The sequence below is a fragment of the Cinclus cinclus genome, chromosome 4 (assembly GCF_963662255.1).
Source record: "Cinclus cinclus chromosome 4, bCinCin1.1, whole genome shotgun sequence".
NCBI classification, from domain to species: Eukaryota; Metazoa; Chordata; class Aves; order Passeriformes; family Cinclidae; genus Cinclus; species Cinclus cinclus.
Window position 1 is genome coordinate 30,256,236 of NC_085049.1, and position 108,784 is coordinate 30,365,019.

The following is a 108,784-nucleotide window of genomic DNA, read 5'->3' on the forward strand; positions in this document are numbered from 1 at the left end:
CCAGGCTGGTTTCCCACACCAGACCACATGTCAGCATAGCAAGAAACTAAGTTCCCAAGTAAGTGGAACAAAATTTCTTTAATTTATGTGTTAACTTCAAATGTTAGTTTCAGGTTGGTGCAATGCCCTAGACATAACAGAAAGTCTTAGAAAGGTTACTAAAAAGCATCTTATCAGTGTTTTTGCTATATCTCAATGATATGTGATACATGCTGAGATCTCAGAAGAAGAGGGACATTGATGCTCTGATAATAGTAAGAATGCAGATATTAAATAAAAAATATACAAGTAGATTATCTCAAGATAGGGTGTTTGTACTGGGCCCACAATAAGCAAGAAAGGAATTTCCTTCTACAAAGGGATGGAGTGTCTAGACAATTAGCCAAGTCTATAAGTAACACATAGGGGATTTTTGCATTTGACTATTGCTACAATGGGTTTACTTGGGCATTAGTCAATATTGCAAAATTGTTGCACATTTTGGGTGAGAGAAAGAAAACATCTCAGTGGTCAACAGAGTGTGATGAATACTTCTAGGGTTAGGAAAGATTTTAGTACTACCTTCTTTCAGGACTGACGTACCAGTGTTTAAAATGTCTTGTGGAAAAATGTACACACCTTTACTTTTGCAGTTATGAAGTCACTGCAAAGAAGAGAAGAGGCTGTTAACTTCTCTAGAAAATACCTTACCTGAGTGGAACGTCTTCCAAAGTGTTGCATGTATACGGTGGTCCAGCCACCATCTGGGAGAGTAGGAAAGCTCCCGGGGGAGCAGGAATTTTGTAATTAAAGGAGAAAATGTTTGCCTGAAGCAGAGTATTAGAAAAGGACTCATACAGATCTGCTTGGGAGTCAGTCAGAATAGCTACCACGAATTTTCTTACTACACAAATGTAAACGGGCAGACCTGAGCCAAAGTACAGAAATACTATTTAGGATTATTTGCAAACATTTGCCATAAGCAGGAATGCTGTAATGGAAAGCATTTTGGTCAAGTTGCCTAGACTCCTTTTAAAATAAGTATCCAAGGATAAAATATAAATGTGACATGCCTGGAAACTTCCTATCTCTCCACGGTGGCCATCATGGGAAGCTTAGATTACTATCTTTGGATGAAGACTTTACTTCCAGTTTAAGTGACATCTGCTATGTTCACCATCGAAATTTTCCTGTAAATCAGGACCATGCTTGGTTATATCCCCTTTGATATTTTCAGCACTGCAGCCAACAAGAGATAATATACAACAAGGGAGTCAGCATCTATTCAGCTGAAACAGGACTTTCTCATTGAAAGCATAGAGCTTAGTACAGCTGTTGTTGTTTCAGGATCTCAGATGAGCTTATCATTGGAGGTGGTGTTTTGCTTTAGCCTTAGATATATCTGTGTCATTTTAATTCATTTTCAGTCTGAGGACATATTCATAAAGTTGATCTTAAGACATCAAGGCAATAAAAATTACTCTGTACAAATCAACCTTTCCTGTAGAGAAGACTTTTCCACTGGAAGGAAGTGAATAGAGTAGTGTAATGCTCTCTCAGCTGGATGGCTGCATGTCTTGTTTCTGGCTGCAGCCTGAAAGGTATTAAAGGAAAAGCAGGTGTGTCTGGACAGGTCAGAGCTTCAACTTCACAAAGAAAGTAACTAAGTGCTTTAGGAATGCTGCCCTGCCACCTCTGCTTTTGGAGCTGCAGCACTGCTAGGAATGAGAATAGATCTAATAGATCAGATTATTCAGCCTAAACAATAAAGCTTTTATATCAAAGGAGTCAAGCAGAACTTGACCTCCCCAGGGCACCTAAAAGTTTCCTGTGTTTCAATGCAGTGGATATGTCTCTTATACCATACTCTGTAAGTTTGTCAATGAATGTCATGAAAGAAAACAAAACAAATTTTAAAACCCCATACATTCATATGGAAAATATTTTTTTATTGATCAACTTCTTGTTCCAGACTCTTACTTCTCACCCATATTCCTGATCTCACATGATCAGTTCCACATGGTTTCAGGATATGCTATTAATCATCTTTTATTTGACTTTATTCCAATGTTGCACAACAGGAAGGATGTTTGACAGGACTATTCAGTGAAATAAAGGCCAAATATTTGATAATCAGTACAGTGTGTAATACTATCCCAAACAATTGCGTACAAATACTGAGATAATGAGGAAAAATGTTTCCATTATTTCCATTAATCTGTTTCCTTCTAGACCAGATTTCCACAAGACAGTTTTAAATAGCTATCAAACCAAAGACATGTACCACCTCAGACAACTAGGAAAATTATCTCCAAGGCAAACACAAATGCAAACACAGAAAGCAGTTGTTAGATATACTTAAAGAACATGGTCTGTCAGGGTGAGATCATCAGAATGGCAAGAGAAAATCAAGATGGGAAATTGCAAAGAATAATGTCTCCAAGCTGAGAAAACTTCCTCCATTCTTCATTCCTCTAAAAACTATTGCTTTTGGTTTAAAAATGAAGGTTACAAACAAGAAAATCTGATATACTTGTTCTATAGGTACACAAAGTACTATGAAAGTACTCAGAGCATGTTTTGTATAAAATACTACTTTAGATGGGAAATGTGGACCTGATTTTCTAATCAGGTGATTTTCTAATCAGGTGATTTTCTAAGTGATTTAAGACTCCTTTTTTTTTTTTTTTAAATACTGGGAAATAAGGAATCATAAACTGAATTTGTCAGAGTAGGCTCAACTTGCTAAATTCTTCACTCATGAGAATAATCTCATAGGAATTAGAAACTACAATCATGAGAGATGAGCAGTTAGACAAGGTTTACAAGTTGCATCAAAATACAATATTGAGAAGATACTGAGGACCTTGAAAACATGTTAAATTCAATGCAGGGACTGCACACTCTTCATCCTAGGAGAAAAACAGAAGAGGAAAGAAGATAGTTGTGAGGTTATTTTATCCAAAGTGAAAAAGTTCATTGCATTCATATATAGTTGGTGTAAAATAACAAATCTAGCCATTTTTCTACAGCTTGTGTACTTGACTGTCACAGTTCGAACAGTGTTTATGTGAACACATAAAGAAAACCAAGATACTTTATTCTGAATGGTGTCTTCTGACAAGGGAAAAGCCAAAGATTGACTCAAAGCAAGGATGGTAGCCCCTTCTCAACCATATGATTTGCAGAGCTTTTGCAGGGCTGCATCTTTTCCCTATCTTCGAACAAGGCTTTTTCAGACCACCTCTATTTTCTCTGGAATTTTAGGTAGCTCCCAGTCTTCTAGGTTGGCTCTGAAAGGTATCCTTAAAGGAAGAGGATGTTTAAGGAGTCAGGGTCTACCAAATTATACCTTCATGGGCTGCATTATTTACTGATTTGTCTATAGCCTAGGACAGGTGTTTCATAAAGGACTGTGGCAAAAAAGAGCAGCACTGGAACAACTGAGCAGATGTCTAATCTGTGAGAGCACAGAGGGATCTCATCTGCATGCAAACATCAGTGAGAAAGCAGAGGACAGGTGCTAATAATGTGAATATCATGCACAACACATATGAGATTGTTTCAGAACTCTTGAAGGTTGTGTTGTTACTTTACAAACTTCTCACTCCCCCTGGTTATTTGCCTCCCTTTCTCTTCCCTTTGGCAGAAAGCAAGGGAAGAAAGAGCACAGAAGCAAGCAATGTCTTAAGTGGGAGAGTTAACCTGATATTCCTTCTAGCTATATGCAAAATTCACTCAGATATTCCTTCTGTGCCTGTAGCAAGGCCAATGATATGGTTTCAGGATTAAAAACTCCATCCATTCCCACAGATGTTTTAAACTTAACATTAGATGGATACCTGTGTGTCATGGCCTTTAGTGGGCTTCCATCACTGTGTGACTGACCATGAAAACCTGAGGGAAGAAGTTCAAATATAGGTTGCCATTTTGTTTGCGTTATGATTCACATATTTATTCTCAGAGTAACTGATATGTGTTATTGTTTCATAAAAAATACATAAGTTTCTTATTTTATAGGTGAAATAATATCTCAAAATGCTTGGCTTTATTAAATAGAATCCAGAAAAGTGCTCAAAGGAAATAGAAAATTTAAAAGGAACACAAAGTTTTGCCTCCAAGTCAATGCTATTAAATGCAAATTCTGAAAAAACCACCACATTATTTTCCCATTTCCATTCTTCGTAGAGTAAACAAGACCAAGCCATTGTAATTCCCAAAGCACAGCTACTTATAGGAAAATGCAATCCATTGTAGAATAATAAATTCTGCATGCCAGAATGCTCTTCTTGAAGCCTGGGTAAAGAGCAGCCCTCTTGATGGTTAGACATAGTGACTTTTTTATAACAGATATTGTTCTGATTGGAATTTTGTATTAAATAACATCACAAGTCTTCTGGACATACTGACAGTGCTTGGTATCTTTAACAGTAACAACATGAACATTTCTATTTTACAAAAATGTACACAGTAGTTATTTTCACTCTTTCACTATGCCATTACAAGATTATTTGCCATTTGCTTTGACATTTGTATAAATCATATTGTCACAGATTACAGACAAATCTCAAGGTTAATATTGTCTCCACCTTTACATGGAGGGGTTTTCTTAACATCTTAGGCCCAAACACAATAGCATCCCAGTGTAAAAATTATCACCCTCAGTGACTCTTTTGAGAAACTTCCACCATATCCTGCTTTTAAAAGGCTAGTGTTTAAGAAATACCTTTATTATAGAAAATAGACATTTAAGAATACAAAAGTCCTTAGTAGTTTTGCTGTTAAGGATACATTAAAAACCTTACACCTGAGAAGCAGCTGGTGGCTTCCAATGAGTCATTAAGAACACTGGAGTTATTGCAGAGAGAGACAGAGCAACCCAGTTCAGTGTCCTACCTCTGACACTGACTTGTACCATCTTCCTTACAGGGAGGTTTTGGGAACACTGGTCCACAGATAGAGATGGATTTATCTATGTAGATACCAACTAATGTAGATCACATTATCCCGAAATCATAAATCATGTCAGAATCCATGAAGCATGAGGTTAATGTACAAAAAACACAGTGATCACACATTAAAGTTCTGATATTCTTGATAAGTACTACACATTTTCTCCTTTTTTTCCTCCTGAATCTCCACAAACTCTTAATCAGAAAAAAAAAAACAAACAAAAGAAAACAAAAACAAAAACACCAACCACACAAAAACATTTGAACAAAAACCAAACCAAACAAAAAAACTTGTGACAAAAAGTTCAGTATCTAAATTAAATATCGTGCCCAAAAGGTTCTTTAGTCAGCTTTTGATATTCTGCTATTTTTATTTACTACACAGATATATTCTCTCCTACCATGAGGTGCACAGAAATTCCAAGGCTCCCATCTCTAGAGCTTTTAAATATTTCACATGCTTTTGTCATACTCTGTATTTGTTAAACGGAATATAAGAAAAACAAAAATGCATCCATACTGTGTGAACCACAACACTCTAATTATTTAGTTTATTCATCTTGAGCGGGCTTGTTACAAGTTTTTCAGTGGAGAAGAAACCTGAACTGGCATTATACAAACGATTACACAGGGAACTACATTCAGACTACATACTCAAGCTCCCTTCTTTTTATTATCAGACTTCCAAATCTAAAGCTGTAGTTAACTGACAGGTGTTTTTAGACAGCAGGGAAAATCTGTCGCAGGACTTACTATATTTGCAGTGAACTAGAAGGGGATGTCGGTTGATTCACTGGTTGTGTGAGTTTGGGGAAGTATTTCTGGCAATGCTCAGATTGAGGCTTCTCTCAGCATGATTTCTTTTAGACTTTTTAGTTCCAAATTAATAAATCCACTCCTGTACTGTTCACCACAAACCACACAGCCTAAGTTTGCTCTGAACTCACTAACTTCTACAACACCTTAGTTTCGGGGTTTAGAGATTTTAGAATATTATGACTCCATAGTGTATCTGAGTGTACCTCAAATCATAATAATAACAACAATATCCAGAAGCAAACTTCTGCTTGTGGGGAAGTGGGAGGAAATGCTGCTGTCCCATTTGCAGAGCTGGGGAAATGACAGCAGGGCTGTGCTGCAATCACTGCAATGGCAGCAGTGTGCACTTCTTGCCAAGGTGTGTTTTTAACTAGTTTCTCATGTACTGACAGCAAGGTAAATATAGGTGTGACACACAGAACCTGGCACAGGGTGGAAAATTCACCCAGGAAACAGAGGCAGCAGCCAGCCACACAAGTTGCCCTTGCAGAGCTAATTAAAGTAGCTCATGAGGTATCTGAGTCCATTGTCTATAAAGGAATTTGAGCATATCTAGCTCTCATGCACACATCTACATTCAGTCAGGTGAATCCCACCTCAGTTTCCCAGAGAAAACACACTTCACCTGAAATGTTCTATACAATCGAGAGCCAATGCTTCTTTTGTTAACGTGTACTTACCACAGTAGGTATCACAGATCTGCAGTGGAACTGAATAATCTACATCTGTTCTCCAGCCCTTTTAAAAGAAAGAATTGAGGCTTATTCCCCTTTTCAGCAGAACTGTTTCTAAGCACTTGTGTTGACAAAACGAGATTGCTTTATTAGTCCAACTGACTGCATTTTAAATCTGTTTTTAAATAAACACATGGAGATTACTGGTCTAGTGTATATTAGTGAGTTGCAGTCACTTTTAGGTCTCTAAATGATTGAGCTAATCATAATTTTTTTTTGTTACTGTTGTCTGACAGATAATGTCTTATTTACAAAAGAAATATTTTATGCAGGAACTTATCAGTCTCGTCACCAAATTTAATTTCTCTGTTGGGAAAGAACTACTACTCTCATTACTCAGAAGGCTCTTGCCAATGTCACTCTCATCTTGCCTCTTTCTTCCCAGCAGCAGAAAGTGAAGCTGAGAAGGGCCTTCCAGGGCAGCTACTGGAGCCTCAGAGCTCCACTCTCACTTTCATTTCTCTCAGGGTCTGCTGAGAAAATTAACTCCAGAGAGGAATAAGCCTAACAGCTTCATGCTCGTTTTCTAAGAATAAAATTTCTTCATAAACTTCACCTATGGAGATAGTGTGCAAAATGTCAGAAATAATTTGTTTGGTTCTACTTTGCTGAGTGCTAATTCTAGGACACCATTCACTTGCTGTGCTGTTTACTGTATGCCTCACCTTTTCTAGTCAATGTCAATTTTTGAAAATTCATCTATTATTTACTTGGATCTTTTGATATCTTGGAACTTTTTTTTATGAAGGAAGATATAAAGACAGAATTAGCAATATCCCGATGATATCCTTTTATCTGCCACTGACAAAGGAGCAAGATCATGGAGAGCAATTTCTCAGTTAATTAATGTCACCTTAAAGAGAGGTGGTGGCAGCATACCAAGATATAAATAATGCTCTTTGCCAAATTGATTTGCACAGTAAACAGATTTAGCTGGGAGGAGAAAGCAGTGAAAGTACCTGCTGGTTTGCTTGGTTTTTCAACGATTTGTTGATTAGGTTTTTTTGCATGGGGCACCTGGCAAAAGCAAGACACATACCTGAATGCAAATTGTGGACCCACACATTTCCCGTGACACAGCAATTGAAACAGAATCTCCCTAATGAATAAAAAAAAAGAAGTTGAAAATCACTATTTTCCATACCCTGGAACAATGAAAACATACTGTGTCTTTCAAGCTCTTTGCTTTGTTTCCAATAATGCTACAGGTTCTACTGTGTTAGAAAATTAATGGAAGGTTATTTATTTTCAGAGATAACCCCAGATCTCAAGGACCATAAGCAGCTGGTGTAGTTTTGCCAAGCACAGTGCAGCAGCACAGGAAGAGGGCCAATGTTACTGCATTTTATGGAGCATCATAAGGAAGACACTCTCCCCCCACTGTTTGCTTCCTCCCACCATCTTCATTTCTTTTCCCTGGTGTATGAGCGGAAGGAGTGACCCTGTCTTTACAGTTCTTCTGGACTTCCCATCCCATTGTATGCAGAAGAACAAGCTGAGCCTCAGGGTAAAATTGTCCTAAATGACTGGCTTGACATTTAATATTTGATTGATTATGGTTTGTCCTCAAAATAATGTTTGTTACTCCACCAATAGCTCTGAATCCCACACCACTCTCTTCAGCGTGGCAAACTCCTAATTAGGTGAATATATTTTTTTTCAAGCACAACTGAAGATAAATTAGTAGTTAGAGGATCAACATTGGTTTCTGGGAACACAGAGCTAGGTCTTGATGAGAACTTTGTCTATACTCTCATGGTGTTGAGACAGGAATTTATGTAATTTATGCGGGGTCTCCATTCTGCCACAGTAGCAGAGGACATAACAACTTTGTACCACAGGGAAGAAAACAGCATTTTGAAATGCATCAGTGGCTTCATGAAACACACACTTCAATATCTAGCTGCGATTTATTGGTGCTCCACTATCACCCCTTTCACTTAGCAATTCAGACAGGGAAACCTTTAAAACCAGAAAGTATAAACTCCACAGATTTCACATGAGACAGACCAGTTGAAGGGAAGTGCTACTGAATATTCCCTAAGTGTTGACAACTCCTCTGCTGTACAGATCTCCATCTCTGCCAGTAATACAGCATTTTCCAGACAGCTTTTCCTATTAGGACAGGCTCTTGATATTACCACCAATGCCTGCCCTCTGTGGTCTGTGTTAATTAGGATAGCTGTTTTTCCCAGGCCTTTCCCCATGATTATTCAGCTCTGGGATCTCCCAGAGGAACAAGTTATGCATGTCCTCAGACTGAGCTGGGTTGGAAAATACTGCTTTTAACAGCTGTTCTGTTACATTCAGCACCAGAGGTGCAGTAACTATCCAAAGTGATTCCTTAGGAAACAAATTCAGCATTCAGGGTCCAGCCCATTGTGTTTAAGAAATCCTTTTTCATAACTGCCTGATCATCAGTGAAGCCCTGTATGTGCGCCCTTCTCACTTGTGAAGAATCACAGGCACCTGAAAAAGGCACAGTTGCATTGTGTCCCTGCATAGTGGCAAATAATTACAGCTGGAATATACCTTAAAGAGAGGACAGATGTGGGATCTATGCTTGTGTGTTCTAAAGCACATCACCTACAGCAGAGTGAAGTCAACAGGCATAGCCAGGAGTAACAATTCAAATCACAATATCTAGCTTTCTCAAATTTCTCAAAATTCTTCATATGTCATCCTCAGGTACCTGGTCAGGGAGGCAGACAGCAGGAGCACATATTTAGCAGTGGACATGAAATTACTGAGGAGCTGGCTGCTGACCCAGATGGTTGTCTTTCATCATGGTGGTCTTAGGAGCTATTAGGATCTATCCTGCGAATATTCTTCTCTTTGAAAAATAATGCTGTGGCCACTCTTGTGCTCTTTGACATCACTTTCCAGATGTGTCAGTAGATCAGTATGATCAGTAGATCACAGTTTGGGTCAAAAAGGTAACTGATAGGCAGGGTTAAAGGGCAAACCACAGTACTGCACTGAAAATGTGTAGACTAAGTTGCAAGAATGAGGCTCTTATGGCTAGCTGCTGCCTGAAACTAAAATCTCACCCTCCCATAATCTTTTCACACTTTGTCTCCACTTTGCTGGAAGAAGCAGTTGTGTAGACACACAATCAGCTGGCTCAAAAAGGTAATTTGGCTGAAAACTAATCCTTTTTGTGTGTTGAGTTTGTATTGGCAGCTGTGACATTTAGAGGTCATCATGGATTGATGCCTCAAGTCTTACATTTCATGATGTGTGATTTGCCAGGTCAGCTATATGAGTGACCCATATATCAAATATTAAGAGTAACATTTGTTATATACATAATACAAATACCACACTACAAAAATGACATTAGAAGAATATTAAGGTTCCATTCAATAGTCACATCCTTTGATGTAACTCGTTTAACTTCAGGATCTTTATTTATTTCTTGTTTCAGTGTGAGATCAGATTTAGAACTACATGCTTTTAAAATGTTCCAGGAATTGTTCCAATATGTAGATGGTTTATTAATGGATTCAAGCTGCAGAACAATATAAATAATAAATGAATAATGGATAATAAATGAATGAAGTTAGGTATGTTTAAAAGTCTTACAATGTTTAAGAAAGAATATATACAAACCACAGAGACTGAATGGTGCATCCCAAGAGATTCACACGAAGCCATCTGCGTCCTGTTACACACAAGCACTGAGAACCGTGCCTTGGTTTGGGATGTGAAGAAAACTTGTATGTGTTCTGCAACTGCAGCAGTCCTCATTTTCCAGGCTGATATTAGGGTGAAAATACTTACTTTTAGATATACAAGGACCATACATTATATTCTAAAATTTATGCCTAAAATAAAAGCTTTTTCTATTTTTATGTGCTATCAAATGATATGCAATTAATTATTTTGATTCCCACAAGTTACTTTTTATACTGATGAACACTAGATCTGCTGAGGATACATAGAAGTAACAAGCTGTAAAATCTCTTTAACTTAGTTTACAATTTACAGTGTTGTGAACACTTCTCACATAAAAGAGACAGTTCATGTCTAGTGATTTAAATATTTTCCACAATCCAATGTTATGCAATTTAAAAAAATATATATTTACCTGGAAATTCTCCATGAGTAAATGGACATTTAATCCAAGATCCTCGTTTGGTCGTAAACTGAAAGCAGAGAAATCTGTTAGGAAAACTGAATTTTCTGTTTCAAACTGCGACAAAATATTCAACTAGTCATGATCAGGGTATTCCTGAAAGTTGCAGAAGATTAAGTCACACCTTTCCTGTTTTATGGTAGCTTCCAGCCCTTGATAAATTAGATTCCCTAATTCTTCAGATACTTATAATCATACATATTTTATGGAAATATCTGGTTCCACCGACTTAAAAGTAATCTAAAACAAAACAATAAAATGCCTGTATTAGCCTTATTTGGCATTTTTTCTCAACTACAATAGTAAGAGATTCTCCATTGAATGTACTCTATTGATAATTTTATTTTCAAATAATTACTATGAAAAACATAATATATTAAGTTTAGCACTTCAGAGTTCTTCAGTGTTTGCATTGAACAAAAACATTTTTTTCCTGCTTTTCTTAAACAGAAAAAAGGAAAGGAACAATCTGATGTATCCTATCTATCACTGCTGTTGCACTTCAAAACAATCACCTTCTAATCTAATCCTCCACTTTTCCTTCCTTCCTTCCTTCCTTCCTTCCTTCCTTCCTTCCTTCCTTCCTTCCTTCCTTCCTTCCTTCCTTCCTTCCTTCCTTCCTTCCTTCCTTCCTTCCTTCCCAGTTCCCATTCATCAGAGCTATGAAACAAAATATTGCTCATCAAGAACATCAGTAGCTCATTTCTTTTAGAGACAGAAGGGCAGTTAATATGTGTTTTACAAAGAAATTCCTTTACCTTCATGCAAAGTCTTGGGTGAGTGTCCACACGAGAATATTTAACCTGCTGGAAGACAGAGCATTCACCACCAGCTAGTTTTATTAACTAGTTGCACAAAATGAACTACTGAAATTTTTCATGGTTTGATTACTGAGAAGGAAACTGGCTTGTTCACTTCATAAACATCCCACAAAATTAATCACATAAAATGGTTAGAAACAGCTGCTGCTTTGGATTACTGAATAGTCTGTGTCTTTTTATCTGCAATGCATGCATGCATGTTGCGTTTTTTATGGTCAGCCTGACCCATTTGAGCTAAATTAATTGATTTTTTGGTGGCTTGGGCAAAATTCTGATTACATAGTCATCTTGTATCAACTCCTTATTTGCCACTCATTAGCAACTCAGAAGAACATTTAAACATACATCCAAAAGTATTCCACCATCAGTTGAGAAATCTTTCAATTTTCCATACTCATATTTCAAAACAGTCAAATGTAAGCTGAAGTTTAGAAATCTACTTAAGCAATCCACAAAATGCTGTTTTCTTGATTAATAACTGTTTACGCACCAGAACTGTTTCACCATGAAAAGCCTTGTTTTTTATAAACAATTGCTACACATATAAGTAATCCTACCTAAATAAACCCTGTTGCTCAAGTGACTGAGCACAGTACACAGCTAAACACTTCTTTCCTGTAAGTTCTTTTGAGAACATAACAACAGTGTCCCAGGAGATAGTTCTGTAGGAGTCTACTCAGGTCTGGAGACAGCATTGTCATTGACAGAGAAAGCCCCAGCCTCAGTAAAGAGGAGGGATGCATCTTTTGTGCCTAAGGCAGTGCATGTGCACAGTATCAGAGTGTATGGCCTTGTGTGGATTTACAGGGCCAGCTGACCCTATCTGAGGAATCTGCAGTAGTTTCCAGCATACTACAGTGATGGTTTTCAGGGTTACAGTACAACAAATGGACCAAATTCAAGATCAAACTTGTTAGAATTAATAAGAAAAAAAAGATAATTCATTTTATCCATTAATGTTGATGATCCTTGTGGGTCCCTTTCAGCTCAGGCTATTCTATGGTTCCATGATTAATATTGATGTTCAGTCATTAAATGTAATCAGTAAATACAGAAAAAACCTCATACTCTGTAATAAATTTGGATTCTGCTCTAGTAACAGATACAACTATTACCAGCCAGACCCTATTTTAATCTTATTTTCTTTTTTTTTCTTTTTCTCTCCTGCAAGCAATGAATTGCATTTGTTGCCAGCAGATGAATAATCCCACAGGGATCACTCACGTCTAGAACTAAATTAATCTGTTTTTCAAGATCAAAGCTTTGTTGGAACTCATAAATGATGAATCTGAACAATCACTAAAGACTTGGCCAGGAGTTCCTAATCACAAAAGCATTTGATAGTCTTGAGTCAGCCCTACTGCCTCCCCAACCACATCATCAGAATAATAATATTAATCAAAAAGTTTTAGAATTAATATCTTGTGTTTTATTTTATTTGCCTTTTCAATTATTACTTTAAGTTTACTTCCTACTCTCCACAATCAGGCAAGCCTGAAACTTACTTTTCATGATGAAACAAATTCTGATGAACCTCAAAAGCCTAGAGCATTCAGTATCATCAGATTTCAGATTGAAGTGTTAAGCCATTCAAGACATATGCATTTGAAAACCCTTCTCAACTTGAGAAAGTAAGTGATGGAAGAACTAAGGGACACAATATTTCAGCACCCACCACTTCAAGACACTGGACCAGGTTGTGGAAGGCACTTCAGAAAGATCTTAATCACAAAACAAACGTGCCCTACCAAAGTACTGTTATGTCTTGAGACATATTTAAAGAGATTTTGTTTCATCTAATTTATATTTTTTGTGTCTAAATGTTAAATATCTAAATCTGATCTAATCACAACAGACTCTTGTGACAGTGAAGAGAAGGTGGTACCATCAGAGAGAAATCCCTCCAACCTATTATGCTGATCTGCAGATGAGATGAGTTGTCCCTTCAATGTCTGTCTCCCTTACTTTAAAGGAAATCTGACATGAACTATAAATAAAAAGCAGATCCTATTTACCCCAAAGAATTTAGCAAATATTACAAGCTGCCCAGTCATTTTTATTTCTTTACAATGAGTCAGTTACTATTTTGAATAAATCACATGATTAATGTGCAAGAAAATACTATGACTATGAATAGTTTTAAGTATCAGAGAAGAAGAGAGGTAATTGCAACTGCTCTTATTCCAAAGTCTAGCTCTCCACATTATGCCTTTGGTGACGCCTTTCAATCTCACAGTTTGAATTAATCCACACAGCTCTTACTTTCTCAGGAGAATTTTTGAAAGAGTTCTCTATATCTTCACAATGGTCATTTGACTTGGTGAACCTGCATAGGTTAACCATGACAGGAACAGGACAGGCTGGCTCCCAAGCAAGGGTTTGTGTCAATGGGTTATAAACAATACTGTCCCACAGCACCTGTGTATCTGTGCACAAAGAGAGAGGGAAAACATTACTCAAAACATCCAGACAGGAATCAACACAGTTAATAAGTCTGGTACCTCTACATGTGCTTTAAATCAAAATCTTGGACTTAACATAATAAAACACTTTTTAGGCCATGCCTTTTTGTATTTCCTTGGTAAAAAAATTTACTTTCATATGTGTGTAAATAAGACAGTTTCTTTTTCTGTTTCTTTCTGAGCTGTCATCTCACACCAGTTTCTGACGCTGCTGGAGTATTTGTGTGAATAATTTCCTGTTAAGCATGGAACTCATATAGAGTTAACTGTCTCCTTTTTCAACTCCTTGCTACCTCCTTTAAGTTGGGTATTGGACATCTTCAAATGTCTCCCTGAATCCTCATCTCACTCCATTTCTAAGCTAACCTTTTATTCCTTCTGACCAGTTTGCATGTCACTTAAGAAAATGTGGGAAATTACTAGAAAGTTACTTACTGTTTATGTTGGCATAAACTTGGTGAACTATTTGGTCTGAAAGTAAGTTATTTCATCTACCCTCAGTTAAATAAACCAATATGATGATTTCCTTGAAGTTTTTCAATACATGATTTTCACTGTAGATTAATTTAAATTGTGGCATACTAATGGAGCTGCTGAAAGTCACTCCTATAGAGAGTAATAATGCAGTACTTGCCATTTTCAAAGGGGCAAAGTTGTATTCTCCTTGCATCTGGAAGTGCCAGCCAACCCTACAACCCAACAGTGGACATCAGTTAGAGGTTCTCACACACACAATTTTAGCATTTTGGGTAGAATGTGACAGAAATTTTTCCCACCAAAGATAAGGATGCTATGTTCATTAGAAAGCTTTGGAAGTAATTTTTTAAAATAAGTTCTGCACTATTTTTTCATTTTGTTGTTCATCATTAGGGGGATCAAACCAAGGTGATCCATTCTAACACTATATTCCTACTATTTCTAAGTCATATATTTCGTCCATTTGCATTTAGAAAGTCTTCCAGTTTGATTCTCATTAAGTTTCTTATAGTGTCATTACTTTCTAGGGGAATCAAAACATTCAAAAATCATAATATGAGATCTCCTGGACTGGGAAATAGTAAAGGATGCATCCTTAAAATCTGAAGACTAACATTTAACCCAGTCTTCAAGTATATGTGCATGGCTGCTGCTACACCCTATTTATTTAGATTCATGTGCAAATGTTTCTGTTAGTTGGAGTTCCCACCTGCTTGCTCAGCAATCTTATTGCAGAATTTGCTGTGTCCACACTGAGACGAATAAAATTTTTCTAGTGACCTCATATTTTCAGAGTGGAATGAAAAAATTCCCTAGGCTTGGATGAGACTTAGTAGTTCAGCTTGCATATTTAGGTATGTGATTTTAGGTCCCACAATGTACACATCTAGGTATGACTGAAATCCCTAAATTACCATCAAATTAGCATTATGAAGACCTAGCCAGTGCAGCCAGTGGAATCTACGGTGCAGTCCAGCACACCCCAAAAGGGCCATTTGCCTTAGGTCAGTTGAGCAACTGACTGCATTAATTAGATCCCCATTGACTTTAAGAGTTTGGACACCTAATTCAAATGTAGATATCTATATTTGGTATCTGAATTTAGGTATCTTAATCTGCAAAGTAAATCCAACCCCAAAATTCAGTGAGAAAACTAGGTTCACATAGTATTTTTCTATGTTATCGAGATAATTTTTCATTTGTTTGAGACCTTTTAATCCTTGTATGAAAGACATTCCAAAATCTCATTTCTCAGGTTATGAGAAAAATCTGTTACTAACCTGAATGTAGTCATGAAATGAAGTTTATCCCCCTTCATTCTCATTGCAAGAATGACTTTAGTTTAAAGCATATCTTATTTTTCCTTTTAAGTGACCCTTCTGGTCTGTATTTACAGAGCAAACATATTTTCTCTTCGCATGTGTTTTACAAGACTAAAGGAAAATGGTATTTGAATGAATCCTCTTTGTAAAACAGCCTCTTCATTCCCCAACCACTACAAATTTTTTAATGTTCATCTTCCTTTCGAATTAATTGTCCTTGAATATAGATAGAATAATTCCTTACAGTATTTCAAAGAAGGCCTTGCCCATACTTTACTGTTAGCTTGGAATAATCTAACTCACTAGACTTTTGTTCATGTTTATATCATGGAAGCAAGCTCGTTAATCACCCTGTGATCAACTATTACACCCAGATCTTTTTCCTCCCACTGTTATTTCTAAATGAGGACTTGCATCTTACCTCAAGAATTCTTTTTATTAGAGCAAGTGCATGAACTTGCACTTCATACTTTACACTTCATCTTCCTTCAATTATGTCACATATGAAGATCTCTAGTCTCTTCCAATGAAGAACCCTCTTCCATTTTCACTGCATGTCCCAACTGTGTTCCAGCAAATCCCATTACACATTTTGTGCCCGTGTCATTGATAAAAAAATTCATATGAGAATGACTCTAAGTGTCATCCTTAAATAACCTCCCTACCAGCATAGGCCCATCCAACAGGAGTTGCTGAGACAGCCCTGCAGCCAGGTCTTATCTACCACTCAAATCTTGTTCTCAGTCTCAGTTTCCTCAATTCCTGTTTTAGTTTCTCATGCAATACTGTATCAAATGCTGCTGACATTCAGTCAGATTAAATCTTCTGTCTTTTCATTGTTTATGAAAAATCAGTCAAAATAATATTACATGATACATTCCATAAATTATTGTAAATTTTATCCCATTTTCTTCTGATTGCCATGCTTTAATTAGCATTTCCTAAAAAGTCTCTTCCTTACATTTACGTAGCCCTATGTCCTAAAAAACCTCAGTCAAAAACTTAGGTCTAGAGCCCTTTTCTTCAGATTTTTCATCCTTTCTTACCACAATACCTGATAAATTTTTTTTAATCAGAAACACAAATAAATACCAAATTCCAGACTGTATTACCTCAATGCAAAGACAAGGGAGTAGCTGAGAATATTTCAAAGAAACAGATTTAAAAGATTCCTTTCCTTTTATCTGAAATGAAAAAGATGGTCATAAATCCAGGTCAGTAAATAACTTTTTATGAAGCTAAAGGATAGAGATAGATGAGATAGATATAGAGATATAGATAGATATAGATATAGAGATATATAGATATAGATATAGATACAGATATAGATATAGATATAGATATATAGATAATTACATTTCCTATAACTATTACCTTAATAAGCTTTGCCACCTGCAAGGCACCCCCCAGCAGTTCCCCAAACCACCATGAGTTTAACTCACCACAGCAAATGCCCCAACATCTTCACAGGTGAACCATTTGTGGCACAAGCGAACATAATAATCTTGATCTCGGGGAAAGTTGGATACATGCACTGTTACAATTTTCCTTGCCTTGTCTAAATTATAATCCAACTTTCCAGCTGAAAAAAGTAAAATCAAGCATGAAGTTATTACATCTGTATCTGTTTCTTTATAGCTTTATTATATCTATTTTATCTATTTATAAAAGGTACAGAATATATTTAATAACTAGATGGAGATTAAATTAAACATCTATAGATTCTTACCTAGAATGTTTGAATTTATTATTACTTTCATACCCTGATAGTACTCGTGTTCTTTTTTATGAGATATAATTTTAATTCAACATCATTTAGCTTAGCACTTGTTATACTGAGAGGACAAGACACCTACCAATTTTACCTCAACCTTATTATTTGGGATCTTATGTAGTTTATGTACAAATATTTGAAATATACACGCTAATACTATTATAAGAGCTGATTATCCCAAGATTGTAATTTTCTTACATGGAGAATATGTGCAACTATGATAGACAAATGCAATATGTGGAAGGAATATTATTTTTGTATATATATATATTCACAGTTATGCCAAAAGCAGTATAGCAGTTTGGCAAATAAATTTCAATCTATGACATCTGTCTATAGACAAAATATAAAACCAGCAATCCAAAGTGGATTAAAAGAACACAAATCTATTTCTGAAAGTTTAGAAATCAAATAGATTTATCAAAACCAAAGCATTTTCAATAGAAATATTTTTCCAAACATTAACATGTATCATTTAAATAGAAATACATAGAAATACATTTTCAGAACATTGCCTATCAAATACATGGTAATTATAAATAGTGGTAGTTGAAAATCATAATGGTTTCTCCCTGCTCATTTAAGTATGACAACATGGCATTGTGTAGGTCACTGGAAATATCTCACAGCTCTAAGCTGCATGGAAGATCAGCTCACCTGAACAAGCTGGAATATATTTTCCCACATCACTGTTTCTGCAATCTGCAAAGTAGAAGGCAGAGTTTGTCTCAGTGCTGCTTTATTTGTATAACTGTAAACAGACTGCCAAATTATCCAATAGATTCCCAACAGGAAACCTCTCTCAGCCCTCCTTCTAAAGGCAGATTTACATACATTTTTAGATAAACAGCAAAAAAGATAAGTACTCTTCCCACACACAGAGATTATATCACAATATGCCCTAAGGATTTATCTCCCCAGTCTGGGGTTTCTACTGGGAAACCTCAGCAGCAGTTAAGGCTGCAGTTGAGGATATAGCACCACACTTCTTTACCTTGAACCTAACAATAATTTGAATAATAATATTATTTTTGGTTACTTTTTCCTTGAAAAACAGCTCCTGTTGTTTACCAGGCTCATTTCTCTGTTATGAATAATTCTGTATTTTTGCTATTCTGACTCCAGCCTTAGAAACAAACACTCTATCTAGCTCCTAGGGAGCTTACCAGAATTAGAAGCCAGGCAACGCTTTCAGAACATCTGATATTTTTATCTCCAAAACTTAACTCTTAAGAACATTAAGACAACTTTTCAAGTGCTGCTTTCACTCCTCCTTGCACAACACAGTATTGGAGCAGCACTTTACTCTAATTTCCCCACAGAGGTCTTTTCCACCAAGAAATATTTCCTATTTTCATTTGTTCACTCACCCTGGTAATGTGTCTTAAAACTGGTCTTCATTAAACCTTGCTACCTATCCTTTTTTGTTCACAAAGTACTTACATACTTCAATAGTGAATCAGTATTTATAAGAAAATTTAAGGCTTTTTAAGCACAAAAAGGCCCTGCTTGTACCAAAGTGTCAAACCATGTAGCAGGGGTGACACTGTACCAAGGGTAAGGGCAGGAACCACCCACCCGTGGGCTCTGGAGATGGGAAGGCAGGACAATCCCAGGCAAAGGATCATACTAGAGGTGTCATGTCAATTTTTGCTTTTCCCCTCTCTGGCTGCACCATATCTTGTTTGGACCACGGTGCTGAATCTATTTTTGCATGCACATGGGTATAATTTGTAAAAAATGTGTGGGTACTTCACCCCAAAAACATGGAAAAATTCTACCTAATCTTTTCCAGCTACATGTAAACAGGCTATAGAACAGCTACCTAATTAAAGTAAAAAATAAATTTCTATAGACTTTCTTATTAAGCTTTTCTCAGCTTCTGAAGCCCCCCTGGGCCACCCATGCAGGGAAGCAGAAATTCCATCTGAGGCACAGAGAGCAGGCAGGGCTGAACTTGCAGGCAGAGAAAGAGCATGTGCCAATCATAAGAAGGGCAACAGGGACAAATGCATTGTGTAAATTCCATTTCCTACATACTTTTAGATATAAACTCTGGGTTTTATAGCAAGCCGAGACCTTTACTTGCTAACAAAAAAAAAAAAATCACTGAAACATAAACTAAGACTAGTCCTGGCATATGTGATCTACCATCAGTTAGGTCAGTGTATCCCAGAACCTGATTTTGGATGTGCTTTTTAAGGGTTATTTCTTTTGTGTGTGGAGGTGTTTTTGTGTGTGTGTGGGGGGGGGGGGGTTGTGGTTTTTTTGTATGTTTGGTTGGTTGGTTGGTTTTTGTGGTTTTTTTTTTTTTTTTTTTTTGTTTTACAAGATATTTATTGAAAAGCATCAGATTTATGATGTTTTCCTACCTTCAACATAGTATTGCTGACTCAGCTTGACTTCACAGTAATGTGGTACAGTTTTCATGGTCACATAGATGTGTTGTGCTACATTGACTTCAATGCAATTGAACTCTACCTGTACCTGTTAAAAACATTTATAAAACTGAGTTCACACATGACTTCCAGATACAGAAAAACCTTTGGTTAAGATATTTAAGAAAGAAATATTCTTTGTTCAGATATATTTACATTTAACAGAAGCATTAAGCAGTCAATAAGGTACCATCAGGAATGTAAAAGATGCAGATACAACTTAATAACAGGATTTCAAAGAGTATCATTATTTCTAATCCAGGATGTTGCTATCACCTTCACTTTTAGAAATCCAAATATTTACATGATATCAAATAATCCTAAAAGCAAAAAAAAAGAAAATCAAAAGCCCCAGTCTATAGGCATTTTACAAGCACAGACATTTGCAGAATGGGAAAAAAAAGTCTGTTTAAATATTTAATGGCAACTTCAGAAAATTTATTAATTACAATAACAGTTTATGAGACAGAAAGTAATTTAAGAAACAAAATCTGAGGTCCAATTATAGCAGGTCATTCCCCTCACTGCTATCAGTTAACTATTAAATTTCATTTAGGTTTTCATGTTGGATACTCTCCTATTTGGCAAAAGGCATTCAGAGGGTAAAAGATGTCTGATATCACCATTTTTGTCACTGAACTGAAACTAGGAAAATTTCATTAAATGTGTGTGTTGACTCTTGCCTATAAACTTGTCTTACTCTAAGAGCTGATGGTTGCTGGCTGGTGGCCCTGCACTGCCCATAGGGATGGATGTTCCATCACCAAGTGACACCAAGTGCAAACTTCAACTGCAGTTTGGGAGAATTTTTTTCCACATGTGCAATCAATGTAATGTTAACGTGTACAAAGCATGTGAAGCAACATATTGTGTACAGGATTAGCAACTATTATAGCCCAGCAACTGCAAAAAAATTAATGCCTTTCAAACAGTTGGTCAAGGGTGGTTCTTTTTTCCTTCAGTTGCAAATTTTAATAATAAATACTGCCCCTTACAAGGGCTTAGGACAGATGAGCACAAGTGCTTAGGCACCTGTCTGTCATCTAGATGAGTAAACTCTGTTGACTTGGTTTGACTGATGTAATATGCATTTAAAATATCTGTAGCATTGTTCTTTCTAGACATTGGAGTCAGAAAATCTTCCACACAATTTGGAGAGCACAAAAAGAAAGCTAGCAAGACTGATATGAAAATTAGGCTCTGCAGAGACAGGTTCCCTTGTCAAAAGGTAAGTGGAAGAAGTACAAAGATGGTGGAAATTTGAATTTATATGTTGTAAAAGGGAATTTTGTTGGGGAGTTTTGTTCGGCTATGCTGAAGCATATGTTTCATTGTAGTTTTCCACGAAGTCAATAAAAAAAAAATAAGAGAGATACAAAAGATAATTTCCAAAGGCTTGTAAACATTTAAATGAAAAATTACTCCCCCCAGAAAGGAGCTTACCTTCTTTCCATTAAGCATCTTGCTTTTTTTCCTAGTGAATCTCACATTTATGCACTGAGATTGCTGTGTGTCCAATGAAAAAGAACATATTTCCAGCCCACGGACATTCTCTGAAATGAGTTAGGAAGAAGTTGCAAACATATAATTTAAGCATCTTTCAGAAGATCAAAAACATAAATTAAAATACACCATATCACAAGCTTTCCTTCTAAGTGAAAGGCACATATATTTAATCTCTGCTAAAATAGGGACCTTATATAAAACTCACACTTGGGAGTAGGAGCAAGAATTTAATACAGATTGCTATAAATTAACTTTTAATTATGCAAATATTAAAAATAAACTTATTAACTCTGAGTGAAGCAAGTAGGAAATACCTAAATGGTAACATTTGAAGCACATGAATGGCAAAGTGTTAATAAAAACAGACTATCCACAGGAAGTTCATGCACTTTATTTTATTTTAGTGCAGAACTGTAAGTTCAGATGAATAAACTGTTTCTCCTTCTGTAGGGGCAGTCACTCTAGTCCAAATTATCAGAGCAGACAGAATTAGTATGTGTGTCTGCATGAATGTCAGAGCAAGAAAGAAAAGGGTGGCTGTGTGCTTGGGGCACTGGCAGAGGACAAGTTACATGTGCTACAATGGAAGGCAAAATTCATTATCTCAGTTCTCATTCACTTGAGAAGGCTCACAACTTCATCCTGTTTTATAGTAAAATGCTTGCACAAAAATATTTTTCTGATAACATTCCATGAAAACAGCTGGGTCCCAAATGTTACAATATGGAACAAATTCTGGCTGAACGGCCATAAACAAAAAGTGAACAGAAAGGGCTCAGTAGCAAAGCTGATTCCTACCATCCAAACTCAGTGTTCCTTTAATGTTTAAATGAAGAGAGCATGGGCTTCCTTGGACACATTTCATCACTGTTGAGACCTTCATGCTTTTCAATACCATAGAAGATAAAGATGCAGGAGCATCATGGCAGAAGCTGTTAAAAATGCCACCTGCAAATGCAAACACAAGGACAGAAAAAATTCATGGCACACAGGATGTCTGAGGGAGAGCAAGCACTACAGGGGAAGTTTAAGCTGCCCTGAAATCAGTAAGAAAGTCACCACTGACCAGCAAAGCCACTACTTTACCTAAGACTTTCACACGGCCAGCTTAGCTAGTTGTCTTCACTGGCAATGTAGGGGTTGGAATGAATTTCTAGGCTTAGGGAAATGTTAATCCACAAGAGGAAGCAATCACGCTTCTAACAACTAAGGTTAGCAGAACACACCTAGGTGAACACTGCTTTCAATTAATTAGATCTTCTAGATCATGGCTAAACTAATAGTTCATATAAACTTTTTCAAAACCATTACCTGTATATTGTGGGCATTCTCATAACAGTACTTCAATTTTAGGACTCTCTGACGGTCTCTATTGCTGTTAAAATTTCACTTTCACACAAGAGGGCACCATTGCATTCCTAGTCATGGAAGAGTACCTTACACCTACCGGATTTCCTTCTGCTTTAGATCAGAGCAAAAGGAGAATAAATATTATCCAGGCCTTCTTCAAGGCACAGAACACAGCAATCAGTAGGCACAGAACGCAGCTACAATGTCTTCTTCTACTTCCCTGTGTGAATTTAGGTATTCCAAAGTTTTAGAAAATGGGTTTGCAGAGCTAAAACTGTAGGCTAGTATAAAAGGAAAAAATTAATCTTAAAGCCCCAAACCTCATCAGTGTGCATGCTTCTTTCTACTTCTCAGGCTGCCCTACACAGAAATCAGTTTTTTATTTATGAATTTATATGGGTACAGTGGATTTAATCCCCAGTGAGCTCCTTGGGCTTCTCATTTTCCCTGTGTCCAGTTGCAGCTGAAGCCCACTGTCAAAGATCAGATACTGATACTGCAGGATGTGAAGACAGGCTGACAAAAATGTGGCAGCTTTGCTTAAACCTGTTAGGCCTTAAGTGCCTTCACACCTGGTATCAGGAGAAATGAGTCCTGCATGATACACATCATGCACATACAGTCAGAAGAGACAAACCCTTCACACCCAACTCTCCACTCTGCTAGCCTGGTTTTGTGTCACTGAGCTTATTTTGGAGGCAACTGGACATGCTGATATGAACCAAGTGGAAAAGCATGGGAAAACAAGGACACTTCACCTCAACTGGCAGTTGGTCAATTCTGAATTATCCAAAGAAATACCGGCAACTATAGAAGACAATTTATGCAAACCAATGAAAAAAACCCACATGACTCAAAATATACACATAAAGCTTTAAGAGTAATTGGAGTACATTGACTTGTGAAGAATTTATAAGCATTTCCAAAGAAATGAGACAGCCCTTAGAAGTACAATGCACAGCAGCTGGATATGAACACTGTATTCCATGTTCCAAGAATGGGTGGTGTAATAATCCTGAAGGTATCTCAGGATGGAAAGTTATTGTACAACACTCAATTAATCCACCCACTACTAACTGGGAGTTTATCATACTGCAGAACTACTTGATAACTATTATTATTACTGTGTTAAGTGATTATTAATTTGAGCTCTGTCTCTTTGCTCAAGAAGATATTTTCCTGACTGCATCATACGAGGTGCAGCTGTGGATACCCAATGGTATCTGGGAGTAACTGTTTCTGCTTAAGTTTTGGTTATTGGTGTAAATTTCTTGATCCAAGCTTATCTTGATCTGGCTCATTCCCATGTCTGCATAGAAATTATTTAAGGGTATGTATGAAGACATATGTAGATGGATAGATAGATAGATAGATAGATAGATAGATAGATAGATAGATAGATAGATAGATAGATAGATAGAATAGATAGAGGACAGTTCTTTACAAAGCTATAAAGCTAAAGTTCTTTACAAAGGTATATTTGACCATATTATTTGACCGTATTTTTTGGGGGGGGTTGGAACTGTCATGAGTTAGTTGAATTTTCTCCTTAGCTATTACAGCCTGAGGTATGATATCTTCAGATGTCACAGGGTTGGAACTATCTCACGAGAATTCTAAGACAACCTGGGTCCATTACTGACATTGGATCAGCATCAGACAGATGCACACTCTGCTGTCCTGTCAGCATAGACACTGTTCTCCTTGATCACAGTTTCTACTTTAAAACTGAGAATATGTAGTGCACTGAATAAAATTAAATTATACATCCACTTTTGATTTTTTCCATTAATTTTATGATAGGTTTTGAGAATTGCAAAACATGCTGCAGAACTCATTTATAATAATTTAAACAGATCATATCATGCATGAGGATGCTAGCATTGGATTACAGTAAATACATGATACAAGGATGACCTGACAGAAAATAATTTTCATTGCATAAATCATCACAGTGTGAGACTCATTTCTGACTAATTCTTCAGTAAATTCCTTCTTTATCATCTTTTAATCCCCCCTTAAGGTATTTTCCTCTGGAACACACCCCATTTTTCTTTTCACACAAGTAGTGTTATCTATACCCCAGAAGACATAAAAGTACATCTTGCTACATAAACCATCTGTTGAGTAAATCTTACCTAAATTTTGTGTTTATGAATAATAGCTGTAATTAGCCCTACATGAGAGAGGTATTGTTGCTTTAAAAAAGGTTCCTTAATTATGGGCACATATATGCCCAGGCATAAAGAAACCAAGGCTTATTATTCAGCATGTAGACATTTCCTTGTGCTATTGCCATCAGCTCAACCACAGCAGATAATTTTTTTTAATCTGATGATGAAGCAATCAACCTAGAACTGTCATGACAGCAAATCACACCTGACATACATTTGGATAATAGAAGCCAGAGCTGAGAAATGAATACGCAATAGAAATGAATAGATGGATAATTAGAAGCCTCAGGTAAGAAGATTAAATTGAAGAAGAGCATGAAAAAAGGGGGGAAAAAAGGCAGAGAAAACCTATTAATACCAAGACTGGGACAACACCCAGTAGAAAATACTAACTGTTTTTTTATCTGATATGTCTTCTCTACAAGTATAGTAAGCATCTGAACTACTTAAGAATACTGACAGTGCTAAATCTATGACCATCTCTAAAGCCTGCTAAAATTGCTACACTGGCACATCTTTCCATGAGTATAAATTACAGTAGTATTTCAAACCTATTTGCATATGATTTACCACAGTATCTGCTGCATCTGTTCATTAGGATGATTCAACAAAATTCATCAACAAAGTAGATATGCTCTCCTACAATAACCACATGGTGCACTTCAGCTAATAAGTACCAAAATTCACTACTTGAAAGTACTTACTGCAATTAAGAAATTGATTAAATTTCAGACTGACAGCCTCTCTTTCACAATAGATTGCAATGCACATTAAATTAAAAGGGTTTCATGGTTATGTGTTCAGAAAACATTTCAAACTTCCAAGGATATTGAACAACATGGTGATATGCTGTGCCAAATACATTTTCTGAAAATGGAATTTTTAAAAAATCATCGAGACTTTGATATCAATGTATGAATATATTACAGTGAATTTCAAACACTACGGTAGTTCTTATGTGCTACCTAACAGTCAAGAAGAGCAGGAGGAAGAAGGCAGAGTCAAAGCCACACTGCCAAATACTACTGAGGTGGTGGTTACAAATTTTAGGAAATATCTTTTTGTTGCAACTAAAAGAAATTGCTACGGCAAAGGTCCTCTGCTATAGAGTTAAGGTATTTTAAGGCAATTTTACCTCAAATAAAAAATAATTTTTTAAAATAATATAGAAAAGGAAGCATTCAAAGGAGTATACACCCACTGCTGCACAAGTGAATTAGGATGAAGACAAAAAATGCTTTTTTATCACTCCTATAAGGCTGAGTCATCCTACCTGTTTCTTGCATTAAAGATAGCTGGTAATTTTTTTTCAGACAGCACTGAAAAACCTACAACCAACTTTATGTATTTCATCTTCAAAGATACAGATCTTTAGTTTACAAATCCTTCAGTGCCTTTCCAGTTATGAGTGAAACATCTAGCTTATCTGACATACATAATCTGCATGTCCCTGCATCAGGGGTTGGACCAGATGACTCCCAGGCTGTGTCTGTGATCTCTGCAACTCTGGCAGTCAATAGAGATTGAAAACCCCTCTTGCCTCTCTCCCAGAATATAAATCCCCTTGTCCTAAAATGGATTGAATGAATCACCACCTCGTGGTACCTGTCAATATCTACTATCTAGATCTGCATTCGTGTAACAGCCAGCACAGATTTTAACTCATAACCAACAGAATTATGAGTGTTCTTCCCTTCTAAAACAGGCTGAAGAGCTTGATTTTCTCAGCCTGTACTGCTCAAGGATGTAAAGGCATGCTTCAGCTAGCAGAGCAAGGGTGAACACCCACGTTTCTTCTTCTACCTTCCACACAGTTTCTGCAACTACCAACCCAGCTGCCTAATCCTAATAAGATTCATTCAGAACCCTTGAACCAGCCACCAAAGGTTCACCCTGCCAACCAGCAGAAGACTAGAGATTTTTTCTGGTAAGACTTTTAACTGCATCCTTCCACACACATTTTCTTTCTCCCCACCTCAGCACAATACCATAAATGCCATGCATTCTGAGTAAGGAACTTGTGCCAGCTGACATTCAAGTCATGCCCCATGCCATAGCATCAGTATCTCACATGCTTGAGCTCAGCATCACATCTTCTTCCTGTCTATGTACTCACTGCCACCTGGATTCAGGAAAGGCACTGTGGAGACCAGCAGTGCTCAGAGCTGAGCCTCCAGCTAGCATGGTCCTCTCAGGGAACAATGTGACTGTCCTCTCAGGAGAGACTGTGACTGTCCTCTCAGGGGACCCTGTGACTGTCCTCTCAGTGGGTACTGTTTGTGAGTCAGCTGCCTCTTCCCTGCAAATGACTGTGTGCACTGGAGGAATAACTGATGGAGGCTTCAGAATTCAGGTAATTCAAGCTCCTGTATTATTATTATAGGCAATATCAGTAATGAGTAAAAGCAATAAAAACATGTAAAATGAAGTGGCAAAATCTCTTTCCTTCACTAGGGTAAGGAAAATTATAAAGAAATTGTCATTATTAACCTATTATTTATCAAAAACTACCAATTTACAGTGTTTTTTTACAAAAGAACTGGTAGTAAATACCCTGTCATGACAGTGATCTGATGTCACCAGGATAGTGGATTTAATATCTTTAATAAATTATCTTTAAAAACAAACATAGTAAAAATGTGAATGATGTATACTCACCAGAAGGTTTGGTTTTGCAGTGAATCCCCTGCAAACAGAAACAAAATATTTTAAGAGCTGAGGTAATAATAAAAATAAATATTGCTCAATTGTATGCAAGTAAACATACCTTAAACAGGTAAATATATTCATAGTCCACAACAGAAATAATTTTCACAGTTTAAAAAAATGTTTTTCCAATACAATGAAAAAGCATATCAGTGCTGCATATGACAGCCTATAGTACACAAAATCAGCATTATATTCTTTTTCATGTATTTATACTGAGGTGTGTAATTGTTCTAACAAGTATAAGAGTTCTGTCAAATAAAGACTATTTTTAGGTACTGCCATTCCTACTGACTAAGAGTTTATGCATTGCTTCATTAATCTCTACAATGGACTTGTTCATACCAGAGCAAAGAAAACAAATGATTCTATAATGGAAGATATCTAGAACATTACTGAATACTACATGATTTTTAGATCGTACTAGATCCCACTAGAAAGGAAGCATTATGGCAATTGCAAATGAAGTCTAGAAATAAGATTTTTTATTTCTAACATCTGGCTTAGAAGACTGAAAATTAAATTACTCAGCCAGAGTGCTTATTGTGTTCAAGGGCAAGTGTCTTTGTAAGAGGCAAAGTGAACCTGGCATTGAGATTTTAATAAGTTTCCAGCTATCTTTCAGACAGGCTACATCCATTTTCCCAGTAAAATAAACATTTAACCACACACTGAAATTTTGTAGAGTACAAAAATAACAAATCTTACTTTGACTGTTATGCATGACATTCTAAAGAAAGGCTCTTCCTTAGCCAGCAAATACTGTTTGCTGCTGTTCTGGCATTCAAGTTTCTGGCACAGCCCTTATACCAGCATTCTTTTGCATTTAGAATATATGTTCTCAATTTATTTCCTTTAAAAGCAGCATCTTGTTGACAGAGATACTTTTATCACACCCACAAAAGTGGCAGGCACCGCCTTGTCTCCTCTGCTCTCAAATGGGATGGAAGCCCTCAGACTTTTAAAACATTTTAGGATCTTGTCAACAAGCCAACAATCCATGAGAGAGCCAGCAAAAGTCTTCTGGTGGACATCTAGAAGTTCTTGAAGTGAAACACAGAGGCTACACCTGGACAAACCATTAGCAGATCATAAAGTAACTATTGCTTGGTTTTCCAGGAGGCTTTCATCCACAGGGAATCCTGTGCTCCTCAGAAACAAAGCTGTACAGCTAAACCGTGTTACTGCTGCAGGTGAGAAATGGCAGCACATTCACTCCCCTGTGGCAGCTGCCTGGGGAACCTGAGAAGTGTGTCCTCTCCTTCAGGACAGCTTTTCATTTGAGCTAAATAAGCTCCTTCTTAAAGGAGGCCTTTAGACAGTGACCACTGTCTAGCCTGTATCAGTTCTCATTCTTCTGTCCTTTTGGTGCTTCTTTTTTTTAACAATCACTTTTGGACATAAATTGTCATCTTTTACTATTGCCAATGTGTTACTATGACTCAAAAAAGCGCAAATGCATAAAAGGTGATATTTTAAACTAAGTTTTATAATACAACAGATGTAGTCATATACTATCATAGGATGAAGATCAGGAAAATTAGGAAAATTATTTGTGACATTGAGATATTGTTTTGGCTGCTTCTACAGCATAATACACTGATGCTCAAATTAGTGCCTGTTGCAAGCAGAGAAGAGGTAATGGTTTTAAATTAAAAGAGAGTAGGTTTAGATCACCTGTAAGTAAGAAAATGTTTTACAGTAAGGGTGGTGAAAAACAATCAAGGCCCGGTTGGATGGGACTCTGAGAACCCTGATCCAGCTGGAGCTATTCCTGCTCACTGCAGGACATTAGATGACCTTTAAAGTTCCTTTCCAGCCCAAACCATTTTATGATTCTATAAAGTATACCAAACTTATTTACGTAACTGTTTTAGAACTGGGATATTTCTATTTAAATGGTTTTATGATTTCCTTGAATCCCCATGAGAAACTGAAAACAGTAACTGATAAGACCTAATTTCTGCTTTATCACAGAAATGATTGTTATTTATTAACTATTTCTGTCCCCTTCCCCCCAGAATAAGCTTCACTGGTAGTTTGGTGATGCTCCCAGTGCACATTCATCAATAAAAAGAAGACTGTAGTTTTCTTAATTATACAGTGTGACACTAAGCAAATAGAAGCAGAACATGCCAGCTCATATAAAATTACTGGACTTTTAACTGCTGTTTCAAAGTCCTAATTTTAAATTATTTCTTATTAAATACTGCAGAAGTGTGCAGCAAAAAAACTTGAATTGAGTCACTTTACTTGAGGTTCTCTATGGCCCTAGGAAGTGGAATAGCCAAATGTACAAAATGCCCATGAAAAATCAAGTGAGTTGAGTTAGGGAGCTCACATTTTGTTGAGAAAACCCAACTGCTGGATCAACTAATTTCTCAGTCATTTACTGGAAGAAATGAAGCTCTCATGAAGTTGATCATTCAGCAAATTACTTCCATATTTTTAACTTCCCATTTTTCAGCCAGACTGTTGAAAATATTTTCATTAGGTGGCTTGACAGAGTTCCTAACTGCCAGTCAAAATTTCTTAGAACAGCATCTTTAACTTCTCTAACTATTCTTTCTGGTTACAACCTTAGTGCAAAAATTACAATAAGAAAATCAAGATCACTCTGAATTAGACAACAAAAACATCTTGCAAAAATCAGAGGATTCAGCCTTTTAATTAGAGAAGGTCATCCCCCTGTTATGACACCTGAAAAATGATAAAATAATTAAATTATATATATTGCAGGGGGAAAAACCAAAACACCCACTTCTGTGGGCTGTGGCATGATAAAGAAATCCTCTTATACCTTTTAGTCTATCCTAATTAATTACTGGTTCTCACTATTGCATAGAGGAATCCTATCATCTAAACTCTTACATTCATTTTCTTGTCTTTTCCACAGGAAACAAACATCCTTCTGTGACTTTTGTTCTGGTAGGGAGATGTTTTGTCATTCTTGGGCACTCAGTTGTGTTCTGGGTGAGGAGTTGTTGGGAAGTTTTACATAAATTTTTAAATATTTGCCCAAACACTTGCCAGTTACAGCAATATTTGCTCACAGCCCAATTTCTTTTAAAGAAGTGTTTCTTTTTATTGTACAATACCAAGTGGGTGGGGGTGGTATTTTCTTTTACAATCATTTTGCAAAACAGTCCAAGGAGACCATTTGTCTGAAAGAATAACTCAAATGAGTTAACAAAGTTCCTTTCCCACTTTCTATATCTTTTGTTTTCAGGAATTTTCAGTGATGAGTGCAATAGAAAAACATAACACTAAAACCAGAATGGAAATTTTCTTCCCCTTTCACAAATGCCGAGGGCATCTTTTATGCAACAATAAGATCCTGAACATGATAGTACATTTTACTCCTATACAGGGAGAATCTTTGATTCATACCTTCTTTGGCAAAAAGCCTAAGCAAAATATACTTACACAATGCACAAAGTTAGGGATTTTCCTATTTCTCTGGGATTTTCCCCATTTGTGGTATTACTCAACTGTAGCTAGAGGTTATCTGAGCAGGCACCACCAGCATGCAGCATTCTGAATAGAAGATGTGGTGCCAACTTTTTATTTAGCACAGCAACTTCTCCTTAATCTAAGACAATTGTAATATCCCATTGTTCTAACGACTGTAGAGAAGAGAGTGAGATCAGCAGAGGAAGACTTGGATTAGGGGGCACAGAGAGTGCTTTCATGAATTAAAATTGCCAAGAAAAAGAAACAAAGATCAAATCTGCTTCCCATTTCCTCTCATATCTTCAGGCACTAAATCAAGTGCAGAATTGTGGAAATTGTTCCCTGGAAGAATTTCTGTCATGCAGGAAAGAGTCTGAGGAAAATTTGGGTTCACAGTCCACCTGTTAGTTCTGTTGTACCTCGTTCATAGAAGAGTTGGTGGCAGCTCTTGCACAACTCTGTAAGGAATAGTAAGAAACCTGAAAATGCCTTAAGATGTAGTCTTTAGTTGGGACCAGGTTGTCAGACATTTAACATTCATTCATTAAGATACCTACATTAGTCAGTGAATGTAGAACAAAGAGTTTTTCCCCCTTCTGAGCAATGCTCACTGGCAAAGCTATTAGCTACATTTCTACTTTAGGTTCAGTTGTCAGAGAAGGCAGAGAGAAAGGAACATGACCCTATACTGATGTTTCCCTCTATTCCAATAATTCCTATCATTTAGCCAGCATTAAAAGCAAACATGGGATTCTATGTACAACACAGGAAAAGGGAGGGTTTGCAGCAATTGATGTTTAAATTTTATCCAAAAGGCCAATAAAGATGATTAATCTGAACATGTTCTTTTTTGATTTCCAGTTGAGAGGAGATACTCTGCAAAAATCCATCTTACTCTGCACACAAATAGGAAGTATGTCCCAGATCATTGGGTAAAGTAATCTGATAACCATACGTACCATATAATCTAATCCCTTTCAAAAACTGGAGAAACGTTATTTTAAAATCAGTCAGACTTCCATGTGCATTGCTCTGAGAGCCAAGGTTCTTCCAGAAGACCTGTTGTCTACCAGCACCAAACCTTTTCATTTCTTACATGAACACAATAATTGTTAGCTTCTACTAACTTCTGATTGTGCTCATCATCTTTTCACTTAAATAGGTGCGCTCCACCCTGGAATTTACTTTCCATTTGTCTGCAACCAGTAATACACCTTTTCTCAGCTTTTTTGTGAGACTGTAAAAGCCAAGCTCTTTTACTTCTCTCTAATAGACCCGATCTTCATTCTTACAATCACTTTTGTCAGCAGCTTCTTCTACTTTAATGTATCTTTCCAAATGGAGTGACCAGAACCATCCATAGCTGTGAAAACACTGGGGTTTATTTTGTGCCTTGTAAAGTCATACTAATCTCTGTCTCAGCTGGGAACACCACAACCATGCCATATCCTCCACCACAGAGGGGAAGCTACTTACCCCTGTCTGTGTAAATAATCCAGCAAGTTTCCTTTCTTCAGCTGTTCCCCCATTCAGTGCACAGAGGGAGGAGCCCACAGATGCAGGTCCATTAGAGTCCTCAATGATTTCTCAGGGCCTCTAGTGAAAAACCTAGCATGCCAGTGTGATCTCAATCACCTCCATAAGGGAAAGTTCTTTGAGCAGTGGACAGCCACAGTCAAAGTCATAGGCATCTCCACCATTTAAGAACTTTAGATGGAAACAGAGAGGATTCAGTGCTCTATCTGTATCAAAAGCTCCACAGACTGTCAACAAATCACTGTAATTCCTTTCACAGAGACATTCAGCCCCAGAAACTATCTAGGGATTACTTCATGGAGGGAAAAAACTGAGTATGTTTTAGCTTTTTCCAAAGGTATTTTCATAGGTAAAGGCCATAATGCCTTTGCAATTTACATCAACATCATTGATGCGGGTGGGGACTGAAACCTCACAGAGCTTTTCTCATTATGTTCTTAGAAAACTCACTGCTGCATTCATTTCACCAAATATAAGGAAACAGAATTCTTTACAGTAAAAGGAAAGCACATTAATCATAAAATAATGATTCCTGTACCACTGAAAGAAGATTTACCTATATCATGGTCAAGTATTTATACAAAAAAGCTTGTTATTAGAAGTGAGTGAAAAGGAAAAATAATAAGCCTCCAAAACACACTTAGCAAGTGAATAAAATTGTGGTTATATTTACCAAGAATCAGACTATCTGCAATGATTAATATACTTAATATGAAAACTGAGAACTGTTAAAAATTTGTGGTTAGTACTGCCGATATAGTGCCCTCAAAAGACCTTTTCTCTAAAAGAGCATCTGTATGTGTTTTGACATCATGTGTAAATATTCTCATTGCCAAGGTAAAACTATTTTACTCATGACAGTTTTCAATTTTTGGCAAAACACAAGGTTATTCTTCAGTTTTTACTGACAATGTGTTGATCTGATACATGTGAGCAGTGTGCAGTGGGATTACTAAGATGTCATAGATGGAAACATTTGGACTGTTATCCATGAAGAGAAGAAAAAGGCACACTAACTTATGGCAAAGCATTATTTTGGACTACTTTAAACTACAAAAACACCTGGATGCTGCTGGATTATTTTACAGAATGCTAAAAGCAAGACATCTGAGTCATGTCTATACATTATCTGTCTCCAGGTCTTTTCCCTGTGTGTTCCAAGCAGAATAAAAAACATCCCATCACATTAGTGCAGTATTGAATCTGAAAGAAGAATTGCTACTGAGAAGTGGGATACCAAGCTCAGGCCCAGTACAGTGCTAATGAGGTCATGCACTTTTTGGATGAGAGTTGGCTTGAGTCCAGCAGAGCAGGGGTCCAGCTGTGTTAACACTCTGCTGATGCGCTCTGAGCTCATCAGTGAAACAGCCATTAACAAACAGGGAAGACATGATTGTATTTGCTGAAGATTATTGGACACTCTCCAGTAAGATTTCACAGGGATCTCAAGCAGAGACTGTTGCCAATTGTCATTGCACCACCATCCATTTCACGTGTAAATGCAAAGGTACAGACCCTGTCTTCCACAACCTGCTCCTTGTCACAAGGCCAACACCTCCATCACAGCTTAGCAGTACTTCAGAAGTGCAGGGGCACCCTTCTGTTTACCTGCTACTAGTCAGGTATAACAGAGATTTCTGTTTTCCAGGCAGTATGCATTTCCTTCTGCTCTGTACTGATGCAGAGGAATCTCTGTTTCTATACTGTAACTGCACTGTTCCATATGTTATCAGGACTGCATGTGGCATATAATATCTTCTGGTCCTTGCAGTGGCTACATGCCTGAATCCCTTTCACAGAGCAGAACTGGAAGAGTTCGAAGCACAGTAATTTCTCAGAAATCTTGGCAGTGACATACATTTATCCTATAAGTGAATAGCCAGCAAAACAATATTGCTTTGAGGTCTCTCAATTGGGAAGAATATTCCCTGCTTTTAATTTTTTCTAATTAATTTTATTTCAAAGTAATGTTGAGATACAAAAAAGGACCAGCATATAAACCACTTGCTTTTAAATTTATTGGACCAAAGGGAGCTATGACTGCCTGAAATAAAAGCTGCCTGTTCTATTGTATGCTTCAGCTCCAGGACTAGAAGCAGAATTTGCTTGAAGCAACAGTATGCGTTAACTTCTTTCTTTCAGAAATTAAAAGAACCAAACAAAAAAACCCAACCAAAATTTGTCAATAATTTTGATGTCATGTTTCCTACAATATTAATACAAGTTGTTAACAAAACTGAATAGCATACAATAGACACCATAAAATTAAAATGTACTTTGCCTGCCATACCCTCAGCTGGTAGAAATCAGCACGATCCCATACACTGTGTCAAAAATTTCAGACCACTGAGCTACATAAAAGGAGAACTAATCTACCAAATCAGCACTTCTAGTATAACAATGAGACAGGGACACCCTGACACAGCATTAATTATTTCAATTACTTACTAGACATCTCATACAGGGGATGAGAAAATGGTATCAAAGAAATGTAGGGTGGAAGGGGTCTCTGAAGGTCACCAAGTCCAGCCTCCTGCTAGAAGCAGTACTGTCACCAGCACCAGATCAAGTCAGCAGTCATTTTGGCCATTTCTTGAAAAACTGGAGGACACAGATTCCACAAGCCCTTCAGACAGCCATGGATATCCTGTGCTTTGAGGTTAGGATGTTATAATGATTTTTGTAGCACAGGCTACAAGAAAAAAGATGCCTCAGCAACACTGACAGAACTGAGACTAGCAGTCTCAGAGGTGACTGGACTCAATGGGCAGTGAGATTCCCATAGAAAAGAAATTACAGAGAAAAAGGAAAGAAAAGAAAAAAAAAAAAGAGCAAGAATTCAAGTGAAGATTAGGAGAAGATACTCTTCAGGACAGAATTGCTCCTCCTGCTGCTGGAGTAATTATTTCATTTGGGAATATATATTTTTACTTTTGCCTGAAGATACTTTTCTATTCCAGTCACTGTCTTCTCATATATCCCAACACTACTGCTCAGCAAAAAGAGGAGATATACTGCAGGCCTGGTTTTCCAGTGCTCTGGCATACACAGCAAAACCCTCACTGTTTTGCTCTAGGCAACTGTTCTTTCAATATATGTCCAGAGTTAGTCCCAGGAACAGTGCTCAGTGCTGAGCTGTACACTGTGACATTTATAAATGAAAAATGCCACACTGCCCACATTCAGAAATTGTGGAAGACTATGGTTGGGTGGAACACATTTCATTGATTTGAATGAACTTTGAATCTGATGCATAGCTCTTCCAGATGAGAATTTTTAATGTTGACTTTGGTTTTATTCTAGCCTTACCTTGTTATGCTGTGTAAGGATGTAAGGTCATACAAATGTTCCCACAGGACATGGTAGAAGCTGTGGTAGTCTCAGATGACTGTCCTGGGAAGCTTCTGCATTCCTGCCTGGTGCCACAGTATCAGTTAAGGAACTGCTTCTATTAAAGACAATGCTAGACATGCCTGATTAGCTCTAATACTGCTTGCTTGAGTTACAGAAACATTCCAGCCACAACAAAATAAGGAAAATCTTAATACATGAAAGTTTTTGCAGCTGTATTCTTGAAAATTTTTCAGAGAGGGCTATTTCCTGACTATTCATATTTGTATTATTATGGTGCCTGAAAGTCTGAATTCTGCATCAGAAACCCTATACCTGTGAAGGTAGGAATCCCTACATACATGCCTTATCAAGAGCAACAAAAGCCAAAAACACCTTTCCCTGAAAGAACTATCTGTGTGAGTACATGAGAAATTTTAAAAATTCAAAATCTGCTGTGTTGACAAACCCTACTGAAAATAAATCTAGTGTGTGTTTTAGCTGAAACATTTGCAGTTTGGGATAATTTATAGAGAAGCTAGTTATATATAAATTTGGAAAAATTAAAGAGAAATAAATCATATCCAATACAAATAAATTATTTGAAATGTCATTGCAAATGTCTGTTTCTCAAAATTTTGACTGCTAATCATAATTTTGTGGGCGTATGGGGAAGGGGGAACAAACTGTGGAATAATTAGATAGTTTACCTTTATATCATGTATCCTCCTTGTACTGTAGTTGCTAAACTTAGTACAGGGCAACTAAAGGAGGCAGAGGTCCAAGAGAAGGGCTTCCAAAGAAGTAGGATCCTACAAATTTTACATTAGCTAAATAAACCCATTAGTGTTCACTACTATTATATGGTGCTTCACACTATTTTTAATGATAGCACATGCTGAAAACCACCTATACCATACATTTGCTTCAAAATTGTATATGATTTGTGACCTCTAAGTGGAAGAGAAAATAAGCTACAAAGGCAGACTGAATGGTTACATAGATCTGACCATACTCTAAATATTGTATAATATATAAATATAATATGTTGAAAATGAGGGGGGCAAAACCCCAAAGAACAGATATTACATATTAAAACTAAGCATGAAGCATCACACTATAATGATAACTGCAATTATGAAAAATTATAACAAAGATATCAAAATTCAAAAAGCAACTAAGAAAAATCATTGCAGTCATAGGAAAAATAATAGCAGGTCAGGGAGATGAGGAAGTGGGAAAAAGATGAAGGAAGTTTGCATATGTAGGGATGAAGGGGGAAAATAAAACTGGATACAGCGAAAAATCTTAACTGCAATAAATTCTATTTCCTCAAAGTTTTTCCAAGAAAAGACAATGAATGCACATCTAGTACTGTACAGTGTTGTTTATGTGATTCATATTCTCTGAAAATATGCAGACAAGTAGAGGCAATAGCAAGACAGTTTTCCAGAAATAATTGAAATTTACCACATATATTCCAAGCAACTATGTTGAAACATTTCCTTGCAAGAGAAAGACCCACAGGTATTTGCAAATTAAAACTAAAACTCTCTTCATTTTTGCATAGGCACTTCCTGAAGGAGATTGCATGTCCTGTACAGTTTTCATGGTGAGTGCTATATTTTGCATACTGGAAGGACAGCACATGCCATAGAGCAAAACAGTTCTTTGGCTCTGCTGACTGTTCCAAAGGATTAAGTCAAATTTTATTTGAAGGAGCATTTGTAGATCCCACAAAAGAGAAGAGGATGAATGTATGAATGAAAGCAGAGATACTCGTCTTAGAAAAAAAACTCAAGAAGTCATCTATTCTACATTCCTGCTTAGGAAGAATGACCTTTATCTGAGACATATGTGAACTAGATTAGACATATCTCAGCTGTATTTTCTTAGTGTGTGTGGAGATCTCTATAAGCTCCACAGGCAACCTATCCCAGTGCTCAGCATCATTAGTTACTGTGATTCTCCAGTTTATTCATGACCTCAGAAAATTCTGGCGCAGTGAATTCCTATGGTTGTGAATGAAGGGGTAGTGCTGTGATGTGTCTGTATCACAACTGTGTACATATGAATTTACTGGTTCCAAGATCATTCCCAGGTAAGTAGTTCAGAGTTGGTCTGGAATTTCCTCAGCAACACACAGCAGTTTGGGGCATACTTTCTGGCTTATATTTTTAAAATGGCAAGTAATTTCCTGGTTATCAAAAAATAGCCAATAAATGTTAACAAAATCAGGAAGAAAATTATAAGGACATATATTTTTTTGACAGTATGAAAACTACTACAAGAACAGCTGTAGCAGGTTGGTATATAAAACCTAGGGATCTCTTGCAGGGATAATGGTAAGGAAACTCATAGAACTTCAAATGTGGGATCCTGGTTGAACAGCCACCAAGCAACAATACAGCCCATGGAAACTTATGGCTCCCAGAAACAAATTACTTTTAGACAGAGATAGGAGAAAACTCCTTTCTTGGGTCTAAATTTATCCATCCATCCATCCATCCATCCATCCATCCATCCATCCATCCATCCATCCATCCATCAGCAAAGACTAGCATTTCAATGCTGAGAGTATCCAAACCTATCCTCAGAAGGAACTCTTTTAGACCTCTTTTGGTCCTTCTCATTGTTGATCCTCCCTGGTTCTCTCCTATGCACAGGCATTCTGCCAGGAGAGGAAGAATGAAGTAGTATAAACAGACATGACAATGTAAGAGGTACAGCACTGCCACCTCCACGAAAGCGCAGATTAAACTATTCCTAGACCATACTGCAAGAATTCCAGCTAGGTCACATCACGTGGTCTCATTAAAGTTATTACCGCTCCTAGAAAACCTGTCACACCCAGATTTGATCAAATTACAAGTAGTTTTCCAACTGCAAAGCAGTCAGATGGCTGTGGAAAGCACCTACTTCCAAGTGTCAATATCCACTACTTAGTTTTGGGTCAACATGGAGCCGAAGGATAGATCAGATCACTAAGATTAGGGTTGAGAGATATTTGTAAGCTAAAATTCACTGCCAATACTAAAGACCATCTGCTCCCATCTTCTGCTGAGTTTGCTTATATATCCCTTTTTGGGTATATTAAATATGTGTCTTCTGCTATGGGTACTGATTGCACAAAACTGATGCTGACGTCTCATGGTAAAGCTTCTAGCACTGCCTTGTGTTTCAGTTCCAAGACACTCTATCAGGTCCAGTTCCAACATCTGTTAAGTCTGTGTCCCCAACTTTCATGACTGCTTGTATTCTGTGCTTGCAATTCCAGTGGCTAGTCTCTTTCCAGACTTTGTAACCTTTTCCTGGAGTTCCCGAGGAAGAGAGAAGGGAAAAAGGCCAAAAGGTACCATTGCATTTTTTGCAAGTTCTGAATTCCAGAGCTTTCTCCATCTCCACCTCTCTTATAGGAGCTGGTGGTGCATGCTGGAACACTGAGGAACGCTGCAGTATGTCCCTGTTTGTACCTGTCACTGGCTGTTTCCTTCTCGGGGGAGAGGAAATGTGACAGCACCCAACCAGTGGCATAGGACACAACAGGAAGCTGTCTTATACCATTGCCAAGCTATTTTTGACCCAAAGAGCAAATATGAAACACAGTCCAAGTAATAAGCCACCCAAATGTGTTAAACTGCAGTTCTAAGTACCAGCAGAGAAGGCAAGCAAGGATATCTAAGCAAATGGGTTAATATCACTCTAATACAATGACTCAATGTGATTGGGCCCCTTAAGTAAGACTGTTTTAACTAATGAGTACTTAACTAATGATTATAATATTCAAAGCAGTTAATGAAAACATATAATTAAGACACACCACACAGGAAGGTCAGAACTCTTTTGTACTTGTGAAAACCAGAGAAATTAAATTACTTGAAGAGGGCCACACAAGTGATTCGACGACAGGCAGAGAAGTAGACCCCAGGCTTTCTGGCTAGGGCATGCTCTCATGGATTGTACTACACCTCAGCAAATATTAGTAAAGGATATGTTTTATATTTTTATGCATCTCCTTCAGTCATGAGATACATCAATGCCTACCCAAAACAGTCTGTGTTGAACTGTATTCCTATGATGGGATTTCATGCTGTATCTCTCTCACTCACCCTGAGGAACCCAGGTCTCTGATCAGTCTCTTTAGACATTTCCCATGTCTAAAACTGTTTTCAATCAGATTTTAGAGAACAACTGAATTATGCCACCTATATTATCATGTCAGTTTTCTAGAGGCTTGGGGTCACTTTCAAAATATGAATTGTTTAATAATGAAGAAAGAATTCCAATTTATGTCATCTGACTTTATGGACTAAGGGCCATACTATATCACTGGTACTGCAGTGTGTAGTATTCAGCAAAAATGGACTGATCCATGGTATAAATATCCAGTAATGAAACATCATGTATTTTGATTATGAATAGCAGGAACAAGCAGCAGTTATATCAAGGATTTGCTGCCAATAACCTTTACAATTAGAGGGAAATCCCAGATTCAGTTTAGTGTTTCCTTCTTTATCCATAGACTTTGGAAATATTACTGCATTAAATGACAGACAATACAAATAATATTTCATAGTATTCTGAGGAGTGTTTTTTAAATGTAGTGCTCTTGATCTTTACCAGCTGTTGAATCCAGTTTGGCATAAGCCTATTTCTTTGTGTACAGCCTGCAAACAATGTGGATTGTAAAATGAGTAGGGCATAAACCCAGTTTCAATTGCAGGCTGGGATTCCCCTATGCTTTTATGGGGAAACTTGGTTGATAATTGTGTTTCCTATAGGGTGGGGCATGGATACCATGTCCATAGCATTTAATATTTGAATGCTAAGAATATCACGTGAGCTCTAAAGCCAAGCTATTAAAATAAAGGAGAAATAAATCATAACATGTAGTAAAAACTTTGTTGTTCATTTGCCGTCATTCAACCCACAACTGTATATTTTTCATACTGTTTAAAATGTCATGTAATACTGGGATAAATATCCAGTGTTCTCTTTTTGTTTCTTTCCTGTACTGAACAGATGCACAGTTTGTGTTAATGAAACCTGCATATTGCCTTACACAAGGCAATGCAGGAGTATCTTGCTGAATACCTATGGTAAACTAAGAATGATTCATAAAGTTGTGATAAAAGTTCAATGCAGATGTTTTGCATGTCATATGCCTCCAAATAGTTATGTCACTATTTCCCTCCTAAGTACAACCAGAGCTTTACTCTGATGAGGATTACCCATTGAGGTCAAAACTGCTCACAAGTATCTAGTGGACACAGCCACATTAAACTCTAGTCTACCAGTCAAACTCAACAGTTTCAGTTGTTAAACCTGGTAAAAAACTTCTGAGAATACCTATAGTTTGAAAACTGCAGAAAAATTCAAATTAATTGCTTTTCATATCCCTATTGCCTTCTGAAGAACCAGGCAGCCTCAAGTTTGAAGGCAAAAGAGAAATTTACTATACAAACTTCTGGGAAAACTTCAGAAGAAAAAACCCCAATTTTCTATAATATTCACTTGTAACAACAGCAGCTGCAGAAATCATTGATGGTTTTAAAACTACAATATCTAATTATCACATTAAGGAAATTGCTAGAAACAAGTAATTGATTCTCTACTTTGTGATCTGATGTGCCATAGCAGAAGGGAGCACACACACATTTCACACAGACAAGCTGTAACCCCTGACTAGGGTTCCTGTGAAGAACGCTGTTACACATCATGGGGAAGATTGACTGCTTCCTTTTAGAATAACTTATGAGCTGGATTGAGCTCACAAATCATGGTCAGTTGTGCAGAGAAATTGAAGTTACTTTCAAAGGAAAAGGAAGAAGGTGTTTCCTCTAACAAGCTAGTCATGAAATTCTAAAGTTCATGTAGCTGAAGTACATTGCACTAGATTGAAAATGCTATGCTGGCAGTAATTTAGCCTGTTGAGATCATTATTGTTCCCTCTGAGAAAACATTTTTGTCTTAAAAAGTCATTAATGCATTCAAGATTCTACTGAATACAACTAGCAGAAGCATCACATACAGAACATGAACTGAATCCTGTCCCTAATATCACCAATTGATTGACTGATTGATTGATTGATTGATTGATTCTGCTATGCTGGAAACAATGTATTTCCCCTGTAAATAAGAAAAATAAAACATGCCTTTCTCAGTTAATCAATCTTCAGTATTGGAAAAGGTGTAAGAAACACTCTTGAAGGTAAAGAAAGGGATCCAGTCTGCCAAATCCCAGGGCTGTGTCTATAGGCAGTTAGTGAATCAATCTTACATAACATACGTAACATAAATACCTATGGTTTGACAGAGAAAGATGCCCTTTAAGGTCCCCAGAGGTGAATCCCACCCCTTAGACTGAAACCCATCAAAAAAGGTTGATATTACATGCTGAGTCTGATAGTCCTGTACTCTTTGGAGGGATAAATTATAATGGTAAATAATTTCTAGTTTTAACTCTCATTGCAGCAGACCAAGGAGCATATTTTTTTAAAAATACATATGTATTTTCATTAGTGAACATAAGTATATAAAAATTCTTGAAAAGTATTCGTGTACATCTAGAGATTAATCTCTTATGCCATTATTTTATTATTCTGGAAACATCTAAGTAGATACAGACTAGAGAATTTGAATACAGGAACATTAAGTATACTGCATGAATATTTAAATATAGAGAGGGCTTTTTTTGCTCAATCTAGTATTTTATAAGCATCTTTATTCCTACTGTTTTTCTAGGATACACATATTAAATATAGAATAAATTGCTTTAACATGCACTAACTTAATATCTGGGTAGTACCACCACATCTAAACAGTCTTTAGAATGTCTCGCAGCTTGTCCTGAATACTGACACCTTCAAGCAGAAGTTGATACAGACAGCCAAATTCTTTCATACTATCAATTTCACTTCTCTGTAGCCAGTACACAGTTATCATCCTCCACTAAGACTGAAAGTCAGACTGAAAATTATCTTTTATTTTACTCTACCTATGCTTATGACTTCAGAATGCCAAGAGCAGAATATCTCCATACTGCCCCTTTGCGGGGATATTTGGAATCATACAAAATCCAAAGCTATTAAAGAAATGGTACGGTTCACTCTCCTTTCATGCACATACAGAAGTCATTAAGTTTAATACTGAAGTTGCATACAGTAATGAAATGAAAAACATGTTTTACTCTTTCTCATGCTTAATTCATTTATTCACAGCAAAGTCAGTGTTTCATATATTCCTAACATAATTAGCAATTTCTGAAACCTATCATTCCTCCCTCTCGCATCTCTTTGGCACTACTGCTGTTGTAAAAACTGACTGTAGAAAAGTAATGCATATGAACAAAATAATATTTTTTTTCAAATACAATGCAGACACATTTTAAACTAACAGCAGCAGTTGCAAAAGGTGTAAAAATGCATTTTCCTACTCCCTTTCAGAGTAATTTTTGCCACTTTGGATACTTAATTCAGAATCACAGGAATATAAAGCGAATGTTCAGGATAGCTGAAATATTATTCCCTTTTTGCTTTCTTGATTTTCCTACAATTATTTTGGCAGCATATAACTACTATATTAATAGACAGCAAAATTGAACAAGTAAGAGATTACCTGAGAACATGAAAGTCCACATTCTTCAATTCTGGGAATAATCTGACAATCAGCATTCCAAAAGAGAATTATTAGAAGAATCTGAACATAAATACTTAGCATCCTCTATTAAAAAAAATAAAAATACAAAAAGCAAAACCTCAGAAGAAACCTTCTACTCTGACAATTCTCCCTCTGGTGCCAAAACTTTAGTATGAATTTTAGTCCCTCCCACAGCACCTCTGAGCTCCTCCCTCTAAAACTTTCCAAAGACAGAAAATTGCTAATTCTGGGAAATATAAAGCATGCTCAACTCATTTCATATGTTCCAAACTGAAAAATAGGAAACAGTGATTTCTGACAATCAGTAAAAGCCTCTTCTTTCTGGATTTCATCACATCAGCATTAGATCAGTTTCAACAGATTTCTTTTCTGTAAATCCCATATATAAATGGGAATTTTGTTTCTAGAGTGATATAAAAGACACGTTCATGGTTAATCAAATGCATTCTTATTTTCCTGGTTTTCTAGTGCTTTCAATGAAAAGGAAACCAGCTTTGCTGAGGTGGGTGATCTTGGAAGACTAGTTTCCTCTTTTCATCAGCAGTAATACCAGATTCTTTCACCCTAGAAATCTGAGCCTTGAAATTTTTTCTCCTATTATCTAATTGTGTCAATAGAAGCATCTTGTTCTATAGTCTGTCTCCAGCTTTGAGAAATATGCATGTTTTTCAAAGCTCAACACCACCAATTCTGAAAGCAGGGTAGGAGTGAGTCACAATACCTCAATACCTGTTATCATAACAAAATGCCCAGGAATGCCTCTCTGGGTGTTACATTTCACGCAGTCCCACACTTCCCTTTGTAAGGAACAAAAACACACTCGCTGGTTCATATGGAGGCTACATATGATATGCCTAAAGAGAATAGGGAGTTTTCCTCCACAGAGAGGGCTTGCTCACCAGTGAGAGATATCTTTCAGTAGGACAGTGCCAGGACCCAAGTACTCAGTGCTCTTACAAAACCCTTTACGTCAGTTACAGTGGGGAATATAGAACTAACAGCATCCACTTGGAATGGGCTTCACATGTAAAATACAATGCCTACTCTGCCAACGTATCTACTGTACTTGTATTTTAGATACTTCATGTGAGTCCAGTTTGCCAATTTTCCAAGAAGACTTTATTTTTAAGATAAGCAGCATCAATCACCATACTGAACAAAATGCAATTTAAATGTTTTGGTTAAAAAACAGCAATTAATTTTTGTCATCTTATAGAAGGTTGGACATTAAGGAGTTAATGCATTGCTATGCCTCAAACACTGATGGCCACTCTAGCAGGCAAGTTAGAATAGGTGGTGGCTGGAAAGGGGGACCCTGTGGAGGTAAGGCAGCACCTTTCTGGGGTCAACTTCCCTGTTCAGGTCCATGGTGATAACATAAAGCACAGTGATGACAAGAAGGAGGCAGGAGCTATTGAGGAAGAATCAATCCAGCAGGGGTGGATTGTGGCCACCAAAATACCCCCAAAGCCCTCTGGCCCATTACTGAATTGGTCCAGAAAAACTTTGACCATGGGCATCAATGAATCCTTAGTACCCACAGGAGTGGGATGTTACACATCTTATGCACAAAAATACTTGAGGTCAAAAATGTGCCCAGTCCACACTCCTGTGCCTAAGAGGATCAGTAACAGATGCTTAGAAGAAATAAGAAAGAAGTTAAATATCCTACTTCCATGAATTATTTTAACATGCATGCTGACAAGTTCAAATGACCTGGATATTACAGATTTACTGAACCAAATGCCACATGTACATCGCTGATTTTAATAGCTGCTTCTGGAACTTTCTTAAATTTATTTCTAAAACACCTCTTTGCATCTGTTTATCCTTTTGATTTTCAAATCTTCTTGGACCAATGGGTTGTACAATCAAACTATGTTTATTTGCTTTGTTTGGATTTTAGAACTACTTCCAAATAGCTCAGTTGGGTTCCCCCTTGTTTTAAAAAATACAGAATATCCATTTTCATCTCACCTTTGCAAAAACAGTGAGAGCTGTATAGTTTTCCAGCATACCTCTCCTATATTTTCTACAATATGTAATATACCTCTTCATTTTTACTATACCCTTTTGTAAGATGGGGGTCCCACAGACAATATTCAGGCGTGAGCAGTTAAGGATATTTTACTGTCTAGCAAATCCCATTTTGACTCTCCTTAGTGTATCATTTACCTCAGAAATTTCCACAGAAATTAACAGTATGATTCACCTTATGAAATGTTACTCTTACTGTTCATGGTTATTTCTTAATGCACCTCTGCCACACTCTGAGTAAAGCTGATCATAGCACAGCTCTAATAATGTACTCTTTCTATGCAGGGACAGAACAGTCAAGAGAGTTTCTGTGTGGACTGAAGTTTTTATTAAGTTCAACAGGCAGCAACCTTATTGCTATTTGCTTAATTTGAACCTTTTTTTAAAAAATCACGTCTAAACTAGCTGCTTTACTGTTCCTACACAATTTGTATCCTGGAATTACTGCATTTATCCACTGTTTATATTACAACAGGTTTTGGAACCCCCATTAAGATTCTCACTAAAAGTTGGGCACTATAATTGACCCATGCCATATTTTTTGAAAACTATCAGTTATGCAGAAACATTAACACATTTGAAATTTACAGGGACAACAATATCTCTTAGGTTCCCTGCTCAAATGGGACTCTAATTCTTGATCATAATTTTGAAAATAATTTCTAACAGATGTCTTTTAGTCCTTGTTACTTACTATACCTTATCTATATTTTCATCCACATTTGTCTTTAGTTTGATGCTTTCATTACTTAATCCCTGAAGAAGAGATAATAGCAAAAAATACAGTTCTGTTTCTACCAATGTACCTCCATCATCAGAAAAAAAACCTCTTAAAAAAAAGCTTAATAGGAAGGGCCTCCTTTTGCACTTTGGTAATACAGATATTTTGCACCCTAAATCTTTTTCAGAGCACTGGTCAAAAACACAGAAAAGCCAGAATCTAAACATTTCACTGTTGAAGATGGTTTGAGTCCAAATCTTGCACATTTCAGGATGGTGGCTTGGTTGTTCAGGGTGTTTTTAATAAAATGCAGGTAGACCTTAGAGTATAGAGTGAAATCCAGTATTTTGCATTTCCCATTTTCTCTTGGGTCAAGTTCGATCTCTGGACTATCAGCTCAGAACATTTTTCTTAATTAGTCTCTGTCTTCACAAATTTTGCATGCTTGGATACATACTTGGCCCACTTCAAAAGAGAGTATAATTCTACCACTGGTCAACTGTGTACAGGAAACATTTGAAAATGAAAGTTAGGACAGACGCATCACCAGACATACCTAAGCAGCCGGAAATTGATTCTGTGACCTGATGTGTTAGAGTTTGAGCACAGAACTCCAAAGAGATTTCTGCTTTGGCTATGTTGTTTGTTAAATTTACGACAATGTCTTTGCTGGGAGGCATGTCCCTGTCACATCCATGTTGGAGAAGTCCCAGCCTTCTTTGGAGCACAATAGCCACATTCACACTACATTTTGCAAGAGGATTCTGAGGCATATCACTACATACTTCCCAGTTTCACCAACACAGGCACACTTACAATATTATAACAGTTCCCTGACTAATTTTAACTCTCTGTGCAATTATATTGCACCATGTGCACACAATTTTTTTTTCAGGAGATGCTTCAGTCTACATTTTTTTTATTTTACCCAGGGGTACTTTTTTAAGCAAGGAATCTAACTCCTGGTATAAGCTAAGCAGTAGCCCATGCATTAATTTTAGTGATACCCAGCAAGGCAGGAAATGGCACATTTCCAAGCAGAAACGTTTCTAACATGGCACATTTACCTCACCAGGCTGACCTCAGAGAGGGATAAGATTTTTGTCCTTTTGACAGACATTGTAGCTGTGCTGTGGAAACAGATCATCTACCAGCAGACCCTAATTAAAGCTTCAAGCTATCAAGATTTACTCTGTGTCAAATATCAATACAAAAAAAAAAAAATCCTTTGGTAAAGAAGGGCATATAAGGGGGTGTGGTGTTTTGAATTACAAAAATGACACGCAGAGATTTACAATGAAATTTCTTTGCCCGAGAAATGCTTTTCATGTCAGCAACCACTACTACATTAATTTTGACTTTAAAAGCCTGCCTCTTACCTCCATGATTTTCCTTCTTGCAGGGTATGAGAAAATTCAGACTCCAGAGAGGTATCCATGGTGGGGCTCTGAATTTACCAGGCATGCAGGGAGAAGTCCTGCACCTGGCAGATTGCCCAGTCTCTGTTGTGCTGAACAGAGCAGGAAGGGAACCATGGCCAGGCAGGGAGCCCTGAGATGTTCATCTTCATTGGAAAGCAGAATCTATGGCTGGCAGCTCTATTACAACCTCTTTTTTATTCCCATCTATTCCTTTACCCTTGTTAATCTAAGATCACTAAAAAACCTCAGATATAGTCACATATCTCAACCATTACTCAAGCTCAATCCAAATTTTAACTCAATTGTCCTGTTTAACCTATTTAGGTTTTATCTCTTTTTTTTTTTTGGATGAATACTATTTTCTTCACTTCTTATTAAAACACTTCAGTTCCCCGGGAGAAATGCAAATATCTCCTATTATATATTCTTAGTTTCTTCATAGTGACTCCTGACAGAAAAAAATCAAAGGCTCTCACTCTTTAGAAGAAAACACCTCAAGCCATTTGACTCAAAAGGGGGTTAAAATGCCTTTGTTTGCTTTGTTGGTATAAGCATTTTGTGGAAAGGAAATTCTATCATCTGTGCAATTTCCCTTAAGTTCTTTTCCTACTCAAATAATTTTAAAAAGTAATATCTACTTATATCTAACCTAGATACCCAGGTTAACCAAAGCCAATCTTCACTTGACAGAAAACATAATCTCTTAAAGATACATATTCAGTTAAACAAAGGCAAAGTGTTTTTCCACATAAAATAAAACAATCCATTAAGGAAATAGTTATGTTCACGCTATTCTACATTTTAACATCTTTTTACTTTAAATGATTAATGAAGAAGTTCTACACTGCCTACAGTCTTTTTCCAGTTTCATGCAGAAGATTTAGAAAGATATTTACTTTTAGGCAGAACTGTCACTATTTCTTTGCAACTTTCAAAAAAATAGTGTACCAACAAACCCTAACTTTTCCCACTCGTAAACTTGGTGGAATTGTAGCAGATATATAATTAATTATCTGTTACGTTCAGAGAATGTTCACCAGTACAGCCATGAAATTTTTCAATATTTAAGAAACAGCAGCTGCAGCCTGTTGTTGTTGATGTAGTAGTCCGGACCAAAAGCACACCCTATTATTTTTAGGTGGATTGGGAGGTTGCTGTACACATGTTCTTAAAGAGTACTGCTCTAAACTTGAAAGAGTTTACTCCTTGTAACTCTATGTATTTAAATCCCAAAATAACTGTCAGCTTTCCCAAAACGAAAAGAAACATGCTAGTGTACCTGAAAGGCTCCACACACTACACACCTTTCTCTCTTTGTTTCCTTTTCTCAAAAGCAGAGTTAAGCTTTGCAGCATGCTCTGAACAAATGATCTGAGTTATTTCAAATTTAAAAAAGAATGGACTTCAAACTCTATAATCCCTCAAAACCCAACAATTAAACAAGAAAAATGAAAAAAATAACTTCACCACCTTGTCAGCAGCTATCACCCTGGTTACATGAGAATTCCTATTAATGTGGAAATTCTAATAGTGTTTGAGATCTACCCGATTGTACACATAGTTCAGCTATAAGAAAAGGTAATCTGTTAAGGGGGATGTCTCTAGTTTCAGGGCAGCTAAGTTTCATAGGTTTTAAAGATAATTAGGAAAATAAATAAATGAAAAGTAATATATCTAAAAATAAAAAAATTTAAAACCCTCTGTCAATATCAGTAGTATCTCCTGTTATTTGGCTGATTGCTTCTGTTTGTTGGATGTTTTTGTTTTGGCTAGTAGCTTATGTGTCCCAGCACTCAGAAAAACCCTATTCCCCTTTTACTAGTCCAGAAATTGAAGTTTAATGGGAAAGAATATTCTGTTGTCACCTCTCGGATTAGAATGTCAATCCACATTCTCGAGTTTCCACATAATAAAGACTTTTATTTATATAAAAGCAATAAGATGCAGAACAACTTGACAACTCCTACAAAAGTGAAGTATAAGCAAAAACATCAATTATGACTTGTACTCATAACTTTACAAAAGCATTTATCAGTTACACTGACTGCATAACTGCAGTTATAACAATCTCTTGCAAATATATGAAGCCTACTACATATTGCAATATTTTACTTTGCCATCAGCATAAATCCATGTGACTCATATTTTTCTAAAGGTATCTTCTAAATGCTAGACTACAGATACCAACAGAAAAGACAACTGTGTTAAAAATATTACCAATAAATTTTAAAATTTTTAGAAAGATACATTATTTACTGTGTTATTCCATGGCTCCTACTGCTGCAACTATATTGCTGTTTAAAAATTGAAAAGTTTTTAAACCTTAATTCAAACAGTTGATTTATTGTATTGGATTGTGCTGTGTTGGCTGCATTTGTAGAATCCAAACTACTGAGCCATCTGTACCACAACTGCTTTCCAAGCTTTATCTTTGTCAAAATCCTTTAAGGTATTATTGGAAACCTAAAAATAAACAAATTTCAGACAAATGCAAACATGAAAAAATGTTTTGATTAAAAACTGAAGTTCAAGCAAATAAATATCTGAGAGAAACTAGGAGAATGTAAACGTGAACAGTTACAGCCAGAGCTATTAAAATACTTTATACACATTTATGAACTGTATAGTGTTGTATATTATAGAGTTTATATTCAGGATATAAAATATAACTGTGTATATTTAGTATTGTACAATACTTGAAAAATTTGGGTTTAACAAACTTGGCCAAATTCCTATTTTAAACATATTACTTAAGACTTTTTAAGATTGTTTCTAAAATATGACTAAAAGCCTTCGCACCTAAACCTTTAACATCAAACCCAAAAGCAGCCCCCTGTGGTGCAACTGAAGCAAGGCTTACACAAGCAAAGTAAGGCCTTGCCTAAGAGCACAGACTTCTGAGAAGCCAAAGGGACTCTCAACTTACCTATAACATTATTCTTGTGTTTTAATACTAAAAGGTAAGCAAAAAAAGTGTTGCTTTTGTGGAGAAAGTGCTCCTTTTAGCATTTAACTCACACCTAATTTCTCAGTGACTAGCAAACCAGGAATACTTTTGGCCAGGACCCATGCTCCAAAACATGACTTGCAGCAGCGGAAGTGCTGCTGTGCTTCATCTTTTATACAGAACCTAAGTCTCAGGACACAGACCCAGCAAATAAACAACCTATACCAAATAATCTCAGCAGCCTGAGGAGACGTAATTCCTAAGCTTCCACTTTCCATTAGCAGCTGTTTACTGACTTGACTAATTTCAGTCTCTGCTCCCAGAGTTTTCTATCCAGTGCTGGACTGAATCCAGCACTGTCTTTCTAGTGCAGTAAGCATGAGTTACTCTCTCAGAGTCTTTAAGGATACAGGGTCTAGCTCTGTACAGCAGAGGAAATCCTAAGTGGTACAGTTCTGTGCCCCATGTCATGCCCAGTTATCATCTAGCTAGGAAACTATTATCTCTGGATTACAAATTTTAGTTTCATAGAACAGCTTTTAATTGTGGTCTGAATTGAAATCAGAAATTAAGGCCACAAAACATTACCAAAAAAGAGTATTTTAAAATAGGTATTTTCAAATTTTCTAGTGGGTAGAAATACAAACCTCTGCTGTTCTGTATTCCTGTTTTTTAACCTGTGATGGTGTCCATGCTGAATCTTGTAGTTTCATTTTTGTCTTGTAATTCACACACTGTATTACAGTTCCAATAGTAAGGCATGCCTGAATTAGCAGCATCAACATCAGAAGCAACAGGAGTACATCATAAGATTGCTGAAAATAGATGTATGTTGTTAACTACTTGAATAAAATATTTTATATATTCCCATCTCTACACTATTAAGATTCCCATCTAGATTTTTTAAATCAAATTATAATTTACAGTTTATTTCAAGTGTAAAGTTTCAACTAAAACTTTAGCACCAAGCTTGCTGAAAGTAGAAGAAATCTGTAACTTCGGAGAAAATTTTAATTTGCCAAATTATCTTTTCCTCTGGACACAGAACAGAATTGAGGAAACTATTCTCTAAAATAGTGTCTTACTGCTGGTTCTGACCTAATCAATGCCACAGCTATGCCTGGGCCTGGCCCTGTGCCTTGCTGGCTCTAACCTTGCCCTGCTGACCTGAGTTCCTGGGTGACCCTGGATCTGGCCTCAGTACTGTGGACTAATCTGGCAATCACTGAACCATTGATTGAACCTGGCTACTATGGCAGGAACTGCCTTGCTTTACAATTTTTTGGGGTGCTGTAGGACTGCCCTGCTTGCCAATGAAGTTGCCATTCTTTTTCTGCCTTGCTGTTACCTCCTGCTCCATGGTACCTCCTGCCCTATGCAGAGCAGCCCACTCTTGCTGTACCCAGACACAAAGCAGAGTAAGAATGTAAGAAATGCTCTGCAGGGTCATACCAGCTGTCTAGACAATGTGGTCATCTGTTCCCAATGTGTGACAGGAGAAGCTACTTAAAGAAGATATGTAAGCTGTGGCCATTCCTGAGGTTCAACAACACAGTATACTCCAGAATAAGAACAGGATCACATACTTGGAAGTTGATTTTCCAGTTCCTGAGATATCAGTTTGATAAACATTTTCCCTCTTTTCTTCTAAAGTTACGAGACTACTTAATGACTAGTGGATACTAAGAGTAAAGACTCTTAATGACATTGGTGTAATGCCCCTAAATGGTTCTTTGAACAACATCAGGGATTGGCAAACACTTTGCCAGTAGAGCCCTAAAAACCTCTTCAGCAATGCACAGGTAACACTTCTTACTGAAATGCTTTAAACTTTGTGAACTTTCTCTTCTCTGTCCAGTCCAGACTTTGGATGAAACCAGGTGTACACTTACAATCCCAATGATTGGTAAGCATCCTAAGAAACAGAAAAATGTACTCTTCAAGGAAACCTAGATTCTTTAATTTAAATAATATAAATTATAAAAGCCTCAAGGAGTCTAACATACTGTATATTATTTTTTACTGTCTTTAGAATAATATGCTGTCTTTTTAAAACTACAAGTCCAGGGTGCCAATAGTAACATACTTTCAATTGTAAGTTAAACAAGAGTTTTAAAATAATTTCTATAACATTTCATTCAATCTTTATAATGCAGTACCTTGTCTCCATATATTCCCTAATTTACTATTACCTTGATACTGTAACATATAGAGGTTCATTTTTCAATTGCATAAAAACACATACTTTAACAGCAGGTGGATAACTTTTAAAGATGTCAACAACTTGCATGATGCTGAAGGATAAGTATGCAGAAGCAGTGAACAACAAAGGAGAGGTAACACTGCTAATGGCAATCAGGACTTCAACCTAAAAAATAAGACAATAAATGTTAAATAATAACCAAAAAAATTAACTCTGGTTTGTGATCTACATCTCCTTTAAGCAAGCATAACAGAAGTGTGTAAAACTGTGTAAAATTATTCATTAGAGACAAATACTAAGAGCCATCCACATGTCATGGAGATAGACAAGCAGGCTTGGAATAACCTAAGTTTCCTAGCCAAAACACTGTTGGCTTGTAATTTATATTTCATTCAATACAGACTATGACATTTTTGTTTGATTTTACAAGTGCCTTCCATATGGACGTAGAGGAAGCAATACCCCATCTGGAGAGCAGGTATAGAAGCCACCATTTCTTCTTTAATTTATACGAAGCAATAAGAATCAACAACAGATATTGCAGACTTGCAAACTAAGAAAATTGTATGTGAATAAATTCGAGTCCCCTGAGGAAAATTTATTGCCATACAACAGCAGCCAAGTTTCATTCAAAAATCACCCTTATACAGGATTATAGTCTGACTTCCCTTGTGGTTATGCCTCATTACTCACTTAAATGCGGTCACATGACCATTACTTAGTACAGATATTTTAAGGAGCCTTAACTACACATCTAGGACATCCAAGGAATAATTGCCCTCTACTGAATATTATTAGTTCTTGTTGTTAATCACAAAAATGAAGAATTTGTTTAAATTAGGTGCTAGGTCCAGGGAAGCCTGCACACCTAATTTTCTTCTTTCAGAAACCACATCTGATAATCAAAGAAAAAGGGAACTTCATCTCAGGAGCTTGAGAGTAGTTCTTGGCATACCATATGAGGCATGTAATTTTTCTATAGTAATATCTTTTCCCAAGGAAGCACTACAAAAAATCCAAAAAACAAAACAAAATAAACCCTCTACCAACCAACAAAACTCTTCAAATTCTTTTCTAGAACTGATAAAATTAAGCCTCTAAAAGACCTAGCAGAGTTCTTTTAAGGGATACCAGCTAACACTCCTGCTACATATTTCTGTCACATTTTGTAGAAGCAGCTAAAAACAAGTGAGCAGATAGTGGGTACTATTAGTGCCCACTATTCTTAGCATTATTCCACTCTAATGACAAAATCTAAGAATTTTACACACTTACCAGACATTTACTTGGATATTCAGCAGCTACATGACTTGCAATAGCACTTGGAAAGCACTAAACAAAAGAGTACAACAAAGTAAGTATTTAGTGACTTGAAAATTACAAAAATCATCATACTGAATTGCAATAATTCCCAATATTCACAGCTTTTTTCTTTTTTGAATCCTGAATGCTGAAAATCTTGTTTATGAACTTTTTCTACTTCATGCAAAGGGATTTTACAGACACATATACATAAACCTAACAGTCATTGTCTTCTTTCTCAATCAGTTCCTTCGTGGCAAGCAGGGTGGCACAGCACCCCTTATGAGTTCACTGCTCCTGCGTACAGGCTGTTATTAGGGATAAGGGTTACTAATCACAGTCTCAGACTTTAAAAACTGTTAAAAATGAGAGATTAAATAAGATTTTCTCAGGATTCTACCATGCTGAAACTAAACTCAATCTTTTCTTTTGCAGCCTGAAATATTTTAAAACCTATGACTTTTTTTGACGAATCGTCTCACTTCTAACACCCTTGTTTTAATACTCATTTCCATTTTACTGAACTGAGAACTGAGAAGGTATCAGTAGACTTTACTGAAGTAATGCACATCAGAACAGATCAAAAATATTGCAAAAATATATTTAGTATATTGAAATGCTAATTCATTTGCTAATGCAAATTCCAAACAGTATTAGAGACAAATAAATACTCCAGTAGGGAGGAGAAAAGTGAAAAAAATCCCATTCAATAAAAGCTATTGTTTTGAAAGAGTGGCGTCTGTTTGCACTACTTACAGCAACTAAGATCCAAAAGAATGTTACTGAGAGGTATGGACCTGAGACTAGAACATCCATATTCAAAGCAATTATTCCACCAAATACTGATGAAATTCCAATAATCACCTCAATTACCTAAAATAAGTAAGAACACACAAATTACTAACAATGTGTTTTAACATAACATTTCCTACTTGCATACAGAAAGGACCTCACTGGAAAGAGTAAAATGCATTTATGCTAGTAGCTAGACACAGTCTGTGTTTTTCATATTTAAAATATGGCAAAATGCTAGCTAGCTTAAGTGAAAACAAGATCAGCTTCATTATACATATTTATGCTTTCATTTATTGGCATCCCCAAACAATAGTTCAGTTTCCACTATTTATCCTTAACTCATTAAGTAGTCTCCTTCCCTTAATAAAGATCAGTTATGATTTATGTTGCAATCTTCTCAAAAGAAATATTTTACTATATATCTCTCATTTTTGTCTTTATTCTTTCAGTTGTTATCTACACAGATTTCTTCCTGGCTTTAACCTTAGCACTTAGAAAGATGAAGTAATAAATTGATTAAATGAAACAATGTTTTTCTTACTGAGTATGACTTCAGAATTCGAGCAGGAAAGCTGACATTGCTCAAAACAATGGCACTGTCATATGCAGTATTCTAGAGGGGAATAAAAAAATCATGGTAAAAAATATACAAAGCAATAGGTTTTCTTTCTAAAATCTTGTACAATCTGTTACAGATCCTAACAATGGTATGCAACATCTGGTTGGCCCAGAAGAGGCGGCAGTGACACATCATGGTGTTTTCCAGTGTCAGACCACATCAATTACATTAAAACCAAATTAGTAAGTCCCAGATTAGGTGCTCCACAGTCACCATTCAATAATGAAATATTGTCATCTTGTCTCTCTTTTCCACCTTCAAAGAATATACTTTCTTCCTGAGCCTTCAGATTTTACAGATGTGGATCAGCAGGAGCCAAAGGAGGACAGAGCACTATAGAACTTCATCAATCAGTATTTCCAGTGGCATAGCCTGTTTGCTTCATTTCTACCTAAAACACGTACTATTGTAGAAAAATGAGGGTGGGGTTTAGGAAAGCACTTGTGAATAAAGAAAATTCTATCAATAGCCCCAAATCCTGAAGCCAAGATTCCTTGTGCAGATACCACCAAACTGGTATACAAGACAAAAACTTTCTCTGCATCAGGCTTAAAAATGTATTGCTTGCATACATACAAGTTATAGTACTCTAATGTTTCACACATTTTCAATTTTTTTTCTACAAAACAGAAATAAAATATTCGCCATGCCTATTCATAAGACATTCAAAAAACTCTGTGCTCTATCATTTTCATCAGGTAATTTTGCAGAGGGGTCGTTGTACTTTTAAAATACAGAAGAAGCAGTAACTGCTTAAATAGAAATAATATAAATAAAATAAACTGTTTAAATAAACATAATATAAAATAAAAAATATAAAATAGTTATTTTATTTATAGTTCAAATATAGTTTTAGCATGCAAAGTTATATACTGGCATTGCTAATAAAATGTCAGCATATGTAATACAGGAAAATGGAGTATTTTTTAACATGCACAATCCTTAAGGATACCTACTTTCTTTCTTGTACAGCAGTCTTCAGTAGACCTAGCTGAAATGATCACAGTAGTTGCCATGAAGATTTCCAGCAGAATAAGTAGAATCAAGTTGAAATTTATCTGTCAGCAAAATCCCAGACATAAATGAGTTATGTTTCCCATATTCAAAATAAAGGAAGGGGCTGAGTCTAGCATGATTAGGCAGGTTGTCTTGTCAGATTTAGACACATCTCCTGATTACATACTTTGTTAACTATTTTCTTGGCTGTTGACAAACTTCAAGAACAACATAATACTCAGAATACCTAACCTAAGAAAGAAAAATTTACTTCATTTATGGAAATATTCTGCCTGAAGATTTTATCAGTCTTCCAGAAGAGGAGCTTATGGTAAGGGAGTGTTTGCTGGGTACATTTGCTTTTTGCAGGCCCTTCTATGTGAAACTAGAACACTGCAGCAACTAATGGAAGATTTTCAGGGGAAGGAGGGCCACCAGGTTACAAGTCCTAGGTTGCAATCCTAGATGGTGTGCTACTATATTGGATGCTGAATGAAAACACAAACCAAAGAACTGCACCAAGGATCCCAATTCCATGCCCTGCTAGTGCTGGTAAAGCATTCACAGGCACTCTTCACGGGTTCATGACTCTCACAGACTATACTGTTGTGCAAAAACATGGATGCTGCCATTGCTTATATTCAAGAGACAAATAAGTGAATGTAATACTTAACACTGCTCTTTTGATTCTTATTATTCTCATGAAAAGAGGTAGATATCTACACTATATGGACTGAATAATTTCCTAGAGGCACACAAGTTACGCGGAGTGACTCTCCCTTTCTTGTCTTCAAAAGCACCATGTTCCTCCATTGGCAGCCCACGAAAACATCTGGTAGTCAGTTAGGCCACTGGGGCAAAGTACCAAAAGTCTAGGAAGAACTGACACTATTCCAAACCTTTACAATTACAGCAAACCATTGTCCAATAACTTAGAACAGAATTATATTGTTTCTTCATGTCAGACCTGCTTTATTGATGATGAAATCTCAGTCTTTCTTTGACACTCTGACACATACCTTGCAGCACGTGTCTTTTGAAAAAAGTAATAAGAGGCAGATTTAGGAGGCTTTTTTGGACACTGAAATTCACTTTTTCTTAGGAAACAATAATTGGAACTATGTGCCTTGCCATACCCAACAGACTGTTGGTACAGATTCCGCAAACAGCAAAAAATGTCATTGTGGTAAACTTCTAGAAAATGTATTACAATGAAGAATACAGGAATTGTTAGGCAAAAGAAGAGTTTTCAAATGTGTGGTCTGCAAAATAATTTAATCCAGATTATAAATTCCCATGATTTAGACATGTTTTGACACAGGACTAATATTGATGCAAGATGGCAAGGCCACACATCACACTTGGCAGTGCAGTGCCAAGTAAATGCACAAGTTTGAGTCCAGAAGCACTGAAACTAAACTGATGGACTATCTCCCTTAGTCCTAGGTAAAAGAAGCAAATAACAAAAATTGAAAAAGCAACAATAAATAAATAAATTAGATTCTTGTGAATAATATTGCAGGCAATGAACATTGGGCAAAGAGAAATCTAAAGTTACTGGCGTATGATCCCTTCTCACAGACTAAGCAGGAATACTGGGATATTGGCAGCACGGTAATGACATGTAATCTCCAGCCACCTAATGTCCTCCCCGCCTTGTTTTTAACAAAGATAAATGTATCACTGTTAGTAATTGTTTTAGTAACTTACATTTATAGCTGATGGATTGAGGACAAGTTTGCATCCAAACCAAACTAAACACGTTGTTGTAACAGCAAATGTAGAAACAAATAGAATCTGAAAATTTGGTATCTGAAAAACAGTTTCAAAATGGGTTTCTCTCTTATTTTAAACATGGGGGGAATATGAACACACATACACACAGATATATATATATATAGATATATATATATAATAGATATAGATATAGATGATATAGATAGAGATACATAAAATTGACAATACAGTTTCATACTTACCACATTAATTTTATTCCTTGCTATAGCAAAGCTCACAACTGCTGAAGGAATACACTGGGAAAATTAAAAGAGAAGACTAGTGGGATCTTCTGAGCAATGAATTTTATATATACTTCTATAGATGTATTTTATGTGTCTGAACTCATATTTCAGTACCCTTAGAGAAATAGAAGATCAGAAACTCTGAAGAAAATGTATCACTTGACTGAGCTCATTAATTGCAATCAGTATCTGAGGATTACAAGAAGTTTAAATATAACTTCCATACCCCTCAGTTTTGACTAACTACCCAGTATAAGGTGATGAGTAAACGAAATAAAGTCTTTCATGAGGTATTTCATGCCTTTGTTAGTTTAAATTAACTCTAAAATGCCTGAGATCCTTGAGCAGAAGAAAACAGTGCTACTCCCAAACTGGGCCTGTGCACTCTTTAAACAGACATCACCCTGGTTGAGTAAGCTAAAATTTGCCCCATTTAAAAACAGTTCTGAAGAATCTTGTGAAAATCTGCTGAGTGAATTGGAGAATTGTGTCTGGGATGTCCACTCTGTTCACTGGAAACTATGTTTCCCTACTTGAGGACAAAGATAAACGGAAAAGTCAGGCACAAATAAAAAGTCTCACAAAATAATTTCTCTATCCCTTAGCTGTTTCACACCACAACAGACATGGCTCTATTACAGATCCAACTCTATTTTACACAAATGCCTACTAAAATGATAATAAAAGTGTTCTTAAGTTAAATAATGATTGATGCAATAAATGCCACATTTCTCTTGCCGCATATCTGAACACTAACAACTTAACAAAGGAACACCACAAAGAGATTCATACGGATATGTAAAATTCTTGGCAGCACTCCCTTAACACCTAAATGATCTTTACTGAACATAATTAAAACAACATTTTGTGTCCTGGATACATAAGAATCTCTAGAACACTATGCTTAGGCAACTAAACCCAACTAGTAGTCCAGATGGTGAAAGTCCAGTGAGGAACTCAGCTTCAGGCTAAATGAGACACTTGGTGTCCAGCTGGCTCCATATCTCTCTAGGCTTTTCCGACTGCACCGACGCCATCACCTGCAGTAGGAGCTCTAACACTTTCCTCACGTACAGACACCAAACACACACACCTTGATAATGTGATAACCTCCTGCATACAAAGATCTACCAGGTCTTTGGAAATTTTTAAACATGAAGTTTAAAGAGTCAAGGTCAGGAGCAGAGAAAGAGACATCTCAGTAACTAACACTAAAAGCGAATAAGGTATCTGTGAAGATACTGACTTCAAAAATTCCAATTTAACACCTTTAGTTGAAACCAAAGCGATAACTCATTCACAGAGTAACTCCTGAGACTTGCTTGTTTCAAGTAAAGCATTAGTCTTGGACCTAACTTAAAACATAGAAGTCGAAAAAATAACAATGACAGAATACTGCCATAAACAAAGCAAATATGTGAATCTTAATTTAATAACTAAAGCAAAATTAAGCATATATAAAACACCAAACACACATATGCACCCCAAAAATATAGTAAAAGAATACTGGGCTCTGGAAAATGTCAGCCATCTTAAATACATACTTTACTAATAAAATAATAATATTCAAGAGAACTTCAGTCTGCTTCAGTACTTGGATATTATGTCAAAATAAACTGAAACATTAATACTTTGAGATACAATCAGAAATACATTTTGATAGCATATAGCCTTAAAACTTTCCAAATGCATAGCAGTGATTTTTTTTAATCAAGCACAGAAAAACTGCTCAGCAGATTAATATTGCATGCCAGTGGTGAACTGATTAACAAAAATGGTAGCACAAACCCAGCTGTCTTTATGACAACTGTTATTCCTTTAACCATGCAACGAAAATCTGTTTAATGATCTGTTAAATATAATTAAATCTTCCATTAAGAAAATTAGCAGTAAAAAAGACAGAATAAAAGACATAAACCCACAAAAATTATTTATTATTGCATTTGCTGTCGAACAGCCACAGCAAATAATTAAGAATGCTTACTGAACCTGCTGCACAACGTAAATAATCCATTTCAGATGGAAAAATATTTCCCAGATATAGTGAAAATCCAGAAGTAATAAGGAGGCAAGTCTGCAAAGCAAAAAATAAATTTATATGAATTAAACTTTTTTGAAAAACAACTAGTCAGACATAAATCAATCAGCAATCAATCCCCTTCAAACTGAGCTACTTTTAAGAATGCATTTTTTGTGTGAATAAATTTGAAGGAAAATATCAAAACATACTGACTTCTTAAGATGTTTTGCTGGTTACAAAGACCTAATAATGAACAATGCTCATGTTTAAACCAAGCGTTTTGTCCTGACCTGGCAAATATCTCAATAAAAATACTCAAAAGTAGCTGCAGTGTTTTGTGGTAAAAATGTTTCAGAAACCTCAGCTACGTCTCTACTTTGCATTCTCTGCTTGACTCCACTAACATTCATTATGCATATGGGCAGCTGGGCAATTGCCAACTAGAACACAGCAGTAAAAATAGTCTTGGGATACATTAATGAAGTTTCTTCCCCTGTATTCCTGCATCCCTCCAAATTCTCTTCCTGCTTTCATTCAGCGGCACACCAAAAAATGTTCAACCGTTCCTCTTCCCTTAATAAGTCCTTGTTTGTTTCATAACTATCACAGTTACACACCCTGCAATAAGTGATTAGTGTCTTCTACTAACATTATTTTGTTTTTCCTTGTCATTCCTCTGAATAGGCATTTCTTTGAAGGAACTGGGAAGATAAGAGACAGAATGGCTCTTTTGTTTTATTTGGGCATTTTTTTCATGTTAGAAAATTATTGGGGGATTTAAAAAAGTCCTTGTTAAAAAAAGACAGAAAATAAGGATAGTGTATGTGCATGTATAAACACACACATGGGGAATTTTGGCAGATTGGAAGAACAGTCTATGGGACCACCGAAAGCTGAAATTGTGCTTGAGGCTCATCAAATTGTTTCTGCACAAAAGCAGCCCATCAGCCACTCTGATGGCGCTCTACAGTTTGCAACTGCTCCCTGAAGTAGACAGCTCTGTTCACTATGACTTATGCTGCTCAGCATACAGCGTGCCTTCTTTTCTGGACACTGTCTTTCGTAAGAGTTGATAGAGAGCAAACACTAGGGAGAAAAAATCTAATTGGAATTTAATCTAAGAGTTTATTAATAAAACTGCATTTTCATTTGTCCGTGAAATTAATTCTTCTTGATAATCTGACTTCAGCAAATGATCTTTAAACATTATTATCTCCAAAAATTTACAACTACTCAATAAATTACAGACAGTTGCCCTTTCGGACAATTAAGTTTGAGAAAACTTAATGCAAAGAAAGCCAGCATTTCTTTTGCTCTCTTTTCATGTAATAGTACATCTGAAAGGAAATCCAAGCCTTGCAGTTTGTCAGAAAGGAAAAAATGCACAGCTGTTTCCACAAAAATAAGGCAATACTTTTATTCACTGTGCAAAAACAAGCAATTACCATATTAACAGTGAGACAATCTTAGTTCTTAATAAAAAGTACACCTCAAAACACATGAGCTGACAGAAAAAGATCAAATTCTAATTGCTATAATGAAGTTTAATTAACTTGACTCAGAACATGGGGAAGCATATGATGTACATGCAAGATGAGTATCCTGTGGTTCTAGCAGTGACACAAAAATTCAGATCACTGTGTTTTTCATGTAAGAAACACAAATATATACCCAATACATTAAAAAATATACCAAATAATTATGTGGCTGTCGAACCCTGAGACATCAATGTGGCAATCAAGTACCACGTATATTTTTAATGCCAAAATGCTATCATGGCAGCCATAGTACATTTAACAGTTAAAAATATTTTTAAAAGAATGCATATGGTCTGCATACTTTATATACTCTACCAAAAGACACTCCTTATACATACACAGGGATATTTACTACTACAACACTTATTCTCTGCTTATATGATCAATGATAAAAATAAGCCTTCTTATACCACCTCTGATCAGTAAAACAGCCAGAGAATACCAGTAGTCCACAAACTGCTACATTCCAAATTTGCTAAATGTGTTTCTATTTTCACAAAGATTTATTTTCAATACTAACAGTGATGAAATTTTTAGTCTTCAAATGATGTCAAGCAGAACAGATTTCTGGGTCCTAAGACCCTACCTGTATTTTTAAATTTGCTATCATTTAAAGTACTTACTCCCATCAGCAAAGAATATATCCATGTTTTGTAACTAAAGCAAGGATGCAGCCTCTTTGACAGCTGAAGGTCACTGGATTTGATATCTGGTATATAATTTCCATTCTCTTGTTTTCCCCGCTCCAAAGTTGGCATCCTGTCATAGCTAAATTCTTCTCTGTAACCTTCTTCCCTGGTCATAACACTTCACAAAGGCAATTAAATAATAATAATAGAAATTTACAAATTCATGCAAAGAAAGAGAAAAAAGATATCATTTAGATCCTTCACACACTCAGATCAGTACTCAACTAGGTTTTTTGTGTATTCAAGACAAAATAAATAAAAGCAATATTTAGCTACTGGATGTATTTGCATTTCAAAATACGTAAGCTTTCTAACAACTTGCTTGCACACCTTAACTAAATTACATCCTACAGCCACAGTTCATAATAATATAGGATTAAGTCCCAACAAATTGAAAGTTTGTGTATCTGTGATACCTCCGTAAATTTTTATTTCAAAATCTAAGAACCAGTTTTAGAGGTGTTTAGTTAGTGCATATCTCTATAACAAAAGCTTTTTTCTTTTACAATGCTAGGACAGTGAAGATAATGAAACAGGTTTCAATATAAATTCCATTTGATTTCAACACTTTTTATCAGCTATCTAAAATTACAGACTTCCCTATGAGTCCCATGAACACACATACTCAGAATAATTCAGCTATAGCAAACTGTTTCTAATTTACCCAGTATCAACCATTTCTCTTGTTCACTTCATCCTTTTTTGTTCACCTCACTGCTTGCCAATCTGTTAAAATACCATGAGGAGTATCTTCTATTAGAATTAAGTTACTGCAGATTTTTCAACAGTTAAAAACATTCGTGCTTACCTTTCACTGAAAAGTTAACTGTTAGTTTAAAACAGCCCTGTGAACACAGCTGCCTGTACACTTTGTGATATTCTCACCGTTCAGTGAGTCATGCCGGCTTTGAAAAGTTCTCCCTTACACTTTGGCTTTCAACAACATCTATTCAGATATGGAACAAAAGCACAGCAAGAACTTCAGTTAAGCCAGGGAACAGGAAAATGCCTCCTGAATTTTAATTAACAGAACACACTAGAAAATGACTGTACTACATCTCATAGGGCTGCTTCCAAATCAGACCAACAAATTAAAAATTTCATGTCTTTTTTTTATTTGAGTACTGCCCCTTACTTAGCATCTTAAATAAAAGCTTCCTCACAATTTATCACTTGTAGCTATTATAATAGCCAGCGATCGCAATATCTAACAAATGAATTCTTGTTTCAATAGAGCAAAATGTACCTACACTGTAATATTCTCCTAGAAAAAACCTACAGATAAAAGTTCAAGTATTACAGTATCTCAACAGGATGGGAAGCTCAAAAGTTAGAGGTTAGAAAACTACTAAGATTATTATTTTCACTTTAGAACACCTCTTTGTCTCTTTCCACTAGCCTTGGCCTTCCGGAGTGTTCAGATAAATCCTACACATTTCCATCATGCCGTACAGAACACCCAGATGACTAAACAACGTATTTTAAATCTAGCAGGCAGCAGTGACATGCAATGGCCAGCGTACATTGGAACCAGTCCTCCTGCTTATTAAGCAATGAAAAGGGGAAAGAAAAGGACGTTTTTATCTTGAAGATGTTGGCACCTTGACAGCTACAGCAATGACAGGGTCTTTTGTCTAAACTTTAAACACTCTTGTAACCAAGACACAATTAAATCTTCAGTATTCTGAAGGGCATCACCTTCAAAGTATGCTAGAAAAACTTTTGAACAGCACAACTTCTCAGTTTGTACAGACTTTTTTCATAACGGCAGCCAATACTGAAAAAATATTAAAATGTTACAGTTCTTTTAATACATTTAAACAGGGGAATTAATAAACCATACGCAGCAATGGACACATCTGTAAACTGTGCTAGAAAAGGGGGAAAAAAAGATTGTACAGTCAAGCAGAACTGTCCAAAGTAATTAAGCCCTACTGTTCCTCTGCTCACGGAAGAAACACTGCACAACTATTTCCATTTTCTGTAACTTTCCAAAGACCATGGTTTAATGGAAAATGGGTATGGCTTACCTGACAGCTTTCTCAGTGAATACTAGGTACTGATTGACTCAAATTACCAAAGACACAAAACACAATCATATTTTAACCCTTTTGACCAGTTTGGGGAAAAGGTTTGTAGTGTTTTTGGGGTTTTTTTTAAACACAAAATTGGTGAGATATTCAGGTGTTTATTTGATCTAATCCCTGAATAAAAAAAATTTATAAAGTCCTGCACCACTGACCAGTGCAGGGTTCAAATCCTCAAACAATTTGTTCACAGTTCCAAAAGTTTCAGCCAGTACTGTACCTGAAAGTTCCCTCTCTCAAGCATGGTATTACAGTGTTTTCTCAGGTTACAGTGAAATTCCTCCTACCCCCTTTCCTGTGCACTTTTCGGTATTTCCCATTTCCCTTTTGCGCAGAGGTTCATTGCATAATTACTGTTTCCTCTGCACTTGGCATCAGTATCAACAAAAAACTACATAAACTTCAAAGTTCAGTTTCTACTTCAATTTTTTTTCTGGGGCCCTTATTTTAGGTTCCCTTCATCTCACATTCCTGATTCCAGAAAAAGTCTCTTTTTTTGTGCAACACCTGGTAACCAGAATCCAAGTCACTGACTAAGATCTTCTAATGCCAGATGAGGTACAAATGTGCTGTAGAAAGAGATTCCTCCTAATTCTAAAGAATGCATAGGAATTTTACACAAAGACTGCAGCAAGTATAACAATTCTAACACGATCTGAGAAGCTTCTGAAAAGGATTTACAAATTAAGCATTTTAATTCTAAGTTAATTCTAGGCCAAGAGATGTCAACGGATGACAAATCAAATCATGAGCAGCTGTGAGTAACCACATACTTCTGCCACAGGATTGACCACTGAACAAATTCAGCTATATGAAGCAGCTATAGCAGATACTTGGTCATCTGCCACAGGCTGTGAACATCCCCCACAGTAACCACAAAAGATAAAAAACAGATTACCAATTATAACTCAAGTGCCAAGGGATAGTGTGACAAAAAGGTACATGAACTTGTCCAGAGTCCTGCTTTTGCTGTCAAGGACTAAGGAAAAAGCATTCCGTCCTGGGCCAGGTTCCCTAGCCCTGAACAAAAATTCACACACATATTCCAAAATCTAAATGAAAATCACACATGAAGCTCTGGTTAAGTTTACATTTAGCATCCTGACCAACTCTTCCATTTTCTGATGCGTTAATAGCTGCACTTCACTAGCACTTTTTCACACAATATTTAATTATGCTACTTTAGCTCATTACCTTTACTCCTTGCTCAGTATTTTCACCTCTTTTAAAAGCTCTTTGATGTATTTTGTTTCTCTGACACTGATTCCCCATTCCATGTTTCCTAGCTCATGTCTTGGGGCACGTACTGAACCAAGATTGAAATGTATATCAAATAGCTTCAAATCAATATCTTGCTCTCCTAGAATAACATTTGTCCCCCCAGTATAATACAAACTTCTTCGGACTTAGTCCTTCATGTAAACCATAATCTTTTCCAGCAAAACAATCTCTTCATCCACCACATTTTTGCCAACTAACACTCCCTTGCCCGCACTCCCACTGGAAACTCAGTGGAAGAAAACAGTAGTGAAAATTTTTTAAATCAACGTATCCAAAAGAGGCTAACACTCTCTCAGCACTTTTCTAAATACAGCACTACAGACATCTCCTTCCAACGGCATCATCTCAGTTACTTCATAACATGACGCTGGAACCTGTGTGCAGTAACTGGCAACTAGCATTTACTCTGCTCTCAGAACTGTGCAGAAGTCTATAAATAAAGTGTGAAACCATCTGAAATGCATTCCTAGCCCTTCTTTGCCTAAATAATGCTGAGTGAACCATACAACTAGAAACTAAAAAGTTGCCAAATACAACTGCTGCTTTAGTCACACAACTTAGGCAGTGTTATTTTGTGATTTCTACAAAAAAAGTACACGCTGCTCTGCTCAACCTCCAGAAAGCACCTTTCTAACAGCTTTATATGGCAGTTCCTATTGAAACTACAGGGATGCTGAGCTCATCAACTCAAAAACCTTTGCTTTGTGAAACAGTATTTGTTAAACAAAATGCAAAGAGGCCTTATACAAGATACCTGAACTGCACTGCGTGAAGAGAACTGGTGAAAATACAAACTACAGAGACAGTAAGCAAGTCAGCAAAATTTTACTTCCTCAGGCACTACAACAGCTCCTTCATTAATGATATTAAGCCAAAAACACCCTTTTTTCCTGTTAGGCAAGTTTACCGTGTTCCAGAGTTTATCCTATCATTTTGAAATTGGCTGCTACTGAGAGCATCACAATCCATCAATACGCCATTTGCACGAGCGTACCCTTCCAACCCACTCCGTTTCACCACACTGGACGAACTTCGTGCCTGGCTTATTCCCAGAGCCACGCAGACCTCTCAGCCCAGGGGAGGCGACAGCCTGTCCGTGGCTTCTCCCTGCTCCGGGCGTCTCATCACAGAAAAGCCGTCAATACGACCACGACTTCGGGCACCACCACCAGCAAGCAACACGCTACCCGCAGCCTTTCCCTACAAAAGCTATTCCGTGGTAGCCGGGCCCAGCGAGCCGCGCCGCGCCACACCCAGCTCCCTGCACCCCGCCGCCCCCCGGGGCTGCGCTGAGGGCCCTGCCCGGGGCCGGGGCCGCCCCTGCGCGCGCCCGCGGGCGGCCCCGAGGCGCGTGGCGCTGCCCCGTGACCCGGAGCGAGCAGCGCCATTGGCCGCGGCAGCGCGGGCTCGAGGCGCCGCCGTGGGAGGTTTCGCGCGTGGGCCTCGCGCGCTCTGCCGGGTCTGCCGCGTCTGTAAGGCGGTCTGGGGGCTCTGACTCTTCCTAAAGCGCTCCGGGATGCTCTCTCTCCTTTCTAAGGCCGTCTCCTACTTCTGGAGACGGGCACCTGATGAAGATGAGAGATGGGCGACCTCAGGTGGGAATTCTGGGCCGCTTGTGGGTTTGTGGTGCAGCTTGTGAGGCGTGCATGTCCCCCGCGTGACTGGAGCTGAGTGCAGACCTGTTATCTTAACAAAGGATGTAAGGAGAAGATTGAGATGATAAGGCATCATTTTGACTACAGAGCATATGGTACTTTCCCCAGAAGTAGTATTTTGCGATTTCCTGGGTAGGACAGGTTACTCTTGCAGCTGAGAGTGTGGAGAGAGGTGTAGGAGCAGTGCCGGGAGGGCCAGCCGTGCCCTGGGTTGCATCAGGTGCAGCATTACTGGCAGCGTGAGGGAGGGGATTGTCCTGCTCTGCTCTGCACTGGGACGGCCTCGAGTCCTGTGTGCAGTCTCAGATGCCTCAATATAAGAACTGCGTCAGGCCATTATAGTAAATCTAGTGGAGGCTGAGCAAGACGGTGAAAGGTCTCGAGGGTGTGACTGGGGAGGAGCAGCTGAAGTTGCTCGGTTTATTCTGCTTGGAGAAAAGGAAGCTGAGGTGTGACCTCTTCACATCGACACCTAGGACGGGGGGCAGGGTGCTGGTCTCCTTTCCCGAAAGACCAGTGACAGGACGCAAGGACGTGGAAGGAAGCTGCATCAGGGGAAGTTCAAATTGGGCAGTGGGAAAAGGCTCCTCACTGGGGCGGTGGTCAGGCACTGGAACAAGTTTCCCAGGGAAGGCACCAAATCTGTCAGAGTTGAAGGGGAATCTGGATGATGCACTGAGTCATACTGTTTAGTTTCAGGTAGTCCTGCGAGGAGCAGAGAGCTAGACCCCGTGATCCTTATGAGTCTGTTTCAGTGTGAGATACTGTGTGATATTTTTTAAGTGGCGCTTAAAGCATGTTGGTTTTAAAATGTGTTTTGTATTTAATTAGATTTATTAATTGGTTGGCATTCTTAACTTTTTGTATAGTTCCATAAACAAGTAATTTGTGTTTATGGCAACACTTTTCCTTTTGTTGCAGGTGATAAAGAATTGAAAAGGGTACAAGGAGTAGTGACGAGACTTTGCTACGACTATGGGATGATAGATGACATGATAGTTTTCACAAAGGATGTCACAAAAAACATGCTGCTGGCTGTTGGACAAGAGGTTATTGCCACTGTGGAAGAGGATAAAACATCAGGTGGCCTGAAGGCTGTCAAGGTAAGAGGTGATGATAAATAGTAGTCTCACTTTCTCCATAAGTACCTTGAGGCTTTGTTTTGGAAGTTGCTATGGTTTTAGCCTCACAAATTCTACAAAACAGAAGAAATTGCAAGCTTTTCACCTAGAGGGGATAAATTGGGGTTTTTTGGGTGATTTTATTGTTTCATTCCATCTCCTTTCAAATGATGTTTAATACTGATTCTCTGAGTATAGATGTAGATGTAGTAAATAAGAAGCTATTGAGATAATCGCATCAGAATTTTTGTCATAGCTACTCCAGATCTGTATAATTTTTCTAAGTTTCAGTTAATTTTATGTTACATGAATGGATAAGAAGATCAAAGCAATTTGATCTTTTGCAAAGTTTGTGCTTTTTGCACCGGAGTAATTTATGTTTTTTGTCAATAAGAACAGAAATTTCAAAACCTCTTGTTGTAAAAATTGGTAACTTAATGTTGTAGGCAATTACAAAAATTATGATCTTGCTACCTTTTTGCTTAACACTTCGTTTGCAAGCCTATTTCAAGCTTGGCTATACCTTGACACAAATTTTGAGGGGAGTTTTTCGTAGCAAATCATGTTGAAACCAAATGTAGTTTCATTGATTAAATAAAACCAAAGAAAGACTTAATAGGGAGACAGTTTTATTCTGTGACCCAAAGGTAAATATAGAAGGAAAGTAAACAGAAAATCTTGTTTCTGAAGTATTACCAGCTCTAGTGCTATCAAAAACCTAGTGTCTTGTAAGATAACCTTATATTTCTTCTTCCTTGCTTTTGTTTCTCCTTTTTAAATTTAAATTACTTTCTTGCATAAAAACTAACTATTACTTGTCCAAAAAGCAATATTAATCCTGTTTGGTAAAATAGCAGTCACACAGTCAGAAAACTGAATAGTTTAAATCTTACTTTTTCTTCCTTGTTTTCCTTCTGACTGACGGCTTTCACCGTACTGTTGAAATATTGTCATTGCTCCAAAATGCATAAACCTGCTGAGAAACTGCATATGGATCTACAAAGCAGCTGGAATGTTTTAGCAGTTCTGTCGTGTTTTGCTGTATATTCTAGATAATGGCTTTTTCAAAAGTACTTTTTTTCAAAAGCCTGATGGTTTTCCTTATTCCTGTTTGTGAGCCATAATCCTGCAGGCATCTCGGACTGCTGGCAATGTCATTTGTGGCTGGGTGAAAAGCTTTGAGACAAGTTCATGTCAAAAGCTGACTATACTCTGTAGAAAGTCAGTCTACTGGCAATCTCGATTCAATAAGCAAGAAGAAAAAGCTAATTTCTTCAAAGTCTGTTTTGAGAACATAAATAAAAACCTGAACTATTCTGTACTTTGTGATGTATTGCCTTACTTTTCATATAGTGCCACAAACTTGAAATACTCTGATCATTTGCTAAGAGCAGACAACATTGTTTGAATTGTAGCTGTTTTGCATGGTGAAGAACTAAGTCCCTTTTCAAACCCCGAGTTAGAGGAGAAAATTTAGCCTCCTGACAAGCATAATTATTAACTACTACACAAAATGGTGATTCAATACCAGTACTTAAGTCCTTCCAAATAACTGAGATGTTAGCACTTAACTTTGGGTTTTAAGTGATCTAAAAGATACTCTTCTAATTGCAGGCAGGAATACAAGTTCTCCTGTGTATAAGTACAAGTGGACACTGCCAATATGCAGTTTGGGGCAGAATCTGGAAGGTGCAGTTTAAGTTTTGGTGGTGTCAGTGTGTTTGGTACTTGCTTTAAGGAAGAATGTGGTCAGCCTTGGGTGTCGGTGTACTGTTTCAGCTGCTGTTTGGAGCTACTGGCAGTGTGGTTTGGAAAGATCACATTTCAAAAGTCTGGATTTCACTTTGATTGAGGTCCAGTCTTAATTAAACTCTGCATGGAATAATTATAGGTTCTGTAGCAGGCTTTAAAACCAGGCTGCTACCTGTGGTAGTAGAAAAGCCATTTTGACCTAGTATGAAAAAGAGCTTTAGTTTTATTGGTAGAGAAAGATTGAGAAGTATCAAAAGAAAATGTATGTTGGGAGTTTTAAGGTATTTTCATCTCTTAAAAACATCTTTTTTTGGGTCTGCAATTTACTTTTGAGTGTAACTGCATGTGTAGTTTACCTGAAATACAAATTTACTTGTCTTCTGAGGAATAGTTTGTTTATTCATATTCTATCCATATGAAACCATAAAAATCACTTTGGGGAAAGCTTGATATTCTCTGATCTTCCTGGTCAATGGGAAGATATGTCTGTCAGATTGGAACAAAGTATAGATTTTTAATTTTTTTTTTGACAGTGAGTTTTCATGTTGTCAAAGAATAATTATGTAATAATTATTCTTTTAACATAATAAAACAGTATTGGCTAAAAAATAAATAGCCAATTGCAGTGTTTGCCAGCCTCTGAAGTATGGGTAGGTGTAGGCTATTTATTACTATCATAAATGGTAAGCATTATGTTAAAGATAGTAAGTAATATAAAATTCATTATTATAATATACTTCAGATTGGATCAGACCTCAGTAAGCTTACATGTGAGGTAGTGATACAAAGAGTCTGTAAGAAGCAGCTTTAGGGATTTTCTTAATCAAATTACTAAAAACTGACAGTCAGTCTCAAATACATATAGAGTTTATAAATACCATCTTGAAGACATGTTTTTTGCTTTCTGAAATAGTCATTTTCTACTTCCAGTTGTGTACAGACACATTGCTGGATGTGGTGTTCCTGTCAAATGAAGAAAAATCTGAAATAGGCCTAGAGCAAGGGATGTGTGAGAAAGATTTGAAAAATCAGCACGTAATTATAGCAGTTGTCAGCACTGCAGCATACAGCACGCTTTAAAAGAGAAGTAACTTTTTATTACTTACTCTTTTGGTGTCCAAAAAGTAACAGCTACAGTAAGTAATTGTCTAATAAGAAGCTTTGCCTCCATAAGTAATTAAAATTTTGTATATTTATTGTAGGAATACATATTTAATTCCAAGTGTCAGCTGTTTAAGTGTTGGAGTTATTTTTGTATTAATAGGTAGACACTGTCCAGAATACACGAGAAGACTCCAATCCTACTTATGATGCCTCTGAACTAAATAAAAAAACATTAATTGGCAGTATTACCTCTCTCTCAGTGGATGGTGGCTATATCAATCAGAATACATACTTCGCAATGCAAGACGTCTGGGAAGGTGTGGTGTGTAGGGACTTCTTGTTTCCTCTTTCTTCATATTTTTGTGTGTACAAGAGAAATATCTTCTGATAAAATTGCATTTGTCATCCCAAATAAGTTATAATAGAATAGGTGGTGAAACATAGTGAAACAGCCAGACATTGCTGAAGAAAGCTGCCTGCTCATTCTCAGTGAGCACGGCCTGCATTTAAGTGCAAGTTACATGCAAGCAGGTGTATTTTTCCACTAGCCTCTCCTACTCTCCTCCTCTGCAACGCAAAGGACTGCAAAGAGAGCTTTGGACTCAGTGTGTCTGAGTAATGCATTGTTCTGGCTTTTGTTTAATTTACACTGATTCTCTAGGGGAGTAATGTAAATGTTACATTAATAGTAAATAATCTTGAAAAATGTTCAATGTGCTTTTGTATAGATTTCAAACCTTATGAAGGTGACTGGGTGCAAGCAAAATACTATATTAACTCAGCGACGTGGAAGAGTGAAGCAGTTGCCGTAAGGCCTTTGAGGTATAAACAAGTAAACAAGGTAAATGTTCCACACATGACTTTTGGCAAGAGGAATACTGGGTGAACTGAGGTTTTGAATTGGTTTCAGTTGCAAATATTGGTAGATCTTGTATAACACATCTTTAATTTATAATTTAATTTTATGACTGCATAACACATCTTTATCTTTTCATAAAATGTAAAAATGTATCCATTTTCTAAATGCATGTTTCTAAAATAATAAGGTGTTGTGAAAATGCATACACATTTTGGGTTGAATAGAAAGTAACTAACCTATTATGAATTCCTGATTTGAATTCTTACTGTTAGTTATAATGAGGATATGTCACAGCTGGTGAATTTATTATGTTTAATTTATTCAGGTGTTTCAGCTTAAAAACAAGCACAGTCCCTTTTTTTATTTTATTGTAAATATTTGTTTGCTCTAGTAATGCATATGCTATCCTAGGTTTACAGTTCATTGTCTTTGTCTTAACCCTATGTATTGAATATTTGCTCATTGAGTGTAGGAAAAAATATTTTCATTACTGCTAGTATGGAAGTATAAATTAGATAAGTTGATAGGTCACAAGAAAGTTACCGTAATTATGTCTAGCATACATGTACTATGCACTTCAGTGGAACTTAATGCTTATTATGCTAATTTAATGCTTAATGCTAATTTGAAGTACTTGTGTTTCTTTACCCTTCTAAATCAGAAGACAAGCACAGTTATTCTGGGTTAGAGCTCCGTGTTTATCTCCTGTGAATAAATGACATTTCAGAAAGCATTTTTATTTATGCTAGAAGGACTGTTTCAGGGGGAAAAATAGGCAATGTTAGCATATCTGTTAGCTTAAAAAGATAATATCAAGTAACAGCGAATACAAACTGTTACAGGTTCGCATTTCCAGCATCTTTGGAAGAACTGGGACCATAGATGACAGTATATTTTTCACTTTGGATTCACTGAGACTTCCTGATGGTTACTTACCTCGTAGACATGATCTAGTGAACACGATTGTGGTGGAGAGCAGTCAGTCCTGTTATATTTGGAGAGCTCTCTGCTTGGTGCCAGTCAGCCAGGATGGGTAACATGATTTTGTTCTCTTCATAGCAGTTAAGAGACGTGGTGTAGTTGTGCAGTGTATATTTCATTGTATCTGTTAAGCACTAAATAATGTGAATATTTCCCTAGTTGAGTAGAAAGCATAATAGACCACTGGAAAAAACAGCGTGATGTGATTTGGCCCTTGTTTGGGTTTTTTTCTCCTTCCAGAAGGTGGGAACATGAGTGCTGCTAGAGAAGCAAAACTAGTAGCAGCTGTGCTCAGGTATATTGCTAGGCAGGGAAGGAGTTTTGCATGCATATTAGAAAAATGCAAAGTTCATTGGCTTCTCTAGTAGGGACTTCACTGTTTGAAAACAATTTGCAGCAAAACTCATAAAAAATTCTATGTTTCTTTAATCCATTTTGCTTAGGTTGCAGTGATTGTTCAGATATCTGTCCTAAAAGGAAAAGCTTCATGATCTAAATAACAGAGATTCATTAGGCTTACAAGTGAACTTGCAGAACTGAGAGGTTCTGCAGGGACTTTAGATGTTATATGTGTTATGGGGAGGATTTGGACAAAAGAGGTTGGGAAAAGTAGGTGATGTTCAGTATGGAGAAGAAGCAAAACTCTGGAAAATTATCAACTACACAAAAGTAAAATGGGCAACTAGTCAATAATAGACCTCAGCAAAGATTTGACTTGTGAGTTTAAGTATCTGTCCTGTGAAACACACAGATACCACCTGAATAAATAGATCTGTTAACTGTAAAATCTATCACTTTCCATGCTGAAATCTTGGCAGGATTACACAGTCTAACTCTGCAGGCCAAAAATAAATTGTCAATTGGAAAGTCCAAAGGGAGAGCAAAAAGACATTCTGATATCTTTCAAACATCCTGTTTGGGAGATCTCTAGGAAATTTAGCCAAGGCCAGTATACATGTCTTGAAAGGATCTGCAAATAATGATATAAAGTATTTTCTCTAGAGAAAACAGATATAATAAATAGTACCTAGATGAAACTTGAAGTTATTACATAATTTTGCAGAACTGTGCAGATTGTTCACGGCTTTTTTTTTCAGTTGCACCTATTTTTTATGATGGATTTTATAAAAAAAAAAAAGATTGTAAAGCCAAATTACAAAAGTAGACCTTAGGGTTGATTTCTCAGTTTTAGTGTACATCCTACTGTATCAAAAACTGTGGCTTAGGCTGCAGTGGGGGACATCTAGTGGGCTTGGCTAATAAATTGATGTAGCTATTGAAAACCAGCTGTATTCATTTTCTACTTCAGTATGTCAGATAACTCAGGAATACTGGGGGTGTGTACATATTAGTGAGATTATTAAAATATTTCTAAATTATTTCCGTGACACTTCATCTAAATTAATAGTTTCTTAGTTACAGAATAGAAACCACAGAATGTTTATACAGGTAGAAGACACCAAGAGTTTAAGCCTGTGCTCAGTGTTACAGACAGGAAAGAGCATGTACCTGGTTTCATAGGCATTTTTCTTAGTCATATGTGATAGAAGTTTCCAAGGGTAGTTTTTTGTTTTCAGCTGATTTTTAATTTTTTCCTCAGCTTGCTGATTTCACATAGGAACAGTAAGCAGAAGACACAAATGGATGGGTTGAAACACTTCCAGTCTACTCATTTTATCCTTTAGCTGCAGTTGCTGATGATCTTGCTAAGGAGCTGCTCTTTGTTGTCTTTTTTCAGCTCCCAAAGAGAGCCATAATGACTTCACTCACCATTTGATTCCGCTCTTCAGCAGGGATTCATTAATTTCAGTCATTTTAGTCTTGCATCCAAAGTTTTATGCTAGTTTACTGTGCTGCTGACCAGAGACTTGTTGCTGCTTAAATTCATCTAATTGTCTTGGAAATATAAATGGCTGAGAAAAAAAAGGAACTGTCTCACCTGCTTGTTTCTAAATATTGTGACTGTGCCTTGGTATAGTGTTTCTTAAACTTGTGCTGAATCAAAGGTTTTTGCTGAGCCTGTTAGTGTTTAAAAACTGCTACCTAAAATTATTTTTGCAGACAATCTCACTCTAATGAAGGCGATGTGGATGAGCCTTATGAAGAAATAATGAGAGACAAAGGAGAGTTGAAAGTATCAAGAATGACTGACTTTGGAACTCTGAAGCAGGGGGAATCTAAAAGAATGATTGTTTGGATAGAGTAAGCCTTTCTGATTGTTTGGAGATTTCTTTATTTCTATCACTCTGCAATCTGTTAACCTGCTTTACATTCATAAGTCTCTTCTAGTCGAGTGGTTTGTGATCTTCAAGTAACCTCCAGATACTATGAATTTAATGTCTATAGGATAGCCTTTTTGATATTGAGCATTTATCTTGGAAATAGTGCTTTGAGACTCCCCAGTCCTGTATATCTTTTCAATCCTGGTGAAATCCTTCCAAGAATGAGGATTGAAGTAAAAGCTTTTACTTGTGTGTTTATCTTAAACTGCAAATACTTTTCCATCTTCAGATCTTAGAAGTGGAGGACTGTTGCATATTCACGTATTAAAAGCAGCCCAGATTTTTTTTTTTCTCTTTTTTTTTTTTTTATAAACTTGATGCTCAAGAACTATGTTGGTGTATCTTTAGCAGGGTTTTGTTTTGATGGTGGGTTTTTTTTGGTTTTTAAGGGATTGGTTGGGGTTTTTTGTGTATGTTTTCTTTTTCACGTCTGGGCATGAAGGCTTAAATGAAGACACACCTGCATACCCATTATTTGTTGTTCTATGTTCTTTCCTAAGAGTTGGTTACCCAATGATGAATTTTAAGCTCCCATTGGTTTATATTATGCATGGTGTTTTTATATGGTAGTTGATGTGACCTAGAAATACTAACATAAAGCAGAGGTTCTTGTCCTCATTAGTTAGAAGCAGCAGTGCAATTTCTTCCTGATAGCAGTTACGAAATAAGGGGAGCTAACCTGCTGCAGACAATTGTATTTGACTTCAGGTAGAAATAAACTTCTCAAGAACATTCACCATTGCACTTAATTATGTAACTAATCACATAACTACTTCTAGGAATAAAGGGAGCATACCACAGTCCTTAATCAGCTGCAGATTAGCTGGATGGGTGAAAGACAAGCAGTTCTGTGTTGAGATTCCTCAGAAATGTGGGAACAGTCCACATTTTCCAATAAATCAAGAAAACGTCTCAAAAGCTGTAATTAATTCGTTTAACAACAGTGGAGGAGCAGAATGTGAGTCATTGAACAGTACATGCATTATGGAAAATGGAATCATTCCAGGTACAGTGAAATGATAACATTTTAATGCTGAATGTTAGCTCCTTAGAAACAAACAAACTGGTAGGTTTGTTTGAAAAGATTTGCCTGTGTTAGCAATAGAAATTATGATAACGAAAGTTATTGTTATACATTTACTACAGAAGGAATTAATTTTCAAGATACAAATTTATCAAAGACAAAGGAAAACAATTCTTTGGTGAAAGGTGGTAATGTGCAAAATGGAGAGAATGAGCAAAAAGACCAAGTGGAGCAACCAGTTAAGCACAGCAATATTACTCCAGAAATTGTGATACCACCAGGTGAAAAAATATTCATAGTGATTATATGCACAGCTGTGTAAGTATTTCTTTCCATTATTTCTAACCAATGCAATGGCAAGAAGTAATGAAAATAGACTTAACAGTTCCCTTACTCTGGGCATAGTTCTCTTGGAATGTTGTGCTTTAACCCCAGCTGGCAACTAATGCCCATTCAGCTGCTCTCTCCCTCCTTCCAGTGGGACAGTGGGAACCATGGGAAAAATGAGGAAACTCATAGGTTGAGATAAAGATAATTTAAAAGGTAAAGCAAAAGCCACTAACACAAGCAAAGTAAAACAAGGAATTTGTTCACCACTTCCCATGGGCAGACAGGTGTTCAGCCATCCCCAGGATAGCAGGGGTTCATCACACGTGATGGTGACTTGGGAAGGCAAGTGCCATCACTCAAAATGTCCTCCCTTTTTCTTTCCCCCAGCTTTATGTACTGAGCATGATTCCCTATGATGTGGACTATCCCTTGGGGCAGTTGGTGTCAGCTGTCCTGGCTGTGTCCCCATGCAACTCCTTGTGCACCCCCAGGCTCCTTGCTGGTGGGGCAATATGAGAAGGGGAAAAGACCTTTCTGTGTAAGCCCTTTTCAACACTGTAAAAACATCCCTATTAAATCAACACTTTTTTTCACCACAGATCCAAAACAGAGCCCCATACTAGCTACTATGAAGAAAACTAACTCTGCCCTAGTGAAAACAGGCACATGGTGTGGTGTAAAGTAAGCTAATACGTATTAGCAAATCATCTGGAAACTTTGAAAGTAGTTGCCATTTCAGTTCTTGATTCTGAATTTTTATTGAAGTAGTTAATGAAGCAGTATGAGTGGGAGTATTAAACATCTCTAAAATGACACGGTGAGGTGAAGGTAATGCCTGAAGATGGGTATATTCTTTGTGGTAAATCCATTATTCCATAAGCACTACTGCTAATGTAGATATTCTGGGAATTGCTGTGTTACGTCTGATGTGTTTCTTCTAGTCTTTAATATCTTTTACTGCTACTGATCTCAGTTTTTCCTGTTCTGTGATGGGAAATTCCTGTTTCGGCATATGTATCTTGAAAGAAAAATAGTTCTTCACTGAAGGTGTAATTGACAGAGGACGTGGTTTGCAAGTCTCAGAAAACCCTTGAAAAAACAAAAAATACTTAGCTATACAAAATATTTCATTAATTTAGTTAAGAATGGGAAGTGGCTTTGTGGGAGCTCTTGCATTCAAGTAGGAGTAGGAAATTTATGCAGAAAAGCTTACATCTGTGTACCTTTGACTTACTTCCAGATGTAGCTCTGCAGATTTTGGGTTCCGTAGCCACTGATTCCTAGGGTGGTAAAGGAAAAGTTGGACAGAGGAAAAAAAGGTTTAATTCATCGAAGTAATGCTGCAATAATATTCACACTACTTCTCTTATAATTTTAAATAGTGAAGCAAGGAGTAAAAAATGTGTAAGGAGGCTGATTTAGCTCTAGTTTGAAAGCTAGAGCTGCAAGCATGGCATGCCTTTGTGGAGATAGACATGTAGAAAGAACGATTTGTATTTCACTTTACAGTGAAACATATCCATAAAATCCATAAAAGCCCTAGAATCCACAAAGTCTTAGAATCTTCTGATAATACAGAAAAATTCACACAAAGCTTCCTGGGAGGCTGCAGCATGAAGCTAACAAGTGTTTGCTGGTCACTTAAGAGCCCATAGAGACTGCAAATTTAGACCATAAATTTGGACAGTTCAGTGTCTGTTTTGAGTTTTTATATATCAGAGAAAACCAGGCTATAGTTTTAACCGGAGCAGGTCCTGTTAGTTGGCAAAAGTTTAAAAACTGGTTCTCCTGCCAAAGAGAAGGTAAGCTGGAATTCTTCTGGGATGCATTTTTTTCAGGCACATGGTAGCAGTGTTGGACCATGTAGTTAGAGAATTGCACTGTAGTAATGCTCAAGTTTCTTAGAAACCAATCTGAGCAAACCTTTCCCTCTAGATTTTTTTCCCATCTGTCACTTTCCAAGTAACACGTGCACAAAAAATTATGTTTTCAAGAATTAGAGGATTTTTACTCCTTTGTTCACTTAATGTGTTTATAGTTAGGGTTCAGTTCTGAGTAGCTTTTTGCAAGGTGCTGCAAAGCTGTTACTGCAGACAGTGAAGGAATTTGCTTCAAGTTCCTCTGATGGACTTGTTTGGCTCTTCTTTTGCAGTAGCAGTAATTCCAAGATGTTCATTGTAACAGAAGTATTAATTCTGTACCCTGGTATATTGAGTGGAGGGATTTTGCATTTTACCCAAGGTTTTGATGAAATTGTGGGGTTGAGATTTTTTGGTTGGGTGGGTGAGTGGGTAGGTTTTTTAATTATTTGTGGTACCTAGATTGAACTTGAGGTGTAGGGTGTGAGGAATTGCCCTAAATGTAACTGAAATGAGAATCTATCTCATGGCTAGGGTAAATGAAGTGTGAACATGTTGGTTTTAAGAAGATCTGTTTATTTGAAGGACTCATGGACACAGTAAAGAGCTCCTGTTGCTTGGCTTTTCTGATTTTACTGTTGGCCGCTATATTGAAGCCACTGTAACATACGAAGAAGAATTACTTATAGCACCTGTACAGCCTTATTCTCCAAGAAAGCCTAAAATTATTCCAGATTCTCAGCCAAGGAAGACAACAGTAGCTGGCCCTAAACACAAAAGGTACTGTCACTTAGAGCATAAAATAATACTTGCCTAATGCTGCTCTATTTGGTATTGTATTGCTGTATCTCTTTTGTAATGCTGAGAAAGAAAATGTGAAACTGGGAGAATCTATACATGCTTATATGTATATATGTTGTAAACGAGATAATTGTGGACATTTCTGATAGTAATTCTGATTTGGTAATTAACTGCTTGATTTATTTGTAGATTTTTCAAACAGTATCTCTGATGTGTAGTATGGCAGTAAGATAAAACACTGTTCCTTAGTTATCTACTTAGTAACAATTGTGTTATTAAGAAAAAATATTGGAAACTGAAGATTTCTGAGATAATAAGCTTCTTAATTCTTGACACAACTTTAATGTCTCCCATCTTTCATTCAAAACTTTTGTTTTGCAAATAAGCTTCTATTTTTTTACTCACATATCTGCTTAGTTATAAAAATACACCTAAGCTGAAACAGCAGAAACACAGTGTTTTCACAAAATCTGTAGGTAGAATACAGTATAGCCAGAGTTGGAAGGAACCCATAAGGATCATCAAGTCCAGCTCCTGGCCCTGCACAGAATCGCCTCAAGAAACACACCATGTGCTCAAGAGTTTTGTCCAGACACTTCTTGAACTCTGTCAGGCTTGGGGCTGTGAATTTCCTGGTCCAGTGCTCAGCCCTGCTCTGGGTGGAGAATTGTTCCTAATGCCCAGCTTCACCCTCTCCTGACACAGCTTCATGCCATTCCTTGGGGTCCTGTGCACTGGTCACGAGATCCGTTCCTAACCCTCCTCTTCTCCTCATGAGGGTGTTGTAGACTGCGATGAGGTCTTCCCTCAGTCTCCTCCAGGCTGAAAAGAACCAGTGTCCTCAGCAGCTCCTCATATGGCTTCCTTTCCCGGCCATTTACCATTCTTGTGTTGGGACAGTTTTCTTCCTTGACCAGCTGCTGATGCTGTGCCTGATGCACCCCAGGATACAGCTGCAGGGCCCTCCTGACTGCAAGGGCACTGCTGGTTCATGTTCAACACCAGGATCCCCAGGTCCCTTTCTGCAGTGCTGCTTTTCAGTGTCTTATCTCCCAGTCTCGCTGTACATCCAGGTGGACCAGGTGCAGAATCTGGCACTTGTCTTTGTTCAGTGTCATACAGTTAGTGGTTGTCCATCTTTCTGATTTGTGTAGGTCTCTCTTCAACACCTCTCTTCATTTGAGGAAGTCCTTAGCTCCTCCCAGTTTAGTATCAGCAGCAAACTTACTCAGTATACCTTCAAATCCTGCATCCAAGTAATTTGAGAGAATGTTGAAGAAAACTAGCCCTAAGATGGAGCCCTGTGAAACCCCGCTAGGGACAGGTTACCAGTCAGATGTCACCCCCTTCACTGTAACCCTACGTGCCCAGCCTCTGAGCCAGCTGCTCACCCATTGCATGATACATTTATCTAGCTGTGGGATGGATATTTTGTCCTGAAGGATTCTCTGAGAGACAGTATCAAAAGCTTTACTGTCTTGTGATGACATAAGCCAGGTCTTTGAGTACTCAGCCAGTACTTTGAGTCCCATCAGATCCCATAGACTTACAGCAATCAGGCAGGAGCAGTAAATCCTGCAGAAGTTCAGGTTCAATTTGAAGTTTATCATTCTCAGTCATGACTCTCCAACTAAGGGCACTGGCACTCCCTTAGTCCCTCATTGATGTTGAAGACAGATAAAAAGAAAGCATTAAACATCTCTGCCTTGTCTGTGTCCCCGTGTGTGATGACCATCCTCATCCTCTAATAGGCCAATAGTGTTTCTGAAGTACTTTTTGCTGTTGGCATATTTTTAAAACCTTTTTGTTGTCCCCCACAGTACTGTACATCTTCACCTTCAGCTGAGCTTTGGCCACATGAATTTTTTCCCTACAGTGTCAAGGAGCATCTTTGTAAGATCTCTTACCTTTTTTCCCATTATAACAGACTTCTCAGTTGTTCTTTGAAGGAGTCATTAGTCTGTCGTGTGTTTGTGTGTGTGTATATGTGTTTTGGGTTTATAGTCTTGGTGATGTGGCATGTTAATTAGCTGTTTTTCACGTACATTACTTAAGCTAAATAATATGTCATACATTTTTGTTTTAGAAGTAAGAGAAGGTGGTGTTCAAACTTCCTTCCACATTATACCATACCAGATGAGTTAAGAAAATGTGTTGAGCAGCAGTTAGACATACTGACCTTTCAGCCCCGCCTAGCAGAGGTATGTAAGTGTAGTTTTTATATGAAAAATATTTTCTGATACAGTGTTTTTGTTCAACCACCCTTAACTTAGGAAGAATGTGTAGTACTTCTAAGAGGAGAAGACATAACACTTGTCAGGTAGACTTAAACTTCAGTCTGGAAGCTTAAAAAAACCACAAAAGCATAAATGGGAAAATCTGAAAAGAGAGTAGAAGTACATTGGGAGAACCGTCACAGAAGCTAAACAAAGATTTCTCTGTGTTCTCACTTTTTAGGCATCACTGGAAAGTGTTTTTGGAGGTGTCAGAAAAGTTGTTATTTCATAGAAAATCACAATCTGTTAAATTACTGCAATAACAGAGGATTCTTTTCTGGTTCAAAATCATTTTCTTAAGCATCTTCAGATTTAATTCACTATAGCTTGTTCAGATTCTTCCCACAAGTATAGCAGTTTCAGAATACATAAAAAACACCCCCAAAAAAGCTGTAAAGTCTCAACAATAATATTACAGTGATTCCTTCTCCAAAACTTTGCTCTGATTTCTGGTAGAACATTGCTGCAATGCACTTTTTTTGGTAAATTTTAAGTACTTAAAAACTGGGGCTGACACTTTTTTAAAATGTACAAGGCTGTATTGTCTGCTGACTGTATGGCTCACATTAAACTTGAGATCAGGGCATTAAGCTGTGTGTTAGACATCCTCTGTCAAAAATCATAAAGCTCTGTAGTGTTTACAATAATTTTACACTGAAAGCCTGCTATTAATGGTTACTTTTTTTTCAACACTGCCCTGATCCTAACCTTAGGTGGAACTGGGTAGTGTTGGAGAATTCCTCTGCAGTAAGATTCATTAAGCTCTGAGGGAGAAAATTCAGATTCTTTCAGCTTGCCATAAGTTGTATGATCATCAGCCAGGGCCGAGATTGACATTACTCTTTTCAGCTGTCTCTGTCCATGTATTTAGATTTTTTGCTTTCTGGGCATAAACTGAGGATAGAGCTCAGTCTGTAGACTGCCTCTGCATTCAGATGGTGAAACTGCCTCTGTTGTAGGCAGACACTTGATTAACTTTAGCTGAGGGGCTATTGTATTTGAGCTCCAAGGACTATACTAATCTTGCTTTGGCTATTAATCAGGTATAAAATATTATCCAGTGTATGGATGAATGTATTTAGGTATCTTATTTGGCAACCCAGTTGCTGTGCTGTCTGTTTTCAGAAGTGTTTTCTTTAATATTAGCAATAGTTGGTTCCTTATCTTAGTGTACAACACTAATGTATGCTGTTTTTTTTTCAGCGTCTTAATCTAGATAATTATAAAGCCAACTTTTCTACTCTTTTATGGCTTGAAGAGATAGAAGCAGAAATGGATATAAAAGATTACTACATGAGTGGAGTTAATTTAAAACGGAATGGGAATTTGTTAGTGCTGGAAGTGCCAGGAGTAGAAGAGGGCCGCCCTCGCCTGATTCCAGGTAGAAAAGAATGTGAGATAAAGTCAAATGGCATGTTGTTCTATATTTTCACTAATAATTTGTTTAAAGAAGTTTTCAGACATTTGAGCACAAAGTTACTCATTTAGACTACTAGACAGGGGACTCAAGGGTACTGTTAGTGTCTCAGTTTCACAGCAGCTGCTATCTGAAGCAGCATTGCATGTGTCTTTTCTTACAAATGTTCCAATACTTACAGATTTTTTTTTTACAATAATGAGTGGGGCTTTCAGCAAAAATAAACTGTGCGATGTAGTAATGGCTTAAAAAGCAGTAAGTGTAGCAAAAAAGTTGGGAAAGCAGCTAAAATTGAATCCAGAATTTCAGGTAATATATGTAGTACAGTGGAGTGTTTTTTAGAAGTGTTGTCTGATGGCATCCAATACTAGATGCCTTTTAAAATGTAATATACAGCTACATATGGCATTTCAAAACAGTACTGATGGATGCAGCAATTTTGCTGAGGTTACCCTGTTGCAAATTCCTAGTTTAAACATGCAGGAGAGAAGAAGAAATTGCAGGCTGCAGTGAAAATGTTCCTATTCATTGTAACTGTATTTTGCCTTTGAACTTCCTTTACAATTAGGTGACAAGGTGATACTGAAAAGCCAGGTGTACTCAGGGCATATAATAGAGTACATTGCATATGTCGCTGAGGTAAGCAAAGTGTCTCTCCTCTTGAAAATACCACAATATACAGCTTGCAATTCTTGGAGTTACAGACTAATTTAACCTGACTTCTGAGAAAATAGGTTTATTTTATCTATATTTTGAGTGGTAATTTTGTATTATTATGATATTTCTGAAGACTTTGGTTTCCCTATTATTTTGAGATTGTAATCTTTGCCTGCTCTGAAAGCGCTTTTAACATAATCTAGATGTGTAATGTGTTGATAGTATGTAATGATAGTATGTAAATCGAGATGTACTTTTTGGAGTTGGTGGGGGATTAAGTGCTTTCAGAGGTGCTTCTTTATGTTTCAAGTACTAAATCTTCATCAATATCCTGACTTTTTTTTAATCTTTGTAACAGATATGTGAGGAAGATGTTACTCTTAAGGTTAATGCGGACTTTGAACGGACTTACAACTTGGAACCCATGGATGTGGAATTTGTTCATTGCAGGTGGTTTTTATAAGCTTCCAGAAAGCTGCATCTAATGATACCTCTAGTAAAGTGACTTCTAAAATATGACCATCAACTGTTTATTTTGGTGGATACTGAGAAAGACATATTTAAGATCTTGCCAATTTTTTTCACTTCTTTTCCTCAACACATCTTTGTCACCATTAATATGGTGACATATTAATGGTTAAAAGACTGTAACTGTACAAGTGTTCAGAGAGCTGTTATCATCATCATTTCTAGATAGCCACACAGTGTTAGACAGTAAAATGAGGAGGAATGAGGTGGGGTGTTTGGGGGTATTTTTCTTAGGTTTTTGGGGATTTTTTTAAAGAAAAAAATGTACTAATACAGCTGCAAGACTATGCAGAAAGTAAAACCAGCTGGTGATAATCTCCCATTCTTTTATACTTTAGTTTTATTCATGGGATGTTGTTATCTGGAGTTACAGAGTCTCTGTAAATACAGCCTTGCAAAGAAGTTCCTTGGAAGTGTTGAACACCGGCCCATCTTTGTATCACTGAAAATGTAGAGAATATGTGTGTTGATACTATTCATAGCAAAGCTATTTATACTTCTGCAGCATATTTCTCAATAGATCATTTTTTTAAAAATACACATTTTTTTATATATGACTTTTTTTAATGCACAGTAAAAAAGTACCAGATAACTCATAGGAGTGTGCTATCATAGTATATGGAAATGTAGGGTTTTTCTTTAATCTACAAATCAGTATTCTGGTTCCAGGATTCCTAGCCGGCGATGCCAGTTGGCCATTCAGCAAGCTCTCTACCTGGGTGAGACAGGTACGTTCCATTTGACTATTAAACTGTCTAGAGGAGTTTCTCTGTGTAGAGTCTTGTGGGTTTTATTGCTTTCACATCAGGGCATACTGAGAAGAATCCATTGTAATTTGTTTTTACAGGAGTTTTCCATGTGTTGTTAGGGGCTCTTTGTTTTGGTTTGGTTTTTAAGAGGGAAAAACAACGGTGAATGTAGAGGAGGTTTTGTTCAAAATTGTTTCATCTGTTGGTCATCACAGGCAGGAGGAGAGGAAGCAAACTTTCTGAGCTGTTAGAGCCAACCAGAAACGTAGGAATATACTGCTATAATCATAGCCTGTGAAGTGGCCATGTTCTGTGTTACCTCAGAATTTATTAAAAAGCACTGATTTCGTGTTCTGTGGTTGAGTTGAACAATGCATATGAACTTCCTGTCTTTACCACCTTAGTTCTGATAAATCAATTTTGTCAGCTCAGACTAAGCTGATGCATCAACAGTAACATTAATCAGTGAAACATACAAAGTGTTTGTGTGACTTTGAAATTTCTCTACTTTCTTTTTCTCTGCTAAATTCAGTGTTATTTCCAGAAAGGCTTGTGTTAAAATCACCACAAGCTATCAAGACCCAGAATACTGCAGAGTATTGTGCTGTTGATGATGGCCTTAAACAATCTTCACAGCAGGAAAGTAAGGTATCTATTCTAAATGTTCCTTAAAATGTTCCTTCATTCAGATTGGCACCAGCTACTTACTGTACAACTATTGCCAGAAAGGAATTGCATAATGGAGTATCAAAGAATCAAAATTGTGTTCTGCATTCTAATGACAGAAGTTTTTGTTTGCTGCCTGGAGAGGGGGGATTTTATGATAACTGATACTATAAAGCTAACAAAATGTCAAGTGCTTATTTAAAAGTGTGTGATTATGATGGGATTTTTCAGATTTGCCTTAGACTGGTTTTCATATCCACTGTTGAGTAGATACATGAGTCCAGTCAATGTGGGAGGAAATAATTTTGTAATATAAGATAATCATCCTGTTCTGAGTAGATTTACCCAGGCTTAACTACCACTTACATTAATAAGATGTAGAAGTCTTTCTTAGAAAGGACTTTTGGAGGCTGCCTAATTATCTTTCATTTTTGAAGCAGGACTGTCACCCAACACTAAATCAAGTCATCCTGGGGGCATGTGGCAGCATTTCTTTATTTTTGTCTAGAGCTTTCATAGCGTCTCCATAACCTGTGTTTCACTATCTTTACACTCAAGACGTTTTCCTAATCCCCTAATTATTTCACCTGCAATTTGTGTTTTACAAGGGGTAATCGATCAATCTGGTTTGAAATCAGTATTTTTAAGATTTTTGAGGCATGATGTCCATTTTCTTGCCAACACCAGATTTCCTTCAAGCAGTTTTCTCCCGTGCTACAATCTAAAGGGACATGTCCACCAAGGAAGATGCATGTATCTTTGGTGGTGGTCTGGAATATGACTGATTGTTTTTGTGGAAACTAACAAGTTATGTAGTCATGGCTTCAAAATCCTTATCTGAGTCTGTGGAGTATTTGTGTAATAAATGTTTAATGTTAACAGAGCCAATCTGTTACAAATCTTAAACTTAACATGGAAATTCCTGGCACCACCTTCTTACTACTCTTACCTTTCTGTCTTAACAGCAGATACTCTATTTAATGGGAAAAAAATAAAGTTTAGCAATTTTAAAAGTATTAGGGAAGATAGTTGCTTGTCTTCTTAAGGTTGTATAAATGCATTTATCCTCCCTTGCTCTTTTCAGGTCAAAAAAAAGCAGAACAAACAGACAAAAGGTACGGCATCAAGGGAGGTGAACATAACCAATGTAATGAGAGTAACTCTGCAAACAAGCCAACTTGATGTATTTTTTGTGCTTAAGTAATAAGTATCACATCAGTAAATCAGGGCAAAAGTAAGATACCTTTAAGATGTCCTTGTGCTCTGTCTTTCAAAGACAAATTCTAGAAATACTAGCAGGAAGTTTCTATAGAGGCTTTTGATGCATTACTTAAACATCTCTAATTTGCAGAATCTACAATGGTTTGGGTGGGAAAGGACCTTAAAGGTCATCTAGTTCCAACCCCTCTGCCACGGTCAGGAACACCTTCCACTAGACTAGGTTGCTCAGAGTTCCAGCCAGGCTCGCTTTGAGCACTTGGGGGGAAGGGAGGGTCAAGCATCTGATGATATATTTTGTAATTAATGAATAGTTATTTCCCAGTCATTTACTCAAAACATTTTGATCATATTCAGAGTTTTCAATTTGTTACAGGGATGCTGTCTCTCATCTTTGGGAAAGCTTTGCTAAAGATGATAAAACTTCTTCATGTATCCCAGATTACTCCTGTGCTTTTTTTTGGAAAGTGTGACTTTATGAATCATTGTAGTGAAATGCCTAAGAGGAGAATGAGCATGTCATTTTTTTATCAAAAGTATGCTAAAGAACTACTGAGTAATTACCTAGAATGCACTTCTGTGCAAGGGTTAATAAGATTCTTCTGTGGAAAGCTAAAGCTAGACTAGTTCAGACAGGATTAAGAAAAAAATTCCAGCATCTGTAGCAGGGGACTGATCATGTAGTACTGGTACCATTCCCTAAGTGCCAGTTACTGGAAGTTTCTCAAGTTTTTCTGTTCTAGGACAAGAAAGTGAACTTGATTCTAAAATTACTGAATAGAGTTTTTATGGATTATTGGGTTATGTAATCATGGTCCTTTTCTGCCTTTCAATAAAGAGCCAGTACACTTTAGAAATATTAATGGCTTATTTTCTACTTGGTATTCAATGAAAACTCAATTTGAGAAATTCATTGGTTGTTACCACAAGAGGAAAACAAAAATTTGCGGAAGGGCGTTGTGAATCGGAATTGCATTAATCTACATATGTTAAAAATATATATGTGAAGTTCTGAGATACGCTTGTCTTCATTCTAGTTGGTGAAACTGTGGAACTTAAACAGAGAGATGGTGAATTTTTCAATCCTATGCTGAATGTGCAACAGAGGCTGGCAGTGAAAAGGATACTGAGTGGTGAATGTCGCCCAACACCTTATCTTCTCTTTGGACCACCAGGAACTGGAAAAACAGTAACAGTAATTGAAGCTATTTTACAGGTAGTGGTGAATGACAAATCAGTCAACTCTAGTCTTTTCCATGTTGGAAGATTTATAGTATTTCTGTAAGTACTATCATATTTTTTTCCAAAGGAGTTTTCAAAATACTCCTTTTAAAATAATTTTCTGTAGCTCAGTAAAAGGAGGAAAATTCGTCTTCATATGGATTTAACAGAATTTGAAATGACTTATTTTCAAGCCTTTTCGTCTTTAAAACTTCAGTGAAGAGTGTGATTCCAGTAGTGCATAATGTATTCATGAAGCACAGGTATGCATTAATATAACCATTAATTCTGTTGTGGGTACACTCAGTTTGAGACTACTTAGTCATGACTGTTGGCAGGAGTGTTACTGAACTGCAAAAGAATGAATGGGTATCACATGTGCAAAACTCCTCTGGGTTCTGTATTCTGTGAAATAAAATGGGAATGTTTGCACTGTTGCTGCTTCTTAAATAACCTTTTTTTTTAATATCTGGCTTCTTTAATGTAGATACATTTTACTCTCCCAGACAGTCGGATTTTGGTATGTGCGCCGTCAAACACTGCAACAGATCTGATTTGCTTGCGGCTGCATCAAAGCAATCTCTTAAAACCAGGAGCTATGGTCCGAGTTAATGCTGCCTTCCGGTCAACAGAGGTAAATACTACAGATACATGCCACTTAAGATTCCCATTTTAATATTTCTACCTTAAAATACTGATTTAGTATTTTAACTCTCAGTGGCTATGAGGCTGCCTAGGTTTGCTTTGGATTCAGACTATTACATTGCTCCAGCTTTTCCAGAAGATTAACTGGAAAATACTCATCATAATCCTCAATTAGATTGTAGGAGCATAAGATCTTCACCTTTTTCTTGCTGTGCTTAACTCTACAAACAGCAGAAGGTGGCATTGGTGGGGATTTTTTATTTAATTTGTTTTTTTTGTTATCAGTCCAGGTTAAGACTACTTACACAGAAAGTAAGCAAGTAGGATTGTCATCTCTCTGCAGGACACACACCTTGTGGGTTCATTATATATATATGTATATATTTATACATATGTGTATGTATTTATACATATGTGTGTATAGAGAGTGATATACATTTGTATATATATGCATATCTGTGTGTATATATGCACATACACACATACATGTGTGTGTATATATATGGATGAGTATTTAAAACATCCAAATGTTCCGTTTTGATCCTTACAATAAAGCACAGATGTCTTGCAAACTTTGCTTAGGTTAATTCATTCATTCATTTTAGTGTATGGGTCTAAATCTATGTGTTTTGCTCAGCTTTTAGAATCATTTTCAGAGAGCTATTCTGAAATTTAAAGGTTCAAATTTAAAGGTAAAAAATTTTCAAATTTAAAGGTTCTGTTTTAGGCTGGCATTTTGTTTTTTTGTTTCTGCAGCAGATTGATGACATGGTGAAACCTTACTGCAAAGATGGTGATGATATTCAGAAGGCATTGTGGTCCAGGATTGTAATTACAACATGCAGCAGTGCAGGATTGTTTTATCAAACAGATACACGGTACAGTACCATAGATAGGAGTATCACTGACATGTCTGGATGACACAAACCACAGAACTTTTGAAGACTCTGTGAACTGTAACTTGGGCTTTTTCAGTAGCTCATTGCATGCACCTGTATTGAGTAAGAGAGCAAAGTACTTGGTTTTAGTAATATTTAAGCAGAAACTTTCTCCATGGTAAATTTAAGAACTATCTTGAGTAATATTTATGATTCTTGAAACAGTGACTTCTCCTCTGCCAGCAGTGGGAATAATAACATTGTTCTTGACAATCACTTTGGCTCAAAATGATCGCCATACTAAAAAAATTACAATTTGTTTGGCTTTTATCAAGTCACCTTTACTAATTGTAAACAACTGTCATGTCAAGTGCTATTAATCAAGGTTGTCTCTGACTTGGATTTTAACTCTGGAAAAGGACATTCTCACTATCTTGAGTTGTTTGGCAGAAAAAAAGCTTGGAGATTGTCTTTGCTACACCACACGCATTGTTTTAATTCAATATCTCAAGGAGACTGAGAATAAGGGAAGCTTTTCAGAGCATCTTCACACTGGTACAAACAATGCTTTAATTAAATGTTGCGTGTATCAGAGTATGTAAGTGAAATCAAAAATGTAGAACAAAGGTTTTTTTTCTTTATTTCCTTCTGGAAATACCCATCTTTGCATTATGCCTATGGGGTTGCCCGGCACACTTGACAAGGATATTAATGCAGTTGCTGAAGTCAGCCACAGGGTGGCAGAATGAGCTAATTTGAAAACAGCCCTGTTTCAGGTTAATGGTATTTAATTATAGGCTTGGACATTTCACTCATGTGATTCTGGATGAAGCAGGACAAGCAAGTGAACCGGAGAGTCTGATTCCTATTGGGTTGATTTCAGAAGCTGATGGACAGGTAGTTCTCTTAACATCATTTACTGAAAAGGAAAAAGCTTGTTTATTGTCATATTTTGTGGATTATGTAGAATGTAAGCAGCCATTTACTGGTAATGAGTTTTGTAATAGAGATTAATCATGCATGATATCAATTCTCAACACTTAAGTCTATGTTGGTAGGACTGGGTCAGTGTGAGAGATAGCAAAATAAAAGATGTGTTCTGTTTAAGGCAACAACATACTTCTGTTCTTTGCAAACAAATGTTAGGAGGAAAGCAGAGTAGTTGATGTGAATTGATGTCTGAATTCTGAAATGTGTATGTCATTATCAAATGAAGTTTCAATAATGATTGTTTTCATCTAAGATGGATTTTTTAAATTTCATATACAGATAATTCTCGTTGGAGATCCAAAGCAGTTAGGGCCAGTAATAAAATCTAAACTTGCGAAGACTTTTGGATTAAGTATGTCATTGCTAGAAAGACTGTCATCAAGGGAGCTATATCTGAGAGATGAGGATGCTTTTGGTGCCTGTGGAGCGTACAATCCTTTGTTGGTGAGTTAAACTTTCCATCAACCTTTTCTAGCTCAGTCAAAAAAGGAGCAGTTGTGGTTTATTATCACCATTTTGCTCCCTGATGCTTAGTGATAAGTCTAACTTGAGCATTAGTTCTCTGGAAAAGCCTCAATACTTGCATATGTAGTCTGAAAAGAAAAGATGCTGAGCTCTCCAATATGTTAAAACTTTTCTTTGAAGGGATCCTCTATTCTTAAGTAGCATAAGTCAAATACGGTGCACAAAGCACAGCTGTAAATAATAGCATAAAATTCCCTTTCATCTTCATTGTTCAGATTTACCATAATTTCATTTTCCACAGATGAAAAAGTACAGTTTCTGCTTTTTACATATAAAGACAAACAGTCTCTTCTTTGAGGACTAATTTTGCAAACGTCATGTTTCACAAAGGGAAGAAGAGAAACTGTTCTTATCTCTTTGTCATGTCTTCCTTTGAAGGATAGCTTCCCCAAATTCTTGTATGGGCAAGTGCCTAAATTCTGTGTTAAGTGGCAGAGGTATTTAAACAAGTACAGATGTTTGAGCTGCTTTTAATTACTGTCTGAATCCAAAACATAGGGCTGATGTTAAGCTTCCTAAGATGCCTTCCTGTTCTCATGGTAACATACTTTGAAGGATTAAACTGAGAGCAAAAGATGACTAGATGTCCATGGAAGTAGAGAAGGGAGGAAATCTGATGGCAGATTTAAGGGTGAAAGTGAGGACATTTGGACCTAGGCTTTAGGTCAGGTCCAGCCTGCTGAAAAACCTGTCACGCTTCCTCCTAAAATCTGTTATTGCAAACTTTGGTTGTTGTATTCCTTACTCAGTGCTTAAGGAGAATTGAAATAGTGAGAGATCCGGAAATGTGAGGGCTTTAGGGATACATTTCAACTGGAATATGCTATGTTACCCTTTTTGCAAGACTGAGATTTTTTGAGCTGGTTATTACTTTCTGGAATGCTTCCTTAAGATTATTCTTTCATTTAAAGACAAATACATTTTAGATGTTTTAAGGCCAACTTTGCCAACTGTTCTGATGTTCCCTTTTTGCCTGTCAAGACTTCTTCAAAAGAAGATATTGCATCCATTGAAACTGCATGGAAATAATCTGACTCTTGAAACATTTGATGTATAGACACATTTTCTTTTTTTAAGAAACTGGAGAATGACCCATTTGTCTATCATGTACATTCAGTTAGCTTTGTTTTTCCTTTAGAGGGGAAGGAGATGGTCCTTCAAAAAACTGCTTTGATGTGCTTTTTACTTACAGAAGGCCACGACTGCAGTTTTTGCCTTGAGTACCTTTCTTTGGCAGCCTTAGAAGTGCTAAATGATAGAGGATGGTAAGGTAGTAACAGTGTTCTGAGAAGTCTGATGAATAATTGCTTGTTTCAGTTAGGGATTTTGGGTTTTGTCTTTGCAGATCACTAAACTCACAAAGAACTACAGGTCACATTCTGCGTTGCTTGCCTTGCCATCTAAATTGTTTTATCACAAGGAGCTAGAAGTTTGTGCAGATACTTCAGTAGTAACTTCTTTGTTGAATTGGGGGAAGTTGCCCAGGAAGGGATTTCCATTAATTTTTCATGGAATAAAGGTACGTAAAATGTTCATGCAGTGAACTGTATAGTCTTGCTACCAGTTTACTGATTTCTTTAGAATAAATTCCAGAAAGGATATGAAAAAAGGTTGAACTGCCTTTCACAAGTAATGTGAATTCCTGACTATCTGGTTTTAAAAACAGCTACTGAAGTCAGATGTTTGCTAAGAACCTGAGCAGATGCCTCTTGAAGTGCACTGTGGAGACATTTTCATGAAAGTTTAAATTCATAGCAGATGACCAAACTGGAGTTACCATCAGCTGCTCTAGATTGCTTTTGATGAGAGTTTCCTACATTAAGAGGGATACAAGCCTCTAAAGAGGATCATTAGAGCTTAACTTGTCAGGAGAAAAAGTAGTACCTTGGTTAAAAAAAAATCTCTTAAGTCTTCCAAGAAGTTAGTAAGAAGTGGTAATATCTGCTGGTTGGAGAGGCTTGGTATAGAACTCTTCCACCTTGAAAAAAACAAGATACTAGCTTGTTAGCATATGTTATTCTGAGTTGAGGTGTAACTCCTTTATTGCATACTTAAAATACTGGTTTTACATAAATTTTATTTATAAATTATTAAAAAATGTATAAAATGTGAGGTGATGCTTGTTCTGTAGAAAAGGTGTATATAGAGGAAGAGAAATTATATATAACATTTCATCACTTTTTTTGCATTCAGGAGGTATAAGAATAATATATTAATAAATACATAGTCCTTTCTGCCTCTGATGTCCAACATCTCATTTACTTTCCCCCAATGCAGGGCAGTGAAACACGTGAAGGTCACAGTCCTTCGTGGTTTAATCCAGCTGAAGCAGTTCAAGTAATGATGTACTGTTGCCAGCTGGCTAGAAGTGAATACTCTGCAGTATCAGTGACAGATATTGGAGTGATTGCACCGTATCGTAAACAGGTATAATGTTTAACTGGTCTGATGTCTTAAGAGCTTCCAAGCTGCTATATGTCATCTCATCTATTTATATGGTGGCTGTGGTTTATTAAAGCAGGGGGACATATGTTAAAATTTCACTGTTGTGTATCATGATACACAGTGTATTATCAATCATTATGATGCTGCCATTGAAATCTAAAAGACAGCAATCCTGACATTCTACTGGGTTTTCAGTCTTAAAAATCAAGCAATTAAGGGGAGACCAGTTTGGAAACAGAAGCAGGTTTTCCAGTTGTTAGAAGTAATGAGTGCAAGTCAAGATTTTATCCAATGTCTGGAACAGCAGTCTGGTTCTGTCACTGTCTGCACTGAAGATTGGAATAAAAAGTGTGAAGTAGATGGTGTGACACCTTGTTGTGGTCTTTAGGAGACTAGAGGAAACAATTACTGTGACTTCGTAGCTGTCCTGTAGTCAGACTTGAAGTCTGTAATGCTCTTTAAACCTCTAGAGAATGTTGAACACTAACTTCAAATGTTGTGCTTTATTTTTAAATGTATTTATATCCAGATGTGTTAAGTATGTGATGTTTACTTTCATTTTAAAAACAAACTTAATCCCCTTTCACTTGCAGAGGAGATTTTGGACAGTGCACATAATTTTTCTTGGTGTTCACATCTCAGTATTCATAACCTTGCATGTGTGGCTCGGGGGAGACACTGAGACATATGAAAATGACCAAGCCCTTGTGAAGAAATCTCACTTGTAAATTAAAGCTTTGCTTTTACCAATCCAGATGGTCAGGTGCATGCACCTGCCTGTGTTTACAGTTATTATTTGGTTTTTCAAATATGTATTCATAGTATTGATGTGACTGAATTTCTTACACTCCGTAAACAATGTTTTCACATGATTTAGTGTGATTTTGACTTTCATCTGCCTATAAAATGAGGCATATGGTAGTAGTGTGAAAGAAAGAAAAAGAAAGTCACTTTGTATTGCAGGAATACAGATTAGAAAGTAGTCTTTGACCATAATCTTCATTTTAGTTAGGCAGGATTTTTTGGAGCACTTCAGTTATAATCTCTGAACAAATGTTAGCAGATGGCAGTACAGGAGTCCCACATGTACCAGCAACCCAGTGCCTGAGACTCCTTGTTCTCTTTCCCTTTTGATGGGTACTTAAGATCGTATCTCACTCCTGCCTTTCACTCTGCATGATGCACCTGGCAAGCAAAGGTGGAATCTTTGTAGTCTTCTTGAAGGGCTAAGGGGAGCTGCTTGCCCTGCCTCATCTGTGATATGCACAGTTTTGGATATGATGCACATTGGAAAAAGAGGGTTTAAGGATCCGAGTTATTCTTCTCTTTAAAATCTGGACTACTAAAAATCTCTCACCTTTTGTTCAATTTGTGGTAGAGAGTACTCCTTTACTTTCTAAGTTGTGTATTAGCTGTGATACTTTCTTGTAGGAAAAGTTACTATTTTATTTTAAAATCTTACTAATAAATGACGGCTAACCATACATATACATATATGTTAAAGCACATACATATATATGTGGTATGGTGGTTTTTAAAGCAGTCCACTCTCCAATCTAACAATTCCTTTTTTTTCTTTTCTTTTTTTTTCCCTTTTTTGATAGGTGGAAAAAATTAGAGTTCTTCTCAGAAACATTGATTTGGAAAACATAAAGGTTGGCACAGTAGAAGAGTTTCAAGGGCAGGAATACATGGCTATCATCTTATCAACAGTACGTAAATTTACTGTGGTCCTGTTGAGAATTTTTATATGTGTATAATTCTCTCTGTTTCATTTTTGTTGTAGGCCTTTAAAAAATTTAGGAGCCATATATTTGTCAGTCTGTCACAGTATTTGAAAGCAGAGCTTATTAAATGCATGGTTTTGAAGTTACTCTTCTCTTTAAAATCTGAGTTATTAAAAATCAGTTGCTTTTGTGTTTAAATTATGGTAGTAGTACTTCACATTTGCAGCTTGGAGGAAGAGTCCAGGATTTTCTCACTTTTTTTTCCCCTGAAGGCAGTGGTACTATGCTTACTTTCACTGTTCCACATCATACCATAGCTTTTCAATCCACTATTGGATCTCTCTTAAAGTAGTTGTAGGTATGTACTACAGTCTTATTTATAAGAACTCCTTATTTAGGTCGTGAAAATTTTCTTTTTTAAAAGATAGGTTCAAATATAGCTGAAATACAGGTGAAAAACTAATGAGTCATTGTTTTAGCACACTACTTGCTTTAGCTGTTTTTCTTATGCTAAGACAAAGCACACTGATGAGGCTACTGAAAGCCACATTGTGAATTGTCATTCAGCTGAGTGGATTGTTGCAGTAAGGAAATATTATGTTAAAGTTACACTGTGGTATGTTGTGTTCTCATCATTTTATTTCTAAAACTATCCATAATTCCATTTTAGGTGCGTTCTCAGAAAGTTGTAATTGATGATGAAAAACACTGTTTGGGCTTTCTCTGCAACCCAAAGAGATTTAATGTAGCAATTACTAGAGCAAAAGCTTTGCTGATTGTTGTGGGAAATCCTCATGTTCTTGTAAAAGTAAGTTTTGGGTTTATATCTTTGAATTGCATATGTTTTTGCCCCAGCAATTGAATGATTTTTATGGTTAATCTGATGTGAGGAAGCGTCAGAGTATGTTAGGAATTTGTACATTGTCCTCAGGCTGCATTTGGGAATATCTGATCTCCATGGGTTCCTGTACGGACGGACAGTTCAGGCACACACACAGTAGATTTCCTAGCATAAGGGAAATGGTGCTCTGTGCATACAGACTCCTAGCTTCTTTTTACCTCCAGCATGGAGGCTCTGACCTCCTCTAAAGTTCTCCAGCAGCCTGCAAATCCAGTAAGCATATTCTGAATAACCTCACACAGTCAGGTTCTTCACAAAATGTAGTTGCATCACTTATTAAATGGAGGGTGGCAGAAGTGATTGTTCCCAATTAATGCAACAAGTGCTGGGGAGGAGGGCTCCTTTTGAACTCATGCATGGTCCTTTCCCAGGAATAAGTTGAGCTTGTCTTAGTATCTTACTTTATGTCTGACTTCACAGACAAGGAAAACAATATTCCAGAAATGGTCTGAACAAAAATTTAGTTCCCCCACACCTAAAGTGTAACTATATGTAGTTTGGAGCAGTTATAGGTACCTTCCTCACATGTTGCACCATACTTGCACCATTTGTAGAGTTCTATTTCTGGAAGAGCTCCTATTAAGTCTCTTACATTCATGTGTCATGTTAATTTGTTTGAAAATTCACAGAGCAGCATGGTTACAGTTGTGTATTAATTTTATCTTGTAGGATCCCTGTTTTTATGCTCTGTTAGAATACAGTTTAATGAACAGAGTCTATATAGGTTGTGACCTGCCCAAAGAGCTGGAACACCTGCAGAAGTAAGTGTCTGGTCTTGACTTTAACCTTGCTAGATATTGATTAGTTTACAGTATTTTTAGAGCTAGTGTCATTTGAAACACTGATCAGTACAACAGCCTTTGTTTTCATAGTAGGATTGGATTTTGAATTCCTAAGTAAACATTACGTAAGCATAATGACATGTAATGCAACCCTGTTTTCTCCCACCCTGTAAGAGTCTGAGCATTAATCATTAAATAAGAGCTGTTGTTGATTTTGGTATCTTATGTATCCCCAAATGATAATGGCATATTTGATGATCATGAAGTGGAAGGTACAACCAGAAGTATTTAAGGTAATTTCACTGTAGTTAAAAATGAAGTTCTTGAAATTTTATTTAAATATGTCCCTTCTGATAACATGTAATAAATGCAGTGTTTAATGGGTATTATATACTAGATAATACTAATTGTTTTTAATCAAAACTGTTGTTTATGGAAAGGTAAGAAAGATTTCTATGTTACTCCCTTTAATTGACAGGTGTGACTAGTTTTTTGGTATTCAAGATCCATCCAAGAGTTTGGTATTCATCTGTTTTGAAACTAAAATCACTTGTGAAAAGTTCAGTCCTGAGAAGATGAAGCACTTTGTGTCCTCAGAGAGAAGCACGTGTTTTGAAATGGATAGAAGTTTCTGCAAATGAGTTTTTGGGTTAAGTAGTGAAAAAGTTGAAATGAATAGTATAAAATAGTAGTGGCACCTTACTAGCACCTTTCTGTTTAAAATGTGTATTACTATGCCTTTGCAAAGAACAGTGTGCCTGAATCCTCCAGGCTTCAGGAGACAAGTATTGAAGGACTCCTACATCAGCTTTTCCATATTCTAAAATTCTTTCAACTTCTCAATTTTCTCAGACTTATGTAATGCCACTTAAAACTGGATTGTCCCAAGAATGTAGATGGGTGTTTCATTGTTCTGGGAGCATTACAGTAATGTATCTAGGATGTGAACTGGAATGATACATTAAATATTTCCACTCAGCTGATACTGAGTACCTTAAGCCAAAATCCTACTTCCAGTTTTTAAGACCTTTGTATATATAGCTGAGTCTAGCTATCTGCTGTAGTGTATGTCAGAGCAATGGCAGGTTAAAGAATAAAAGAAAATTAAAACTGTTTTGCCTTTCTGTAAATGTGCCGTAGAACAAAATACTGTGTTTTATTTTGGCAGAATTGAAACAAAGTGATAGGTTAGCAGTATTTCTGCTCTTGTCTTAATTTGGCACTGTGCTTTCCCATTAAACAGTTTTTTCTCTCTTCCTTGTCCTCTCCTTGGTGATTAAGTCTTGCTACACAGCATTTCAGGAGTAGCTTTACATTTAGACAACTGTGTTCAAAACTTGCCAGTACAAGATGGCTTTCTGTAACAGAAATGTGTTAGATAGGAGTATATGCTACAGAGAAGCAAATGAACGGGGCGGGAAATGATAGTAAACTTCTGTTTGCCTTGTTTAGTCCTCTCATATCACTTTGCTGGTATGCAGTATGCTTCTTTCCCTTGCAATGCACAAAAAGGTGCTGTTCTGGCTGGTGGCTGAGAGGTACCTGGGTGGTGCTTTGTGGCTTCTCAGTTCTTTCTTAAAACCACAGAGGTGGTAATACAGAAGGAAGGTCCATGAAACATACTCTGTGTGTCAGGTCCTAACATGCTTGAGCATGTCTTTATTAGCACACAGTAAAACAAGGGCCCCCAAAATTATTTTGCTTCAATAAAAGCTGGGGTAGTTGGTGCTTTGTTGTGAACAGAGAGAGCTCCCTGTTGATGTGCCTTTTGGTACAATGATGCTTAGCAGAGGTGTGTGTTTTCATAAGAGATCCATGTATTCCTAACAATATAGCACTTCCCTATCTCTGGAAGTGTTCAAGGCCAGGCTGGATGGAGCTCTGAGCAAGCTGGTCTAGTGGAAGGTTTTCCTGTCCACAGAAGGTGGCACAGAACCCTAGATGATCTTTAAGGTCACTTCCAACTAGGCTATTCAATAATTCTGTGATGATGTGTCTGTCAAACAACAAAACACATCCCTGTATGAGTACCAGAGAGATGATCCCAGTCGCTGGCAGCTTGGAAGGTGATGGCTATCACAATATTTGTGTGATTAGAGGGCACATGGCAGGAAAAAGAGCAGCAAAGCTACTGTAAGGGGATAGGGTTGTACCTCATAGTGAAACTTTTTAAGCAACACCATGTACCATGTTGATGCAGACAAAATTGTGCTCCAAAGGACAAGCAAATTTGTTATTTCAATTGGTCCTTGACAGTAGAGTGGCCCTGGGGCAAGGAAGGAGTGGCAGGGCCTGCAGCATGACCTGGCAGAGCAGCCCAGCTGGAACAAGGTGCAATTCCTGCAGGAAGGCCTGCCCTTGGCACAGAGCAGGTAGCCAGGCCAGCTGGGACAGAGAGCTGAGCCAAATCCATACATAGCCCTGGCAGCAGGGAAGGCAGAAGCATGAAAATAGGCATATTGTCAGCTCTTGGCAATTTGCTGAAAACAGCTTTTTGGGAAGGCAAGGGTCTTTGGTGGTTTCCATTCTGTTTCTAAGAGCTGTACCCTGAAGCAGTGAAGAGGATGAGGTAGTGAGAGCAGAAGGGTAGTGAAAATCTCCCTTTTGGCTCCCCGTAAATTAATGAGCAAACTACCCAGATGGGATAAGTGAGGCAGAAGAAGAAATCAATCCAGCATAAACATTCTTTTTAGACTGCCTAAAATGAAGACATCCTTTGTGTGGAACAGAATAGCGAGCGGAATTTTCACCTTGCATCATTTCTGTTTTGGGAAGAGCTCTCTGCAGATTGTCCAGGTCTTGCTGTGGAAAAGAACTGCCTGCAGCCCTCCAAATGTGTATTTCCATCCTTGAAATAGCATGCTGGTGTTCACAGGCTCCCTACCTCTGCCAGTCCAGCAGCCTGTGCAGAAAGGGCAGGCGCTGGCATGGTGAAAGCCAGTCAAGTTCAGCATATGCTGTACTGTTGTTTTGCTGGCAGGTGATGCAATTTCTTCTGTCCACATTTCTTCTGTCTTGAGGTTGTACTGGAGTTGCCTCTTTTAAGACTTGATATTTACCAGCTGTGGCAATTTTTAACTTCCTCAGGCTGGTCATTAATTTTACTTGAGCTGTCACCCATTTTTAAAAACAACTTATTTGCCAGTCTTCTGTCAGATTTCTTCATCTGAAAAATAGAATCAAGGGGTTTTCTAAGTGTGTGAAGTGCTGCTAGCCAGACAATAGGTCGTCCCAGAAGCGTTCTGTCCTGTTTGCACTGAAAATGGTAACAATAATATTATCCCTTTTTACTTTATTGTATCTAGAACTTTGTCTTAAAAATGACTGTGTGCTGCAAGCATGTGTGGCCTCTATGGTAGTGCCCTGTACATGAACCTCATTTGTGTATAGAGTCACTGCTACCACTACTGAAAAATCTAACGAGAAAACTTCAAGAACAGATTAAAAAAAAGGAAAAAGTGACTTGCAGCAGATACACATGGAAAGAAACATGTAACAGAAAGGAAGAATTAATTTTTACTGAGTTTATTAATAGCAGAAATAAAAATAAATTCATTAGAAGCAAATTAACTAATGCTGTGTTTTATATTGCTGTGTAATCTTTATCCGGATTAAACTGCACATCTGCCAGGGATTGAGTTAACAAGATTTGGTCTGGATTTAAAAGCCAACGTGTATTGTCCTGCTGTCTGCTTGTAGAGATACCCTAAAATAAGTTAGCATGAGAAATGTGAACAGTTCAACATAGTTTTCACTCTGTTTTTCATGTCCTAGTGTTTGTGTCAATCCTTGTACATGCAGGCAAGAGCAGAGTGCTGCCTTTATTCATAGCATGCTAAGGAGTAACACTTGATAAGAATCAGGCTTGCATTTACCATATCTGAAGAAATGGTAGCACAAGTCTGGTGTCAGTGGTTTGCACTGCATGTTAATGTGGTCTCAAACGTGTTCCTTCTATAAATGACGTTTCAGAGAGTTTTCAGTGAACCACGTAGAAATCAACACTTACTTCATAACATTGTAGGTACATTTTTTTTTAAATCTCATTAATATAGTGAAGTTTTTAAAACTGCATATTCTCTTGACTTCTGTTTGTCCCCAGTGCATCAAACTCCTCACTATTTCCTACAATATAAAATTACGTTTGTGATCCAAGAGCAACCTCTGTTCCAAAAAATGTCTATTTTAGTAATTCCATGTGCTCCTACTGTAAAATGAATTTGCCATTTGTTGTTTTTTATGCTGAGAGTTTTTGAACTGTGCTTATGGCTGGAAATTCATAGCACATTGGATGTTGCAAGTCATAAGCCTGAGGTTGCAGAAATTTGTATTGAAACAAAACTCCAGATAAAATTTGTTACCAACAAGCCTTCTGCTGAATGATAGAACAATTATTGGGGAACTTATTTACTTCATGTAGTCTGAGGATTGGGCCTAGGTACTAAGAAGTAAATTCACTCTTCTCAGCAATGCTATTTTCCCAGACAGGGCTGGGTACTCCATATCCAAAGAGGAATGTAATTTTAAATTCCTCACCACCCTGTGGACTTTACAGAGTTTTTGAAACTGTGGATTTGTTTAAGAATTTCAACTCTTTTTTTTTTTTCCCCATATCTTCTTTTTGTGCGGTAGGTAGGTAGGTAGGTAGGTAGGTATGCAGAAAGTTTTACAATGTATAAGGAGGAGGTTACTGCAAGTACCCTGAGTGCCTGTATGTAAATGTAGACAACTAATGGAGTGTTAAAAGTGTGAATAAACCCACAGTTTCCATGCAGCCAGGCCTGTGGAGCTGTGGATTTACTTACCTCATGTTAAAGACTGGGAAATGCAGAAATGTTTAAGAACATCAGGAATGAAACCATGCCAGTTTTTATTTAAAGGTAATCCCAAACATTAGCTTCTAAAAAATATCCACATACCGTTTGCATCTGGAAAATTAACTTCTTTGAGTATTTTTGATCCTTTGAAATTCATTGCAGATACAGGCTCTTGTGTAAGGACATTCTCCACTCTCCAGTGACTGCAAAGCTAAAAATCCCATTAAAATCTCAGGAGATAATATGATTTTTTGTTTTTAATGTTCAGGAAGTGCACTGTTTCTACATCAGTGTGTATTTGCATGCATGGGACTGACAGCCTTTAAGTGATGACTTTCAGTCAGATACATATTGCATCTCTCTCCCCTCTTACCAGGATATTAGTTTCAGTGTTAATTTTTGAGCAGCCGCTGCCTGTTTTGTGGTACATGTATGCAGTATCTCGATCCATTAACACCTGAGTAGTTCTCTTAGCACAGATAGAATGAGACAGGTACCTCAGCAATTATTCCACCTCGCTGACATCTTCTGCATCAGCAGTGCCTGGGGAGGCACATACCTCCATGTCCCTGGCAGAGCTGGGAATCACTGCACACCCTCTGCAGAGCTGCAAAAGCACTGTGTTTAAAGAAACCATGTAGCCTGATCCAGCTCCTGCTGCCAGCAGTTCCATGCCATGTATTTCAGATTTTTGGTAGAGTCACTCCTGCTTTCCATTGTGTGATACAGAGCAAGGTTTATATTGCACCTTGTTTGTTTCTTCAGAAAAGAGGCTTTTGCAGATTTTGCTAGTTGACATGCCTTTAACACTATTTTCTAGTTTCATTTCTTCTATTAATCAGTAATGTGTATTTGTTTTACATTCAGATAACAAAATACACTGTAATCTAATATCAAAGACTAATTTTTCTTTTTGTGGCTTAGAATCATAATGAACAGCTACAGCCCACAAACAGCTGAATACCCAGGGGCAGCATTATATTTTCTGCAGATAATACCTGTGTTGCTTGACTTGACTTTTTTTTTTGCTTCTTCTTATGTGAAAGTATCATATCCTAATTTAATTCTGCTCCAGCAGCAGCTTTATTTAGTAATATATGCATCTAACCTTTCTCCATCAAGTATCTTTGCTCTTATTGTCATATATCTAGCAGCTTGTGAATGAGCATGAAAGTTATTCGTATGCTGTAATTTTCTGTATCAAAAAGCTAACATGCATATTTAATATCCTAGAAAAGCCTTCAAAAGAATCTAGTACATCAAGTAATTGTTTCTGAGTATATCAACCAAATTTGGTTTTTTGTCCAAGTGTATTTGATACAGTTGGCTTTAGATGTGGCTTTTGGGGTTCCTGGTGTAACTCCTGCTCTTCTCTTTGGTTTCTCAGCAAAAGACATCAGTTACAAGAAGCTGTAGAGACATGAGAGCTATATACGTACATATGTAATATACGAGAGCTGTGTTACAGCATGGTGAAGAGCTGGAAAGCTTTCAGTTCTTGCCAGCAGAAGATATGATGTGATCTGACACTAGCAGGTTTAGGAAGAAGGCACATCCATTCCACAGCCTTCATACCAGGAGGGTGTCTGTCCTTACCTTCTTGGTTGGCATTAGCTATGACACTTGCACAGCATGATCTCTACAGTTTCTCTTTAGGGCAGACTGCATGGCCCATAGTTCCCCATGTAAAAAGGGGGGTGTGTTCCATTTTTAATAGAACTTCAGGGTCCAAGCAGTTAAGTTGAAAATTGTTCAAATTACTTTTTAATTAACTCCTTAATAAACAGTTTGCAGACTAGATGTTTCCTTTAATTTGGTTGGGGGTTGGGATATGAAGTGTCTCCCCTTAATGCAATACATTGACTTGATCTTCTTGTTGCTTTTCAAAGAAAATGCTAATTTAGTGTAACTTTATTTTCTGCATCATGACTGACAACTTTACCATCCCTGCCCACTGTCTGCTCTGTTGAGCTCTCAGGATTTCATCTGGTCCAAATTTGTATAAGGAACTTTGCCTCTTGTCTCTGTCTGGACAAACAAAATGGATTTGATCTATAACTTCATCTTGTAGCCTTAGGCATGCTCTAGCAACAGGGGCTTGTGTCAAAATTAGTATTTCATAATATAAATTCAGAATAATGAGAAATGATGCAACCACTGATATTTAATTATCAGAGGTAAGTAGGTAAGTGCAATGCAACCAGGATAATGGTGGAGACCTCCACATTTCTACACCTAGATTACAGAGTACCCAGTGAGAGCCTACTTGCTAAGCTATGCACGAGTACAGACCATTTACATGAACATATGCAGTGGTTTAGCTTTACTAATGAGAGTATTTCTACTTTTTTAACTGTGGCTGTATGGGGCAATAAAATTAAGAAAGTATGTTGGGTTATAGAAGCAAGGAGGGGTAACCATCAGCACCTGCAGGTTTGCCAAAACTAACGGAACACCACATGAATTTTAAAAGTTTTGCCTAAGGCTTCAGTCATAGGATTACAAGAAAAACCTGTTATGTTGATAGATGAGAATCCAGCTCCTCATGAGCTCCTCGCGAGATTGCATGTAATCTAACCCTAATAGCTCTTAGGGGGAACATCCCTTACAAAGCTCAGTGTTTGCAGCCAAGAAGGAGGGACATGGTTTCCAGCTACTGTGCAGCACTTAACCACACTGCACCACTTAAGCCACCACTGCAGCCCCAAGGCGTATTTTCTTTCTGGGTTTGGGCATCTTTCCAGATTTAAGACAGACATTAAATGCTACCTGTGTAACATAAGGCCATAGAAGAGGCTTAGTGTGGAAGAGACCTCTGGAGATCACCTAGTCCATCCCCTCTGTTCTAAGCCTGTCCAACAGGGTCTGGTTGCTCAGAGCCATACAGAGTTGCATTTTTAGTAGTTCCAAGGATCCAGAGTTTGGGCACAATTTTGGTAATTTTTTTTCTTATTCCTAATTTGAATTTCTACTGTACAAATATGTCCTCGAACATGAAGATAAAAATGTTTCTTCAATATAAGACAAGGTCTATTAAAAAAAGTTAATCTTGCTTAAACTGTCTTAAGCAGGCAGAAGTTCCTTACAACAAATCTGGGAGAATATGTTTTCAGTTTTGGCCTATAGAAGGGCTGATAATTACTATATTGGGATAAAGTTATAAATAGTACTGTTTCAATATTATTTATCAGTTTAGTTTGCAATGTGATAATTTTAATTATCAAATTTACTTACCTGCCACTTTAACATAAAATCAGTAGACTATTCAAGAGGATGTAAATTACAAAAAATGTTTATTATTCAGGTTTTGAGCTGTAATTTTACTTAGTTCAAAGTCACAGGAGGCTAGGATGCTCTGAGAGATAGTCCTAAAATAGTCCTAGATAACACAGATGCTGGCAGAAAAAATGACCTTCTGTGACATTGCCCAGCACTCTGGATTCCTGGGAACTGGTTCCTCTTCCTTCCTGCTCAGACCAGACGGGTTTCTTGCCTTTGTCCCATACTGAACCCGAGTTACTAAGCCTCATCAGGCTGGGATAAGGCTACTGGATGGACTAGAAGGAATTCACAATTTGTCAAGCGTTGGGCGCTTTGGTTGCAACAGTGGTTCAGACCCAGCTGCTGGACACTGAGTCATAGAATCATTTACATTGGAAAGGTAAAGATCATTGAGTCCAGCCATTAATTCAGCTCTGCTAAAGTCCACCACTAAGGCATGTCCCTAAATGACACATCTGCAGCTTTTTTAAATGCTTCCAGGGATGGCGACTCAGCCACTTCCCTGGGAAGTCAGTTTCAATGCTTGACAACTCCTTCTGTCAAAAAACTTTTCCTGATGTCCAATCTGAACCTCCTCTGGTGCAACTTGAGGCCATTTCTTCTTCTTGTGTCATTTGTTACCTGGGAGAAGAAACTGACTCCCACCTGGCTCCAACCTCCTTTCAGATATTTGTAGAGAATGATAAGGTCTCCCCAAGACTCCTTTTCTCCAGGCTAAACATGTCCAGCTTCCTCAGCAACTCCTCATCAGACTTGTGCTCCAGACCCTTCCCTCCCAGCTTTGTTGCCTTTCTCTGGACTTGCTCTGGACTTGTAAGGAGGGGCCCAGAACTGAACACAGGACTCGAGGTGTGACCTCACCAGTGCCCAATACAGGGACCCTGAAGAAACAGGTACGGGTTGCCTGGGGCCAGAGATCTGCTGCTGGGGATGCTGAGTTTGCAGATGGAAACACTCCTGTAGCAGAGAGCCTGCTAGTGCACAGCAGACCTGACTTGGTCAAGCCATACTGAGCTGGGCAGGTAACAGGTGCAGCGTGCATGTAGAAGTTGTGAGGAGTCTCATCTGTGGCAGATTTTGTGCATTTCTGTCAGAAACAGAGCAGTCTTACCACAGGATGCAGTGTAGATGCTTCCTGCTGCTGCTGCCAGTACTAATGGGCAAAAACACGTTTCCACTGCGCTACCTCAGGGAATATCTGTGGCTCCAGTGTTGCTCGTTGCTTTTAAGAATTGGTTCTTTCTCACATATATTTGACTTCTGATTTTTTTGAGAAATGCTGCAAGAATTTTTCCTTCTGCAGTTCTTTACTTCAGTCACTTCTAAATCTGAGCTGAAGCTCAGCAAAACATCTGCAAAGCCCAAATATTCTTCTGTAAACTATAATCAAAGGGAAAGGATGACTGTGAGTTCTTGAATAGTAAAACCAAATATTTTACCTTTGTTGCTATATTGTTATTAAAAACAGTATTATTAACTTGGCAAATCACTGGTTTTATTAGGAGGTTTTGTCCAATCTTGTTGGACATACGTATTTTGACATCCATGAGAAAATATGCCTATGTCTGGAAATTAATGCCAGAAAATCTCCATTTGTTGATGCCCATTTGCAAACATTAATGAGCAGAAGATTGTATTTTGGTTCTGCATTACCTTTTCTGGGATATAAAATTAAGAATGTCACCAGCTGAAGTTCCTGGACACTAAGTGCTTCTAATGCCATGTTCGGTTTACACTGGAACATGTCTTGTGGGTAGGCCAATACCTAAATTCATACGCAGGCAGCATCTGCCAGAAGATGTGACAAAGGCTGCATGACCCCCACAATACACAAAAAGTAATTGGCCTTACAAGGTAGGTATATGTTGTCAAGTATCCACACATCCACACATGGGGATGCCAGGCTTGAGACGAGTAAATTGCCTCAGCTCCCTGCAAGCTGTCATGCCTAACAGGCTCCAGGCAGCAGTGCTCAGTTGTCATGCTGTGTCTGACAGTCTTGAGGCAGTTCCTAGGAGCAAATCCACCCTCCTCCATGCAAATGCAGAGCTGCTCCCAGGAGTACATGTCCCTGTGGTACATTGTGAGACTTGGTTTTTTGTAGTAGGCTTAAGGGCAGAAGTTTGTTGGGCTGCCAAGGCATATTGTTTTGCTGGGCCTGCACACTGGTTGTGTTTACTGGCAGCTGTGGTTTGGGACAGTGGATCAGAGGGACAGTTCATCATTATGTGAATTCATTGAGTATGGAGACTGAACACAGAGCATACAGTAAATCTGGCAAACAAGGCAAATGCTGCATTCTCTCCATCAACACTTCAAGAACAGCAGAACCAGACAGCATGGTAGGTGGGGCAGTATTGCCTTGCTTATATGGGATGACCAGTAATGGCTCCACAGTGTCTGGAGGATGGTGTGGCTGCAAGGGAGCTACTCCAGCCTTTCGGGGCCATGGAACGTCACTGACAAAGTCCATGCAAGTACTGAAACAGGCTCTCAGCTATTGGACTTTGCAATCCAGTACGTTTAGAAGATTCAGAGTAAGGCTGGCCTGTGCATGTGGAACATAAAGTGGCACTGGCTTGAAAATCACCTGGATGTCAAGACTGTACATACAGTCATGACTTGGTTTTGTCACAGTCTGTAACTGCAGAACTAGACGTGTTATAACTTAGAGATTTTAATACTCTTCTGCCTTTTGGGGTTTTTCTTATTTGAGGACTCCTGGGATGAGGGCACTGTTAATCTTTATGGAGTATTTTGTGCCTAATTAATTGTAAGGGCTTAGGTAGCTGAGGGCTTTTATTTTTCTTTACAGAATAAGATATCAATTAAAATGTAAATCTTTACAGTTACTTTCTTTGGGACATGGGGATCTCTATAATTGAACTATGTAGATTACTCACTGTTTTCAAATACATTAATAATAATGTGTTGGCACAGCTGTTCCTTCTTAATTCCTTACAATTAAATGGACAATACCAAGTG

At 37.2% G+C, this 108,784-nt stretch overlaps 3 protein-coding genes across 7 annotated transcripts; 1 reads left to right on the top strand and 2 right to left on the bottom strand.

Annotated features, from left to right (window-relative positions):
* Positions 1 to 2,863: 2,863 nt before the first annotated feature.
* Positions 2,864 to 43,945, bottom strand: IL17REL (interleukin 17 receptor E like). Its single transcript, XM_062491015.1, has 17 exons — positions 43,589 to 43,945; positions 27,605 to 27,632; positions 22,221 to 22,370; positions 21,360 to 21,469; positions 19,851 to 19,965; positions 18,136 to 18,180; positions 17,147 to 17,286; positions 16,817 to 16,888; positions 14,540 to 14,594; positions 13,706 to 13,869; positions 11,381 to 11,428; positions 10,575 to 10,632; positions 10,097 to 10,242; positions 7,524 to 7,583; positions 6,431 to 6,488; positions 3,822 to 3,876; positions 2,864 to 2,891 (listed from the first exon to the last, which is right to left on the bottom strand). Exons 1-17 carry the CDS (start codon positions 43,688 to 43,690, stop codon positions 2,864 to 2,866), a joined length of 1,434 nt encoding a protein of 477 aa, XP_062346999.1. The 5' UTR covers positions 43,691 to 43,945.
* A 6,252-nt stretch (positions 43,946 to 50,197) lies between these two features.
* On the bottom strand, positions 50,198 to 63,053 carry MLC1 (modulator of VRAC current 1). 5 transcript variants are annotated; one of them, XM_062491016.1, is made up of 11 exons: positions 62,874 to 63,053; positions 60,677 to 60,766; positions 58,651 to 58,704; positions 58,382 to 58,483; positions 56,632 to 56,733; positions 55,598 to 55,669; positions 55,018 to 55,134; positions 54,235 to 54,291; positions 53,002 to 53,124; positions 51,404 to 51,571; positions 50,198 to 50,272 (listed from the first exon to the last, which is right to left on the bottom strand). In XM_062491016.1, exons 1-11 carry the CDS (start codon positions 63,051 to 63,053, stop codon positions 50,198 to 50,200), a joined length of 1,140 nt encoding a protein of 379 aa, XP_062347000.1. The 5 variants fall into 5 exon arrangements, with proteins under 5 accessions (XP_062347000.1, XP_062347003.1, XP_062347004.1 ...); XM_062491019.1 differs by lacking the exon at positions 60,677 to 60,766; XM_062491020.1 differs by lacking the exon at positions 58,382 to 58,483.
* Positions 63,054 to 83,623: 20,570 nt separating this feature from the next.
* Positions 83,624 to 98,307, top strand: MOV10L1 (Mov10 like RNA helicase 1). The gene is made up of 17 exons (XM_062492497.1): positions 83,624 to 83,732; positions 84,337 to 84,407; positions 84,784 to 84,875; positions 85,623 to 85,681; positions 86,235 to 86,345; positions 87,453 to 87,515; positions 88,624 to 88,802; positions 89,295 to 89,441; positions 90,209 to 90,330; positions 91,128 to 91,227; positions 91,600 to 91,764; positions 93,191 to 93,364; positions 94,123 to 94,272; positions 95,895 to 96,002; positions 96,688 to 96,825; positions 97,588 to 97,679; positions 98,179 to 98,307. Exons 1-17 carry the CDS (start codon positions 83,624 to 83,626, stop codon positions 98,186 to 98,188), a joined length of 1,890 nt encoding a protein of 629 aa, XP_062348481.1. The 3' UTR covers positions 98,189 to 98,307.
* Positions 98,308 to 108,784: the final 10,477 nt, after the last annotated feature.

Coding starts and splice junctions, on each gene's coding strand:
- IL17REL (XM_062491015.1), bottom strand. CDS start 43,690: ATGCTAAGTATTTATGTTCAGATTCTTCTAATAATTCTCTTTTGGAAT. Junction 22,371..27,604: donor CTGCAAAACCAAACCTTCTG/GTGAGTATACAT, acceptor TTGCATTTGCAG/GTGGCATTTTTAACAGCTTC. Junction 11,429..13,705: donor TCAAAAATTCTCCTGAGAAA/GTAAGAGCTGTG, acceptor TCTGTCTTCCAG/CAGGTTAAATATTCTCGTGT.
- MLC1 (XM_062491016.1), bottom strand. CDS start 63,053: ATGACCAGGGAAGAAGGTTACAGAGAAGAATTTAGCTATGACAGGATG. Junction 53,125..54,234: donor AATATCCAAGTAAATGTCTG/GTAAGTGTGTAA, acceptor CTTATTTTTTAG/GTTGAAGTCCTGATTGCCAT. Junction 51,572..53,001: donor GTTATCCACCTGCTGTTAAA/GTATGTGTTTTT, acceptor ATCTATTTTCAG/CAATCTTATGATGTACTCCT.
- MOV10L1 (XM_062492497.1), top strand. CDS start 83,624: ATGGATATAAAAGATTACTACATGAGTGGAGTTAATTTAAAACGGAAT. Junction 90,331..91,127: donor TTTTATCAAACAGATACACG/GTACAGTACCAT, acceptor ATTTAATTATAG/GCTTGGACATTTCACTCATG. Junction 96,003..96,687: donor TGGCTATCATCTTATCAACA/GTACGTAAATTT, acceptor ATTCCATTTTAG/GTGCGTTCTCAGAAAGTTGT.